The following is a 132,098-nucleotide window of genomic DNA, read 5'->3' on the forward strand; positions in this document are numbered from 1 at the left end:
GCTAAATTTGCACATTATTTGCTAAATTCGAAAAAAACAAACATGTAAACTCACTCTATAAAAGTATTAACTAAAATGTAACAAACTTATAATTTTCTGAGTAGATTTACAGGAATGGTAGAGTCGGAGTTCTGCGGAGAAAATATTCGGAGTCGGAGTCAGTATATTGAAAATACCCGGAGTCGGTGGTAAAATTTCTTTTCAATTAAATTTAGTGCTACAATTTTCATCATTTCAATACACCACAAGACTGCGATACAATGAAAGATAGGAAGGTGTCGAAACGACTTTAAGTAGGCTAGTCTTCGAAATCAGACACCCACCTGGCCTAGGCGATGTAAAAAATGAGGCATATATGCTACACACTGCATGAAAAGTAAAAGAGAATAATATAAAACGACAGGTGACAAAAAGGATGGCATGTGTCGGAAGGCGAGATCGATATGTCAGGTCGTGGTCAGGTAAACAAGAGGATGAACTAGTGTTTATTCAGTAGAAATTGTTTGTATTTCGACTTGAATGTGGACAGGACATGCTCGATGACTGTCGGATGAATGGACCGACTCCACAGCCCTGCACATAATACCTTAACATTTCTTGGTTGTATGTGTAAAGATAAGAGATAGCACGAACACAGAGCAGGTATCGTTTCTACTAGCATGTCTAATGCATATCTATGATATCCGCTAGTTCCCTTGTTTCTTTGCGCCGCGACTGCAATTTAGGTGCCGAATTGTTGCTCTGTAAAATCCTATTATCTTATACAAAGATACAGGAAGAGCAACGTGTTGTGATCTGACTACCAAATGCGTATCTCGTCTTTGGCCGACCTGCGAGAAATCACGCATCGTCTTCCCGTACGCATGAAAATTTCCTTGATGCTGTAACGGCATATGCTACTTTCGTTTCATGTCCTGAACCTAATTCATCCTAACACTGCAACGAAATCGCGAGGGCCAGTGCCGACGAAGTCAAATAGATATACAGAGATACATAACTACTCCACGGATACATTGTGTTGACCTACCATCTTGTGGCTGTCATAGCACAGGTCCACAGCCTGAGTTGTAACTTGACAAAATTCAGAACACGAAAATCAGTTTCATCTCCAGAAATTATAATTGGTGCGCTGTAGGCCGGGTCAACAGTGTTTCGTAAATTGCTCATTTCACAAGACAGGCATGCATGCAGGATGTGATGTATAGAATCTTCGATCATCTCCCAGAATCCGCCCAAGTAGCAAAGCAGATAATAATCAGTCGTTCGTGGCACGGAATGGGGAGAAATGGGTATACCGGATGTTGCTAATTCAAGTTATATGTCAACAATTAGGAACAATGTCGAAATTGCACAGCGCTATTGAGATACAGTAGAATGATTTCGTTGAAGCAGAAGACGAACATACAAATCTGACAGGTGAAGAATAGATAAAAACTATTTACATTCTTTGCGTCCCGTATAAAAAATACTGTTCCAATCGGCATGAGCGGACATACATTAGCGTCAATGCGTTCCGACATATTCGACAATGCATTGCAACTAATGCAATTAATCAAATTATAAAATTTCGGATGCGTACAGGTTACAGTGTACGAGTAAATTTCATCAGGAAGTGATATTGTGACGGAAAAGTAAGCAGTGAAGCAAATTCGGTTAAATAGCGACAGTGTATATAAACCCAAATTTAAACCAATAAGGCTAAAGGATCGTGAGATACATCGACGACAATCAGAAAAAGAAATATGAATACTCAGCGACACTGTACGACGTACGTACATGTACAGATATACTTTCTGATTGAACACCATGTCATATGTCAACAAATTCCGATTGCAGGTTGTGATAAAATGGTGATGTAACAATTAGGATACTAATGAAGGTGTCGGTTATGATAATAGCTTTGAATGCAAACTAAAAATCTTATCAAATGTTCGCTGAACACATCTGTAAGCGAACACATCTGTAAAGCTGTTTTCACATCAGAATAGGATATATCGTTCAGCTTGGTAGACCTATACAAGTAGGCTACAATACTTCTGTTCTGTTCTTTCCATGTATGGTTGTTTCGACGAAGTGGATTATCAGCTATGCTTATCATAGACAGATATAGCGTGTGTTTAATGAAACCGCGTTCTTTCCCGAATCATTACAAGTAAGAACTGCATTATAAAATCCGCGGGCGGTCCCAACAGGGCGTCCTCATACCGACATAGTCCACGCATCGCTGGGATTGAGGCCGATCGACTGCATGACTTCTTGCAGTCTGTCGTCACCGCCCTCGCTGGAAACTGATTCTTCGGAACTCCCAACTGCAAAATTCGACCATCGCGAGTAAGAGCGTGATAGTGAAGTAGGTATGAATGTCAACACGGATAGCCGAAGAGTCGCACAATTATTGCAGCTAGCAAAGTTGGTAGAGCATCTACGCTATGCATTTCAGAATAGGTGCTAATGATCATATATTCAACGCAGCAACAGTAATGAGCCAATTATAGAAATGAGGTAATGATTCCCGGCCACAGAATGTACAAATTGGGTCAAAGTCAAGGCTCACATTAGGATCCCGCTTATCAGAGCGAAAATCGCAAGGTGGCTGTCAATAGAATAATTTGGTGAACAATTTTCTCATTCACAATAATGTAAATCAACAGTTACGGAGCAGGTCATAGGTCAACTGTCATGGCCGCATATGTATTTTGGTCACCACATTGGTCAGGAAATAAGCATCATTTGTAAAGCGTCATTACTAAATTTCAGCTATGAGTTCAGTTTGTTTGGTTACGTATTACACTGCAATAACTAAAATGACGACTAGTTCACATTCTCAGTCGCCGTAGCAGCATGCAATACAACTAAACACAAAATGCATACAATTTATGATCACATTCAATGATTACAACACAACACAAACACGGATAACGAATACAGATACGCTAATGATAACTGCTTACATGAACGTTGAACAGTGAACTAAGATCAATTTAGTGAACAAACTCTGGATTACTTTTGCTAGAAAAATAACTTTTGACGAATATGGATATGTGAAGTTATCAGGCAGAAATAGTCTGGGCCGGAACTAAATCTGATTGCGCAAAGCGGAGAACCACTAGAATAGAGTGATGGGCTGAGAAATGGATTGGTTGAATGAAACTGTATAGGCTTCTTTTCCAAAATTTCCGGAACTGAGTTGAAAATAAAAGTGAACTTCATGGAACCGTCGAAAGAGATGAAATGTTACTGGCGAGAGTCCTTCTGTTAACTCGGTTTGAGAGAGAGAGAGAGAGAGATAAAGATGGCAACTCATAAAGATGGCAACTCATAAAGATGGCAACTCATAAAGATGGCAACTCAGAGTAGACTTGTAACTAAGCGTAACCAAGTGGAGCAGAGCGATTTGCATTGCCAATGTACAGAGGCAATAAATGGCTCACTCCTCCCAAGTCACAAAGTGTTTAGACCCCCCCAAATTATTTCAATGTATGCAACAAACCCTGTGGATTCGAACTGGATTTGACAAAGGAAAAGATAACCGTTCGATAACAAAACCCCTGTACAATGGCGGCGTAAACTATCTCATTCGCAAAATGCGTTACCTTTGCCGTTAGCGGGATATTCTTCCGCAGAAGCTTTCCTCCGACTAGCGGACAGAATTTTGATCTCATAATCGTCAGAGTGTACGGTGGCCGGCAAGGTTTCTTGCGCCGCTGGTGCTTGGAGTTCGAATCCGATGGATTTTGCTATTTTTACCTTAGCAGCTTCACGGGACGGACTCCGTGCGTGACCAGAATTGGTGTGAACAAGGTTCGTTCCAACACTGTTGGTATTCGACACCGACAACTCTACAAATTAGTCAATTTCAATTGCACGGAACGTAATACAACAGTACAGACAGTCAGACACGCATGCAATGACAAGTTGACGATCGCATATTGCTCATCCTTGATCAACCGACTCATAATACATCAAATGAGAAATATAGTCTTCACAATGAGGTCTCTATAGTGTCACGGGAACAGACAAAATCAGATATGTGATGATGTGGGGCAGTGGTTCCCAACCTCTTGTCCGGCAAATATACCTCAATTGCAAAATGTAGGAAGCTGAAAGCTTCTCCATTAAACACAGAACTAAGATGCTCAATTTTTACCGATTTAGAAATTTAGCAAGCTTTCTGACGAGACATAGAGTTCATGGTCTACTTTTGACTCCTCCTACGTCGCAATTTACTGTTTAACAAAAGGAAGCATACAACACGTTTAGGACCAGTAATATGTGAACGCTGAGTTTTCAAATCAAATTTGATGAATTTCGACAGTGCAATCGAGAGACATTTTGCAGTATAATAGAATCTAGCAAACAGAAAAGTCAATTCGTATTAAAAGAAAACCAGCAGTCAAAATCCATTTGGTAGTTTCAACAGGACTGCCTCGCAAAAAAGAGCAATAGAACAACATCGAAAATAGCAGAAAATTTCTGATTGAATACCAGTTCCAATTGTTTGTCTAGAGTTGCAAACTTTTGTCGTATTTATACACGCTGGGCTGATTTTTAAAGTTCACCCATCTGCAGATATATTGTTTTACAATTTTACCGGATCATATCAGAAGCTGAAAAGGTTGAGAACCACTGGCGCACGGTCTCCGCGGTGACCGGCTAATCATTGCTGTCGGTGGTCTGAGCAGCTCTGAATCTACGGACGGCACACCATGCGATACACAGCATTGGCCATCGTCATACAGACTACACAAAATCAACAAGCTCTGCACTCTGCAGTGACACATCTAGTACTATTGATTTGACATCATGCATTCATGAAATACACATGTTTGGAATGTTTAGGGCTACTATGTTCCATGCATTCCGAGATACCTTCCGAGCTATTTTGAGATAACGTTCTTGCATGATTCGAAGCTTGGTTCATATTGGAATTGTGATGACGCGCTGGTTCCTTTCCGTCCTATGGCAGATATAACAAAAACATGTATAACCCAATGAAACAAAGAAAAATTATACAATAGTACACTTTAGTCTGCAATTACATAGTTGATCAAAGTGAATTAATGTTGTAATAAAACTGCAGTACTGAAGCATTTCAACTTACATTTGCATAGACATTTCACAACGAATATTTTTGACTGAAATTCATCCGGGGTAATCGTCAGCAACTAGTGGAGAATTGGAAATAACATTGTATATCAACAATCCTATCACAAAATATGACGCTAACCGCATGAAATTTCGAATAATGTGTGCCCACAGAAGAAATTCGTGTACCATCTAAAACTGGTACATTAAGCTTAAGCTCCCTCTTCGCCCCGATTATAATTCGAAATCCCATGCCGGTGACGTCATATTTTGTGATACGATTGTTGATCTACGATGTTCTTTCCAATTCTCTACTAGTTGCTAACGATTACCCCTGACGAGTGTCAGCCAAAAATATTCGGGTTCATTTCAATATGAATATACCATGCAATTGTATATTGAAGTTCTGCACCTCCAAGAAGTACTTCAAAACTACGCAAAGTATAAAATGTCATCTTTCAACATTTCAATGATCTAGTTCAGCAGCAGAAAGTACTTTTAGAGATGTTATTAGTACCTTGTTAGCATTGACAAATACATTGATCATGACTCGAGTTACAATTTGCCTTGAACTCTATGATTTGGATTTGGACTGGGGTCTCAACAATATCACTTGGGCACCACCCTTTGCGCCCTGCCTCGGACTCGACTAGGAGGAGAATATAAAATGACTCGACTTGACCAAGTCAAAACTATGAAAGTGAGATTGACTTGCGACTCGGAACATTGCGACTTGGTTACAACCCTTGCATTGTTGAATGCATTGACCAGCTTGGACGGAAAAAATGACAGTGGCGACGAACCTTCTCATAATTTTCTTCGCTTTCCGTGGATTCGTAGCTAGGCTGGTGCTTATGAAATCCCGGCGTTTCCGCATAGATGTTGTTACCGTAGCTCAAAAGCATCTTGTGATGGGGAGAAACTGGAGACACTAAAAAGATCGCGACGTGTTAGAACTTCCGGTTCAATTATTCACGGCCAATAAAAATGATTGCTCTTTGCTGTGGAATAGAAAATAATATGTATTTGCTGTGGAATAGAAAATAATATGTATTTGCTGTGGAATAGAAAATAATATGTATTTGCTGTGGAATAGAAAATAATATGTATTTCAATTATTCAAAGAAATCTGACAAATATGAAAGATTTCTGACAATCATAAAAAAATCGCTTCAGCAGATAAGGTGAGATGTGGAATGCTCAATCCATAATTCTAAAACCGTGTTTGTGACTTAATAAACATTAGCGTTTGCACATTATTGGCATCTGGCAGAGTAATTTTAATTGCAAATGCCATTACACGTTGAATGTAGTTACATATTTTTAAACATTGTAATGATTTTATTGTTTTTGAGGAAAAAAAAAACACTTGGGAATGTAATTGTAATTGTGTGATTACGTAAACTCCGTCATTGTTCATACTCAAGTGGAAGTTGGAGTAATGTCATACATTTCTACTTAAGTACGAGTTGAAGTAGCGATTTACAAGTAAAAACTAGTATCCTAGGCCCAAGTTTGCATAGAAAACTGATAACCGTTAAGTAGAAGTAGTCTAAAAACATAACCGCTTGAGTCAGTAGTGTATCTAAGTAGGCAAAATATACTTAAGTACTTCAAAAAGGAGAGAGCATAGTCACTGCCCACCCCTGCAGAGGAAATCCTTACCTCTTTCCTCATCACTCGAACTTTGACGAGAGTTTCCCGGTTCAACGTCGGTTTGACCCTTGCTCGACGTGTGACCGCCGTTTTCCTTTCTTCCATCAGTTTCATCGCCAACCAGTGACTTGTTGATACTGATATCGGAGCCAGACTGGGACGTCTGGTCGTCGGACTCCTAGAAAATCACAACTGAAGTTGAAATCGACACTTTCGGTACAGAACTGCATCAAGTATCACTAGCAGTATCCTTCAAAACTAGAAACGAGGCTGAATTTATGATTCCAAATACGTATTGTCATACATTCAGATACAGTATAAATCAGAATTAGCGGCTAGAGTAATCACAGCAGAGCAGGAGTGCTATCCTAAGGTGGTGATTTTCCAGAGGTCAAAATCGATCGAAGGGGGAATAGAGGACGAGTGTAATGGTACCTAACCACGTAATTTACGAGTATCCATACCAGATAAATGACTATTGCAGAATGAAAAAATGTTTTAATGAAGATTGAATGGTTCTGCAAAAAAGCTATTTCATCCGAGGTTTCAGAATAGGATGTGAATCCACCCACCAACAGATTTCTACCGAGAAAACACTTGGAGACAAGCTTGGAAATTATGAACGTAGAGTTGGAAGTTATCTTAACAAAATGACCTAAACAGCGAAGTGAAGCGAAGAAAATTTACAGAGCACATTGAACGTACTCAATGACGACCACTGCCAAGAATACCGCATGACAACTATGGCGCGACCCAATGAGTCACATACTTGAATCCAAATCGTATAGCCGACTAATTTTAATGATTCAAGTCCAGAAGCGAGAAACGATCTAATCGAGTACTGAAAATATACGCTCCCTGTCACCGAGAGTTATATTATCAACGAGAATAATTGTTGTGATATGTGGAAGGTTTAAAACTGTGACTGTTCGAATCACAGCATCCAAATCATTAAGTAAAAAAACGACATATCTGTAAAATCGTGATTAACCCGCAGCATTGTCACAAAATGCAATGAAATAGATATGATCGAAAAAATACCAAATTATCTCCGTGCTGCAGAATTGGGATTATCGTCTTTGTGGTTGCATAAAAGGTACATATTTGATATTGGAACATCATCCATACTCGTATCACATCGTAACTAGCAATACTCCAAAGCCTAATGCTCGATTCGGGATCGAATCACTCATGCCCTCGATTCTGACCAGCCCTAATAACTACCTGCAGTGGGTCTTGCCGACGCAATCCCGCATTACGATTCCCAGACATTCTCACTGAAGGCGCTTCATAGTCGCTAGAAGATCGCGAATTCGTGACCAACGGGCTAGTGCCGTGAACACTGCCCAAATACTTCTGTTTAGTCCCGGGTGATACATCAGCGGCACCGGTCAATAGATTGTTCATGTACGCGTTCAAGTCTTTTTTCTCCGCAGGTTTCGGGTCCTCCTTCCTCTCAGGCTTTTGAGAATCTTCATCTTCATCGCTAGATGAATCGTCAGTAGATGCTTTTCTGTGTATCCCTAAAATTCGAGCCGTTCTTTCTTCGAGAGTCTCCTGCTTTTTCGTGGCCCTCGATTTTTCGAGTTTCTCCATAATATCGCTTTCAGATCCGGACCGGGACGCCCTGGGCGCGGTCCTGCCAGGGATCCTGTCCACGATAGAATCTATCTCCTCAGAGTCCATGCTCTTGAAAGGGTTGTCGCGTCTTTTCGAAGACAAAGAGTATTCGTCGCTAGATTTAGAGGAGGTGGATGATTTCGATTGCCGGGTCAATGATTGTCTGGGACACGGCTGTACGTCGTTTTTCGCCAACACAGGACCGGTCCTTACGGTGCCAGTTTGGAAAGGTGCATTTTGCGGTAAAGGAGCAGCCCTCGAAAAATTCCTGTTGGATTCGGTGGACAAAGACTTTGTGGTAAAAGAAGCAGAATTATTCACTTTAACTGACTCGGCACGGTTATCCGGTCCCTTAGACTCGGACACTGCCCCGCCACGAATCGGAGCAGCCCTGGAAAAATGCATGTTGGATTTAGCGGGCGTAGGCTTTGTTGTAAAATCAGCAGGATTATTCGCTTTAACTGCCCCGGAACGGTTATCCGGTTCTTTCGATTCGGACACTGCCCCACCACGAATCGGCTCTCCGGACACGGCATAATCAGGACGCCGACCCACAACCCGCCAATCTTCAGACTGCCCCGCCAAAAGTTGCAGATTGCCGCTCGGGCCACGCCTCGGGCCTGGAGTCGGGTTTCTTTTTGGCGGGGCAGCCTGGGTAGGGACTTCACCGCGCGGCGCTAGATTTTTAACATTTTCGTCCGATTTCGTATCATAGCGGCCCCCTTTTAACAAAGCCTCTCTCAAAGTTCGCTTTGGAGAGATTATCTCCGAAGAGTCTGATGATGATAGACACGTTTCAGAATCACTATCCGACGTTGATTGTGCACCAGTCACAATATCAAGCGACTTTTGGGGTGGAACGTGCTGCGTTGTGCTTGTTTCAACACTCTCCTGTCTTTTTCCATTAATTTTAGCATTCACACCTGTATTTTGTGCCACACCCTTAGTCTCAGACGGCTTTGGTACCGTCTCAGGTTGCCCGGTTATTTTAGGAGGCCACGAATTTTGATAAGGCCGTTTGCCAGCGTTTGCTATCCTCTCTAAATACGGTTGCCTGTTATGCGAATGAGCCACCTCGCTTGGTTTTTTGGACCAGGCAGGCGCTTGTTTTTGCTGATACTGTACGTCCGATTTATGCTGACTGCCGTACGTACGTCCACCCCAGGCTGACCATTGATTTTTTTCAGCCACGGGCTTTGTATTTACAGCTGACTTGCCTTCATTCTGACTTGACATCGTAAAAGGTTTGACAGGTTCAGGTTGCTGTGTCACTTCTGACGATGACCCTGACGAAGTCGAGCTGTCAATAGAACGTGCTGTTGACAATGTAGGCACATTTTTTGTACCGTTAAAATCTCGATTGCTCGATAACTTGACTTGACTACTAGGCTTGAGTACTTTTTTTTGCGGTACTGAAGAAGAATTTGACGGTTGTCGTCGCCATGGTTGTGTTGTTTGTTCGAGATCAAATTGAGCTTGATTACTCGATAACTGCTTGACTTGACTATTAGTCTTGACTGCTTCTTTTTGCGATTCTACTGAAGAATTTACCGGGTGTCGTCGCCACGGCTGTGTTGTTGTTTGTTCGAGGTCAAGTTGAGTTTGTAATCTGTGGTTGTTTGGTCGAATAATCCTAGTGTTTTTGGTGATAGGAATTTGAGTTCTAGGATGACTATTATCATCAGGTGGGTCATGGCGTGGTTGCTCCGCCGGGGCAGACTTCTTTGACGAAGTCGAAGTAGAATCGTCAGTGTCATTGACAGAACAGACTTCCGCCAGTACCACGTTGGACGTTGGAGAATTGTTCCAGTGGTTTAACTTCGACTTGTACTGTTCCGATTTCCACGCAGGCTCTGGGGTCCTTTGCCTCTCAGGGTTTTGCCTGATCTGATTCTTAATCATCCCTAAGTTTTGTTGAAAAATACCCTGACCCGTAGGCGTGTCCTCTTTAACTTTGTAATCTGGAACAAATTCCGTGGATGACGGGTAATGATGAGGGTAGTGAGAAGTGTTCCCATCGTGGTTATGCAAAGCTTCGCGTGTCAACGGGATCACTTGAGACTCGTCTTCTCTCTGTGTTATTTCTGGTTCCGACGTTAACGTGATCGTGGCTTGATATTCGACACTGTTTTGTTTTGCAAGTCTCGACTCGGCTGTTTTGGAAGGATTGCTTTGTGGCATTGGGTCGCGCTGTGCGTCGCTGGATTTCAGTTTCTGATCTTGGACGTAGCAGTTCAGCACCCACTTGCCGACTTCTTGAGCGTCGAATTGCTCCTCGCCCTGCTGTGAAATGAAAAGAGGCCCCTTGAATTTGCGAGAAATCTCTTTAACTTTGCATAATAGTAGAGCGAGAGATAGGAAAAAATTCATATTTTCACACTACTTACACTTATTTGAAGAGATTCTTGGAGGTACAGAGCTTTAATATACAATTGAATAATATACTCATATTGAAATGAAATCGAGTATTTTCGGTTGACACTTGTCAGGGGTAATCGTCAGCAACTAGTAGAGAATTGGAAAGAACATTGTATACCAACAATCGTACCACCAAATATGACGTCACCGGCATGAAATTTCGAATAACCGAGGTGACGGAACCCGCTTATAGGCTACTTATACTATGAATATGTAATACAATTGTTCATCGGAGTTCTGCACCTCCAAGACGATCTTCTAATAATCCAGTGAATAGTCAGCATATATATATTTTATGATTTTTGATCTCTTTCCTATCCCTCTTGAGAGCTTTACTCAAACGTATGGACTACCGGTAAGTTAAATTAGAAACCCATTTTGTGAGCCGCACTATGTTCATTATAACATTTCTTCACAGAAAAATTATCAAAGGGTAGGTACCAGTATAAAATCATCAAGCGCTAGATTTTTCCTACATATAATTATCGGCTACGGTACCTAAAATTGAATAATATATTCAAAATTATTCATATTCAAAACAAACCCAACTATGTTCGGCTGACACTCGTTAGGGATAATCGTCAACAACTAGTACAGATTTCACAATAATTTTCTAATCAACAGTCATATCACCAATTATGACGGCAAGGGTAACATATGCATGTTTGCAACAAATCTAATGCCCACCTCTTGGCGGTGATCTTCGTGAGATGGCTGCGTCTCGAGTTTCCTCTCGCTCACTCTCTCCGAGTCCTCGCTGGTGCGTATCGAGGGGGGAGGCGACGATCCGTGACGAGATCGAGTGATGTACATCACTCTGCCGCCGCTGCTTTTGTACGAGTTTGGTTTGATGGACTCGTAGATTCCCAGTTTCATGGCAGGCTGGACAACTTGCACTGAAACAAATCGATGCGTGTATATTCTGCTTGTTGGATAAATCAAAATATAACTTGAGCTCATTACAGCTTGGGTCACATAGGTGGTTAGTAACAATCTCATTTTACGAAATACTCAAGCAGGTTTTGCCTACCTGCAATGCTTACTTGATTGGTTATGCCTTCAGACCACTTCCATTCCAACTTGAACAGTTTTTTACGCAAACCTACTTACTTTTGGCGCATAGGACTTTAAAAAGCAGAAGTAGTTGTGGGATCAGTTTGTAAGAATTCGAATTGCATGAAATAGCCATTACAGTAACTGCGACTGTATGTATGAGTCATTAATTAGTCCTTGTGCGTTAGTCACGAAGATGCAATTTTGTGTCACCATATTTGAGATTTGGAAAGGACATTTTCACAGGCTTCAAAAGTTACTAAAGCGGAAGAGAAAACGGGTGATTTTTATATTTCTACAGCTAATATCATAGGGTTGACTAAAAAGAAGTTAGTATTCCGACTCGACTCTCGGAATACGTGCTTCTCGTCAACTAGGCCCCCATTTTTCATTATTAGTGGTCGATTTGGGTATTTTAAGCTAAAACGGACAACAAATTGACAGAAAGGATGATAATTTGGGCGAAGGGAGGACATTTCTCGAAAATCCTCCTAAAGTAGGACGTATGGTAAGCCTACGAAGATGGGTCTCGCAACTTTGAAAGTAACCATAACTGATCAAACGCCAAAAGAACGCGAACCCTCGACCAAATCCACTTTTTTAATCTACTCACTTGCGTACTTTACAGACATTTCATTCTCTACCCCACTTGAAGTAGTTTTGCCATGTCATGGAGATCATTACTTTTACTTTTATCTAGTGAAAATTTACAGCTTTTCTTCTTCTTCCACTTGAGTAGTATCGCTGACCACCTCCAAGTGGCTCAACAGACGTGGGCGTCTTCAAATGCTTCATGAATGCTCGAGGTAATTAGATTGATCAAGTTTACATGAGAGACACCACCCCTTCAAAGAACCATTGTAAAAAGTCACAGATTATGGTAGTCTACTATACTAGGCCACTCACATTCTAATACAGAGCTTTGCAACTATACAATTAGCATGTCAGTCATCTACATTCCGCAGATTTCTGTCTATACCAGGTTCACCACAACTACGGATGCAAACAAACCCATATCGCAACGTTTCCTAAAGTATCCAAGGATTGATCACGGCAATCAAACATAATGTTATCAGCCAACGATTAGATAGATAAAGTCAAGAAATACGGCCAAGATTAGCGATGTTTGAGGCCGCGTTACTTCTACATCAACAATGTCTATTATGCATACATTGCTTCCACAAATATTTGATAACCTTACCTGGTTCTGGATCAAAACTTGCTGCGGACGAGACAGAAGGCCTCTCCTCTCTGTCCCATGCATGATTTAAAGCCGGATTTTCTTGAGATTCCAGATTACTAGCAAGAGAAAGATATAATAGACTATAATTACAGTGTTCTGACAACAGTAATTCTGTTCACATTGTGTGCCATTGAACAGTTTTATCAATAGACAAACATCAGGTGAATATACTTCAATCAGGGTTGTATACTTTAAATCAGGGGTCACCAACGCACGGCCCGAGGTCATATTTTGCGGCCCGCTATCGGATTTGAGATTTCGGGAGAGCGCTAAGTAAAGTATTTAGCGATGCTAAAATAGATTCAGTTTCAAAACATTGTTGTTGTTTCAGAATATGAAGGTTATCTCAACTCATAGTGAAACAGACTGGAATTATATAAGTTGTCTATGACTCAGCTTGACATTGATATTTAAGGGACATTGCATGCTAAATAGGATTTTGGCAGCAGTGCTCAAAAATCCACTATCATTGAAATGTGTTGCAGAATTTTTCGTGAAGATTTAAGAACCGATGGCACAAGAACGTCCTCGATACTATAGAGATAGAATAGAATGGTCCAATGCTGTGGTTTTCTGAGCCAAATGGTAGCTTCCAAAACTGCCATCAAACTCTCAACATTAATTTAACACCACATCATATTTACAGCGTAACGCCTCTTTAAACAAAATCAATACGAACTTACCCTCTCGCATCAAATCCACTCTGTTCTGTGTATTCAGTATATGAACTTATCGTGGGCGACCTTGATCCAGACAAAGTAGACCGTTGATCAGATGCGGCAGATATTGTACGCTGTCTGGACACATCAGTCTCGCTCTGACTCACGATGGAATCTTCAATAAAGACCTCGTGTGTCGAAATAGGTTTCAAATAGTACACGGGCTGACTGGAAGGCTGTTTCCGTTTGGGAGATTGCGCGGATGCAGATTTTGCGTGCGATTTCCGCGTTAACGTGCCGACGCCAACGTCATGCGTTACTTTATCTGACGACCATCCTTTTTGCGACGGTACGATTATTTTTTCCTTATCGCTACGGTCGGAAGGGTGTTGCACACGTTTGTCGACACGTTTTTCCGTAACGTGACGATTGGACGACCGTTGCGATGTCGCAGATTTTTGATGCGCTTTGCGTTCGTGAGTATTCTCTTCGGTGTCAACGTAGCGAGATCTTCTCCCCGGTGATTTAGAGATACTGGAACTATCGGAGTAAGCGTACTGTTCCGAGCTAGCGGCGCGAGTCTGTTTTCTTTTCGTGTTCGAAACTGATGTTGATTTTTGAGATCCTGTCAAATATCAAGTTGGACATGGGAGAGATCCCACCAAAATACAGGACAAACAGATCGCGACAATAAATGGGGCTGGGCAAGTTGAAAGTAGTATTTTTCTAATGATTTGAGACGAGAAGTGAGAGATGCCCATTTCGAGCACAAAAATTATTCGCTCCTCGCTACTAAGCGTGAATTTATCAACGAGAATTATAGTTTTGATGCCATTTTCAGCAGAGAAAGGCTGTAAACCTCGATTAGTTTTACCGCAGCACACGAAACATGTTGCACAAAGCTATGTGCGTTAGTGGAAATAACTTATGCGTGAAGTTGCGATCGTCCTACAGCATTGTCACATAGCGCAATGAAATACGTATGGTCGAAAAATACCAAATAATATTTAATGTGATGTACAACTAGTCGCTAAAAAGGTAGATACTTTAACTTTTCACATCGTTCATATTGCTACGACGTCATAATGAGTTATTGATATCGGATAGGCATGATAAATACGACCTCGGAGGTCAACTAGTGTTCGGCTCCAAGCACGTTTTCGAGACGACACATTTAAAAAAAAATTTCAAACACAGACCTTAAAGATCTTGCGACGCAAACAAATAGCAGAAAACTTTTAGCCGATCGAATTGTTACGCAACTTTGACGCAAATTTAATCGGTAAATATCGCTTCAGGTTTTGTGATCTCTTCAGCTTTTATACTATATTTTTTCAAGTATAATTTCGCCTCAGTATAATAGGCCTAATAACAAGAGACCCCCAAAATACATTGGGTAGCGACCCATGCATCGGGAACCGTCGAACTAGTCAAACAAGTAGGTCACACTGTCACTACATAATCTATCTGTAACCATAGATAGTATAAATATTCTGTCTTAAATTCCTTACTGGAATGTTGATCTGCGGTTTTCTGATTTCCTTTAGTTGACTTGGGCTTCGAGACAGGCTGCGGCGAAGTGAAAACCAACGCCTTGTCTTTCCCAGATTTCCGGCCCCTGCTCAATGTGTTAGTCGCAGAGGGAGAAATGGACTTTTCAGAGACTTTTACAGGCGATCTACGCCTCATTCCAGACCCTGAAAATGAGGGAAAGTTTTCAAATAAGTTACACGATATTATATGTGGCTCATTGGCGTAGTAAATCGATCAGGTAATGAAGTCAGTAATGTCCTTTGGTAGAGTCATGATATATTCTTTCAAAGGATTAGTTTACAAGGGTATCTTGTTGGGCATGTGAGCTTGACTCACCACATAAGCCAGTTTACTATCACATAGTAAGAAATTTGATGCCACCTGATCACATTAGACAATAAATATATGCTGTGTGAAATAGAGCAGTTCCAACACCACGAAAGAGATTCCTTATTCATACATCACAAACCTACTTAGTAAAAGTGAGCAATATATTCATATCGAAATAAACCCTGGTATTTTCGGCTGACACTCGTCAGTGGTAAACCATAGCAACTCGTAGAGAATTGGAAAGAGCATTGTGTATCAACAATCGTAACACCAAATATGATCATCAACTCCAACTCTCTACTAGTTGCTGACGATTACCGCTGACGAGTGCAAGCCAAAAATATTCGGGTTCATTTCAATATGAATATATTGTTCTATTGTTTATTAAAACTCTGTACCTTCGAGAGTCTCTTCAACTCAATTATGCAAGCCTAATAAGGTTTCTAATGTCCAATACAACAGGTAGAAAGATGGTGATGCAGAACTTGAAAGTTTTGTGGTAAGCGGCTATGAGGGGTTCATTATTAGATGATACACAATCCGCACATAGAAACAGCCATCTAATGCAGCAATGTAAAATTTAAATTCAACAAAATCCAAAATGAAGAGCTTCTTGGAGGATATTTTAATCGCATTTTGTATTGAAAACCAAAATGCAGTGAAGTGTCTTGAGGCAGGCCTAACTCCAATTCAACAAGAAGCCTTCGATATCTTATTATACGAAAATCTCAACAGAGACCTACTTTACCTGTCTTCCCTCTTTTTCTAGTGCTTGTATCTGAATCAAAATTGAATCCTTCGGGTATCTCCAAATCAAATCCAGAGGAATAACCTAGAATGCCAAGTTACAGAAAATGCAAGCCAAAAGCGTGTGGCATAGAACTTGAGAAAATTCGCACGTACTGAAAGGCGACAAGTCTTCCCCTAGCGTAAGGACATGTTCTTCATCAGTGACACCTTCTGTATCTGAGTCGTCTTTTGCTTGAGTTTTCTGATTTGGCCGTGTGTGATTTCTAAAGTTGGAAGTTATAAATCACAAAACGCAGGCGATGTATCATGAATGGCAACAGAAATAGTAGGACTATTGGCATATATATTCAAGGCACGGTGGTAATGACTCGAGTCACGATTTTTTGGTGACTCAACTTGACTCAAGTTATTTTTTCAAATGCGTAAAATGACTCGACTCGAGTCAAATTACGTATTGACTCGACTGGTACTCGAGTCATTGTGTATGACTCAAACCATGTCATATGAAGAATAGTGAAGTCATCACATTATTGGTATTTCGTCTATCAGTCCTGACTGTTGCAAAAATAGAGCATGAAACTGTTAGGACTTATAAAAATTACGATATTATGAATGCGAGTCGTTCTATCTCGATCAGACTTGGACTCGGGACTCGACCCTCTACTCAGTGACTTGTGACTCGGTACCTTGTGACTTGGTTACAACCCTGGGTCGAAGCCTCAAAGGTGTCAGCATTGGTATTCAAGAAGAAGCAGAGGAGGCAACACCATAAATTTCTACTCAAGTAAAACAGAACTAGCTATTTCCAAGATGAGTCAAAAATATTTCAATTGGAAGCAGAAAATGAAGGCTTCAAAAGTAAATTTGTAACAGTGTCAAGAGCTTTTAGCAGTTAAGAGTCCAAGTCCAAGTCATGGTGTTCACTGTTCAGCAGGGCTCTTCGAAAATAACTTTTTTTCATTCAAATGTTACTGGCTACTTGATAAAATTGTTAGGTTGCCTATAAAAACGTTGCACACCAATTGTGGCTCATTTCCAACCTACAGATGCATTGCTATACAAGAAAAAAGCTTTGGATTTATAATAAAAATATATATAAAAGTTTATCCATGTTACTCGCTAACCCTTGGAACGCTGCACAACAAATTTGGCTCAATTCCAGCCGACAGAAGCAAACTTATAGATGTTCAAAATTTGGGATTTCAAATCATAGTATTTACGGGGGGTAGATCTGTCCTAAAATTAAAGAATTTGCCACCGCAAATACTATATTTTTCAAATCCAAAATTTTGTACTCCAATAACTTAGCTTCCACTGATTGGAATTGAGCTAAAATCAGTGTGCATCGTTTTTTGGCAACCTAGCCATTTTATCAAGTAGCCACGAAAATTTGAAAAGAAAGTTATTTTGGAACAGCCCCATTGTTCAGTCTCAAGTTCAAGTCATATTCAACTTACATTTTTACTAATCTGCTTGGTGGATATAAAATGCCTCGCTTTCAAAATATAGTAATTACAGGGTTGTAATGACTTGAGTCATGACTCGACTCGAGTCCGATTCGAGTCACGATTTTCGGATGACTCGACTTGACTCGAGTCATTTTTGCAAAATATGGAAATGATTCGACTCGACTTGAGTCAATCTATGAATTGACTCGATTTGGACTCGAGTCATTGAGCATGACTCGAGCCAAGTCATATGACCTGAGAATCAGACGGCCAAGACCGACATTTCATTGTAATTTCGAAGAATAGTAAAGTAACCACACTACTGGGATTACGTCTGTTGGTACTGGTACTTGAAAATACGACCAGAAACTTCTAAATTTGAGGAAATTAGTTGGCTACATTATAAATGCGAACCATTCGAGTCATAAAAAGTGGATTTAACAAGATTTTAACTGGAAATTGAGCACTCTAAGCAGTCAACACATTGAGTTGGACTCGAGTCATAATACCATGACTCGAACTTGACTCTATTTTCGCTGACTTGGACTAGGACTTGAATTGATGGTGATTGGTGAATTGAAAAATGAATCGACTTGACTCGAGTCAAAAGTATAAAAGTGAGATTGACTTATGACTCGGTTACAACCCTGGTCATTTGCGTCACTCCTAACAATTTCTTGCCCTATTTTGCAAGAACCAGTACTGATGGACGAGATACCAAACGCAAACTTTACTATTCTTCCAAGTTACAATGAAATGCTTATCTTGGCTGACCCAGTCTTGAGTCATATGACTCGGCCTAGTCTTGACTCGATTCATTACAATCCTGGTTGACGCATCATCCATAACGAGTTAGATACCTGAAAATAACGTCGTCCACAAAAATTTCTTGATTGGGTCGGTAATTTCCAGGATAGGTTGGCGCCGACCCATCAAAGTCATTGCTCATCATTTGCGCTGTACCATAATCCGAAGCCAGCATGCTCTCGAAATCCTCACGAGCGGATATCGACGTGATTCTGCCCTTCTTGTCATGTTTCGAACGTTGCGGGCTTGTATTGGCAGAATGGGTCGTTGGAATTGAAGTAGGCGACTGTAGAGGTGACTGTAAAAAGAGATCATATAACTATTCAAAGCAAATGTTGAAATCTAAATCTAAATCTACAATGTGAAAACAGTATGTTAAGCTTCAGTAATCTATTCGCCTTGAGTACTCAAATTGTCAAGCCGGTGACGGCATATTGAAACGACTGTTGAGTGTTGATACACAACGTTCTTCTCAATTCTCTACTAGTTGCTGACGATTGCCCAGACGAGTGTCAGCACAAAATATTCGGGCTGAATTCAACATGAATGCATACTAGTTGCTGACGATTGCCCAGACGAGTGTCAGCACAAAGTATTCCGGCTGAATTCAACATGACTGCATTATGCAATAGTATACTCTAGTTATGCTCTTCCACGAGACTCTTCGAATATCAGGACATTGGTTTTATAGAAACCCCATTAAATGCGATTTATCATGGTATACCAATCACCATCAAAATCCAGAGGAGGTCAAAGTAGTCAGCATTGCTGTATTGAAGTAATGACAAAATTCATACTCAACTATAAGTAGAAGTGTAACTATTTTCAGAACATGTGTAAACAGTGACTTGGACTGAAACTTGACTCGCTGATTAATTGAAAATTACCCGACTCGAGTCGAAACTATAAAAGTAAGATTGATAGTGATACGGAACATTGTGACTTGGCTACAAACCTGTGAAAGGAGCTCTGAAAAAGTCAAAGGATTTCGATACTGACTACCTATGATGAAATGTCATTGCTCTATTTCATGGCAACAGTCCTTACTTTTACTCGCGGCTTTGGCGTTGGCCCGTTGCTTCTTCGTAACGTGGAGTTTTTCACGGAGCGTTGCGGGATATCTTGATCGGATTCGGGAACGTGATTACGGCGACGGGATGATTGTTCCTTGTGCTGATCTCTCTTCTTTTGCTTCGAGCTTTTAATAGGCCTGGTAAAACAGAAATATTATGATTATTATAAGAAATAGACATCTGTGGATTTTGTTAGTTCCCTCATGACATTTCTGACTAGGTTAGAATTATAGCTTCACAGTTTTTTCAATTTAGATTAGTATAATATTTACTAAAAGCAATCAAATTCAGTTCATATCGAATCAAAGTTCAATCTCATAAGTATAAAAATAGCAAATGTCTGTAGACCAAGTTGGCTCGTTCCGCTCTAATAAGTCCAAGTCTGTCCGACACTGACAATGGTTTACTAAATATGCAGACCAACTTTGATATGTAAAATCTTGGTAGTATAGAGAAAACCGTACCGGAGGTATGGTATCAAGTTAAATATAAAACAAATACATCAACAGAAGCATTGATATGTCATAAATTTGCCCAAGGTGTGGACATTAGACAATTGAACGAGTCATATGACATAGTGTGACATGTGATATGGGCGCAGGAGGTTTATGAGTACACTTGAAAATGACAGAATATGTATCCAAATAGATTCAATATCCAAAATCTATTACACTTGGATGTCAACACAAAACTGGATGGCAAGGCCGTAGCTGCTTCACTTTGTTGTTTTGGTTATTTTCCGGGAGAGACAGTTGCGAAGATTCATTCTTGGTGTAAAGCATTGTATTGTTATATATAACCCCTAAATTCTTTCATTCTACGTTCAAACGTACTTCCATTTGTACTTATTCTATATGTCAAGCATCATTTGAATTCAAAGGTTTATTAATTTATACCGGCGTTACCCTCTACCGTGCCTATATCTTCTTGTGAATCGAAATGTCCGCATGTTTGAAAACTATTTGAATTATTCTACTGTAAAATGGTCGAAAACCAGCGATCTAACATCTATCATTAAGCTAGCCGATTTCTGATCATACAAAGATTTATGCCATTACATTACACCAACCAGCCGAGAAGTTTCCAATGGTTTGGAATGCCCACCAATGAAATATATCAAAATGCCAAATAACACGATGTAATTACATGATGAAATAGATAATAAAGTGCTAGTAGTACCTAGCTAGCTAGTAGTAGTAATACCTTGATTAGATATTTTCCAGTCAAATCACAATATCAAAAAAAGTCATGTTGTAGTGGTAGGCCTTGATCAGGGGTGACCAACCTGTGACCGGCGGCGTAATTTTTGAAATTAGTTATATTATCAAAAAGGAATTGCCAAGGTAATTCATTGTGAACTGGCATGGCCTACTAAAAATTTGATCAACTTGCTTCTAATATTCGTACCCCTCCTGAAAATTAAATATACATTTATTTTATAGAATCGAGTCGAACTATATTAACAATTATGAGAGACCTTGTCGTGCAGAGAGATCGTCAGATGCATGTTGGCTGAAACCTTCAATATTTATATGTCCAGACGCCGAATACTCATGTCCTTGCAAACTTAGCCCAGAGGCAAGTAACAATATTGTTGAATGAATTTATATGTTAATTTTGAAGAATTTTTGGGCGGTAACATTATGTTATAGATTTTGATGCGTAATAAGATACGTCCTGTCTTCACCGTTACCTATGCGGCACGCTTCTATCGGACGACGAAAAAATAGGCCATCAACACTCAAGTGGTCCGACCAATGGTTCATAAATTGCAGGCGGCCTTTCGGCCGAAAAGGTTGGCCAACCCTGGCCTATATCATTGACCAGTATTTTACTTACTTCACATTTGGACTGACAGCAGGAACAGAGCCAGCAGGTGTCTTGACGGCAGTAGGTGATGTTTGCATCGAGTTGACATTCCTGGTTTGGATTTGCGACTCATGTAATGACCTGGAAATCACAGGAGGAAAAATGAAATTATCATGCAATGGAAAAATGTTTGACTAATAATAGCACATTGGCTCTTACAGCACAAGTCACTCTCAGGGCCGTAACAGCACTTCGTCAGGCCCCCCCAAAACTTTGGTCTTGGGCCCCCCATAGGGTTATAGACCGAACTTCTGGGGGGCTTCGCCACCCAGACCCCCCTCCGGCGATACACTTTTATCGCTATTCATCATATTTATTGGGAGTTAGTTTAGTCAATCAGCTTTGTCGCAAAATTTCTAGAATTCATGATTTCATCGGTCAGTATGATCGGGAATTGCATATATTGTTATCAATTTTTATCTTTTCTCTGCTCACATAATCAGATTTGCCGGTAGAGCTGAGTGAGGTGTGTTTGAAAAGGTAGGACCAATCAATAATAATTAAACATCTTCGGGCGTATACCCGTTGGCAGGAACGAAACAGCACCTCGTCAGGCCCCAAAAAATGTGGGTCTCTGGCTCCCATAGGGTGATAAAATTTATTGTCCTCTCTACTCAGGTCATTAGATTTACCGGTAGAGCTGAGTGAAGTGTCTTGAAGACGGGAGGCCCGTAAATAATGATTAAACATCTTCGGGCGGGCGGACCCGTTGATATGACTTCGTTACATGATGTTATTTCGTGACTTCCAGTCTGCTATATCAAAAAATATAGAATCGTCCAATAGGCTTCTAAACTAAGAGACGCACACGATTTCAAATTGGTATTTCTTCACTGGCATAAATTTTTCCCAGCAGGATGGTATTTGTCTTGTGAGGTTCAGATTGCAAAGACAGGAACATTCGGCGCCAGTCATTTAGGAGCCTATGGACAATTAAACCTATATGTATTTTGTATATATAACGAAGTCTTCGGTCTGCATAAGGGCATAGACCTTTTCGGCCAAGCTTTTCTTGTGCCGATCGTTCTGGCACACTTGGAGTCTCATGTTATATGGCCTAAAACTTGATTGTATGTCTTGGTGGGTGGTGGCGCGGTAATGGCCCAATACCCAATAATATAGCTAAAAGACTACTTGAAAAAATTTTGAAAAATTTGCATACATTTTCAAAATATACTCTATGATTTATGCTAATTCACGAAATAATTTTGGGCCCCCTTCGAGCTCGCCCCCCCCAATTGGGGGGTTTGGGGTGCGGCAGTTACGGTGCTGGTCACACTGATATACTATAGATATCCATTTCAATCATCTTTTGTATGGTTTATTCTTTCAACATTGTTGCTGATGCATCACTGTCAAAGCTGGCAGTTTGAATGGTCATTGTCAGTCCCTTTTTGATCACCATACTAAATGTATTTCATAAACTGAACACATTTGTATTGAAAAACCTTGAGAGGGTATTCGTTTCTAGCACTTACTGTGCCAACTTGTTTCAAATGGTTGATGGCTACAGTTTGGCTATAGCTAGCCGGCTGCTGGTAGCTATCAGTTCTTTACGAGGCCCTCTGAGTCTGATAGTCATGGATTTAGGGGTTTGACAGCATTTGACTACTATGATTTGACTAGGACAGAATGTTCGTGTAATACCCCCAAACAGTAGCATGCAGCAACTTACATGTCCAAGCTCTTTGGTCTAGTGCGGGGCTGGCTGGAGATATTATGATGAGAAACTGAAATGAAATGCATCAATCGTAAATGTAACAATATAAAAAATTCTAACATATATAATTATACATATACAAGTCTCTCCATCAGCACTAAGATAGCTAATCGCCGGTGATTCATCAGGTACCTGATTGCTAAAGTTCCTTGCAAATATTTCAACTTGATAAACGATTGACATAACAAAGAATTGTTCAAACAAAAATTCTATAAATTGAAATATTTACTTGAAGAGAAAGGCAGGCTACGGTCTGTTAAAGGATATCCCGCTCCATCAAGCATTGCCATAGTTTGAGGCAAACTGTAGATGATCTGTCTCTCCATCACTGGTGCGGGCAGAGCAGAATTCCTTCTGCAATTGAAATCACGTACGTTGAGGTGATTGCTATTAAGAATTTCAGATCCTACAAGCTCCATTCGTACTTTTAAAAAAGGTAAAGCTTATATTATGGTCAGTGTATATCATTAGTTCAAGAAGAATCTTGAAGGCTGCATTGGTGTTTGAACAATTTATTAATTCTGTACTCCATGGTGGAAGCTTCGGTCTAGAAATAACTCGGAAATATGTCTCTCTCATTGCTAACTTACATGAAATAATCTTTCTGGCAATTTTCTTTCTTATAAATACTCCTTCAATAATTCAAATGAAATTGACACCTCCAAACAGCAGCATGACTATGAGCGAATACTTGGTTGTTCCTAACTTCAGCAAACTTTAATGTTTGATGCTATCTATTTTAGTTATGTATATTCCCATTCAAGTACATGACGATCTGTACTTATGGAAACACAACGGCTTAACAATGTTATAAGGCACTTGACCATAAGTCCTAGATGAGTAACTTACGCTAAAATATACCACTCAACTTTTCCAAACAATAAGCCATAATACGTTTGTACAGTAGAATAATCTTTGGACATAATTACAAAGACCCTTAATGGTCCTTACTCTATTTAATGAATTTTTGAACTTTTTCAGATAGTCATTGTAGCATATTGTGATTTTTTTCAATTCAATAGTATCATCCTTGGTGAGTAGGGTAATGCCAACTTCTTGAATATTTGATCGTAATGTTTGCTGCCAAGACATCTTACAGACGACATACATTTTACACATGTTCCACTGGTTAGATTTTGCAGAGCAACGTTCAAGATCAAATATCAATATATTACTAAACCAACACTTACTTCAAGCATACCAGTAATGCCAAAATGGATAAGTGAATCAGTGAGTGCAATAATAGCACTGATGAAAACTTTGATACTGGCTAGTGACTGTAGAAGGCTACACTACAAACAATGTACACCATTGAATAATGAGTTACTATAAGGTATGTCGTGTAGGTAGGTAGGAAATCATTTGGCAGCAGGTTAAAATGTTGAATAACCGCAGTAATAACAAGCTCTTGAAATTAGTATAACAGACTAACAGTGCACTACATAAGCAACGTAAGCCTTCGCAAATGTCAATAAAGACTTCCACAGATAACTAAACAACTATTGATGATTTGAGGTATGTGCCACTATGTACATTTGTTTGTGAAAATTTGACGTAATTATCATTCTATTGAGTACACGCCTCTATATCCGCCATAGGGACATCTTAACTAAATTCAGATGGTTTGATGGTTAAGATGGTTTGTTTTGCAACGACGGAATGTCGCGATTCATTAGGAGTGTTATTTGAACACAGAGTTTGCTACTATTTTCCTGGTGCGGCAATGCAAAGCATCATTGAGCAAATGACAAGCTAATATTGGCATTTTACGGGTGTACCATTTCGCCGCAGCCAAAGAATGAGTGATAGTAGTATGGTATTTATTTATAGGATGAAACTATTCATCGGTCAATGGGTGTGTCAAATTCCTCATAAAGATTGCACCAAGATCAACAACATTGAGTTAAGTGTCGATTTGGCTGATATACAACTATAGCTTGTGTACTGAAACAGTACAAGATGCAATAACTTGAGCCCTCTAGTTTCAATGTGCGTATCGTTATCGTAGTAAAGTCCTAACACCGTTTTATTGTATCAAATTCAGGACTGCCAGGACATTATTCATTGCTATTGAGAACATCGGAATTGAGGAATTGGTAAGGGTAATCCAAGAGTTTTAAGAGCTTGTAAAATGCCGTAAATCAGATATCGATCTGATACAGGAGGGGAAACAGAGTTGAATACTTGATTTGATTCCTTGGATACACCTGCACAGGATGCCGAATTTGATATAATTCCTATCAAATATGCATGGTCGCGATTGTGAACCTGCGCTATTAGATATCAGGTTTTCATTACAGCGGAGTTGATTTTCCAAAAGCTACGGTAAGATTAGAACAAAATTACTCACTCGGTTGCTATCTGTTCGACCCAGGACTGAGGTCGATGCTCGTAACCATCAAAATAGTCGTGGGCTCGGCTCCAAGCCCCTCTGCCATACTCCCGATCTTTACTCTCAGTGAGGTCTGGTGCGCTTTTGTAGTGTTCCACTTTCAACTTGCTTTTTCTCTGAAACCATAAGTGCAATAGTCGGTTATGGGTCATGCATGTAATGAGAACACCCAAACGGGGTCATGCATGTAATGAGAACACCCAAACGGTATATTCCTAGAAGTACAGGTTATGATTGCTAATACGGTATGCATGCTCAGACCCAGGGTTGAGTAATGGTGGTGGCTCCGGCTTCTTAAACGTTACGTTGTGGGTTCAAGCCCTTACCGTGTCCGACCAAAGACCTGACTAGTAACGCTGGTATAGTGGTATACATATACATTATTTCCCCGCTTGGCACTCAGCATTGAGGAATAGGGGTGGTGCAAGATTTAGGAGACCCTGTGCACCTTCATTGTCCAGCGGGATATGCACATCATGGACTCACGTTATGCATATCCACAGATCGTGTGTATGTATATCGCGAGTCGGTGGATATGCCGCAAAAACATCAATGAAAAAATATATAACATCTTATTCCTATAACGGCATAATTGTGTGAACAATGTCCCTGTGGCCCACCTTTTCTCGGTACATTCAAATGTGGATTCCTAACACATAAAACAGAGCAGAAACAAATACGGGATTATGATTTGAAGTTGGATTCCTAAATAAGAATGATTGTATGTAACATATTTAGGATGTGGATTTGAAGTATGGATTTTGTGCAAGTACTGTCCATATTCTGCACTCAATTGTACCATCCTTCATTGTAATATGAGCTAAGTATAGCGTTAGCATAGTATTTGACTATGGTAACATATAACTCTCATTTAATCATATAAATAGCCTTCATGTAGTTCAATGAAGTCAAGTAACTCGAATTTTATTGATTTTAATAAAAAACTATAAATTTTAGTCGTCGACACATCACAGCGTTTACAATGAAATTATGAACTTGGATGCAGCAGTATTTATATCTCACCTTTTTCGATCTGAGAGTATTTGACGACACATTTTCTTTGTTTTCTTTAGGTTTAATTGTTCTTCTCGATTCTGAAATTGTAAAAGAAAATTATTCATTCATGATATTAAAAACACGGACCACAGCCCCCAGTCTATGATCAATGAAATCATTGATCATTGATCAAATACATAATGCTTAGTAATGTAGAATTGCCTAAAGTTGTTTGTTTCCAGCAGTACGGTATCAATACCAATACAAATTTCAGTAATAATGTCCTGCTTTTTTCGAGTAGGTATTCAATTGTAGTTCATATTCAGTCCGAATGGGTTCTCCAGTAGGCCATATTTCGACGTTTGAAAAATAAAAGACACTAATTTGCTGCATTCTTATATTCTCTTTATTAGCATCCTTGATGAATTGTGGAATCTTGGAAGTCCAGTCGCACCATCTGAATTAGTTAATTAGGTATGTAGGCTACCAATGAAACCACTCCGTAATTATAACTTAATTCTACAGCAAATTGTACACATTTACCGCAAATGCATATGATCTTTGTATAAACAATATTTTGTTCTTCAAATAATACCAAACCTTGTACTTTTGGACTCCTCTTCCTATCTGTATCCGAGTCTGAATCGGAATCCGATTTATCCTTGGTGTGCTTACTCCTGAATATTGAAAAGAAATACTTCATATCAAAATACGAAGAAATCTATCATAATAATATTAAAAATTCATAGTGAACGCACAAGTTGTCGGATTTTATCAACAATTCATGGCTTGGAACTGCGGAGGCAGTCGGTAACGGAATATTGATACTTTTTCAAAGTACTTAAGTAGGTTTTGACAAATTTCACCGATTGCTTAAGTGGCCATATATTTAACTACTTCCACTTTCACAGAGTCTTTAAGGGAAAACTACTTACTTTTCTCACTTTGTATTTTGAAAAGTATGAATTAGGAGGGCGATTACTTTGCATCACTTTTAGCATTTAGCATCTGCGTTAAACAGCGCTGTATATATCTTGAAAATAGCATCCATTCATACGATAGTAATTTTGCGTTATCTGCAAAGACACATACTGTAATTTCGAAAGCAGCCATCTATGTCTGCTAAATGTAAGCTGTCCCTTGACCAAATATACTTTTTCAAACTACTTGAGTACATTCAGACCTTTGTTCTATTACCGCTTGAAGTAGTTATGGAAATAGCTACCGATACTTCTACTTATAATTAAACATGAATTTATGACATCACTTCCACTTCTACTTGAGTAGCAACACAGACTAATTTGAATGCTTCTGTGTTTCAGTTTGGAAAAGTTAATAGTTACAGGCAGACTTGGACAACTAGATAACTAGATATTTCTAGTTGCATAATTAGACTAATTACAGCGAAATGCATAATGCGAGACGAGTCAGGCTTGGTATATAGCCACTTGTCCAGTCTATTCTAATTTGATAAAAAAACTAATTAGCTATAAGTGTAATTCTAATCTAATTTGAAAAAGCTGAAACTTTTCTAGATCTCCAACGTTGGTTCCCGGTCTTACCTGCTTCTTGACGATTGCTTGCCTTCTTCTTGTCTTTTTCTGCTGCGCTCTCTTCCTTCCCTCTCCTTATATTTAGACGACCTCTCCTCTTTTCTCTTGGATCGCGATTCACGGTGGCGCTCTGACGATTTCATTTCTGTCGAAGACTCGCGGGCTCTTCTGGCGTCTTCGGACGACGCCGACGAGGATCGCCGTCTTGTTTTATCGCGTTCCCTGTATCAGTATTTGACGGGTGATATTCAATTGAATGTTTCCAAACGCGTACTTTCAAATACACTTATTTGAAGATAGTCTTGGAGGAACAGAACTTCAGTATACAATTGAATGATGTATTCATATTGAAACACCTGCCGAGTGCCAGACGAAAATATTCCGTATTCGGATTTCAATATGAATAATGAATATATTGTTATTCAAATACAATTATATTACTAATGGCATCAAGCAATGGGCATTGAGACAATCTGTAATCATATTTTAATAATCCCCGATTACACCAGATTCCAACCGTCACTTCCTATTTCATCTGGCACACAGGCCTAACACTCCCACATTACAGATAAACAGAACATTACAGCCTTAAGCCTGGTGCACAGTGCATGCATACACATCGCACGCTCATGCCGTGATATCAACTGTGCCAGTTGCATGCTGATACACGCTGGCACACGATCAGTCGCACCGTATTTCTACCTCCACACACTTAGCCTTCTCGTTTGGTCGTATTGCGATACGACGCAACTAATCAATTCCAGGGCCATTAGTTACGAGGTGAATGGCTTTCATTATGATTCCTCAGCCTAAGTGCAGATTTGACCGCGGGTTATGCCTTCACGGAGATCGAAAATGCATTTGTGAATTATCTTACATCAAATACTAACGTGGAATATCATTTCTTTCATTGCACTAGATAACTACGGCCATAACGCAACGGACTGCAGTTTTATTAGCCATGAAGCCACAACGCTACTCTTCGGTTCTCGACATACATCAATCCACCTCGAACATCCTAATTAATAATATCTGCACAATTAGCGCGCAGCCTCAACAGTGAGTAAGGGCTACCGGCACTAAAACGAAAGCAGTCAGGCCTAGAGTGACGAGGTGTAAATAATGTAGAAGCTGTGGGTTGTGGAGTGGATACAAAAATGCACGCATGCGCATGTCGTTATTGGAGTGATCCATTACTATAATGATGTCAAACCATCGGAATTCGAGATGCATAACCACCATCCGTCACTCCGGAATAGTCGATCAAAAGCCCATCAATAATATTTCTCTTCAAAGTTAAGTCAAGAAATTCCCAGTTGCAAGTCAAGCGAACTTACATCAGATTTATAGATTGACCCTGATAGCAATATCAAATAATTGCATCACTTTCATCTTATTAAATGTCTATACAAGAGAGACAATCGCGTATCGATTTCTGATATACAACACTGGCCGAATGGGGAAATGTTTCCACGTTAACATATGTCATCAAAAGAGGATTATCTGCCGCAGTGCAATAAACTATGAGCCGATTAACAAATACATTTCCATTTCATATTTCAATTAAATGCGCAAGCGATTTCCGAAATAAGTTACGTCATCAATAGCTGGTATAATCAAGCATTATTATATTGAATTACCGGCGAAAAGGTATCGCAGCCTGACGGTTCACATTATACACATAACAGGTGCGAAAGATTGGCGATATATATCACGTTAAAGTTGATGTTATCGTTCGGACTCTGCTACAGTATGTCAGCTATCAAAGATAAATCTAAAAAAATTCCCCGTTGTTTCCCGATGCGATCCGAGTATTTGAATCAACGTACCGCGTATGATAAAACGGATCATATCATTCATATCCATCATTATATTGGGCGATATGCCTAATGAACAGTACTCAACAATAATCTGAATTTGACTATTCTATTATGACAAAAACGTATGTTATGATTTATGATGTGGGTTTAATACGTTCAGTTTGATATTAATTGTTAAGGGGTCGATAACTCATAACGGGTCGCGGGTCACTTTTCAAATTCGTCGATGCCGCGAGCCGCATTAATGCAATATCGAGATGAAATAGGCCGCACAGTTTGACAACCACGTTGCGCTCTCTAACATGGGCGACGGGCATAGTTACCACAAAAACTAATAATTTATTATTGAAATAAATAAAAATGCATCACGATAATCACTTTCATTCGGTTTTGAACTGTGAGCTGCGCACGCTACCTTACCACACTTTTCAGCTAGACACTAGACACGGTACTTGTTGGAAAACTATCTCTTCGTAAAGATAGTAGTGAGGAGCCCCAAGTCGTTTTCTAAGCGTCTTGGCAGTGTCTGGGCCATTGCGCGTGAAGGCAATATGTCCATTGTCCATTGTCCATTGTCCATTGTTCAATGCCAATTCATATGAGCTAATTCTTGTTCCATGGAATGTTAATACTGTAACAGCTAGTGAGGAATAGTGATGTTGGGAACAGCATTTCAAAATGCTTTACAAAGCGATTTTTCGAAGTCTAAAATCATATTGTAGGCCGCAAATGTGACCTCGCGGGCCTCATGCTAGCGGGCTGTGAGTTGGTGACCTCTCTGTGTTAGAACAACCGAGTCACCCGTGGAGTTAAATTACATCCCAGACGCGATTACACAAACTGATATGATGAAATAAAGTAATTCACTAGGTAGGCATATAGTGCGTCTGATTTTATGACTTACCAGTTTCAAGCGCAGATGTAGGCCTATGCAACGAATGCATCGAAGTCTCAAAATTTGCTTTGTCCTAATGTTCTACCTTCAGCGTTACGCCCTCCCGATACCCGGTGGCGTATAATTACCAATAGCGGAGTGAGCTATTGCCTGGGGTTTATTTAAGAATGGTAAATTGCTTTTTCTGTAATTGGCTTGACTACCGAATTTCATGGGTATATAGATCGTCCTTTACATTACCGATGGACTGATATTAAAGGTTCAGGCTAGTATACCCATATTGCCGGGGGGTTGCCTACGTCAGCTACAGACACAAATGTCCTTAGACTTTTTCGGCGTTTCTGAGATGACATGGTCTGCCGTTACTAACGCATACCTCTTATTAATCTACACTTTTTATTGATATTTATCGGTCAATGTGAGTGTTTCATTGAAAGTCGTTACGAAACCTTCCCGCCTTTCCCTTGCATCACAATCTTGCTGACGATTACCGCTGACGAGTGACAGCCGCAAATATTCAGGTTTACTATTCAATTTTACAATGACGCAATCAATAATACACGAGAATGACCAAATGCTAAATCTGAGAATATGTAGGAGGCCAACTCAATTCAGAGATGAAACTCTATATTAACTAGGTGATGATAAGCATGGTTTTGTAACTATACCTTCTGGAATGCCGAGATAATGAACTCATTTCATGGAAAAGGAGTCTTGAATATTTCGTTTGTTTTCAGATATTCCCGACGCCAATATTGGACACCAGTACATGTGTAAGTGTAACTTTATATTGTATCTAATATACAGATATACAGACAACTGTTCTTACAATTTAATATTGGTACTTCAGAGCAGAATACCTCGACGAATCTTTTCTGTGGCGACTCCGGTGCTCCCGTCTAGTTCTGCCGTTCTCTCGATGTCCCCGAGATCGATCAGAGCGCTCGTCTCGTCTTGTGTCGCGTTGTCTTCTGTCACGCTCTTGGCTTATAATCCTCATATTATCCTCTCGCCGTCTCCTTGAGGGATCGCTTTCTCGTTCTCGACTGCGACTGCGACTACGGCTACGACGTCTCCGGGGCCTGTGTTCGTCGTCGCTACGATGTCGCTTCTCCGCGTTATAGGCGGCTTGCGCCTCTTCCAATCTTTTCTTGCGGTCGGCTTTCAGCTTTTCCATACGGTATCTTTCGATGAGGTCTTCACGGGACAAGTCTTCGCCGTACATTTCACGATACCGGCGCTCAAAATCGGCATTTTGGGCTTGGCGGTTCGGGTATCGACCGCGCTCTGAGCTGACGTCCGCACCCATCGTTACCCAATGATTTGGAAACACTATCACAGATAAACGATTAGAACCAGCGACCATGCATCTCTGATGCAATCTGAAATATACGTGAATATCTCAATAGTTGAGGAGTCTCAGCTATAACCGAAGCAGACTTCGACAACGGATGGATAATTCGGAGCACTGTGAGAGAGAGAGAGGGTAGCCGCATACCCTAAGGTCTAACATTATTCATAACGATCGACATGCATAATCGCAGGTCGCGTATGAAAGGATTAATTGCAACGTGGATTTAACCAATCAATCTCTGCGAGCGGTATGCAGTGTAGATGCCTTTGTTAAGTCGCAACAGGATGCAATCTTGAACAGTGCGTGATCATAACCTTACGGAGGACCGCAACAACGAGTAGGCCTACTCGGTGGTCATTTGCTCAATTACGTCGTGCTGATTAGGCCTATATATCAAAGTTATATACAGGAACTCATTAGCATACCAGACCGGAGTGTTGAACCATTAAGTGCATGTTAGTCATGCGCAATGGTCCTTGACCTTTATCAATCTGGGAAACACTTGAGTGTGTTTCTTTACCTCCGGGAAACTCCGAGAATGGCTCAGGTAACCCCCGGCGCAGTGGTTAAAACCACTGGTCCAGCGTTCGATATGAGCAGTAATATTGTTCATCAATATAAGGCTTCCCTTGCGCATTTTTTAAGTGGAGATTGTGCCATAATTCCATGCAATTTATGTGATAAATGCTTCAACGTGAGCAAGCATATGGGTGTACGGGAGGTGTGTAGTAGGGATGGTGTGAACCTCTGAAAAGTTCAGGTTCGCGTGAAGGCGAACCTTTTTGAAAGGTTCTGTGTGAACGCGAACGTGAACCTCATGACGCCACGTGACGTTATATTGCTAATTCCAACCCTAAATTTCGGTGAAGTGATAGCCTATATCAATATTCACTGTACAAGTGTACATGTACACTGAGTGTACAGTTGTACAGTTGTACACGATATACCTAGCAACGACTCGGCCACATAATGCCACAATGCTGAAGTACATATTGACGTTGATGATCCAATAATCCCATAAAATCAATATCTTCGGAGTTCCGTCGCTTTGCCAACAATATCGAAGAGGACTTGAAGGGAATATAAGCTTACGCTTTAACGGCCAAGGCTAGACAACGTATTCGGCGTCTGAGTATTGCTACGTTGATATTGAGCAGAGCGTAAAACGGGTTTCTATACTTGCTATACCGATATTACCCCATTAACATTAACAGGTTATACAGCAGTTGCCAACACCCCAATCGCACGGATTTGGTTTTCACAAACATATGAATGCAAGATACCCCATACCCCATTCGCGTGCTAGATGTTTTACATCAGACAACGATATCAGTTTCATTGATTGATTGAATAAGCATCATTCGCTGACTACATGAAGTGTATTTCGCTCTTGATGTCGTGCGATTGCGGGTCCATCTCACAGCAGAGAATCACTAAATATTCACAAACAGTAAGCTGGATATTTCGAGTAAACTTTTGTCACAAAGCAAGTAAAATGTTTGAGATTGTTAAGGTGGATGCTCGTTTGGTGTTGATTTTTTTATGCTGCCAGCGCCATGCATAGAGTGGACCGCAGTTGAAATGCAAAAGATTATAAAGATGTTATAATGAAGTGAAAATTATATATGAAAAAGGTTCACAGTGCAGAACCTACCAAGGTTCGTTTGTGAACCTAACCTTTGAATTTCTAAGGTTCACACACAGAACGCGAACGTGAACCTCACGTTCACACCATCCCTAGTGTGTATTGCGGATCGCGTTTCACGTGAGGTTTCGAGCAAATTACAGGGATTTTCACACGAAACATGCCTTCGAATGCTGCGGTTTCGTTTTCATAGCATCACGGCGTCAAAATCCACATTACGCTGCTGGAGAGGCGATGAGATACAGTTTAAAAATGAGTTATTTCCAGTCCAACATGTAGTAGCCTGGAAATACTGGACCATATCGTGTATCTGGAAAGTCACTACTAAATCCAGATAATGTTATCACTACACCAGCAAACGCATGCAAATCCTAATTCGCGATAAAATTTATCATGTCAATCTGCCTCCAACCATACATATATATATATACTTACATGACACCTTATTATATTCGGCGCGTCAATGTGAGATGAGAGATGAGAGATGATGTTTACGTGAAATCATTCAAGATCAGGACACAAGAGTATATATTTCACGAAATTACTCCAATACATATGGTAGTGTAGTATCCCGCCGATAACTCACGCTATCGCAGTCTCTTTTCGCGCGAGGTTACACACGAAATAGCGACGGCAAAGGTTTAATGTAGCTTCTGTTATCTCTGTATGCAATCATCCCGTACCCAAATGAACGAGAAACTGACAAGATTAGCACAGGGCACGAAATAACACTGCGGTGAATTAACTCACATCTACTCAATCTGACTCTCCCTCTTTCTATCTAATATACGTTATGAGAAAACAGCAATTTGCTAAATTTACTAAATTCACTAAAACACACCCCTGGCCGCACATCTTCCGTTGGATATGGTTAAACCATCCGTCAGTACTCCATTCATACGCTTCCATCCAAGTTAAATATTAACCTCACACAACAAACCTTGCGAATGAACGCACGCGTAGTTTAATGACCTAAATTGTTGACACAGGGATCGGCTACACCGCCTGGATTTCGAATTCACTACGTAGTATTGTAATGTGGTGAACTGTAGGCGGCCACACGAAGTCACACAACCGGCTAATCGAGTACTACCGCCGCCTCTGCGAATTTCATTCTTATTGCGTTCCAACTTTCGCTTTACTGCCTTTCATTGGGATTATTTCCAATCGTTAACAGCACCAGACGGTATTTATTCGGTTCCTCATACGAGCAATAAAGAGCGAGAATGGAATAACCATTTTATCAACCGCAGCGAGACGCTGCTCATTATCTATCGCGATCTCACAAAACATATCATAAGCAACAATACAAAACGGAGCACCATCTTCAAGGTTCTCTGATTCCAAGTATTATATAGGCCAGCGCGTCAAAAAGTTACGCAGGTGTTGACGCTTATGATGGAAAAATGCATTTGATATATTCACGCTGGTAAAGATTTAGTATTACCAGTCAATAGGTGATTTCCTAAAGCTGTGGAATACTATCAACACTGTTGTCAAAACAGACGGCACCTTCCTGGCCCCTTCCTTAGATTGGCCACAACACTCAGGTACAGTATGTTGCCCTCTCTAGCTGGTATGGCTTTCGAGTCATGTTCCTAATACCCTACCAGTTTGAAATAACACACACTGATCATAAATCAACGCAAAGCAGTTGAATCAGCGCCAATTTTGTGAATGATTGAATCATTTGGGCGATTCACGCTCGGATAGACAGGAATAATAAACCGAGACAAGGTTGGCGAGTATTGTCGATTGATCTTGTCTACTATTTTACAGCCCTTCCATCGAGATGCGCGACTGTGGATAAGTGGGTACTTCAAGTCGTTAATAATATGTTTTCACACAATACACGGGACGTACCACCTAAAACAGACGGGAATTGTCAGCACGCGCGGACAATCTACGAGATCGCAGCCCTTATAAGGGGCGTTGCGTTTATATGTATTCTTATCGGAAGATGGTTCACTCATCAAGCCCAATCATTCATTCATTAGATTTCCTTTATTTCAAAACATCGCAGCTGGCGACCTTGGTCTACAGAGACCTGTTCCTCGCATAATGAATCTGAATAAAACCATCATGCTGAGTATGCTAATACTGCACCAGGCTCAGATGCCTTGCTCACTCACGTGCTGCCGATTTGCGACGCGGCTCACTTTGGTCGGATTGCCAAGTGGGTGCCATCAGTTCAGCACACACCTGAGAGCCAGGATTTGGGAGCAGATATCGGTATAAAAATAGTACATTGAACGCTCTCTCATTCGAAATTTCATGCTGGTGACGTCATATTTTGTGATACGATTGTTGATATACAATGTTCTTTCCAATTCTCTACTAGTTGCTGACGATTACCCCTGACGAGTGTCAGCCGAAAATATTCGGGTTCATTTCAATATGAATATACTATTTAATTGTATATTGAAGTTCTGTACCTCCAAGAAGCTCTTCAGATATCGGTATGATTCACAGGTGCAACTATGGTTGTTGAATACCGGACGGACATCTAGTAGTAGTAGTAGTAGTATAACCTTTTAGGTTACAATTATGTCGTGTCCGGTCAACATTGCGAAAACCATTACCGAGATTGGACACCACCGAGAATGGACATTACCGAGAATGTATATCACCGAGCATGGACATTATGGACAATGCCGAGAACCTAATGTAGGCTACTAAGACGGGTGGTGTCGTAAGATCTAAACCTGAGAATAGCCTACCTAATGCCACATGAGTGACATGACGTCTTGAACACAATACACATACACACGATGGGTTATTTGGGTTAATTTTTTGCAACCTGCATTTCGTTTGTATCATAGTCGAGTTTTTGATCGCATTCTAATACGTTTACCAGAAAAAAGAGGACAAATTAAAAAAAATGGACATTTATGGGTCCTCCGAGGGCACTTTCAATTTATTGAAAAAAATGGAACAAATTCCAAGAGGACATATGGTCAGTTGGTCACCCTACAATTATCGCCGCTCAGGCTTAGTGCTTATCCTTATGATTAGAAACCGGTACCTCCTGTCGAAAACGACGATTTTCATATTACTCGGGAAATTGCCAAACTGTTGTATACATTGTCCAAAAACCCCGTCTTGCGAGTTCATTGTTGACGGTACCGGTGTTTGGAATATTCTGGAACTTCGATAGCTATCCTCATCCTCTAAGGCTTAGTTGGGTGCCGAGACCAGTGACCAAATGCACAAAGTGCATGACTGGACTGCCCACAATAATATTTGCGTCAACGCCGCGAAATCCCAGTTATAGGCCTTAAACTTCGAAAATAAATTAACCATTACCATCGCTGGTCAACCTATTTCCAATTCGGAAAATGCGAAATACCTTGGGGCTCGACTCGAATATGTCCTGGATGAGTCACATTCAGTCGCAAGAAAAAAATTATCACGAAACTGTGGTCTGTTTTACGGCCTTAGAGACTATATACCAGTCTGGGTCCTTCTGATTCTCTTTAAATCATTTTTCCTGTCGAAGTTACAATATAGCATCATATGTTGGGGGTTGCTGGTAAAACTACACTGAAGCCGCTAAAAAACTACAACATCAGGTCCTATCGGTATTATAACCAGGGCCCCAATGGGACCAGGATGTGTGTCCAACAAATCACTGCTCAACAAATTCGGTACATAAAATATGCGGGAACTAGAAATTGCAAAGTTTATGTGTCAGTTCCACTGCGACCATACTGCCCCGAAAACTTCAATGAAGTCTTTACCTCGGTATCAGAAGTGCGCAAGCACGACACACGCGCGTCCACGTCGTCCAACTATCATATGGTTGTCAAAAAAGAGCATTGCTGTATCAAATATGCCGGACCTGAAGTGTGGAACAGTATCTCGCTGGCTATCCGACAGTCGTCAAGCATGTCCACAATCAAGTCGAAATACAAGCAATTTTTGCTGAATAAATACTAGTCAGCCCTCACCATTTACCGGACCACCACCTGACATATCGATCTGGCCTTCCGTCACTTGCCACCTGATTTTATCGCTTGCCTCTTTATAATATCTTCTTTTACTTCCATTCATTGTGCATGCCTCCTCTTTACGTCGCCTAGGCCCAGGTGGGTGTCTGATCTTGTAACTGCTCCTAGTCGTTTCGGCATCTTCCTATCATTTATTGTATTGCGGTCTTGTGATGTTTTGAACAGCCCTAACGTGCATTGACAAATGTATACAGATGGAACAGTGTGCCATACAGGTATCAGTTCACAACTCAAACATTGTGCATAATATCGAAACGTTTGTTTCAAATTATATATTAATCGTGGCGCCACGGAAGCAAACTGTGAAGTGCAGGACTCGCGGCACAAGATTATATTAAATCACAGACAGAACAAAATAAAGATCCCGCCGTGGACAATGAAATTCAACCTCATCCCGTCATCTGTTCATTGCGGCATTTTTGCTCGACACAAGGAACGTCCTGCGTAATTGGCATTTGACCGCAGTTACTTTGTTGAACCTGAAATATCATAGAAAATATACAGTATATAAGGACGGGACAACATTCCAATGCTGTGTATTTTCCGGCCCTCTCTCAATTCTTCATGTGAGACCGGGTCATATTAGGAATTAAAATGTACGGTCTTACCGAGAGGGTCTGTATTTCCACACGTGTACCACTCCTGGAACACGGGAGTGGATATACACCCACCACAGATGAAACCAAAACCTACCTCAGACTTATACCGCGGTGTAAATCGAGTACAACATTTTAATCCAGCTTATGCATGCACGATTGCACGTATAGGATTTATGACCGCGATCTATTTTTATTTTCGACCCTTTGCGGCCCTTTGGGTGTGAAATATTTCCTAGTCTGTCGTATAGCAGTGATGTATCCAGGGTTGCCGTACCGTATTACTCAGATTTTGAAGGAAGATGCGTGATAAGTAGGCCTACTACATTGTCTTTCTTCCGAAGATTTGTGTCTAATTTTGACTTGCGTCTTTCTTAGTTAGGGTCACCATACGTCCTCCTTCGGGAGGATTTATCCTCCGAGGACGCCTAAATGTCCTCCTTTTTGAGATTTTTTCCTCTTTTTTGATAAAATTGTTTAAATATAGTGCCAAATTCGACTTAGATACAGTAAACAAGCACCGAAGTAACGCTCCGGCGGCTATTTCGGTAGGTGATCCGGAAACTTGACCTTTTTTAGTCAACCACCTATAAATCTGAAAGAAAATCTGTATTTTGGGCGCTGACAGAGTAAGTTGACCTTTTTTAGTCAACCGAACGCGAAGTCGGGAAAAATTTACCTTTTCAAAATCTACCTCCGTCATTCTAAGTTAGAAAATGTTTAAAAAGTGTCTTCCTTTCCCTATTCCAAAATATGGTAACCCTACCTTAGTATATCCTCATTTCGGCAAGTCTGGCCGTAATTAGATTTTCTAAGACGTCAGCTACTCGGACTGTTTTGCTGTCTATAAGTTTTGATCCATCCGAGAAGATCGCCGCTTACCTTTACGTAGTCGCCTGGCCCCAACTTGGCAAAACACTCCAGAGTAACTTTGCGGATTTTCTGATAAACGCAGTACCGTCCCGTGTTCGGGTCCAATATACACGGCTCTACATCCTGCACCCAGATGTAAGCTGCGGAAAATTAAACCATGAAAATTACATTCTCGCTAAATTGGTAGTTTGCGGTACGAATGGTCTGAGCATTATGATTATATTACATTCTTATACATATTATAGCATATATATGCCGGACTGGAGAGATAGCGAAATGGTATAATCCACATCTGCAACACCAATGGGCTGTGGGTTCTAGTCCAACCGAGGTCGACTCCACAATTCCTATGGGTTGGAGGTTTATCTAGGCTCCTCCTCGCCATCTCATCTGTGTAAGCGGTGTCTTATAAAGCCTAAAAGTGGCCGTGCTATTGGTCGGCAGCTACGGAATAAAAATGCGGAAAATTAGCCTGGTGTAAGTGACCATAGTACTCGACAAACACCGTGAATACCACAAACAATATGCCGGAGAGGCAAATGAAATTGAGAAATCATGGAACATCGTCATTGCCACGACGATGAAATGCCCACGAAGAAAAATCTCAGAGCCACAAGAACGCGTCTTTTCTTCACGAATACAAACTCTCGCAAAGAGCTTGAAATTTTCAGATTTTCCAACTTAAATTAGAATTGAAGTTATAGCTATACACACTGTTTTTTCCGAATTAGACTGGAATTAGAATTATAGCTACACAATTTTGACCAAATTAGATTAGAATTACAATGGCAATACATGTTTCGTGCACTATGTGTAATGTGCAAAAGAAATGGCTTCGCCTAGCACTCTCAAACATCGAACTTACAGCATGCTGGCCCAGTGCATGGTACGAGTCTTTCCCAAATTCCATCGCAATACGCGTTCACTGTCACACTTCCTTGTCTTATACATTGCCTGCGCTGCTTTCGAAGTCCTTTATCGCCGCATGAAACGCTGCACGGACCGCTGAAAATCCAGCTACCCCACGAGCCAGTGTCTGTGTGAACGAATATGGTAGCACCTTATTTGTCAGGTTATGTTGTTCGTCTCGGAATCAAAAGCTCATGAGTACAACACACGCGCGCCCTTGAAGAACAATGATCGTATGATCAGGACGGAATACAAGAAAACATATCGTTCTATCAAATATGCCGGACCTCAGGTGTAGAACAGGATCTCGTCGGATCTTTGACAAACGCAGAATGGAAAAAGTCAACTCATATCGTCGGTAGAGCCACTGTTTGGAGTTTGTAACCGTAATTTACTGGCCAATCGTATTTTTGCCCATTTTCGTTGTTTGCGAAGAAAGGTGTTGCTAGAATAGAAACCCTATGGCCCGTGATATAATGTAATAGACCAGTGGTTCTCAACTGCTGGTCCGTGGCAAGTTTCCTACTGGTCCGCAACAAATATTCGAATTTAATATCTCAATTCCAAAATGCGGGAAGATGGACGTATATTAATTAGGGTAATAAAACATCAAAGTATGAATTGTGTGCGAAGTTTGGAACGAATATTTCTGCATTGTGTGGTAATAGAGATTGCATGGTCTGCTATGGGCGTATGTCACAAGTTATTGTTCCGACTGAGCCTATGTTTTATGACTTTAAATTGTTGAACCTGGATTATGCATAATACTCTACTATCGGCTCTATTACCCTGTAATGGGCATTGCGCCCTCCGACACGATCGGTGTTCTTTCTCCGGCAACCCGGCACAGAAACGATCAGGCATAACGCTCTGACTATTTTTCATGCATGTCCTTTTCCAAGTCTCCATGCCAATTCCACACGAAACGCTGCAAGGCTTGTGTAAGGCGAATGTGCCCCATGAATACGTATCTGTAAACGTTGTCGGACATGTTTCGCACCTGTCGCATTGAAGTGCAGCTTTCTCGACAAGGAGCATTTTTCGTATCAAATGTTTTTATGCTCTGGTTTTTATTCTAATCTAAAAAATGCGACAGGAAAACTGAGTATTGTATAGTACGAAGTAAGCAAAGCTTGATATACAGACATTTCCCATTTAAATACTTGGGAGAACCAACTCTAATTTGATATGAAGTGAATAGTTCGGTTTCAAAGTTTTTGAGAATTCGTAGAGTGATTTGAAAAAGCTGGCAATTTTCTGGTTGTTTAACTCTGATCAGGACGTATCAGTCACGAAGTGGTTATAACGGTCATTTGTATTTATGATTTTCAACAAATTGCGGTATACAGTGTGAAGTGAGTAAGTATGTTCTACTGTGACCGCGTATAGCGATTAACAAAGAAGAAATCAAGACATGAACTTAGTAATAATACCCGTTTCGCTTGACTGGTGATCGGTTGTCAATCAATCGCGTTAACATTATTGTACTGTACAGAGTCTGTACACTGTACAGTACTCGCCTGACAGACATTGGTTGACAATCAAGGGCTTTCCGCGCTGCGAATAATAATTCTACCAAACAATTAACTACTGCGAATTCGGGTGAATGAATGTCGATGTCATGCACGGTTTTCGATGAACTCGTGAGCTGAATACCTGAGCACGGACTGCCATAGCATGTTTCTGAACTACCTCCAAAGCACTCTCCAAGCTTGGAGCATTGTCGATATCTATAGCCGCTTTTACCGCAAGGCGCATCGCACGAACTCCACGCACCCCAACTGGGACTTGGCGCTAGAGTAAAATGGATATTGTTATTTGCAAATATTCTTTCATATGTGACCTATTAACTTTAACAGCAGAATGTTCATACTTGGACACGGTTCGCCGTAGCATACTTGAGTGCTACTTCCCTGGCAAGAACCCGGCGTGGACAGTCCGGCGGTCAAGCATTCTCTCGTTTTACTGCCCATCTGCCCACACGAGGCACGGCATTCGCTCCACGAGCTCCAATTAGGAATGGCTGGGGCAGGATTGTAAGGGTCTTTATTCTGCGAAAAGCATACCGCATTTGTAATAGAAGAGGCTGCGTAGAATCAGGGGTCGGGAACCTCTTCCGACCAAACAGCCATATCGACACTCAATTATCAATAGTATAATTCTTAAAGAGCCATACATCGATATCAACTGTTACGCCAAATTCGAAGATCCCTGACGTCAATCAGACACGAAATCAGCATGGGATTTATCGTGTGCGACATATTTTCTGCGTAGACACAGGTGTGATGTTATGACGCCCGTGCTAATCAAGCCGTTTGCTTTATCCGACAGTTTACAGCTACAGTGTTCGGGAGACGTTTGGAAGCTAATTATTTTCAATTTTCTTTCCGTGGTTAGAGCCATGCGATATTTGTTGAAACTTAAGGCAATTAAAATATGCATTTTAAAGCGAACTCAACAGTCATAAACAACAGTGAACGTGCGAATTAACTGCATATTCTTCAGTAACTCGACTTTCCAAGGAATCCGTGAAGCACGCTCAGGGGTAGCCGCACACTCCAATAATTGTTTTACTGGCAGTGACCCGCTGTTGAATCAGTTGCGCCAAGCCGGGGAAAACGTTCCTGCTTTAAGTGTTGCAGGTTTATCTAGGCTCCCCTCGTCAGCTCATCCGCGTAAGCGGTGTCTTAGAAAAAAGCCTAGAAGTGGGCCGTGCTACAAGTCGGCAGATGCGGAATATCGGCCTGGTGTAAACGACCATAGTAGTCGACACACACCATGAATACCACAAACAACAACAAGCCGGGGAAAAAACCTTGAGCGGCTGATACCTTGTTAACCGATATCATTTGGTTAACTTTACCACTCAATTCTCAAATTATTCGGCGGTAACATAACGTTGCGATACAATCCGGCCTGCATTTTAACGGGGTGACGGACACGCTTCCTAACAATCGGGATTTGGATTAGTATATTTCAAAGTTGAAATTTGTCACTTCCGATTGAGCCCATTTCTCGCCGATGATCAGGGAGACAATTTGAATCGGAAAACTGTATTGTCATAAAGGCGTCGCCAATTTCGCCTTTCCCCTGATCGCTCAGTGCGTCGCGTAATACAAGAGTTCAAAGCGTGTGATGTTGGGCAGAGCAAATTATGGCATTGTATGGTTGCCTGCGTGATAGCTACTTTGATTTTGCAACCACAGAAATTTTGTTTTGAGATCGACGAATTAAATTTGTCCGATGAATACCCCGATAGAAATTGAAGACGTCTACACCATTATAGAAAAAAAATCTATTATATTGGACTGGTAAACGAGCAATTATCAGCCCTCAGCCCGCAAAATTGACATAAATTTTAGGATTTTAAAAAGGGGCGTTCCGAGCCCCTAAAACCTCCAGAATATTGACCCTACAACAAATTCGCGCAAATTGACAAATAAGGGGCAAGTTTATCAAAGAGCCATATATGGATCGCGATGAGCCATAGATTCCCGACCCCGGGTTTAAATGGTAATTATGATGGTTTGAATCTAAATATAAAATGAACATACCTGTTATGATGAAAGTTACATTGGAATCAAGTTTATTTACAGACATTTCCGGAATCGGGATGGAGTAACATTATTATAGACGATCAACAATCGAAACCGTTCGGCGAATAAGGCTTACCATTTTCCTGTGGTAGCAAGCTGGTCTAACGCAGCAACCCTCAATGTCCGATGAAAAGTCAGGAAGATCTGATGATTTCAGTTGGACGAAAGGACAGTATGTCTCGGATACCAGGTTATTTGCGGCATAGGCAATGCAACAGTCTTTATCGCACCCGTCGAATTTTGTTTGAAAGTCTGTAGGTTCAGCCCCAACATAGCAGGGAAGTCGTCTGAACGTTTTGGCTTTGTAATTAAACGGCTGGAATAAAAGTGACATGTTCGTGGTTTATATCATCCGAATCACTATACAGCATCACACTATATCAGTGGCTCCCAACCGTTTTTCTTTAAATCCCACTGCGGATCTGCGCCATATAACTTCATGTGTACCCGTAACCCGTGAAACCTTGCTGCCCGTGCTAAATCTCTGACCCCAATATTCGTTATCGAGAATTCAAAAATAGTTTTTGTGTACAACAAGCCATTAGCGACACATGCAGTCCAGAGCAGTGAACTGGTAACTGTAATCGTGGAGTTAAGCCTCCGTACATAAGTATGTATAGACTATATGCATTTATTTTACAAGTGCGTCTATTCCCCACAAGAAACCCCTGAATTCCCCACCGGTTGGGAACCACTGCATTAAGCGAAGCCTACGTTCAATATATTCATGACAAGTATATCTCATCAATGGGAAAATTCACTATGAACATAAAGCGAGGTCAATTTATATGGTACTCCGCTTAGCTGGAGACCAAGAAACTCCAAGATCAAGAGACTCTTTGAGATACAAAATTTCAATATACAATGAAATAATATTCATATTGAAAGTAATTTATACGAGAATGATAGAGGTCACTTTGTTATATCCTACAGAACTATGTAAAAGACAACTGATTTGAGCTATTTCGAGACGGGTCCTGAACGTGTGCTTATGGTATGTCGAATAATATTGAATGAAAACATATTGAAATCATGGGCATTTGATCATAACGTGGTATGAATAAGTCCAGCGTCCGCATTATCCAGATTCCTTTACATTTCCTAGTCTTTCGTATTTATAAGAGTCAATTTCACAAATAATGGACTATGATAATTTCGCTAGGGTCAAATATTTTGCTCATAGTCATCTCAGTGAGGATAAATCAAATAATGCAGCATGTTCCTCGGATATCGAGAAGAACACTATCGAATGGGTATCAAATCAAAAGAGAAATTTCTGGAATCCAAAACAGTTACGTGTAATCCACAAGAAATTTCATATTCACTACAAAACATCTATGTACAATACATTACTTCTGCAGAACAACTGGTTTCCTCTGGGTCGCTGCTGTACAGCGAGGGATAAACTTCCGTTTGTCCGAAAAGTCGTTGAATCTCTCCGGTAGGCATGTAACATCTCGAACCCACAGGTAAGCTATCGTCCCAACAGCCGCTCACAAGACTACACTGAAGCTTGGTCTTGGATGCCACTGTCGAAAGAGAGCTAGATGGTCAAATTGAAATTCAAAACGTGAGTGATTCCCACCTGGATATGCCTTCTTTGGTCCATCGAACAAACAAGCAGCGCGGCCCCCAATGCTGTAAAGGCTGGAGTCGAAAAGAGGCTCAAAGGTTTGAAGTACAGCGTCTGTTAGCCAGGCATTCCACGGATGAAATTTCTTCGTTGCTGCTCTGCAACAGGAATTGACTGTGACTGATGACTTTGATGGGTCGAAAATAGAATTTATTGAAAATACACTTATACGTAGAGTTGCATTTAAAACAAATGGGGTAATAAAACACTTTGTTTGCACCCAATATAGTCGACGTATACGATATGGAATGGTTCAAAGATATTTTTTCGTACGGTTATGACAGGAGATATAAGCCTTTTCCGTCATATGAGTCATATTTACCCTGTATTTTCAATTGTCAATGTAAATCTGCTGTGACGTCACAATTCAAAGACTCGTGACGCAATAGCTAAAAACAACAATAACAACATCAACATCAATAAAGAAGTGAACCCCACATAAGTTAGCTATCATTATGCTTGAATCTAGAACTCACAAAAGGAGACAAACGGGCTTGACTGAGACGAAAAAAGTAGCTAGCCACTAATATACGGAAACGGATACCCACAAGCTATATATTTACGAACTGAAATACTCACAGCCATTGATTAGATGTCGCTCCTCTGTAACACAGAGGCGTCCCTATCATGTAATCTCCAAACCAATCTCTCATATAGCGTAATCGATAGTCGTAACAGCAAGTTGGATCCGAAAGGCACTGTATTGGATCTCTCTCACGCGCAGCGTCCAAGCGTCCCCGACAAGGCGTTCTGTAGTAATTGAACTGTGTCTCTAGTACCATGCAATTACGGTTCAAAATCGTCCAGAGCTTGGCTAATGGTTCTCAAACGCCCACCTTATCGTCATATAATAAGCTACAACCAAAATGCTGGCAATCCCAACGCATGGAAGGTTACTTAAATAAGAAATTAGGACTATACACAGAGCAATAACAACAATAGGTAAACCGCGCCAAGCGCAAAATTCTTTTCAAGTTGACTACAGCCCCGCACCCCCCGTTCCAGAAATACTGGTCTAGGCCCAAGTGGGTGACTGATAAAAGACTACTGCTAAAGTCCTTCAGACACCCTGCGATCTCTTCGTTGTATCGAATTGTATCGTAAAATATCCGGTAAATGAAGAAAGAAAAAAGCAAGGAATAGCTTCTACAATAGGGCTAACCTACCATATTTCGGAATCGGGAAAGGAAGACACTTTTATCAAAGTTAGTTTATCGCAATTAAAAACAGCTGATTTTGAAATATTCACTGGAATTCTTGTAGCCTCGCTGTAAATGCTGTAAAGGAGGACGAATTGCCAAACGAGAGGACATTTAGGTGTCCTCGGAGGACGTTTTCAATTTCCTAAAAAAGGAGGTCATATGGTAACCCTATTCTAAAAGGAGCAAGGAAGAAAGATTCACATCGAAGAAGACTATTACATCGTAGACTTGGATGCCAGAACAAGAGACCGCAACTGGTCGTTTCGGCACCCCTGTCTGTTCATAACATCACATTGTGTCTTGTATATCGCATTGCACATTGTGTGTGCGTCTTGGGCAGATGGAAATATAATCTGACGAATATTGGTTATGTTGTGGCATTTTTAAATGGATAATAATATTAATTATGAACTCTACGACGATCTCCGGGTATTTGGTATTCCGATAAAGAAAAATGTCCACGTCTGCAAATTAGGATTTGTCTTCCTTTTCCAGGAAATTAAAAATGTCCTCGGAGGACGTCTAAATGTCTTCCTTTTCGGCAACAGCTAGGATGATGGACAGGGGGAACTGAAAATCGGCCTAAATGACGCGTAATAGGTAATGCGGGAGTCGAGTCAAAGTGATGCCCTTTACACTTTAGTCAACGCAACACGGTTTCAAGTAGTTTTTCCAAAATCAGCTGTTTTCAGACGAACTTTTAGGATTTTGAAAAAGTGTCCCCCTTTTCGGTTTCCGTAAAATGGTAACCATACGTAAAGCATAGTACAACGGTACTGACTGGTCCCAGTGGTGAGATGGCGACGATCCTCCCATAAACCGGAACAGAGTAATTTATTGTTAAAACAGCGCATCAACTGACCTGTGACACATTTTGATGCTGACCGGGCACCGCGGAAAACGAGAAGACCTGGACGGACTCATTCCGACTGTCACTCCTTGGTTTAGAGCGTTTTTCGCCCTGTTTTGGACTGTCGTTATATCCGACTCCGAGATGTCTCCAAGCTGTCGAATGACCGGTACTGTTAGTAATTGAATAACGCGTAGCGCGATGGACACAGTATGACTAACAGTAAGGCTGTATTCAGAACATGTTTATATTTTCTTAGCCGTGGCGTCACGAATATTCTATTGTGAAGTCATCAGTGGATGTCGCTGACAATTGAAAATGTATAGTGAATATGAATCCTTGTCTGAAGTAAACGGACCAAATTTATATCGTTGACCAGGACTATATCGTCTTGCAGCGTTTTTACGATCGGCGGTTATCATAATCGGAACAGTCTTTCCGTATCAATAATACATATCTACGTTCCATAACAGCTGGATTATAAATCTATGGATACGTGATATAACTGTTTGACCGACGACGATTTCGAGGTTTCGAAGCATTTCATTTTGTATACGTCGACTGTACCGGGTACAAATAGACTGCAGGCCCATGGCACATGTTTTTTTTAAGGTATTTACACAATTATGGCACAAGTAAGAAAAGGAAAATAAAACAATTTTGTTAATTTTAAATGATCTTTTTTAAAAAATACTTTTAGAATCAAACAAAGTCTTTTAAAATCATTTTTTTAATGTAACCCTGGCTGTATCGCATACCATTATAAGCGATAATTCGGTGGGCGTAAAGCCATAAACAACAAATTTCAAATTGATAAAAAATTAATGGCAAGCCGAATGTGCAACGTGTGGCAGCTCGTAAACATAGGCTAAATAGTACGATTATATCTCAAATCACTGCAGCAAATTGACGCATTGGTGTTGCAGTTGCTGCCCAATAGGGCTGTTCAAAAACAACTTTTTCCCGGATTTCGGGGATTCACCGATTGAATTGTTAGGTTGCCTAAAAAACTCTGCACTTCATGTTCGGCTCGATTCCAACTGAAAATTTGAGACCGCGCAAGAGTTTGAAAATTTTGAATTTAATATAAAATAAAGTCAACACCGGGATATTGTTGAGTTGTCTACTAAAACGACGCAAAACAAATGTGACGCAATTTCAATAAAGGCGAACTTATTTGAGTTCTTCATTAATTATTCTGAGATTACCCGCCACTCAGGCTATTTTGCTACAAGTTGGCAGCTATGAAATACATAATGAATAAAATTGGCCTGATATATATGATTATTTGACCAATGACCGTAGTAATCGACAAATACCACGAATACCACAAACAACAGCAAGTTTTCCAACTGCAATAACTTGGCTTCTACCGGTTGGAATTGGAAGTGAGCAAAAATTATTTAGGTTTGACATTAAAATTTGAATCTTTTTAAAATAATTTTTATAACCAATTCAAAATTTTCAAACTCATATGAGTTCACATCTAACAGTTGGCATTTGGTATGCAGCGTTTTTAAGCAGCATACCAATTTAATCAGTGAATTTCGGAATCCGGAACAAAATATATTTTGGAACAACCCAACTGTCCGCCTCTGTCTATATTCGAGATAAATCGCGTGGAGCGCAAAAATCTTCTTCAGTTGACTGCAGCTTTGAGAACTACTGGTCTAGGCCCAAGTGGGTGACTGATTTAATAGACCTCTCCAAAAGTACTTCAGACCAGAGTTGGATCAATTACAATATTTTAATTTAATTACAATTACAATTACAATTACTTCCTTGCATGTTTCAATTACACTACAATTACAATTAATCAATGCTAAAAATATCAAATTACAATTACAATTACAATTACGGTTAAACGTGTAATTATTCACAATTATAATTAAATTAAAATTACTTTTAAACAGGTAATTGATTCAGTAAAGAGGTGTTCTTTGACAACCGTAGCGACGTAATTAGCAACAATCTCAAGCTATTCATGTTTCATTCTGATATGTAGAATACCCTTTAATTAAAAAAAACTCGAACGTATTCGAACTATTCCTAATCATGAGTACTAAAAACTACAAGCACAGAAAAATGTTTCAAGCGACTGTTAAGAACAAAAGGTATGAGCGACTAACAGCGAATAGGCTACAGGACAGTCAATGAAATGTAATCAAACGATTGCGCTACTCAGAGCTGGGTCAGGATAATGAAATGTAATCGGTAAGGCGTCAGCGATAAGGATGATACCGATAAGGTGTGTACAATTAAAGTAAATGCAAAAGGAAAGAACCTCCTGATAACTAAGAATTACAATATTTTGGTTCGCATTTACATTTTCACTTGCTCGGAAACTGTTAGATTGCATTTGATGAACATTAGGGTGCGAAAAGTTTCTGGCCCCAGTAAATTTGGCCAAGATTGTAGGTAAGATTGGGATAACATCTCTACAAATGCGTGATCAAGTTTGATGAAGCCTTGGTTTGAAACGTGAATTTTTTTGCTATTGTTGTAACAAGCCTCGGTACTGGTCAGAGATTAAAAAAAATTCGACCGTGGTGTAGGAAATGGTTCAGCACAGGTTTCAGAATTGTTTATTCGCTGTTCATCCATTTTTGAAATATTAAGATTTAGTTTAGCCCACTGGTTCTCTAACTTTTTTAGACACGCCCCCCCTTTATGACAGTGAATATTTCGTGCCTCCCTTATCGTCATAGCACACAATGAAACCAGAAAGTTTGCAATCTTTACATATAGTTTGACGGTATGGAAGGTTATGACTGTTGATGAGAGAATTCCCCAATACGAAATTTAAACTATACACCGAGCAATAACCATAAAACGGAGGGGAATCGGGCCAAGCGCGGAATAGATTTCAGTTTACTGGAGCGTCGCGCCCCGTTCAGTTGCTTTCACGCCGCCCTAGGGGGCACGCCCCCAGTTTGATAACCACTTTTTTAGCCTATATTGTAATTCACAAAGTTTTCTGTTGCTACTGAAGTATGGAAAACAGTTTAGCGTGACGCAGCACGCATAGAACACCGATGTAAATAGGCTAACTATTACATGTGGTGACTGTTCACTAAGGCCTTAAGGCCCCTCGTCGTCATCCTGGTTCGTACCGAATTTTGACTGGTGCGACGAATAAATGATTGATTAAATCAGAGGTCTCAAACACGCGGCCCGCGAGAGCATTTTGTGCGGCCCGCGACGGCATTTGGGAATTTCAAGCATTCAAGTGCCATTATCTTTTTTTAAATATACGAACTTAAAGTTCACGCTAAAACTACTGTAAAAATCACCGAAATCTCAACAAACTTCTTTATCACAGCACTTCTAAATGTTAGCATGAGGTATAGAAGATCAGCTATTACATCACATTTGTAGTTCATGATGATAGAACCTGACCCGTTGATGATTCGTGACAGAAATTTGTGATTTGATTTGATGCCACCTTTCGTAAATTACTAGATTTCGGATTGACTGTGTGATTAAATAAAAATGACTCGAGTTGAGTCGGGTCAAATATTAAAATCAGAGAAGGACTTGTGGCTCGGAACGGTGACTTGGTAATCCTACGGACGAAAAAGTCTATGAAATTTTCATGGAGACTAGTAATATATCAAGAGGTCGTATCAGGGATATATAGAACTCTATATATCCCTAGGTCGTAGCCTATATAGTTTTCGTTGCGCAGGGTATATAGGTATCTAATCAGGTCAGTATGGCAAGCATTGGTATTCTGTGACCACCGTGGCGTATAGGCTAGTTGGTTACATGCTGGGTGTTGTTTGTTCACTGTATGCATGTAATTATCAGTGGCAAGTAAGGTAGTAGTAGGCTACGCTCTACAGCTGTAACACCAATGAATTCGTCGGCGATTGGACAGTTCTATTCTAGGGGTTCTTAACCAGGGTCCGCAGACCCCATCGGAGTACGAAGCACCACATCAGGGTGTACGAGATGTATTGTGGAATTAGGCCTATATGCTGTGGAATATTTCCTTGCTAATTTGTTCAACTGGAAAATAGTCTTCAAGCTACGCGCGATTTTATGAGAATGGGCTTACTGATTTTAATATAGGTACCATCGGAAATTGTGTTGAAAATGGACAGGAACTCCGTGAAATCTTATTGGAAGCACAAGGGTACGATCGCTAAAAAGGTTAAGAAGCAATGCTATTACTATGGCTCAATAATGATTATATTTAATTTGTTGTTGATGTGTTCCAATAATAATCGAAAGAAAAATCTCACGCTGATTTAATTTTTGACTTTGATAATGACAGTAACAATAGCATATGCTTATCACGACTATATCAAAACCCGGATTAGGCTACACCGCTCAAATGCTCTGATATCAGATCAATCTTCAGTTGATTTCAAAATGTTCTGCATAAAATTTTGGCACGTAAAAGATCCACTAGCTGCAATATTATAACCCGACAGTTTTACGATTTCATGTTGCATCCTCTCGCATGATGTCTAATAACTTAATAACTCACTAATTAAACAAAATTATGCCCGGCACAAATTACAATTGATCCAACTCTGCTTCAGACAACCTGCGATCTCTTCGTTGTATCACATTGTATAGCAAAATACCCGGTAAAGAAAGAAAAGAGCTTCTAAAATAGGATTAGCCTACCGTATTTCGGAATCGGGAAAGGAGGACCCTTTTATCATATATACCCCTCTGTCTGTAAGTTTGGAAACATATTCAAATTTTCTCACCTGACCATCAGCACGAATATCATTGGACGCCTTAACCGCTTTTTCCGCGAATTCCCGTGGATCGGCTGCTTCCGGCATTCCGACGCGTTGTGCCCAGTTGTCAAAACCTCCGTTTGGCGTATTTTGAATATTCCTCTCGACGTCCAGTATCCTGACCCAACAACTAACTTGCCCGTTGCTATCAGAAGCGGAGCAGCATTGCACTCCCTGCCACGTTCGCACACTACACTCTTGGCTGTCTGCTTTTGCGTGGTCGCCGCAAGGTAAATAGTTCATGCCCGTACTTGAGATGAGATCGTCAACGCACGTCCCCGCATATATGCGCGCTGAAAAAGAGTTCGAAATATGAGAAAATGTTAGTGTCGACGCCAGTGCGAATTCGATCTTTTAGCGTTAACGCCCGAAACCATTAATATACAGTAGGGGTTCTTAACCCTATTAGGCTTCTAAGAGGTATATGAAAGCCCAATGTTGAAACTACAACTCTAAAACTGCATTTACGTGTATAACATTGGACCTTATTTTCAACCTTTCGTCAGATTATCAGCGAGCACCACATTTTACAAGTTATTATCGTTATTAATCGTGGGTTTCAAGGAGTGCCTGTCGCCGTTTCCGGCCTTGTGCGCCACGGACAAAATGCGTTCTCTATGATAGGATCTTCATGCTATAGCACCGAGATTCAAAATAATTTTCAACTCTATTTATGCATGTTACATGAAATTATAAACTCGGCGGCCGGCTAAATTGTTTTACTAGTGGAAGTGAAGTGATGATAGCGTAATGGTGAAGCGTCCGGCTTCTTGATCTGTAAGTCGTGGGTTCTATCCCCGGCAGTCAGGCCAAAGACCTGATTAGTAACACTGGTGCCCCTGACTTCCCCGCTTGGTGCTCATGTATTACTGGGGTAGCATGGAGGGTTGTTGCAAGACTTGGAAAGCTTTACAAGGCTATATCTGCACCTTCCTTGTCCATCGGCATATTCATATCATGCACTCATGTTATGCATATGCATGCATGCACAGCACATATCGTGTGTGTATGTAGCCTGTATCATGAGTAGGTGTATATGCCGCAAAAACATCATGGACAGAAATAAACTATGTCCTTTCCTTTAAGAGCTTCTTCTATATATCTATTAGCTTTTTAGGCCACAATTAGGACTAGGCGGAAATTATGACGTTATTAGCTTTCCAACTTTCGCGTTAGGAGTCCGCGCAACAACCGAAAAACAGTTCAGGTGTCCGACTGTCCTTGTCCGTGCTAGAAATAGGTATAAAGGATCACTACTGTACACCACAATAGCATACGTCGAAACATATCCTCTCAATGGCGACTACTATGGTATCGATGCCGCAGTTGCGTGTTACATATAGGATTGCAGTATGCCTGGTATTATCAACCATATATTTTGATCAGAGGAGAGGAGGCTAATTCCAAAATTGCGTCTGTTGAGTCGATGAAGAATATCACAGCCCTATATCTGCATTTGGGTACGGATCTGACTCATTTGGCCGAACTTCTATCAGCCTACCTAGTGAATCAGAGTAAGGGTACTTGGTCATATCAAACCTGGCGCAAAACATCCCAATAGCAACAAATATAGCCACCGAAGATCCATCTGTAGCTTTCGGAGGTCAGACAGCTGACAACGTGAGTCGAATATAACAGGAACTGTGTCGAATGTCTTTAAAATCCATGTTGGCCACAACCAACTATACTACCCGAGGGCAGAGTATAGCTCGTTTAGTAGTATACGAAGATTTTGCTCATCGATTAGATCGCCAACTCATAAATCAGACTTTATATGGCCACCGTATGACTATTTAAACGCCTTACAGAAAGGTGTTCCAATTCCTGGTGGTTTCCTCAGTGAGGTGAGGAGTGTTGCAATAATTCACTCGTCAAGGCACTTGTTTCTGAGCTACGGAATAGAAAGATGCGGTCAATTGGCAAGCCGTAAACTTTATTGCAATATATCAACATAGGTCATGTAGATGCTACTGATGGCCTTGACATAGATACTGCGCTGATCTATTACCGAATTTGCCAGTTCAATATATGCTGGAATTAGAATTGGATGCATTTCCTTTCAAATCTTAATTGTGTAAATGATATAGGTTCAAATTGCCAGCTAAAACGTAACCGATTGCTCGCAAATAGTGCATACCAAGGCAAGTTATAACGCTGTGTATTGTACGTACAGCGCAAATTACTGCGTCCACTACACAGTGATTGTAAGTAAAGGCAATGGAAACTTACTGGCAGGTACCGGTTCTGTTTTTTTTTTGATCATTTGCATGACTTCTAAACACAAGATTGCAATACAATGAAGGATACGACTCATGGAGTAGTCTTTCAATCAAACACCCCCCTGGGCTTAGAACAGGGGTCGATGACGTTTGGTTCTTTTGATAATATGATATGGCTCTCTGGCTCACTCGTCTTACACGGTTCCACAATACAATATGCACCATAGTCACTGCTCTATTCCTTTTATACTATAGACCTGTTCTATGATATCTCGCGATGCATATTTTCATATGCTCATCCCGCTAATTGAAACAGCCGTTCACAGTTCACACTGGTCCAAGCGGACGGAAAAGCAAAGCTTATATTGTCAAAGTAGTATATACAATTATACAACGCCATGGTAAAAGCATTCGAAAGTATCGCTGAATTGGTTTGCTTGTCGATTTACATGATATCATTCAAGAAATATCGAGAAAGCCTCATAAATTCGTGGATGATTGCGCGATTAGGATTTTGGAGAAAGCGTAACGTTACGTATTACGAAGGAGCTGTCTTGCGCCGACAAATCACCCGCCGAATCCTGTAAACAATGAGTGGAGATATTTAAAATGTGGAATGCAGTCACTAAATTTTGGCAAAGTCATAACTCTTTAGAAATAAAACCCTCTGCATTAATATAACCGCAAACTTAGAACAAAACACGTCATGTGTATCGGAAAGCTTAAAATAATTATTAGGATTACAACCTCACCGATATCGGGTTTTTGAGACGATACCGATAAAACCGATAATTGGCTTCAATAACACCGCTTTTACCAGTTGGAATTGAGACAAGTTTGTTGTGCATCGTTTTATTATACATCTTGACAATTCCATGGAACGGACAGTAAAATTTGAAGAAGAAATAAATCATATATTTTTTTCAATATATTCATTATTTTCCAACTCTGATATCTTCACTTCCACTAGTCGGAATTGAGCTAAATTTGGCGTGCAACTTCTTTTTAAATGTCAACCAAACAATTTTAGCTAATAGCCGGAAAAATCTAAAATAAAAGTTAGTTTTTTGCAACCCTTATTTATATTCATAATATCATAATCTAGGGCAGTGGTTCTCAACCTGGGGACGCGAAGCTGCGGTCAAGTGAAATATTCTTTCGCGCCACGCGCGATTTATATCAAATTCAAAGTTATTGCTCTGTGTATAGTCCGAATTTCATATTGGAGATTTCTCTCATCAACAGCCATAACCTTCCATGTCATCAAACTATCCGTATGCATTGCTAGCTTTCGGTGACATTTTGTGATATGACGATAATGGGGTCGCGAGTCTCTTCACTATCATAAAGGGGGTCGTATCTAAAAAAGCATTAGAAACACTGATTTAGGGGGACATGGAATCGCTTATAAACTAGCCTACAGCCATATGTTATTTAAACAGATTCAACTCACCAAAGCAATTACGAAGGTTGCAAGACCCTGTTGCCGTCGGACGGTTTGGTCCACACAAGTAATCGGGTACCGTAGCTCCAGTTTGCACGGACTGACAGTATTTAACGTAAGTTTGAATGCCAGGTCCGCACGGTCTGCTACACGAGCCCGATGGGCGGTAATTCGTAGACCATCGGTAGGTAGCTACAAATAAGATCGCTTATTTGAAATAAAGTATAATCCCACATGACTACACAATATAAAGTTGATCGGTATAGCACCGCAGCATATGAAACGTGCAGTACAATGCTATATTCACGTTATTGGAAATGACGTATCTGTGTAGTCGTGATCAATCCCAGGTTGTAATGACCTGAGTCGCGATTTTTTGGTGACTCTACTTAACTCCAGTCAATTTTTGTATTGACTCGACTTTGACTCGAGTCATTGTGCAATGTGCATGAATGGAACCAAGTCATATGACTCGAGACTAGTACAGCCAAGACATAGATTTCATTGTAACTTCGAAGAATAGTAAAGTTACCAAATTATTGGTATTTCGTCTATCACCCCTGATACTATAGGAAAACAGGACCAGAAACTATTAAGACTGGGGATGATTACTATGTTATGAATGCGAGTCACACCATATACCACTATAGAGCAGAGTTGAAAACTGTGGGTTGAACCTGATTGAACTGAAAACTGAACAGTGAACACAATGACTTGGACTCGGACTCGAGTCAAAACACTATGACTCGGACTCGACCCTCTACTTTAGCTGACTTTGTCTCGGACTTGACTCGGTGGTAAATTTAAAATGACTCGACTTGACTCGAGTCAAGACGACACAAGTGAGATTGACTTGTGACTTGGAACCTTGTGACTTGATTGCACCCCTGATATCATGTTAACGTACCGGCCGTTTGGCATGCACCCAGATTGCACGAAGTAGAAGTTCTCGGTCTCCCGCGGCACAGTCTATTAGCAACCAATCGGCCGAAACTGTCGCGGCATCGTCTGGTGTAGGTGATCGTGCCGGGACCGCATGTTCTGTCGCACGAAGACGCCCTCCACGGTCCCCAGGAGTATGTCGACCCTGTGGATTGACATACGTAAATTTCCAAATTTGATTAGAATTAGAATCATAGCTACGCAATTTTTCGAATTAGATCAGAATTACTGAATTCGGATGTACTTGGAATTTGAATTATATGCCGAGCTAGAAATAGAAATATGCTACAAAATTCAATATGAGTTCACATAAAATCAGAGTATTCACAAATGCTCGGGGATGGCAAATGTCCGTAGGCCAAGCTTGACTCGTTTCGCACTATACACAGTGCTCATGTAGCATATTCAAGAAAAACCAGAAATTAGATTAAAATAAAAATGAAAAGCGTAGAACTAGATACATTTCACAGATTAAATAAGAATTAGAATACCGACATATCTCTCCGATTAATCTAATCTCACAACTAGAATTATCTAATTGTCCATGTTTTTTCAGAGTATAGATTAGAATTAGAAATACTTGATTCGAAACAACTTGGAAATTGAATAAAATTCGCTGTTAGAAGGAAATACTGAAATCAAGAGTTCAGCTCGTGTCTAATCGTGGATTATTCACATAAGCACGGGAATGGCAAATGCCTGTACGCCAACCTTGGCGTGGAAATTGGATTCGAGTTAATAAGAGAGGCTAGGAGAACATTTCACAAATTAGAATTTAATTCGGATACCGGCATTTCGCTCCGATTAGTCCGATTAGACAACGTGAGTTATCTCGCTGTCGATGTCAGATAATGTTGTCATACCTTGACAGGGCTGCGTGTTGCAAGTTGCCGTCGTCGTGGCACCGCCAGCGCCTCCCGGGCAGAAGCCCGAATTGACCACCTGCCCAAAGTTGTTCAGGCAGTTTCTTGTGTATGTGATCGTGCCGCCACCGCAGTTGCGACTGCAGGATGACGCTGTCCACTGTCCCCAGGAGTACGAAACTAATCAATAACAAATCGAATAATGCCCGCTTAATCACATGGAAAGGTCATCTATACAGGGGAAATTGTTTTGATGGGTAGAAATCTGTTTGTAATAGTTAATGATGTACGGCAGATACCGATAACTTATTCCCACTTCCCATTGCGGGATATGACACTGTAGTTTCGTCCATACCGTCGGTATTTCCACAGAGAATCATATTCACCAATCTAGTATGATATATTAGTATATGTATATATATTAGTATATGTATATATATTAGTATATATTAGTATATGATATATAGTATTATATCTGCACTCCATTAACATAACTAAAATGCGAATATGCGTCCGAAATCACACAACACCCGCGAACGTAGGCGTTGGAACTAGCCGAGTAAAGGACACAGCATAGAAACACTTCACAGATTATCTCGTCGTTAAAGTCGGACAGAGAGATAGTATTTAAGATTTATAATGTGACGTCATATCGCGATTTATGATATTGTATGAACTGGTAAATGTCTTTCACCATCAGTTACACATGGACCGATATATACATTATACATTTCCACACTTGCTTACTAGAGGGACATTGCCCGGCTGAGCAGCCAACTCTTTGAGTGGCTAATCCAGGGCAGAAATTACTGGAAACTTGTTGGCCGGAATTGCTTTGACAGTATCTCGTACGGGTTAAGGTACCCGGGCCACATGTGACATCGCAACTGCTCGATACCCATTGACTCCAGTAGTAGAAACCTGAATATAAGAGGCTTTCGGGGTCACTGATGAGTCTGATGCCACAGATAGAGTAATTAGTAGGGCAAGTTTATGCAACTTTCGCAACTTTTTTTACAGCTTCCGGCAGCTTCCTAAATACTCACAGACTATGTAGCATGGTGTTTTAAGCTGTTTGGAGGAATCTTATATCGCAACTTTTTGCAACTTTTCTGCATTTTGTCATGCAACTTTTTTGATTTTACATGAAACATTTTGCAACTTTTTCGATTTCTCACGAAACTTTTTGCATTTGTTTTCGAGTTTTCATGCTACTAACTATTTACTGGAAATATTCGGCACTATGTGTAAATACATCGCTTGATTATTTCACTGTCGCTTAAATTTGAGCCAATTTCTGATTAGACGTACATTCAGGATATACCGCTGAAAATTATATTTCCACCGAGTCGATTTTGTTGAAGTCGCCAACATTGAGTTTTGTTGAAGTCGCCAACATTGAGTTTTGCTGCAGTGCCTTAGATACGGATCGATTCGAGTATCTCATACCCTAATAATTTCAAGGAACTTGTCGATAAATGCAAATTTTCAGTGCAACTTTTGTGAAAAATTAATGCAACGTTTTACTGCAACTTTTGTGAAAATGAAGTGTAACTTTGCACGGATTTGACTATTACAGAGACTTGCCCTAGTAATTAGAACGTTATTACCATACTTTAGAATCAATCACATTTGATTACTTTCAAAATTGTTTACATTCCAATTACTTAATTATGATCTTCATACCACTGAGTATATAAAGTGGCCTTTTAATCTGTTACGTGGATGTATTCTCTACAAGTCAAAATTCTACTCCACATGGTATTACTTGTGTAATGTTCCCATCGAATACGCGTCACATATGCAGCATGCGTGACAGGGGCTGGGTAAAACCTACAATTGTGGGGGTGGTTATCAGTGACGGTGTGAATTTACATTCTTGGCGAAAATAATTATATGGCGGCCAGAAATTCTACGTTCCTATACTTTCATGCATAATTTGTATTAAAATATGGTGCCCGATTTAAACCGCGGTATAAGTCTGGGGTAGTATGTGGCTTGGTGTGTCATGGGTGTATATTCACGCCCGCAAATCGGGGGTGGTACACGGGTAGAAATACACAGTTTTTTCGCTAAGAATGTGCTTAATTACTACGAAGAAATTAAAGTACGTATAGTTACTAAAGAATATAATATACGAAGAAATCCCCCGTAAGGGGAGGTAAAACTGTGAGTAATATCAATAACAACGTGCGAATGACATTGATAACGTATTCCTAATGCGCCCAAATAAAATCAAGCCCAGTATGGGGCATCTGGACTCCTCTAACGTAACCGGTAACAAACTTGCAAAACCTATTACGCCCGAAATTACGCATGAACGTAGGCATAAGCAATGGCCGAGATAACGGTGCTTTTGTCTAGAATTTTGTACTTTATTATTGTAATTTGTAATACAACCATTCTCAAATGTTACAATAACACTCGTCATTGAGTTCTACGTATACCCGTGACTATATAATTATATCGATGGTAAATATGATTCGTGATGTGACGACATTAGGTACGTGCTTGTGGTCAAAACAAGTTTTCCATAAAAGTTTGACTTGACACCAGCACGAGCATTTTAGAAGGTCGCACCATCCACATTCGTCATGACATTTGTGGAATAGGAATTAACATTAAGAATATAATGTGATTGATACAATGGCATTCCTTTGCATTATTTTTTGTATGCACTCGTCCCGAAAGTAAAGGAATATCCATCAATATTATATTACATATGAACTATTATATGTACAGAGTGTATAGCTGTACAATACACAATTCAACATATATATTTCGATTGTGGACTTGTGTTTATGAAGTAGTCTCCAATGCCGCTATTATTAGGTGAACAGATTTATCGTAATTTCCACAGGACAGTTTTCATGATACCATTTTCCCTCACGAGAATTATTAGCAATTGCGAAGGGCGACTATATAGTGAGTGTTGTGACCTTAGAAGACGCTAAATTAGTGTAGTCAAAGCTTTTGAAAAACAAAATTGTGTCATATTTACTAGGGATGGTGTGAACCTCTGAAAGGTTCAGGTTCGTGTGAACGGGAACCTTTTTGAAAGGTTCTGTGTGAACGCGAACGTGAACCTCATGACGTCACGTGCCGTCATATTGCTATTTCCAACCCTACATTTCAGTGAAGTGATAGCGTATTTATACACGATACCTAGCGACAACTCTGGCCACATCATGCCACAATGCTTAAGGACATATTGACGGTTTAAACGTCGCCAGATGTATTAACTATAGGGCAATCAAAAGATACAATAATTAATTACATAAAATCAATATCTCCCGTCGGTTTGTCAACAATTTCGACGAGGACTTGCAAGGGAATATTTATGCTTACGGTCTAGGCCAGACCGGGAAAGATATTCGCCGTCTGAGTACTGCTACGTTGATATTGAGCAGAGTGTGAAATTGGTTTCTATACTTGCTACCGATATCAACAAGTTATAGCCTACAGCCAGTGGTGGCTTTTGGGGTGGGCGAGGTGGGCGGTCGCCCGTTCCCCCCCCCCGCTTTCGAAGGGCCCCCCTTCTTAGTTTACGTGCTTATTTCAAACGTTATCATTTGAAGAATAATCGCGATAATCCGTGTACTCACCAAGAAGATGATACCGCACGGATGGATTAATCATAAACTCTCTGCATTCGTTAGAAAAGTCCCATATTACTTGTTTTACTGCAAATGACAGATTTTACTACCAGGAAATGTTCATTCTTGCAGTTTTTAGGCGAGTTGGTTTGTAACCACATTCTTGACTTAATTTGTTTGCAAAATCGCAAACCTAGTGATGTTTGAAACGAGGTTCCGGGGGGGCGAACCCCCCATAAGCTGCGATTACGTACACGTAGCGGGCCCCCAGAGTTTTTCCCCAGGGCCCCAATCGTAAAGCCATCACTGACCAGCCAACCACTGACAAGCCTCCTCTTTGGTCAATCATCATATCTCTGCATTTGTTAGAAAAGTCCCATATCCCGGTAATCATCCAGTCTCTGCAAGCTGCAGAGGTACTTTATTTTGATGTATTCTATCCTTGCAACCATGCCATAATGGATATATGACCTAATCCAGTGCCTGGCGCAAACCTTGACGTGGTGTGCTGGCTCATTACTAATGTCAGCCGGTAGCTTTCCAGATTAGTGTGGGTCTATTTGGCCTGCAGCAGTTGTATCACTATTCTATTATTTCATGCTACACGCCATACAACATGAAGGAATGAGCCGTAGTTTAAGCGTTTTTTATGGTGCACTAATATTAAGTTGAGAACTGAAGATGCAAAAAGGGAGGTCTGGGGGCGGAGCCCCCCAGATACTGCGATCATACATATAAGGGCCCCTTCGGAAGTCTCGCCCAGGGCCCCCCAATCGTAGGGCCACCACTGCCTACAGCAGTAGTCAAACACTCCAATCGCACGGATTTGGTTTTTATGATACAATAAACATATAAAATCAAGATTGACCCCGTTCGACTGCTAGACAACGATATCAATTTCCTTGATTGGTTGAATATAAGCATCATTCGCTGACTACCTACAAGTAGCGTATTTCGTTTTTGATACTGTGTGATTGCGGGTAAAGCTCGCAGCAGAGAGTCAATAAATACTCGAGCAAACTTTTTTAACTAAGCAAGCAAAATTTTTGAGATTGTCGAGGTGCATGCTCGTTTAGTGTTGATCTTTTAAGCTGCGCCAGCGCCATGCATATAGTGCCCCCCAGTTGAAAGGCAATAACCTTCAACCAAAGGTGTTATAATGAAGTGAAAATTGTAATATAAACAGAAAGGTTCATAGTGCAGAACCTACCAAGGTTCGTTTGTGAGCGTGAACCTCTAAATTTCTGAGGTTCACACACAGAACGCGAACGTGAACCTCACGTTCACACCATCCCTAACATTTACCCTATAAGTTCTATTGTCAATGTCAACCAACTGTGGCGTCACAATTAAGGATTGGTGACGTCACGGCTAAAACAACACAAAAATCAATAATAACATGTTTTAAACAAGGGCCATGTTTTAAACATCCTAGTTGTTCAATCAATCCTTGTTTTAAATGCAACCCTAAACGCATCACATTGAAAACTTTTGTTTCTCCAGATTTTCGTCAAATGTAATTGAAATTACATTAGCCTATGGCTTTGAAATTCTCTTTACCATTGTAACTACTTCAATTATTTTTCTCAATTACCGTTAGAAACATAATTACTATTTACTTCCGATAAGCGACTGCTTCGCAGGGTCTCGCAGAGATATCTCAATCAATTCGCGATGTGCGGTCGGTCCAAGACCAATGTCATCAAACTGCGGCCTATATACAATATACATGCATATGCCATATCATTTCTTTTTCAAAATCAGGACCAAGTAGAGCTGATATATGCCATCGATAATACGTTTAAATATTGCATAACGTCAAGCAAGCTCAAGATTGATTTTACCATTAATCCGTCCCTCTGCAGGCAACACATCAACACGCTAAATTACGGAAGGCATTGAAAAAGAGAACATATGTACTGTTTACGGTATAAAGGACTTGAGCGATTAGCGGTTTCTTGCTCATCTTATCAACGCCTATAATCTTGTAGCTGAGATTATCAGTTTTGGAATCGTTACCATTCCTTGCTAGGCAATTGTCGCGGGAGATCGACTTCTAATCGCAACTGCAGCGTCACGGTCCGAATTCACGATTTCGAATACACGTTGAGAGAAGAGTGAATTTTTTTTAAATAGATAACCGCATTAATTTCAGTGAATTTTACGTAAGTCTATATATCTATATACCTATATAATTCGGGTACTTAAAAAATAAACGTTGTCAAACCCATTCCATTTGTATCCGTACTTTGGGTAACACTGCTCGGAATCCAGACAAAGCGATATCTAATTTTTACATAAAGACTGGTTTTGATACCGACTTCCGAGTGCAATTATTCGACTTCATGCCGAAATCTCAAACTATCTCACATATACGCCCGGGAAATGAGTCCCATAATAGCGTGAGTGCTTTAGCGATTGCAATCTCTGTCACGCGATGCAGAAATGAACCGCGATGCCGTGCACGCTTGCGAGAATCTATACAGACGACAACTCTGAGTTATCTTAAATCGCATACCAACAATGTTACATCCGAAGTGACTATTGAAGGTTCATAACTTGAGTATACTATTGAATAATATAATAATGTTGAAATAATTCCAAATATTTTTGACTGACACCATTGATATGATTGTTGATATACAATGTTCTTTTCGATTATCTGTTATAGTTGCTGACGATTACCCCTATCGAGTTCCAGCCGAAAATATTTCAATAAGAATGTATTATGCGACATTACATCTCTATTTAACAGTTTCCCATTCTTCCCCTTACTCTGAGAGACATTTAAGTCGGTTCTTTTCGTCGTCACCATTACCCAAACGTTCATAGAAAGCCGACATGTGGACATCTGCAACCAAATTTATAAAGAATATCTGTAATCATTAATACAGGGTGTGGTCAGACTATCGATTACACCCCGTCCTCCAGCGTTAAGTTTCTTGTTATAATTTCATACGCCAATGTTATTTTGGTTTCGGTTGGACGAATCAATGAATATTTCTCTCTCTCTCTCTCTCATCTGATAGAGGAATAGTACGTTTTATATTTTGGTCCTTGACGCTTTTGCAGCATATACACCGAATCATGATTTACATACACACGATCTATGCATATTCATGCCATGAGTGCTTGGTGTACATATGCCCCTGGGCAAGGAAGGTTCAAAAATAGCCTTGTAAAGCTTTCTAAGTCTCTAGGCCTCCATGATATCCCGGAAATGCTGAGCGCACAACTCGGAAACCACGGATACCCATTTTATTGATCAGAACTTTGGTCCGATTTTACTGATCGAGAAGCCGGATGCTCCACTATTACGCTATCTTGTCGGCGCAATTGCAATTATGACCAGAAGCGACAATTACTATATTGTATGGTGCGCCAGAAGTCTTCAATGATCTATTACCTTGGGTTGGACATGGCGGGCCGTAGCACACCTCAGACGATGATCCGCTGCACTGTGATGGAGACGTTGGCTGGTTGTTGAGGTAACAAGTTCGAGTTCGCGACCCTTGTTGATTGCAGAGAGCGTTGCACTGACCCCACTGTCCCCATCGACCAAATCCAATCGGGGGCAGTATCGTTGGCGGCCCGGTAGGAGTAGGGGTGCCGCCGACATACTGAAAAATGCATATGAGTTCAGCATAGCGCATAGGGGATTGGTAAAACAAATTGCGTGTAGTCTCAGATCCAGCGACGGTGGTCAATGGTCATTGTAATACTACTTTTTGGAAATACTCAAGTAGGTTTCGCCCGTCGTCGGTTTCGCCCGTCAGCGTTGGAAACAAGTAACTAGCTTCGATTCACAAGTCATATAGAGTGATTGCACATTTGGACTCGAGTCAAGTCAAGTCAATCGATTTTTGAAGTTGACTCTTATCAAGTCAAGTCTCACGCGATATTTGAAGGTGACTCGAGTCAAGTCAAGTCACAAGTCAAGTCAAATGTCAAGTCAAGTTAAATTTTTGAAGCTACTTAAACCTCTTATTCAAGTGCGTTGGTTTTCAGACTACTTCCGCTTCTACTTGAACAGTTTTTAAGGCAAAACTCCCTACTTTTCACACTTTGGATTTTGAAAACTCGAACGCAGTTTTGGAATGTGTTTGCATCACCTTTATGTGTCAAATCGTGGTGATCATAGAGTTGATAGCAGAAGGTAGAAATGCACAGCTTTATCTATACTTTTATATGAGTAGTATAGTAGTATAGTATAGTATAGTAGTTATATACGTTAACCATGCACCGCTGAGCTCTAGTGAACGATTTTATTCCTGCGATAGTTAATCTTTCAGTCGAGACATATTATTGCCATCTGATATGCGTAAGCGGTGTCTTCATAACAGCCTACGGCCTAGATCGAAAGTAGCACGTGCTACTCTAGTCTGCAGATCATAATCTCACAATATAGGCCTTGTGCAAAATGACTAATGCTAATGCAGTCAAAACGTCACGGATACCAAAAACAACATTACTACCATCACGACAATAACGCGAAGACTGCGAGCTAGGGTTGTTCAAAAATAACTTTTTCTTCAAATTTTACTGCAAAATTCCCATGAAATTGTGCAGTTGTCTAAATAACAGTAAAATAATTAAAAAAAACATTTATTTTCAATACATCTAAAATTTTCTAACTTTCATGAATTCGTTTCAACAGGTCTTTGCGCATCATTGTTTTAGCCAACCGATCAGTTTTTATCGAATAGCCAGTAGAATTTGAGGAAAAAAGTTGTTTTTGAACAATCCTACTGTGCATGTGTATTGTACAGTACCAGAGGTGGTCAGTAACGAAGTACTTCTACTTTTACGAAGTACTCAAGTAGATTCCCTCTACTTCTGGTACTTACTCAAGTAGATCTGATTTTCGTTACTTCTACTTCTACTTCGTAAAATTTTGTGATCTACTTACTTACTTTTCGCTGTTTTCAGTTTGTCAAGTAGAAGTAGTTCAATCCTCCAATCAGGAAGATAGCCTAAGGAATATCGGGGCTGTTTTCACGTAGCATTAACATTCAATTTTCATAAAAGTTGAGTAAAGCCCAGAATTTTCGTCGCGCTTCGCGAGCAGTAGATACGGAGTAACCAGTATGATTACACGAAAGTATCGGTGAATATAATTTAGGTAGCGGGTGGGCGTGGTTCCGTTCACACCACATTGTCGCCCTTCGCCCATATGAAATATTTCATCACAGTATATACGGCTCATCACAACGTTTGAAACTGATGTTTCGCAATGTAGCATTTACTTATCATACCGTTATCTAGCATGTCCATGGCGTGTCCTTATCTGGAAAAGTGGACTGTGGACTAGTGGACTAGAGCTGTTTTATCATACCACCTTTGAAACTTTCTGGACTAAAGACATGAAATGCATGTTCCGCTTTTAGAAGTAGTATTTATAATTCACTTTCAATTCCCAGTATCATATACTTTGAGCTCTAATTAATATCTGTTCTTTTTTCTGGATAACATACATGTTGAAGTATAAAAGAAAGTGTAGTATTGCCTTTAATTTACGGAAATAAAGCTACACAATATGGCATTTTTACGGTCCACCATATTTTTTATTTACGTTTACTAATCGCGCAAAGTGTTTACACCATTACAGCCTCTCCGTATTGCTCTTCGACTAAACTACGGGCCTTATAATATGGGGGAAGGCGCCATACCATGACATTTTCTAAAACGTGCTGTTCGAGAAAGCAGAGGATAAGTACCGCATTTCCATATCAATACTATCATTTTCATCCCATGATGCGGACGAATGCTTCTGCTCTCGAAAATTGGATACCTCCTGGTATGCATCAATATGAATCGAGCTCGAGACCTTTCGCATTGTTAAATTTGCCACTTTTGACTGTACATGTGAACGAATTAGGCTCGTTTTCACACCTACTTACTTACTTGAGTAGATTGAAAGTCGGTCAATTCTACTTCTACTTCAAGTAGTTTTTGGTTGCTTATGGAAGAAGTACTTCTACTCGTACTTGAGTAGATTTTTTTCGTCGCTACTTCTACTTCTACTTGAGTAGCTTTCTTGACTACTTTGACCACCTCTTTACAGTACACGGTGAGAGTACTGGTACTTGGACAAATAGAAAATATTTAGCTTTTCCGAATTAGATTACAATTAGAACGACAGAATTCGATTACGACTGAAAACGAACTGAAAACTTGGAAATCGAATTCAATTCTAAAATAGATAGAAATAAAACAGTAATCGAGTTCAGTCTATATCAAATCACAGTTCGTTCCCATAAGCAAGACAACAGCAAATGTCTGTACAGTGTACACCGATCTTAGCTCGTTTCACACTTTACAGTTCTCCTGTCGCATTTCTAGAAAAGCCAAAAATTTGAATAGAAGTAAGATTAGAGCATAGAAACATTTCACAAATTAGAAATTGAGAAACTAATCTCGGAATTCCCGGGTTTTTAATAACATCTCACCTTTTTCTTGTGGTAGCACTTCGGGATATCGCAACAGCCCTCGGTTGTCTCCGACAAGTCGATCAGGAAAGAAAACAGATTTCTGTAAGGGCAGAAGATCGACTCCAAAGACGCCCCCGTTTGGGAAGCGGAGAGCAGGTACAACAAATTAACATTGGAAAGAGTCGACAGCCCTCCTCCCAACCCGAGAGCGTTGCCGAAAATACTTCCTCCGCCAATCGCCGGCAAACCGCCCAGATTCGGTAGGATGCCGCCTGTAATCGGGTTTCCGCCGCCTCCGATCGAGTTGATGAGAGCTAACTGCCCCAGCTGGGAAGCGCTGAAGGCCGCGTAATTGAGACAGCAGTCTTGGTAAGGACACCATCGCAGTAGTTTTTGTGTAAAGTCGCTCGGCTCGTCGACTACATCGCACTCCATCCGTCTGTACGCCTTTGGACCGTAGTCAAACCACTGCGCGAATGGAAATGTATGAAATTGTTACATTTATCGAATATGGGGATTGTACCATAGACAACTAACCCAAGGATAGATGCGCAACTCGTATCTGCATGGTTGGGCGACCAAACAGAGATAGAAATCGGCATTGTTTTGAACAATCGGAGCACCGCAATAGGTCATTGCTACTATACTTGTATTGCGGCGCTCCGATTGTTTGGAACAATGACGATTTTCGTCTTTTAAGGCAATTTCGGGGTAGTTAAGTGCCCGGACAAGATTGTAATATACATTTTCGGAATCAGCGCAACAGTAAATTTTGTTCAAGAGTGGTGGCAGTAAATTTTGCTTTCGGGTCGCGAGCTGTAAGTTTACCATATCTGTTTATGAAGATTATATCGGCATGATGTCAAATGATCATTAACCAAACTTTCGGAAACGCCATGCCTACTAAATAACAACTGCAGTGCCGATTTAATGTTGTATTTTAGATTCGACTTACATTCGAAGCGCATCGGGTGTCCGATGGGTCGCTCGTATAGAGAGATGGATAAATGGCCTGGTCCGAAACGAATCCCCCGAATATATTTTTGATCAGGCTATTCGCCATTGTGCATTGACGTCCGACGGGTCGCGATGCGTCCCAGCAACCGCTTACCAGGTTGCATTCGAGCTCCGATTTCGAACCAACTGAAAAAAGTAAAGTATTGAGTTACTTTTGCGTGTTGCACTGTTGCGTTCGCAAATTGTAAAATCGCGTGATTGTGGTCAGTTTGATGTTATATAGTGAATGCGAAAGCTCAGCTGCCTGTAGTTAAGAACACGGGTTGTCAGAATGAATGTTCATTGTTCAGTCACGCACATATTCATGGAAGTAATATTAGGCTTACCATATTTTCAGCACCTAATAAGAGGACATTTTTTGCCGGCAAGTACAACGAAAGTAGAATTGTCCCGTTTGAGATTGATGACGTTCTACATTTACTTGGTTGCAAAAACAGACACAAAACAGCAAATCAAATTCATTCATCAGATTCCGCCCATAAATACTTTGCGGTTCTCTTACCTTTTGCCAGTAACGAATGATCATTTTTAGCGAGTTCGTGAAATTGTTTGCACGAAGTATCATTGAAATTATATACAACTGTAACTGTTAAAGATGCCTGGAACTGATCTAACTGATCGGTCTGTTAGGTTAGAAATTGCGACAGAATCTCGCATGTAAAAAGGCCAAGAGAACATCGAACAATGCAAAACAATCAAGAACGTATAGGGATGGTAGGGCAATGTGTTGGAAACCATTTTAAACCATGCAATTCGGTATGTTTCTTGGTGGCTACAGTAAATTTTTGGAAATAAATGCATCGTCTTATTGAAAGTAAAAGCAGCTAACTCGAAATACGAACAGTGGACATTTGGGATTTATTTAGCATTCTCGGAGTACCATTCACTTTTCTTGACAAAAGAGGACAAATATACTCATAATAGAGGACATATGGTACGCATATATATGTAATATCGCATACCAGACGCAACAATTGGAGCCGTTTAACCGTGTATTCGATCAATATATGATTACTGATTACTGTGATGACTCTTCAAGAGTTTCAGTTATAAGTAGAGCGCGAGTGCTGTATCTATACGGGCTCCTTTGCCTCGTAATGACCACACTGATCGTTATCTGCAAGATACATATCTTGCGCAGCAACGATAACCATCACAGCACCGACTTTTTCGATAGTAATTGTTCTAATCGCCTTCCAATGCAATATAGTGTTTGCCAGATGCAAAAACAATTTATAGTTGGAGATGAACGAGCAGACAACGCATAGCATGCACCGTGTACGGGGATCGATGACATATCTGTAAACTATTGTTTCGTCTGAAATTGAATCAAGCATCCCTACATACTCTATAAATTCAGACGTTGTTAGTATAGGCTATATATACTTCAAGAGTACTTGTTATTGACCTTACGTCAACGTGTGCCGATATATCAGCGTACACTATATTTTACATAGTTTACGGTTCTGCAGAAAATGAGCGTTATGGAAAAATTCTCAATACAGACAATGATGCAAAATTAGCCTATTTCTCGAGATGTGGGGCATGTCCCCGTAGCTTTTGATTTTTATCGCAGCGCTCCGTAAGATAGACCCGTCTATTATTATTTATAGTCAAGGAATTCGTATTTTCCTCTCTCAGGTATGCATCCGATAACAGCAAGTTGCCACAGAGTGGGCCGCAAAATAACGTAATAGCCTCCGGTGAAAACTTTGGCAGGTAACACGACTGTTGTGATACGTACCCTCGAAATATTTTAAGTAAGCGAAAGGTCGTAGAGAGGTTCGTAATATATTAAATTAGCACGTACCGGGATAATTTTTAACTTGAAAGTCAAACTGGCAAAGTACTTGACCGCCGAGATTGAATAGTTTCGTGTTGAACACTTCCCTAAATGCGTCCAAGATGAAATTCGTATACCACGGACTCCACGGTCTGAAGAAACTTGTGATGTACCTGTAAGCATAATATAATTGGGTGTGAACTTTCTTAATCGTGAATGGTCCGAGACGAAACAGTTATTGGTCATATCAGTAGCTATACTAACTGTCTATATCATGGCTTCTCGATGGTAAGTTATAACTCTCATGAAATAATTTACAGCCATGCAATTGTAATGCGGCGTAACTATATTCAAATTCCGGTAAAGCGGTGTTGGCAAAATCAATAAGCGAAACGTATTTATTGTTACGTTAGTCCCGACTAGGGAGACAATTGGCATTTTATTTTCTTGCTAGGTCTATAGTCTCTTGTTTCTGAACACAATCCATGTCTGGATACCACTAGATTCGGACATTTTGGGCAGACTTGGATAACTAGATAATTCTAAATAAAATGTCGGTAATCTAATTCTCATCTATTTCGTGAAATGTTTCTTTTCTCTAATTCCAATTAAAATCTAATTTGTGCAATGTTTCTATGCGGCAATTTTAATTCCGATCTAATTAATGATAGTTTTTCTGGAAATACTGCAGGATAACTGTAATCAGTGAAACGAGCCAATAAGCTTTGCTTACAGACATTCGACATTCTCGTGCTTATGACGCCGAGCTCTGAGTTGATATGAACTGAACATGACTCAATGGCCAAGTTTTCGCGAAATCAGTAATTCTAATTCTAATCTAATTTGGAAAAAGCAATGTAGCTATAATTCTAATGCTGCAGTCTATTTGGAAAAGCCGAAGATTTTTGAATTGTCAAAGTCTGGCCTACGGGGCTACCAAGTCCTTCGACGCACACGATAGACTATAACCGACATTACAATTAATCAACGCGCGGAGAAAATCATCACAAATGTCGTTACCGCCATTGCTGAGACGTAGCTCCGTAATAACACGATGGCGCGCCGCCCATCACGTTCGGTCCGAATATCGACTTCAAAAAGGCGAGCTGGTAATCGAAGCAGCACGTCGGATCCTTCAAACATTCTCCTGGATTATCATCGGGTTTCCTGTCACTCCCGAACCCGCCGCACGGCACTCTGGAACGCAAAGAGACAGTAACAACCGCAAGATATTCCCATAGCAGTGGTTCTCTAACGCCGGTCCGCTAAATATGCCTATATTAGACTTTTATATTTCAATTTCAAAATGCAAGAAGTTGGACGTCTTTCGTTAAAAGAGTTTCCTGGAGGTACAGAACATCAATATAAAATTGACAATATCTCCATACTGAGTGGAACCCCGAATATTTTCAACTGACACTCGTCTGAGGTAATCGTCAGCAACTGGCTGAGAATTGCATTTATAACATTGGATGTCAACAATCGTATCGCAAAATATCACCCCCACTGGTAATTAAAGAAGTGAAGCAACAGATATTTCAATAGACTTGGAAATTTGAAATATATTTTTCTCCATGGTGTCGTAATCAGAGGTGGTAAAATTAGCTATATTCGGTATTTAGGTAGAGGTAACGCCGGCAATTTATTTTATAAGTAGCGATTTACAAGTAAGTGAAAAAGTAACTATTTTTTAGGCCGAGTTTTGCCTACAAAACCGAAAACTGTTCGTAGTCTAATATCATATTGGCGAATATGTCCAAGTGGGCAAAAATTGCTTGCAGTATTCCGAAAAGTAGACCACCTCTGGTAGGAATATATAGCGCTCATGGACTGCTTTGGACTTGGATTGCGTCACGATGCTGCAAGTGTCGTGCGATACTATATTTCGTTCAGGAACAGTTACACGGGAAAAGGCCCCGTTTAAACATAGCTACTTAATTTCGACAGACATTCCACATCATTTATAGTGATGTTTTACCGGTCGAAAAGTTTGAAAACCACTGATCTATAGTGTAGGCACCAACCTGTAGCACAGCTTCACGTGGACTGGACATTTCGGAAAGAGGTCCAAGATGCTCCCACCCCCGAAAGCGCCGGAAAGCAGTCCAAACGAAAGGCTGCGTTGAAGAGCGTTTTGCTGCAAGGTACCGGGAACTCTGCCCAGCTGAAAAAGACCGGGAAACAGTAAATAACATGCGCTCAATGAAAGAGGCGGCCACGGTGGTTTGCGATGCTACTCGAGTAGAATTAGAAGTGATCTAATAATTTGTACTTAATTACAAGCAGAAGTTGAACAACTAGAAGATTCTCAGCTTTTCTAATTTAGATAAGAAATATAATTAACTCTTAAGGCGGAAATGGACCGGAGCCAGATCGGATATCCGGCCGGATTTACTCATTTTTGGCTGCATGGAGCCGGATCAGTACTTTTTCTGATACGGCCGGAGTCGGGTCGAAGCCGGATTAGTACATTTTTACTAATAACGTGACAGCCATGCACTCTTCCGCCCTCGAATCAATAGTTGAAGTGAAACGTTCATGAAAATAACCCACATGCTAAGTCCAAGTTGGCATAATCACTTCAGATTTTTGAGTTTTGATCTTTGAGTTTTGAGATCATTGAGATATTCGAGTTTTTAATTTCCTGTTTGCATTGTTTTAATCGATATTCAATACCATCCTGTGATCGCGGTCATTTCTAGAATACGGCCTAATAGGAGTCGGGTCGGAGTCGGACCAGAGAGTTTGTCGATCCGCTCCCACACTCTTAACTATACACAGTTCTTTCCAGGTCAGACTAGAATTAGAATCATATAGCTACACAGATTTTTCCAAATTAGATTAAAATTATAATTATAGCAGCACAGTTTTTCCCCGAATTAGATTAAAATTATTATTACTGAATTCGCGACAACTTGGTAATCGAATTAAATTTAGAATTAGAATGAACTGTCTCAAAAATCAGCTCGGCTCGTTTCGCGCTATATAATTATCCTGTAACATTTTCAGGAAAAGCAGAAATTAGATAAGAATTAAAATAAGAGCCTTAAAACGATCAAAATTATATTTCCGGCGTTTTGCTCTAATCAGACGACAATAACAAGTAGCAATTTGCGAGACATGTTTGTTTGTTCGTGGTTTTCACGGTGTTTGTCGACTACTGTTATCGTTTAAACCGGGCCAATTTTCTTCGATTTTTATTCCATAGCTGCCGACATGTAGCACGGTCCACTTCCAGACTTTTGTAAGGCACCGCTTACGCGGATGAGATGGCGAGGAGGAGCCTAGATAAACCTCCAACACGTTGGTAGGGATTCTGAAGTCGGCTTCGGTCGGACTCGAACCCTCAACCCATTGGTGCTGCAGCCGTGGATTATACCACTATAGGACAGGGGTGTCAAACTCAAATTGCGTCGTAGGCCGGATTCGAGGCTTCAAATCGGTCGCAGGCTGCACTAGTCAACTTATTCGAAAATTTTACGTCACGCAGTAACTGTTCACTTGAATATTTTATTACATTGAACCACGGATCACAGGGGTGCCATTCTAGCAAGTAGCAACAACTTTATTCGTGGACAACGGAATAGGCAAAAATATCGTATGATTGGCAGGTGAAAACGGATATGAACCGCTAAAAAACTGGCGCTAACGAGGATATAAGTTGGCATATTTCCATGCTCATCATGGCTAATAAGAACAGGTTTTCAACGCAATTGTTTTAAATTGTTTTTTGTGGTAAATGCAATGCGGCTGATGAAAATCAAGAATTTAGGACTCTGATGATATATTCCTTTATTATTTAAAGTGCGTACAACAGCATCACAGCGCTGAGTTACATTATAGCTTCATTTTCTTTAATGACTATATTACCACACACACAATCTCGATCATATTATCAATTCACTCGGAATCAAACGATACTCACCGATCTTTGCAGAGTTGGATCGGTGGATGGCGGCATTGAGCGCACGAATCTTTGTACTGATGAAGGGTCAGGCTGGGGAGGCACACCCTGTGCAAGGCCGAAGCTTCGAAATCCAGAACTAGCTGTAAAGGAACACGCATAAATTGACATAAAAGCAGTAGATGACTTTAAACGGCGTGTATCCTGTTTCATGCACACAAGAAGATGGTAAAGATGGCCAGAAACTAACCGATTTTGTCACAACATTCGAGTGCGACCCAAAAACGAATGCATGGAGGTAGACTTACCATATTTTCGGCATCCCAAATGAGGAATTTTATATTTGACAGCAAGTAAAACGAAAGTAGAATTGTTACGTCTGATTTGGGCGATGTTTTGGATTTCCTCGGTATTGAAGGTAAAAGTTGTGCGAAAAAAGCAAAGCAATTTGCAAAAACAGACACAAAAACAACCAACCGAATTTCGTTTACAGATCCAGCAGTTTCATTTTCCAATATGAAACGATCAGTTTTAATGTATTCGTGAAATTGGTTACACGAAATATCTTCGAATTTATATACAGCCGTCAAGATGCTCGAAACTAATCCAACTGATAGTTATGAAAAGATTGAGCTCGCTCCCGAAAAACTGAGACCGACCCTCGCGTATAAGAAGGCGCAGATGTTACAGAGGACGTGTAACAATGTTTGCAATATGAAGAAGGTAGGGCTGTTAGGGTAATTTGTTGAAAAACCTGTTTTAAACCAAAAAGTCAGCATGTTCCGTGGCTCTAGTCATTTTTTGGAAATGAATACGTCTCGCCTAAAAGTATTGTTGAAGATATCGGCAACCAACTCGAAATGCTAAAAAAGAGGATATTTGGGCATTTTTGACGGTACTCAGAGTACCTTTCTCTTCTCTTGAGAGAGGAGGACAAATCCTCTTAAAAATGGAAATATAACAAGCCTGACTTGAAGGAACATTTGAAAATTGGATACGCACTGACGGTGAAGCTTCGCGCATTCGCCATGCATCCTACGCCTTCCTTCCAGCAGCAACCTTTCCCCGCACATTCGCTCACCCGTCCACATTCATTCCTACTGTAGGTACCGAAAGGTACCAAATTTGCTGATCGACCGCAGGATGCCTGACCTTCAGTTCCTGCAAAAGCAATACCGGTATTCCGTGTAAGAAAGAGAAATTCCAGTCAGATACAGTTGATGTTTTCTTAGTGCAAGAAAGAATTAAATAAAGCAACTGTTCTCACTTACCTAAAAAGAAGAAGCACTGAACGGCGAATAATAGCACGACATGCAATCTGCCGACTACCATACTTTCAATATGTCTGTTGTGAAAACAATTTATCGATTGGTGAGGGGAGAGTTTAAATCACCATTAGCTAACGTCCAAAGTTTCAAAAGCAATGTTTTCTTATTGAGCTCATGTGGTGTGGTTGTCATCAGGTAGTGTGGTCGCCGATGTAAAACTGTAGCCTATACGTATTAATTACAGGCCTCAGTCTCGAACTTTACACCTGTCGGCGCCCTTCAGCCATCTATTTGTGTACGGCAAATTGTGATAGGCTATCGAAGCCAATATCTGCACAAGTTTCAGTAATCGACGTATTATTATGAAAATTCCTTTACACTTGAAATTATATTGTTTTGAGTCGGAAAATAGTGATTTTCTCCAAACAGTCCATCAACGAACCAATTTACGAAATGGTTCGTCAAAATAGACTTTTTAAGAATTTCATTTAGCGCCCCATGAGATTGTTACGCAGCCGAAAAAATCGCGCGCATCAAATTTGACAAAATTCCAACCCGTTAAAGCGAAGTTACTAGGAAGTTAAAGTCAAAGGAAGTTAAAGGAAGCTGCAATATACTTCTCCGACACATAAATGTTTATTGATGCATTATTTCATAGAGACATGAATTTTACAAGATTATGAACAACGCATGGGTCCGTTTCAGGCATATTTCAAATACATGGCAATATATATGATACAGGCTTCATGTGACTTTCTGTTGAACAAGCCTATTGAGCTGTAAAAAGGCGTATCATCCGACCACACGATGATAGTTGAGCATAACATCTACTCATGACAACAGGCCGGATGGCGAGTATAAAAACCACCGAGAGAATTAGGTCCTATAATCAGTGATATTTGCTAATCGCGCCATCGAGTCGCCTAAACCTAACATTGTGGTTTGCTATCGGGAAGGGCATGACGCAAATCAATATATATTCAGATACACTGCTCATGTTCACCAATGCCACATCTCGTGTGGTATTGCTGCTTATACACATTAACAGACATGATATCATGGAATTACGGTACGATATTATTGCCGTTGCTAACGCTCGATAGTAATTTCGTATTGTTGTAGCATAAACCGAAAAGTGACCTACGCTACGAGTAGGCTATATAACTGGATACGATTTCAAGTATACGGGAAAGGCTCATCAAAATAACGTAACGTCTTCTTTCAAGTCTAATTAAAATATCATCACTCACCATTGCAACCTACCCCACTATAAATCTTCCGGCGCCTATAAACTTCGTTAAAACAGGGTGGATAACCTTAAAATTACGCACTGAATAATTTGGCTCGCATTTTTCCAGTCAGACTTACAGAACTAGAAAACTTTGTGCTTTTCCAAATCACATTGGAATTAGAATTACGGCTACAAAGTATTTTCCAAGCTAGAGTAGAATTGGAATTGTAGCTACACAGTTCTTTCCAAATTGGATTAAACTTCGAATTATAGCGACACGTGTATTCCGTATAAGATTAGAATTAGAATTACTGAATGAAAGAGAACTTGAGCATTGAATCAAGTTCTGCTAATATCAAACCACGGTTCATTCTTACGAGCATGATAATAGAAAATTTCTGTGCAGCAAGCATGGCTCGTTTTGCACTACCCATTCTCCTACATTATTCACAGGAAAACCAGAAATTAGATTATTATTAATAATATAGCACAGAAATACTTCGCAAATTACATTAGAATTAGAATTAGAATTAGAGCGACGAAAGATAATTATTCTAATCAGATAACAAGAATTATCTAGTTGCACAAGTCTGGTTCAAACTACACCGCGATTGCTAATTCAACTGCTAGTCCAATTTCTCCCGATTGCATACCATTGAATACCGGGTTTATCGAGATCGGCATTGCTCAAAGGTATTTGCAGCACGACAAGCAAGCGCGATAACTCCGCGTCATATATATGCGCCATTTCCGTGCGTGCATTGTAGTAAGAATACTTCGACACCAAAAGCAAGCGAAATATTTTTCAGCCTCTGGGCAAGTGCAGAGATCGGGGCGACGGAACTGCTAGTCACAGGGTTTATCAAGCAAAATAATCAGGCTTGTTACCATCGGTGTTATGGTGCATGCCGGCGACATGCTTTCAAAAATAGATATTCCGTGACGCAAGCGCGGCAGCTTAGTAATTACAGTTAGTAGAAACTCACGTTCACCCCTCAGCGATAAGGATAGGTTCAAACACTTTCACTTATTTTTGACTTGAATAATTCAGTTAGGCTTGTTCTTTGTCGTATTCATAAGATTGGGAAAGTATCATATTCAGTGCAAACAAAAGAACCATAGACAGAGGTTGCTGTACAACCAAAATCAGTCGCCTCCCGTTCAACATAAAGTAAAGACTTATTATATGTGACATCCACCAAATCAAAAAGTCTTTTCTCACAGACGCATATGTTTAGCAAGCATTTTACTTAGAATGATCACAAAATCACAATATCTGCTTCAGAGTACTGTATAAGTGTATATCATTGAGCTGGTGTAGCATTCGACCATAATGTGTGTAAGATTGGTATATTTGTAAACAGTAAAATCGCAAAAGTGTTTCATATTATCTGTTACGTTATGCCGACTGTTCTACGTCATACAGATCCAAAGTATCATATGGTTAACGTTAATCTAAATTCATGTAATCAGAAGCACGACTTTTTGCATTGCAATTGATAGCATCAAATCTCTTGGCCGCAATGCGATTGTCGAGTATATGATGGAAATATTGTATTCTTGAAAGCTATATGCAAAATTTATGTGGAATTTTGACTGATGCGGTTTTGCTGAAGGATCGAGTCAAAAAGTCAATCTTTGGAGCGGTAATGTCTCGCGGACCGAGCTTTAGATGCCTCTGGCTTAAGCCGGTCGTGAATTTAGTTCAGTTTGTCAATAGCTGTAGCCTAACATGTGGCCTAATCACAGAATTGAACGGGAAATGGATCACACCATTTTCGTAAGAAAGTTTCCGTGTTCGAACTGTAGCTATAAAAGATGTCGAGGTGTCGAGGTTCCTCGTCATCGCTTCTTGACCGCCACCGAAACTTATGGCACTTATGGCATCACTGATGCACTTTCTCGACGCGACCTCCACTTCATACACAAGATTTCATAAGATGCGTCACTCGCATCGCTTCCAACAGCAAGGTCCCACATTGCAACTTCTTCCAAAACCATAGTTCATTTCCGCGCCACGAACTTGTCGCACACAGACTTGAGAAATGGAAATATGTCGAGTACTGCTAGAAAGCAAGAATGAATAGACGTAAAGTGGGCTCAAGTCAGGCGGTCTTAAGCCCGGCGACAGCAGATAGAATTTTCAAACGGAACTATAAGTCGGCCACAACCAACCGCAAGTCATGTACTGGTCTTGAGCCCAGTCCAAACTATACGTAACTTCATCCAGTATGTTTGTCGCCTCTCATTATCAATTCTCAGTCTTACGGAAAAGGACTCAATTATGGTGCCTGTATCCACCCGCGAAAATTAGCTACCAGCTGTACTCGCAGACAACAGGAACATCGCCTATGAGCGGATTTTAGTGATGCGATTTAACACTAGCTCTACAGGCCTCCACGAGTTGTATGGGGCCAGTGAAATAGAACTACGTCACCAAGAAACCATAAAAACATATTGTCCCTTGAGAGTTATACTGAGATTACCGTCTAGTCCAGTGGTTCTCAACCGGGGGTCCGCGAAGCATTCTCAGGGGTCCGCGAAGCCTCTAAATTTACGAAATAGCTGATAACCGAATTTGTATTTTTTTGAATTAGGAAAATCACGAGTCAGTTTCTCTTCATTACTAGTAAAACTCCATCATTACTAGTAAAACCCCAGAACTCACATCAACTCATTTTAATTGGTAAATCGCCGATAGCCTATACTGATACAAACATTTTGCTGTTTAAAGATGTTGTGTTAGGTATTGTGGAATAAATAAAAGTTGTATTAGTAAGGTTAATCACGATAACTTCGAAATGTTTGCAAAAATCCATTTATCCTGCGATATAGCCTACATAATCATTCTCCATAATAATTTCAAGGTGAACTGCTATATGTAAATGATCGGGCTTGACGCTATATGCTCATTACAAAACTTGTTTGTGAATTGTGGTGCCATATATTTGTTGCGATCATACCCAAATGTGTCGTCGGAAGCGTGCCGTTATTATTACACGCGCCACCACCTTTTTTGTTTGAATGGATTTTCGGCACTCGTTCATAATAAAGCAACGGCGCCGATTTTCAAGACACGACCCGGTATTTCAAGAAATGCAGTTGCAGAATTTGATTTGAAATAGTAAAAGTCAACTCAACACAATTTGTACAATCCAAACGGGGTCCGCGAAGCCAAAAAGGTTGAGAACCACTGGTCTAGTCATCAGTTATCGTTGGGGCGAATTTTTGACTTGAAAAACGAACGATTTTGATTTAAAAAATCAAAATTTTTACATTTTTTGACCATAAAAATCCTAATTATGACCAAATTTGACTTAACACATGCAAATTAGGTGTTTCCCACATAATGCTAGAATCGTATTACTTATCATTTCTGGTTGGAACTGTCTGTCGTTACGATGTAGTTTGGAATGAAAAAAATCTTTTTTGCCTCAAAAACTGACAAATTTTTCAACGAAATCTGGCCCTATGAAGAATTCCAGTAGTTACATCACGCATTATGGCATAAATATTTGAAACAAATTGGTAGTACAACGAAAGATACTTTCCTACATTCTCGGGTAGTAAGTGTCTGTCCAGACTTTAAGTGGCTTGCCATCAATGGAGAAAGAACGTTCAACTGCAGCAGTTGTTGGCTGACAGCACTGAAATTGTGCGTACACTGCTGGTGACAAACCGTGTTGCTTCATTCTAGCAATGGTGTCTACATCACAATTTTTCATCATGCGCTTCTTGGTTTAAGAACCATGCAATGCCCACGCAGTCATACTCAAGTTGTGATATTGCGATACGTTGAGCATAATACCATGCCAACCTATTTATTTCATTTGAATGTTTATGATTCACAATGAGCAGACAATAGGTCGTCTACAACGCTAGGCCTATAAGTAGGTGACAAGCTGTGTCAAATGATAAGTTCACCGACAGTGCAAAATCTACGATACAAACGAAATGCAGGTTACAAAAAAGTTTCTACTTTGTAAACTATTTTGAGATTTTTGACCTAACGCTACAATTTTGACCGAATTTTGGCTTTTTTGACATGAGAAAAATAATCGCCCTAGTTGTCATATTTTACTCATGTAATAGCCTAAACGTAATCCAGCTTGTGAAGTTTGTGCGTACGCGCAACCGGCCACAAAACTTGAAGAGGTTCGATATGAAAAAAGTTTTGAAATCCACGTTTTAGGAATTCCCTTGACCATTCCAGGCGTGGCAGCCGAAGACGTGACGCGATAGCTGACCCTATAAGAATATTGTCGTTCAGCGTAGAAAACATCCGTCCTAAAACTAAATACAGCATCAATTGTACGCACTCAAAATACGATAGTTTCCTCGACTGTGTCGGGCATTGCGAACCAACAGTGCTAAGCGATAATCCTTTACAAATTTTGTGGTTCAGCGTAACAAGTATGCAAGCCCGCGTATAAACCAATAACTATATCGCAAAGTCGCCTTTATTGTGCGCACTCAAAATACAGCAAAAATGTAACATGGTGAGCGGTCACTTTGACTTCCTCGACTTGGATTTGCTTCCTGGGGATTTCGCTTTTATTATTGGAACTTTGTGCTTTACTGCAGTCTCCTTCATAGCCCCGGACATAGATTGAAGCTTAACACCCGATGCAGCTTGAGGCTTGCTGGCATCACCCGAAACAGCTTGTTGCTTGACAACCCCCGATGCATCTTTAGGCTTGTCAGCCCTCGATACAGCTTGTGGCTTGACAACCCCCGATGTGGCTTGAGGCTTGTCAGCCCTCGATAAAACCTGGGGCTTGACATCCCTCCATACAATTTTAGGCTTGGCCGCCCTCGATGCTGCTTGCGGCTTCAGATCTCTCGATACAGGTTGAGACTTTACAGCCCCCAATGCAGCCTGGGTCTTGACATTCCTCGATACAGTTCGGGGTTTGACTGTCCCCGATGCTGTTTTGGGGTCCATGGCGCCAGACATAACTTGGGGCCTTATGGGGGGCGAAATAGTTTCACAAAGACCACCTCGAAGCGATTCCCAGTCCGCTTCCCCTCTACGTGCACAATTTATGTTGGAATCGACCATGGCTATCAGGTATGCCAGTTCTGTATCGTCGAAATAGTCGGTGGCGTCCGCCATAGCCGCTTTGGCTTCGACCATGTCAGCGATGCCTTCCTCAACGTCGCCCAATTTAGCACGAAGAACGCCCTTCCACAATAACAGCCTCCCGTAGATTTTATACTTGGACGGGTTTGAAAGGTCACGCTTTATATCGATGATGGCTAGCTCAGCCTCCTGCAAGGCGCGCTCGTAAGTTTCCTCGACGCAGTAATTGGTGATCATCCCGTGATCGAAGCAAGCTTGGTCCACCGCATTCGTTTCGTTGTAAGACACCAGTTTTTTCTGCAGGTTGGAGCGCACACTGTTAAAGAATGTGATTAAAGGAAATCGTCGATCGAAATTATGTTTGATGACGAAGTAACCAATGCCGTCTACGCCGACAGTGAAGTCCCGAAGCTCTCTCACGTAGTGTTCCGCGCTCATGCCTTCGTTTTCGTACTTCTTCAGGAGGCCGCACAGCAGCAGAACGCCTCCTACACACCGCTGCGAGTGGACGTTGTGCCCGTGTCTCGGGAAGAAAAGGCTGGCCCAACGCTGTATCCGTTCGTTCGACAAATCGGAGTCGATCATATACATGTAAAGCGCCGCCATGTCGTCCATCCTATCGTTTCGTGTCTCGTCGCTTAGCAGCACAGAGCATTCCGCCATGAGTAGCAGGTCGTGGAGGTCGTCCTCACCTTGAATGCGGGACACTTTCTTTAGACACTTTCTCGCCGCCTCGTACTCGCCGCCCATGTAGTGGACCAGAGCCTCGCCTGGATGAAAACGAGATCGCTTGAACATTTTAGATATGCTGAAGAAATGGAAAGGGATGGCGTGTTTCGCACACATTGATCTCGCTGGAAAATCGGCGCAGTCATCTCCCGCCAGAAATTGGGCACATTGGGCCAAAACATAGTGTCCTATATGGTGTGGACACAGCGATACTGAACGGCTTACTACATTTGGGTTACGTCATACTTGCTATCTGACCAAAGGCAGCTTCACGGCCCTTTTTAACCGGCTTGCCGAGCGCTAAATTCAATAAAACTGGTATCAATGGAAAGCTGCTGCTGTACTGATTATTAGCGATGGTGTGAACGTAAGGTTCACGTTCGCGTTCTGTGTGTGAACCTCAGTAATTTAGAGGTTCACGTTCACAAACGAACCTTGGTAGGTTCTGCACTGTGAACCTTTTTCATTTATTACAATTTTCACTTCATTATAACACCTTATTTGGTGGAAATTTGTTGCACTCTATGCATAGCGCTGTTAGCATAAAAAATCAACATTAAACGAGCATGCACCTTGACAATTTCAAAGATTTACTGGATTTCTTACAAAAGTTTGCTCGAAATATCCACTTCTCCGTTTGAGTATATTAATGACTCTTAGTTGTGAGCTTGACCCGCAATCACTATCATACAACATCAATAGCGAAATACACTACATATGCGTAGTCAGCTAATGATGCTTATTCAACCAATCAATGGAATTGATATCGTTGTCTGATGTAAAAAATCTAGCATGCGTAAGGGGTCAATCTTGATTTCATATGTTTATTGTATCATAAAAACCAAATTCGTGCGATTGGGGTGTTGGCTTGTTGCTGTATAACTTATTGTTAATGGGTTAATGTCGGTAGCAAGTACAGACACCCTTGCAAGTCGTCATTGAAATGGTTGGCGAAGCAACGGAAGATATTGATTTTATGGGATTATTATGTCATTTGATTGCCCAGTTGATACATTTGGCGACGTTTAAAACGCCAATATGTACTTCAGCATTGTGGCATTAAGGTGCCCGAGTCGCCGCTAGGTATCGTGTACTACTGTTCATTAATATGGGCTTTCAATTCACTGAAATGTAAGGTTGGAATTAACAATATGACGTCACGTGACGTCATGAGGTTCACGTTCGCGTTCACACAGAACCTTTCAAAAAGGTTCGCGTTCACACGAACCTGAACCTTTCAGAGGTTCGCACCATCCCTACTGATTATGATACTATACATTCTATTTCGCCCAAAATCAACCTTAAAATTTGCATTGTGATCTAGTTTTGGGATTGTGACGGAACTATTCTGTCTGGTAAAACGAGAGTGAAGCTAAGAAGAAAGAGCCAGACAGTACTGTTGCGTAGCAGGAAAAGAAATGACGTAGTTTATTTTTTGTCCTTGATGTTTTTTGCGGCATATACACCGACTCATGATACACATACACACGATCTGTGGATATGCATACCATGAGTGCATGATGTGCATATGCCGCTGGACAAGGAAGTGCAGATATAGCCTTTACGGCTTTCTAAGTCATGCACCACCCCTCCATGCTATCCTAGTAATGCATGAGCGCCAAGCAGGGAAGCCATGGATACCAGTGTTACTAATCAGGTTTTTGGTCTGACCCGGCCGGGAATCGGACCCACGACCTACTATTTCAAGAAGCCGGACGCTTAACCATTACGCTATCTTGTCGGATGACAATGCCAACTAGATCACGATGCAAATTTCGAGGCTGATTTTGGCGGGTTCCCGGACAATGAACAGAATAAAATTTATATTTTCGTAATCAGTTCAGCAGCAGCTTTCCATTGATATCTGTTTCATCGAATTTTGCGCTCGGCAAGCCGGTTAAAAATGGCCGCAAAGTTGCCTTTGGTCAAATGGAAAATCTGACGTAACCGAAATGCAGCGAGCCGTTCAATGTCGCCGTGTCCGCACCTTATAGGACACTATGACCCGAATGGGCAATTACTTTATGTCCGCTAACTACATTATTATAACCAGACAACTTTGATGACATGATGCATTTTCCTCTCGCATGGGTCAATATCTCACACTCTTAGCGAAAAGATTACGTATTCGCACCCTTGTACCACCTGTAATATACGGGTGTAAATATACACCTGTGGTACAGTAGACCAGAACATACCTTCGACTATAGTTACACCACGGTAAATATCAATTACAACATTCGAAACCAAATGGTGCTTACAGGAAGTACACCTACGAACGCTTATACTCTCTGCCAAGTACAACTTTATTCCAATTTTATAGATGCCATTTCCTGGTGCCAGACCTGAATCGCTAAAATAGTAAATCACATTTTCACGGTGTTTCTGGAATGTCAGTCTGCAAGGTCGGTTCACTTTCAATCGGATAATTTCATCGGGTCAAAGAAGGCCTACTTAGAGAAATAGAATAGCCTTATAGATGCTGCGGCCCGCGGCGTCGCTAAAACATGGACATTGACCCGGAAGCACATTAAAGTTATGATTCCTTGTTTATAGTGTATGCCCGGCCTCGACATCCTGCAGAGCCGAAGCGCTACGGTACTCTGTGCCGAAATGCGTTAAAGCTCTTGCTCAATATTTACCAAAACAAGGACCGAACTATAAATTGTGTCAGTCTAACTACAGCTACCTCTGTAAACTGCGATAGCTACCTCTGTAAACTGCGATGAGATCTTGCTGTGCTTTTTGGGATCTCGTGCGCTTTTTCCTGGTCGCTTCGTGCGATTCTGTAACAACGTTGTAGTAATGAATACTTGATTGGATCGTGATAGCTCCGCAGCTCTTTTGCCATAAGAGATACCAGCCTGACAGCACTTAGGAATCGCTATACTTGGTTACTTACCGTCAGGCTCTGGACTAGCTGGATTAGCGCTTTGCTTCGGTACTTTGAATTGGCGCGTTAGAAATTTTGTCATCTCCTCCGGTATACTTTCAACGCTGTTTCTGTAAAATGTTATGCGTACGTTCGTAGTGGTACATGAAAATAACAATTATTCGGCCTGTCGACAGCCGGATCTATCAAACGCTGGTTTGATGATCACTATATTGATTCTCGTATATAAATCGATAGAAGCAGACGCAAAACAACCGAATTATAGTCAAATTTGAGCTCAAAATTTCAACACTCCGTTACAACAGGCATTACAAACATATAAATGCAGATGGAAAAGGACTCACGCGCTTTCCGTAGACGGAGTACCAGTATCGGTGGCTGAGGATAACTCTTCGACTTCGAGGTCACCTAAAAGTCACCGAATCGGAATCATGCATTCGTTTTCATTTCACGAAAATATAGAGAGGAGTCGAAACGATCTACTGAAGTCGGTCAAACAAACACGCATCTTGACCACCTTCGATAGTAATAAACATCAAATATGTTAAGGCGTATGCATGCAAAATAAATACAAGAGCACGACTGCACGAAATTGACATGTCACAAACGTCATCTTGATCAGATAATGCAGCAGAGGTTGCATTCATATTTTTCAGCAGGGTAGACGCAATACATACTATGAAAGCCAGTGAAATGATGTAATGCCGACTTGATTACTGCTCAAATCGCAGCTTGTGTGCCAACTAATAGCGATAATAATATTAGCTCACAAGAATCGCGAAGCCGTAGAATTTTGGTGTCAGTTTTGTGGAGCAGATTCCAATCCAAGCTAGACTTCCATAGCATCATAGCAGTGTTGGGATGACTCGAGTCATGACTTGACTCGAGTCAGACTCGAGTCAACATTTTCGTATGACTTGACTTGACTCGAGTCACTTTGCAAAAATGACTTGACTTGACTTGACTCGGCGCTTCAGAAATGTCAATTGACTCGTGACTCGGAGCAAAATTTACGAGTCAATTTCAAGTCATCAATTAAACGGTGTCGATTAAATCGTCCTTTTTTTATGCATGTTCGGATTGTTCGTGATACGCCGATGTCACTGGTGAGGGCAACCAGTCATTTACTGATTGAAAATTGACCGCAAACGAAACGATCACAACTTCCGTTGTTGTCGTAGCAGTAGTAGACTAACCCAATAGCAACGTATCTTTGTTTCTCAGTGCTCAGTACGCAGTGCTCCCCTTTACCAACACTCTGGTATAATTTAAATCGAACGAACATCGTTTATGTGTTTATATTCTCGCAGGTGTGTAGATGGGTAGTGTATGCTACTGTAACATATCAATTTGTTACGACTTCGAGGCTTCGTACTCGATCCTCTATTTTGGTTGATAATAACATACTGTAACATGTATCTATACGCAGCAGTTACTCAAGTATTTTACTAGCAGCTCTAGTGTGCGTGAGCGATAAAACGCCTTTTTGCATGTATATTTAACTTTATATTTGTAATTTGATGCAACAAAAATGTCCAATTAATCTGTCTTTCACTCTGCTAGCAAAATTTAATCACTTTGCATTATCACTCATACTTCGAAAATCCAATTTGACTGGAATCGTGACTTGACTCGTGACTTGACTTGACTCGACTTGACTCGAGTCACCTCCAAAAAACGAGTGACTTGACTTGACTCGAGTCATCTTCGAAAATCGATTGACTTGACTTGACTCGAGTCAAAATGTGCAATGACTCGAGATGACTCGTGACTCGAAGGTAGTGACTTGATCCCAACACTGCATCATAGTATTAGTATCAATTTATTTGTAATTTCATCATTTCAGAACGCCACAAGACTGCGATATAATGCAAAAAAGGAACGTGCCGAAACGACTTAGAGTAGTCCTTGAAATCAGACACACGCCTGGGCCTAGGTGATGTAAAGAAGAGGCATGTACACTAAATAAAAAGAGAAATAATATCATTGAAGGACAATCCACCAAATCACGACGAACACCATAAGCATGATATAGGTACTTACTATCCGTCCGGTTAGGTGGCAACACCAGACGCATCGGAGATGGAATAATGAACGAGACCGATCTCTTCATTGCTGGCCTTCAAAAATGGTAATTTCTTATGTAGTATTGGAAAGACATGGTGAATCATATCGCACGGATAGTAACCAGTACCCTAAGAGCATCGACAGTTACACAACAATTTGAAATATGAACGTTAACGTCTACGCGTGCTCTAGATCAGTGGTTCTAAACCATGGTTCCCACGAGAAAATCGTGCTCTCAAAGATGTTTTTCTTTCAAAACTGTTTTCGATGCTCAGCTTATTTTTGCACCGGTAAGTTGAGTATTATACTCGTAATGGGATAGATTTTTTGTAACTAAGCCACTGTTTCCAACCATAGACAGTTTTACCACTAGAAGCCGCTGTTCGATAAATACTGTCCGAAGCGGTGGAGATACAATATAGGTTTGTCCACGATTTCCGTCACTTTTCTGAATTCTCACCTTTCCTCACCGCCGGAGGCCATCTTAGGCGCAACAAAAAAGCTATAAACGTATGAATCAACTATATAAAATACAAAAAAATGTTAACAAGAATTCACGTCTACGCTGACGCATGTTATAAAGTTAAGTCTTATCAAATTTTCAGTTGAGCCTGCATGCTCCACTAAACATTGTCAGTAAAGTTAACACCCATGCACCTAAAAGGTAGGAAATAGTATTGGCTGTATAGTGGCAGGTTACTACGAGATTACCATGAGATATTACGAGCACAGGCTTTACGATATTCTCGCGCTATTGCTTGGCTATACAAAATTCGCTGCTCTATCGTTGGAGAGAATCATTAGCGCAAATCTACAACGATCAGAGGTATATTGAGATTGAGTGAATCTGTGCATTGAAACTTCGAAACACGGGGACAGCAGATGCAAGTCAAGACCTGCATGGTAATGCTCAAAGATTTGGTTACCTGCCTTTATCTACCATATTACGTCAGCAGGACCCCTCTACTACACTATATCGGCACATTGCAACAGACATGCGGATGATATGCCTATATAAAGAAACAAACGTTGATTTCAACATCTCATTCCTGTCCCACCGCTACGCACTGAACTCTTGACGTGAAACCATCGCGAATCACTCAAACCAAATGCGGCCAGACAAATCGAAATAATTATTAGCGTCCGATCTCCGCAAATGCGACGTTGAAAACTCAATTATTGCTTTTCGCTACAGCAGACGTCTTTTAAGACAGCAGACAAAATAGCCAATCGCAAGGCGTTCATATTCTATGTAAATTATACTATGAGAAGAGGAGGAAGAATGCAGCATATTTTCGTCGGGATCATCGAAGTGGTTGTAGGATGAAGACGCGAAGAAACCGTCCGTTTGCCGAGCCACGGATATCGACGTTTTGATCTGACCGGGCCGGGGATTGAACCGAAGGCTTATCGATCAAGTAGCTGGATGCTCGTAGCGCAAAAAGAGAAATTTTATTGCTTACTCAACCGGAACGTTAACAACAAATGAGATAAGTATGTAAAATACTCGAAAACACAAATACACCGACAATAATATTAGCGATTGGAGATCCCCGTTATCGTCCAACCATGAAAGGTGTATATCTCGTAACCGAGAGACATCATGTTGTAGAGCAGCGGTTCTCAACCTTTTTTGACACGCGCCCCCCTTGGCGATTGTCAAAAAATCGCTCACCCTGACCCCCCCTGACATTTATCGTCATGTCAAAAAGAGCACATCATCTAATACAGAGGTGGGCAACCTTCTTCCTAATCATGGCCACATTTCGATTACTTATGAAGCCTAAGGCCGCATTCCGGGCATAGCCGCAATGAACGATCTGGTAAACTGTCCATATCCATTCCCGGTGAACTCCGGACTATTCTACTTTTCACAACGGCCTATTGTACGCACCGAAATCGCGAGTGGCAATATTATGAATAGTAGCTGGGAGGGCATATTGTCGCGCGGAGCGCGAAAACTTTTCAGAGCCGCGAATGAATCGTTATTTCTTGAGGATTCCCATTCCTGTTCCAAGTAAGAAGGGCGCTACTGCAATAAAATCGAATAATGAAGTCTTGTTGAATTGCGCATAGCGCGAAGAAAATTTCAAGATTAAATAAAATCTCTCGAAAATTCGGGAGTGAATTCGTAATTGCAATTTGCATGTTTACGGCTGCCAACACAAACTAATTGAATTAGGTGTCGACGGCCGCACAAATTCCCTTCTACGGAGTCATTGCTGATAGTGACTACAGAGAGCACGGCGTCCTTCTGTCATGCCATGCTAAATTTGATGAGTTTTGGAAATGAATTAAATTGTGTTGATTTATAGCCAAATTGAGGGCGAAACCGGGTAACCTATATTGCATCTAAGTCTGTCTTAGGCAGTGCAGTTCGCCAGCTATCAACAACAGCTACCTATAGCGCACAGAGATTTAGGCTGCTGCCAAAGCTATAAAGTAATGAATGACTTGCACGTAGGAATTTCTCTAAATCTTCAAAGAATATCAAAAATTTGCTCAAATGAAGTTGAAGTCAGCCTATACTCCGTTGAGCGCGACTGCTGGATTTTGAGTTTGTCAAGCTTTCTAGAATATGAACTAAGTTTTATCATCAATAATCGTCTCTCCAGAATAGTTGTGAAACACATGTTTAGTACCAATTTATACAGACATTGACAAAATTGACAAAAATTTCTCGCGCCCCCCCTGAGAGCCTCCCGCGCCCCCCAGGTTGAGAACCCCTGTTCTAGAGTAATTTGCCTCTAGTATAAAACTACTGATTCTCTCGAATCAGTAGACTCATTTGCTAAACCTACTTGTAACAACGTCTGAAATATATTCGTATGTGCTGTGTAATATTGGCGTGTTAAGAAGATCTCACCAGGATACAGGATTCCAGGTTAAGTAGTCAGCCAGCTAAACCTATAATACTTTGGTTAGCTATACTTCTACAACCAGGAACAATATACCCTATAACGTTGCAGTACTAACTATAACCAATGTTCCCTCTAATTTCTTACGAGTGTGCGCATACTCACCAACTCACTGCGTGGTCGCTTGGACAACAGTGCGTCATGACTAAAAAAAGGTCATCACTTCGGATTTTTTGTGCGCGGCTTAGATTTTTCTTTGCTCAGACGCAGTGTCAGCACTACGCAATTGCGCACGTGCGCAGCTTAGAGGGAGCATTGCCTATAACTGTAACAAATGTAGACTGGTGCCGGCGATATGATCCTACCTCAACCCAGAATCCAGGAGAATATAAGCAAGCATATATGCTATATGAATATACACTAACACTAGTTCCAACCTTTGTTAACTCTTGGGCCTTGAAATCCCCTATTAAAAAGAGTGTGGTGTCTAAAAAGGTTCGCTACCGATACGTATAGCTCGCTAAGACACATGTTCACTTGTTCAGTCGTTTCGGATGCGGACCGCATTACAATTTGCTAAGGTACCACTAGGCACTTCCGTCTCACACATTGAAATGGACACTGCACTCTAAATATGCGGTTTCATATTAAGGATGGAAGTGTGAAAGAGATTCTGCCAGCTGTGAGCTCCTTCAGGAAGTGAATATATTCGGCTTTATATCTCCGTGATATCACGGTCACTCGTCATCGTTTAGCCCTTTGCGAAATTTCAGGCAAAGATTTGTTGACTGTTGCACTTCCTCGAAGTGACACCATTATCAGTCCTATTTGTTCAGCGGTAGTTACGTGATGCGTCACTCACCTTACACCCACTTGACGCAGCAGCACAGGCTCTCATTTGAACTCACGCGCTAATTTGCCCGGGCGCCAGAAATCAGCAAGATACCTTAATCCCTCACAGGCCTAGAGTGCTTGTTCTCTTACCTTGAGAAAATAAAGACGAACTATACGCAATCCGCTCTGGCAACAGGTATTCGACACAGAGTATCTTTTATTGCAATGGCGAAATAGCGCCTGTATCACGGTAGCTGGATACGTTTTCGAAGTTTCGCTTATTTGAAGCGTCATCAAATCATTTTTCGTTAGCCGTCAGGATGCATCTTGCGAGCTCGAACGTAGCCACTTCCGCCGAACTGCTAAAATTACGCGACCCCGCGATCATCCACCAGACTTGTACAAACTAAACATTTAGTTAGTTGACGGTCAACTAACTAACAGTTTTTTGAGTAGTTCTAGTTCTAGTTGTAGTTGCGGATTTTGAAAATTGCGTAGTTCTAGTTCTAGTTGTAGTTGCGGATTTTGAAAATTGCGTAGTTCTAGTTCTAGTTGTAGTTGGAGATTTTGAAAATTCAGTAGTTCTAGTTCCAGTTTTAGTTGCGCATTTCAAAAAAATATTAGTTGCCGATCAACTAGAAAACACTCGTGTGTCCTGCGTGATGAGAACTCTCCTCGCGTGACAAGTGAGGCTACTGCGGGTTACTGATGTGATCATGACAAAGGATCAATGCTCATTGTTGGATCATAGTTAATACATTGATTATGCCGAGTTTACTGATAACTCGGCAAATTTACAACAATCGACAGTCCGCAGCGACACGCGATCTCCCGCTGAGGTTGTTTACTAATTGGAATGTGAACTAGTGATCTACTGCTGTGCGTTGGCGAGTATTATCTCGGAACTAAGCTGTCGCATCTGTTGAACTTACGAGATTTGATTCGTGATGATGATGCCGACCATGCCTGCCCAGGCACAAAGAGAAGACGATCTGGATTCGCCCAAGGTATCTTTACAAAGGAAATTGCATAAATTGCCTGGGTCGTCTCCTACTGGCTCTCCAACGCACAAGAAACCGAGACTCTCACTCTTCAACTTTCTACCTCAAAGTCAGTGTCGTCCTCTTGAAGTTAAAATCAGGCCCGTCTGAGGTGAAAAAGTATGCCAGGGAACAGCGACTACCCCTGGATCAGAATGTGCTAAACTGTTGGCGGAATATGACCGACTTGCCAGAATTACGAAACTTGGCGAAATTTTCTTGGGATGACTGCGACATCTGCGCCCAGTGAAAGGGGCTTTCTCGCATGCTGGGATTTTGTATTCCCCAAAGAGGGCAAAACTCAACGAAAAAAACATTTTCGCGACTCATGTTGATTCGCTGCAATCAGCAACAGCTGCAGAAAATGGTTTAGTTTATCCTGTACTGATTACAGAATAGTTCTGTCTGTCTGATTTTTCAGTAATTTCGCTGTACCGACGCTCATGTGGAAAGCTGGAACGCCGAATTCGAATAAAATAAAAATGAATGAGTTGATTGAGAATTATATTTAGTTAGTTGTGTCTTAGTTAGTTAGTTGCCGATATTTAAATTTCGTTAGTTCTAGTTATAGTTCTAGTTGCGAGTTTTGAAAATTGAGTAGTTCTAGTTCTAGTTCTAGTTGCAGGATTTGAAAATTGGGTAGTTCTAGTTCTAGTTGTAGTTGCGAGTCTTAAAATTTGAGTAGTTTTAGTTCTAGTTCTAGTTGCGCTTTTGTGAAAATTCAGTAGTTTGTACAAGTCTGTCATCCACTCTTTAAAATTTCATAGCCCACTCAAGCTTAGTTCTCACACCTCTATTTTCTACTCGCACTCAAAGTATCTTTGACATGTCTTCCATATCAGTAGTTCTAAATTCTACTTGTAATTGGGTCAAAATTTATGACGTAGTGACTACCCTCGCCAAGAAAATAGAGAATTACGTTATCATTCAGGTGATTTATTTACCTAAAAAACGAAAGATTTTGACCGAAGAAAATCAACATTTGACATTTTCTGCCCATAAAAGATATCAATTGACCAAATTTTGACCTAACGTATGCAAATTAGGTGTTTTCCCCAGAAAATGTTGTAATTGTACTGCTAATCTTCATTTCTGGCTGGAACTGTTTGTCCTTACGGAGTAGTTTATCCTTAAAAAACTTGTTTGACTCAAAAACCGACATATTTTTACATGGAAAAACTTTGTTTTAACGAAATATGATCCTATGAAGAATTTCAGTAGTTACAACACGTCACTGCAGTTGTGCGAACTCTGCTGGTGACACACCGTGTTCCTCATCCTGACAATGGTGTCTACATTACAGTTTTTCATCATGCGCTTCTTGGTATAAGAACAGTACAATGCCCAGGTAGTGTCGTTTTGAACGTGTCGTCACGTATCCTATGTCAACCCATGTTTCATTTGAATGTTTATGATTCACAATGACAGGGTTGTAATGACTCGAGTCATGACTCAACTCGAGTCCGACTCGAATCATGATTTTCTGATGACTGACTTGACTCGAGTCATTTTATCAAAATACGGAATTGACTCGACTCGACTCGAGTCAATTTGTGTACTGACTCGACTTGGACTGGAGTCATTGCGCATGACTCGCGACTCAGACGGCCAAGACCGACATTTCATTGCAATTTCGAAGAATAGTAAAGTAACCCCGCTATTGGGATTTCGTGTATTGGTACTAGTACTTGAAAATGCGACCTGAAACTTCTAAAATTGAGGCAACTTATTATATTATAATTGCGAATCATTCGATATCACCAAGTAGAGTTGTAAAAAGTGGGTTTAACAAGACTTTACCTGGAAACTGAGCAGTCAACACAATGACTTGGACTCGGACTCGAGTCATAATACCATGACTCAGACTCGTCCCTCTGCTCGCTGACTTGGACTCGGACTTGACTCGATGGTGAATTGAAAATGACTCGACCTGACTCGAGTCAAAACTATAAAGGTGGGATTGACTTGTGACTCGAAACCTTGTGACCCTGCACAACCCTGCACAATGAGCAGACAATGGGCCGTCTACAACGGCAGGCCTATAAACTAGGCTACAAGCTGTAAAATGTCAAATGATATGATAGCCGACAGTGCAAAATCTATGATACAAACGAAATGCAGGTTGCAAGAGAGTTTTGACTTCGTAAACAGTTTTGACATTTGACCTAACGCAAAATTTTGACTTTTTTTGACATGTCAAAAACGCCTTATCAAAGATGTAGAATTAAGGTCTTGTTGACCCCCTGAATGATTCGCGGACCCCCGGTAGAGGACCACCGGCTTAGCAGCTTTCTCGGGCATGTCTTAGGTCGCTAGCGTATACCATGTTGAGTGACGGGCTAACTGCTGACCATTACAACGTAACAAATACACCCCCCTCATAAATCAATATATATACCGCAAATTCATCTTTATTTTACGTATTCCAGGAATGCAACCAAAACGTAACACTCTATTCCGATGATTGGCAGTCACTTCGACTTCTCGACTTGGATTTGCTTCCAAGGGATATCACTTTCGCCGCATCTTTTTGTTAGACAGCTTTCGACTTCGTAGTTTCCGACGCATCTTCCGGCTCGACAGCCCCTGATACAGTTTCAGGCTTCTCAGCCCCCGATACAACTGGAGGCTCGGCAGTCCCCGATACAGATTGAGCCTTGTCAGCCCCCGATACAGCTTGGGGGCCAACATCGACAAGAACGGCTTGAGGGCTCACGTCGGCCGAAGCATCGTGACCTATTTCAACTCGAACCGTTTCCAACTTGGCTCTTGCTTCAAGTGCAGATTTCATATTGGACTTGAACGTATGGATCAGGTATGCCAGATCCGTGTCGTCAAAATAATCAGTGGCGTCATCCATCGCCGTTCTGGCTTTCTCCAAGTCGACGATGCCCGGTTCAACTTCGCCAAGTTTAACACGCAGAACGCCCTGCCACATCAACAGCCGTGCGTAGATTTTAAATTCGGAAGGCTTGGTCAGGCGGCGCTCTATATGGTACACGGCCAAGACGGTCTTCTGCAACGCGCTTTTATAATCTTTCTGTACGCAGTAATCGGAGATTATCCCGTGATCGAAGCAGGCTTGGTCCACCGCATTATCTCCGTTGTACGATTTCAGTTTTTTACGCAGATCGGTGCGCACTCCGCAAAAGAATTTGATCAAAGGCGATCGCCTCTGGAAGTTACATCTAATAACGTGATAACCCACGATGTCAAGGCCCACCATGAAACCCCGAAGCTCGTCCACGTAGACGTCGCGGTCCATGCCTTCGTGTTCGTTTCTTTTCATGAGACCGCACAGCAACAGAACGCCCCCCACGCAGCGAAGCGAGTCGACGTTGTACCCGGGCCTCGGAAAGTACAGACTGGCCCAACTCTTTATACGATGAATTGGTATGTTTGTGTCACGAATTTTTCTGTGAAGGTTCCCCACGCCTTCCCGCGTACCATCGCTCAGCATCACGGAGCACTCCGACATCAGTAGCAGATCGTGAATGTCCTCTTTACCCCGAAGCGAGAAAACCTTGTTCAAATTCTCTCTCGCCCCCTCGAAGTCACCGGCCATGTATTGGATCGCAGCCTCGCCTATGCAGATAAGAAAATATCACATAAAACTATAGAATAAGTATTACAGCTACACAGTTTTGTTTCAAATATAGATTGGAATTTGAATCATCAAACTCGCAAAAGGAATTTTAATCAATTTCAGCTCTTTTGAACTCATGATTCATACTTATAAGCACGAGAATCGCTGTAGCATTATCAGGAAAAACAGGGATTGGATAAAATATTAAATTCGAGGATAGAAACATTTCACAAATCAGATTCGAATTGGAATTAGAGCAAAGCAGCATTTCACAAATTAGATCATAATTAGATTACCGACCTCATGGTATAATTAATCTAAGTCGGGGGTCCAATGGCGTCGTTGGCCTATTCTCTGGGGTCGCGGGGACGAAAATTAAATACCAATGAATATTGGAAGAACGTCAATTAAGCGTATGCTTTCGACTTCTCATTTCTGAATATTTTAGTTCTTTATTTTTCAAAGGAGGAAAAACTAATACGAATCCGGCAAACAAAGAATGAGGTCAGTCGAAGCGTCATTTAAAGCGCCACCTACTATAACGCATGCTGGTCGGTGGTCATTTATCAAGATCAAAGCGTCGGGAGCATAGAAACCAACAGGACGGTTACGTTTCCTTCCGGGAAAATTTCCAAGTGATTGGCAGTAGTATGTGTTAACAATAAAATAAATAGACAGGACACACGTAATAGTCACGTAAATAAACACGTGGTAATCAGCACGCCAAATTGAGAGGCGGGCTCGCGAAACATTTGCAAATCGAAATTTGGCGTCGCGATAATAAAGTCTGGCAGCCTTTGATCTAAGTAGACAACTAGAATTATGGTTGTCCGACTCCGGCTGGATAAGCACGGAGATCAGTTGAACGTATCGGACAAGAAGAAGACATATAAACGGCTGGCGTACATGTTAGATTTTAAAGCGAATTACTTTTATCGTCATATTTACAATGTTACCCTGGTATGTTTGCTACTAAGATATAAGTTTTCTTCGATCAACATTATTATAACATGGCAATGTAGAGGAAATGTGAGCGTTATCATCATACTAGCCGCATCGATCATCATTATCCGATACGGGATGCTTTGCCTGCGATTTTTTGTATCATCATTGCTGACGTATATTCGTCATATAGTGATATATCTCGGTTGGGTGAAAATGAAGTTTCAAGTCTTCCGCTCGTCCCTTTCCTACATATTACAACCTTGACACTCCTCACAGCCGAAGCGTTATACTGCTCGGTGTCGAAATGCGTCCGGGTACGGGTTTGCGTAAATATCCGGTTTAATATTCTCCAAACTATGAGTGATAAATTTCTGAAGCTTGCGCCTACCTCTGTAAACCGAGATGCAATCCAGCGCTGTATCAGTTATGTGTCGCATCGTGATGCTCGTAGAATGTGACGCTTGAACGTGCGATTCTGTAGAAACGTTGCAGTGAATATAGTTGATAGGATCAGGCCTGATATCACAGGGTTGTAACCAAGTCACAAGGTTCCGAGTCACAAGTCGAATCTCCCTTTTATAGTTTTGACTCGAGCCAAGTCGAGTCATTTTCAATTCACCATCGAGTCAATTCGGAGTTCAAGTCGTCGTGCAGAGGGTCGAGTCCGATTTATATCGGGTTATTACCATATTTTGGAATCCTCAAAGTAGAATACTTTTTACAAATCATAAAAGTCAGTTTACTGAAATTGAAATATTTATTGGCAATTTTATAGTGATGACTAAAAAAATTGTCATCTTTCCGAATCATCTCCGAAACCCCCCGCTCTTTACCGTTACTGCTGGCGTGTTGCCTACAAAATGGTCGATTTTAAAGGAGGACAAATCCTCCTATAAAGGACGTATGGTAACCCTATAGTCGTTTTGTTGACTGTTCGGTTTCGAGTTACAGTATTGTTAAAATCACTTTTTACAGCGCTGCTTGGTGATATCGAATGCTGCGGATTCATGATATACAGTTTTATTCTCATTTTAACAGTTTCTGGTCGCATTTCCAAGTACCAGTACCAATAGACGAAATCCCAATAGTGTGGTTACTTTATACTATTATTCGAAATTACAATGAAAGGTCGGTCTTCGCCGTCCTAGCCTAGAGTCACACGACTTGGTCCTAGTCAAGCGCAATGATTCGAGTACAAGTCGAGTCAATACACAGATTCACTCGTGTCGAGTCCTTTTTCGTATTTCGAGAAAATGGCTCGAGTAAAGTCGAGTCACCAAAACATTGCATCCCGATAACATCCCGGCATCGTCAAGAAAAAAGCAAGAAGAACATCACTTCTCAAAATCGATACTCTTACCATAGTGTCCTATATGGTGTCGACACAAGCAAATCTCACACCCCAGTGAAATTGTATCACGTCACAATTTCCATTTGGCTACAGGCAATTTAACGGTCATTTTGGACCGGCTTGCCGAGCATTAAATTTGGTAAAACTAGTGTCAATCGGAAGCTGACTCTGCAGTGATTACGAAAATATAAATTTTATTCCGCTCGTGGCCCTGGAACCCCCACAATCAGCCTCGAATTTTTCATTGTTATGGAGATTGGCATTGAGACGCAAATATGCTATCTGGCGAAACGAGATAGTAGCTCAAGAGAAAAAGCGCCAGACAGCATTGTTCAGCATTGTTGCGTCCCAATGCCAATCTCCATAACAATGAAAAATTCGAGGCTGATTGTGGGAGTTCCAGGGCCACGAGCGGAATAAAATTTATATTTTCGTAATCAGTGCAGAGTCGGCTTTCGATTGATACCCGTTTAACCAAATTTAATGCTCGGCAAGCCGGTCCAAAATGACGGTCAAATTGCCTGTAGCCAAATGGAAATTGTGACGTGATACAATTTCACTGAGCCGTGAGATTTGCTTGTGTCGACACCATATAGGACACTATGCTCTTACCGTCAGGCTTCGCAACTGGAGCCGGAGCCGGAGCCGGAGCCGGAGCTGGAGCTGGTTCTGGTAGTTTGGTTTGACGCTTTAGAAATTTTGTCATCTCTTCCGGGAGACTTTCAACGCTATTTCTGTAAAATGTCACGTATTGAAGTGGTACAGTGTTTGGCTTACCAGTACCAGTAATTAACAAATATTTTCGTTTGTCGAGAGTCGGGTCTGCAAACGCTGTCTTGATCATAGCCTACTGAAACAAGGCCTCGTAAGCAACATTTGACCTGAGGATTAGAGAGGCAGGTCTTGAAAGTAGCGGAAATCTCACGGAAATACCTACGCGAATGGTAAGTATCGCGCTAGTCAGGACCAGGGTAGATTCTGACCATAATTAGGGTGTTGTTTTGATACAATATAGTTCAAATACCAACGCAGTCGTTTTAGTCTCAAAGAGAAGATAGTTCGGGTATGCTTGTGACCAGAGGTGATCAGTAACGAAGTACTTCTACTTTCTCGAAGTACTCAAGTAGTTTTCCTCTACTTCTGGTACTTACTCAAGTAGATCTGATTTTCGCTACTTCTACTTCGTAATATTTTGAGATCTACTTACTTACTTTTCGCTATTTCAAGTTTGTCAAGTAGAAGTAGTTTAATCCTCCAATCGGAAAGATAGCCTGAGGAATTTTGGGGCTGTTATCACGAACCATCGGCATATAATTTTCATAAAATTTTAGTAAAGCCCAGTGGATCGCGCGCAGCGGATATGGAGTAACCAGTATGATTTCACTAGAGTATCGGTGAATATAATTTAGGTAGCGGGTTGGCGTGGTTCCGTTCACACTGCATTGTCACCCTTCGTCATATCAAATATTTCATCACAATAGATAATATTATCGCTCATCATAACGTTTGAAGCTGATGTTTCGCAATCTAGCATTTACTTATCATATCATAATCTAGCAGTCCATGGCGTGTCCTAATCTGGAAAAGTGGACTATGCCTTTTTTAGTCTTAGAACTGTTTTAGCATACCAACCGTCGAAACCTTCTGGACTAAAGACATGAAATACATGTTCCGCTTTTAGAAGTACTATTTATATTTCACTCTCAATTCCTAGTATCATATAGCCTACTTTGAGTTCTAGTTAATCAGTTTTTTTTGTCTGGATAACATACACGCTGAAGTATAAAAGTAAGTGTGGTAATGCTTTTAATTTCCGGAAATAAATCCACACAGTATGGCATTTTTACGATCCACCATCTTTTAAATTAATGTTTACTAATCGCGCAAACTGTTCACACTGTATCCTTTACAACTTCTCTGTATTGCTCTTCGACTAAACTATACAGGCCTTATAATATGGGGGAGGGCACCATACCATGATATTTTCTAAATCGTGCTCAGAGGAAACAGAGGATTATAGTATCGCATTTCCATATCAATACTACCATTTGCATCCCATGATGCGGACGAATGCTTATGCTGTCGAAAATTGAATACCTCCTGGTATGCATCAATATGAATCAAGCTCTGCACCTTTTGCATAGCTCAATTTGCACCTTATTTTGACAATCCCCGTGAACGAATTACGATCGTTTTCAAAACTACTTACTTACTTGAGTAGACTTAAAGTCAGTCAATTCTACTTCTACTTCAAGTAGTATTAGGTTGCTTATGGAAGAAGTACTTCTACTCGTACTTCAGTAGATTTTTTTCGTCACTACTTCTACTTCTACTTGAGTAGCCTTCTTAACTACTTGGACCACTTCTGCTTGTGATGTACACTGCATAAAAAACTGCGTGGATGAATACAAACGTAGGTGTTATGGTAGTTTCGTAGTAGTGGAACGTTTCAGTAGCCTGTTCTCACGCTCGTGGTCGTGGTTGTTGCGTTAGACTTGTCGTTTTCTTGCGATATTTAGATTGAATTCATAAACAGATGTTCATTATAATCATTAGATAGTTCAGTTAGCTACAGGGCAAACTTTTCAGCTCGCGGACAGAACGCTCTACTTTTCAATCGATTATATAGGGACCAAGGAGATGTGGAGATGATATGCGTGTATATTCAAACAAACCAAATATTGATTCGATCATGATGTACACGCGTTGGAAACATTGAAGTTACCTGGTCATCCTCGATAACCAATTGCTCAAAATAAGGGATGAAGGGTGAACCGGATCCGGATGAACGTCAGCTGTGACGATTCTTAGAATACGATGTGGAAGTTCAACTTCTGAGGAACGATCTGTTCCGAGATTTGCTGAATGTACTTTTGACTTTCCTCCGGGACACACAATTCTGACAGAATTATGTAGTCCTACATACGCTTCTACAATATATAGATAATATCAATATAAAATACTTCTACACATATCGAGGACCTAGCACACGCGCAATTGGGTTTCCCAAGTATAACGCTAAAAGTAATAAGCCTGATGGAGTTGACAATTTAAAATCAAACTCTTGATCGAATTATGTTAATTCCGTTTAGACCAGGGGTGGGCAAACTACGGCCCGCGGGCCGCATGCGGCCCGCGACACCGTTTTGTGCGGCCCGCGAGAGTCCAAAGAAACTTTTTTTAAATATTGATAAAATACATACTCAATATCGAATTAATGTAGGGACTTGATTAAACTTTTTCTTAGTATATTTCACCATGATAATCTTAAGGCAATGGTTCCCAAACTGGGACGCACGCCTCCTTGCGGGTGTGAAGGCATCTGAAGGGGGTGCGAAGCTGAGCTCAACTGTAAAAAATTTTCGCGCTCCGCGCGATTGTAATCCGCTTCATAATTGTTGCTCGGTATTTAGTCAGGATTTCATAGTTACCTGCCATCAAACTATCCGTTAGGTTTGCTAGCATCCTGGTTGCGTTTTGTGACATGACGATAAGGGGCCGCGAAATGCTTCAACATCATAAGGGGGGGGGGCGTGTCTTAATAAGTTTGAGAACCCCTATTCCAAGGTAAATACTTCGTTTAATTTCTGGCGCGACAGCCCGATCTCAAGGCCCACGCAGTTTGAAAGGTTCAAGAAATCACAGTCACAGAAATCCTAAACGAGATTGACATAATTCGGACCACGAGTGGGATTTCAGATTGGCCACTCTACTTTAATAATCTCAGTTATGTGCTTATAAAAACCGATTCGCGCGTGTCTTAGGTAGATTCGTTCTCGGTATGCGTAGAATTGGGGTATTTATATTTTATCTACACATAGTAGAAGTGTGTTTGAAGCTAGCATGGTTATGATGCTGTCTGCATTTTGTGTCCTGGAACTGAACCAAAAGTGGAATTAGTAAATCTATGAGCAGACCGCTGCTCACAGATTTTCCGACTTTCATCTCTATAGTTTTGACAAATTGGTTATTGAAGTCGACCAGCCGATGAAATCTCGCCACTATGTTTCTGACGCGAGTACGATACCATCAAAGCAATGTTTGGTTTGTTTTAAATAAGCACATATATCAACTTCATGTCCTCACTATATTATCAAATACCAATGTTGCGTTTCGGTTTATAATCCCAATTTTATAGAGTATGGTGCGGCCCGCGAATGGATTTAGATGTTGAATGCGGCCCGCGAGCTCAAAAGTTTGCCCACCCCTGGTTTAGACTGTCTGTAATGTTTAGCAATTGACACCTCTTAAAATACGTGGGCCTTGCAATCAGGCGATTGCGCTAGCAATAAAATAAGCACCATAGTAAGAGTTTGGCTTGTCATTGTCATGTTGAAATATCTTTAGAAAAAGTTTCGTCAAGACTCGGTAATGTAACTACATCTTTTGCACTCATATCCCATTTTACTGATGCTTTCGCGGGCCGCATAAAACGGTGTTCCGGGCCGCATGCGGCTGCGGGCCGTAGTTTGCCCTTCCGTAGTTTGTTTCAACGAACAGCTCTACCGAAGCATTTCTTTACAAGCAGCAGGCCTGTATCCATACATGGCCGTTCACAAAACAGGTAAACATCATCTATTCTACGGTCTACACTGAACTGCTAAGCCATCCTAGCATTTGCTTCACAGCCTTAGAACCCAGGCTCAGCAGCGCATGTAGTATTGTCAGCAGCCGCCAGTGCTGGGATGACTCGAGTCAGACTCGTGTCGCCTTTTTCGTATGACTTGACTGACTCGAGTCACTTAGCAGAAATGACTTGACGCTTCAGAAATGCAGATTGACTCGCGTCTCGAAGTAAAATTTTCGAGTCAATTTCAAGTCATAAGTAATCGAGGTCGACTAAATCGCTATAACTTCTTATTGTTAACCAATCACTCAATAATTGTGCGTATCAACGAGCCTACATCGTTATATCAAAAATAAATTGATCGCGAACGCAGCTTACAACTTACGCTGTCGTAAACTTGCTCACCTTAACCAAGCTTCTTGTATGATTTAAATCGAACGAATATCGTTATTACGTTTATAATTGTATATCATGGATATGTAGGTTGGTAGGGTATTGCATCATATCAATTTATATATTTTTTCATGTTTCGCACGCTATCCTGTAAACATGTTTCGCATGCTATCCTGTAAATTGGCGGATAAATATTGTATATTGAGGCTCTACCGCTTGCGTAGTTTAGCAGTTCTACGTACGCGTGAGCGATAGAGCGCCCTTTGCGCGTATAATCGACTCTTTATTCGTTCCTCGAAAAATAGGGACCTCATCTGTATTTACAACAGCTACTAATCGACTAGAACAAACGCAAAATCGAATTATAGTTAAATTCACACGCAAGCCTTAAATTACATGTTGCAATAGGAACTCCAAAGCGTATTTATGGACAGCAAAAATGAAAATAATCTCACCCGCACTCCGTAATAGGGCTTTCTGACGACTCTTCGTTATCCGCATCACCTAAAGTCACAGAATCGGAAACACTCAGTCGATATCATTTCACCCGCAAGACTTCGAAATGACGCACTAGTCTCGGTCTCACAACCACCTCCATCAGATAACAATAAAAACCAGCCATTTAAAAAGAGTCGTCTGCAATGTTCCCTCCAAGCTGCGCGCGTGCGCAATTGGGCAGTCCTGACACGGTCTCTGCGCACGGAAAATCTAAGCTGCGCACAAAAAAGGCGAAGGGATGACCTTTTTTCAGTCGATACGCACTGTTGTCGAAGGGACCGCGTGGTAAGCTGGTGAGTGAGCGCAAACTTGTGAAAGTTAGAGGAAACATTGGCTCGACTGTAACCCTATAATGGGAGCATAAAAAGCGATGAAAATGCAAGATAGCGACAAGCGTACTAGAAACAGCTTTTATTTTTCGCTAGGGCTGGAGCAATACCCACTACACGCACTCCCCAGAATATGATAGTTATAGTGGTGAAACAATTAATTAATTCCAGCTCCGACTCCACCCTGCGCAGGGTTAATAGATTTTTGAGATCCGGAGAGTGGACACTTTTTACAAATCACAAAATTTATAATATCGAACGGTTTTGCGTCATACATGGCGTTCTTTATTAGTGCCTGCCTGCCCGCTGATCGGTTGCAGACTTGGACAACTAGAAAATTTTCAGCTTTTCTCAATTAGATTAGAATTAGAATTAGAGCTCAACAGTTTTTTTCAAATTAGATTAGAATTAGAAGTAGAGCTACACAGTTTTTCCAAATTAGATTAGAATTGGAATTAGAGCAACACAGCTTTTTCCAAATTAGATTAGAATTGGAGTTAGAGCTAATAAGCTTTTTCCGAATTATATTAGAATTAGAATTAGAGTTACTTAGTTCGCAGAAACTTGGAAATTTAATGAAATTGAATATGGGAAATGAATACAGCAAAATTCAGTTCATATCAAACCACAGTGCGGTGTGCAAAAGGCCGTCAGACGATGAGCGCCACATATTTTTGTCAATAAACAGCAACAACAACAGTGCATTCCCATAACCACGAGAATGGTTAACTTCTGTACACCAAGCTTGGCTCGATTTTTACTATACTTTAATAAAATATTACTTCTTTTATGGTAGCCATGGGTGTCGCCCATGTTAGTCAGAACGGCGATGTACTACTAACGTAAAGTTTTAAATACTAGAATGTCGTTCGCAGACTCCAAGCTACTCTAGCAGGCTATTGTCATAATATATATTATGACTGCACGGTGTAAGTAAGGCTTGGTACTGGATTTCCCTGCTCAAGAGGAGATATTCTTGTTAACTCACTGCAATAGTGCAATATGCCTCGGACAAAGAGTCATTTTCAGGAAAACAATAATTAGATTAGAACTAGAATTAGAGAATAGGGACATTTCATAAATTAGATTAGAATTAGAATTAGAGCATGGAAACATTTAACAAATTAAATTAGAATTAGATTACTGGCATTTCGCTCTAATTTAGTGAAATTAGACAACTAGAAGGAGCCTGAATTACCAAAAAGGAGGACATATTCGATAATTTCCTGAAAACGGAGGGGAAACCCTCCCCATAAGGAGGATGTATGGTAACCCTTAACTTGCGCCCATCCGTTGCCCAAGTCATATTACCTCGTACGAATCTTGTATAATTTTTGTGTCGGCTACGCAAGTTTGGTGGATTAGCTTCCAATGTAGACCCCGATAACATTATTGGATGACAAGAACCGCAAGCATGATAGGTACTTACCATCCGCATTGTTAGGAGGCAACACGAGGCGCATCGGAGATGGAATAATAAACGAGTCCGTTTTCTTCAGTACTGGCCTACAAAATTAGTATTTTTGATATAGTATTGGAATAGCGCAGTGAATCGTGCCGCACTGGTTGTCTACAGCGCTACAGCGCATCGACCGTCACTAAACACTTTGTAAAATGTGCGTGGCCGCCGAAGCAACATGCTACAAAGAATCAAGATCAGTGGTTCTGGACCGGGGCTCGCACGAACCCGTCGCCGGTCTCAGGGATTCGCTGTAGGGCAAGGCACATAAGGTACTCATACAACAGAAGTAGCGGTAACTTGGAATAAATATATATTGTATCTCATCGTTTTGTGTGACGATTTTGCTCTTTTAACAGTTGTTGATACACGCTTCACTTTGTGCATCAGATCTCTGCTTTCGTAATATAGGCTAAAATCAGGGTTCGGAAGGATCATGAATGTGAAGAACCAGAGTTCTAGATATACCTAAACTTCCTCGTTTGATATAATCAAAGCAATGCACAATGAAACCCGTTATATTTGATACGCCAAGTTTCGATTTGGTGCGCCGAGAGACATTGTTATATGGACTTATCTTCACGTGGGCTACATGTAATATAGCCTTAAATCGGGGTAAGAAAGTATCGTTGGAAAACATTACTTATTAACAAAGATGCTACAGAAAAGAACTTTATTTCACTAGAAGTCACTGTTTTGATAAACGCGGAGGAAAAACAGTTCAAATCTCAAAATTCTCACCTTTCATCACCGCCAGAGGCCATCTTCACCGCAACAAAAAAGTTCTAAACCTATGAACTAACTATACATAGAAATACAAAAAATGTTACCAAGAATTCACGGTTACTGACATATATGATCCAAAGTCGTGTCCTATAAATTGGGGTAGAGCCTGTGTATGCTTTGTATGAACGACGTAATACTGAATAGTAGTAGCTTAGAGAAGTAGTACTCAAACTTTTTCTAGAGGCACCTCCCTTTATGAAAGTGGAAGTTCTCGCGCCCCCTTATCGTCATATCACAAAATGCAACCAGAATGCTAGCAATCCCAACGGATAGTTTGATGACATGGACGGTTACGACTGTCGATGGGAGAATTATCAAATATAAAATTCGGACTATACACAGAGCAACAACTGGAGGTAAGTCGCGCCAGGCGCGAAAAAAATTTCCAGTTGACCGCAAGTTCGCTCTCCGTTCAGATGCCTTCACGCCCCCAGTTTGAGAACCACTGGCTTAGAGTGTGTTGGATATCACAATTTAACATGGTAAACAATTGGGTAATATAGATTGAAATAAACTCGAATATATTAGGGTGACACTCGTGCGGGGTAATCGCCAGCAACTAGTAGAGAATTGTGAAGAACATTGTATATCAACAATCGTATCGCGAAATACTATGACCTTTACGATATTCTCTGACCATAGTGTCCTAAATGGTGTGGACACATGCAAATCTCACCGCTCAGTGAAATTGGTTTACGTCACACTTTATATTTGGCTGACGGCAATTTGAGGGAAATTTTTGACCGGCTTGCCGAGCGTGGAATTCGATAAAACGGGCATGAATCGAAAGCTACCGCGGTACTAATTGCGAAAATATAAATTTTATTCTGCTTGTGGTCCTAGAACTGCATTGTTACGGAACTTGGTATTGTGACGCATCAATCTCGTATGAGCAGCTCAGGAACAAGTGCACATGAGAGTGAGAGTGTGAATGCTCCTTCGGTTGCACAACAATTGCAATCACGCTTGCGGTTTGCGCGAAGAAATAAATATCTCTCTCTCTCTATTCACCTATTCCCAAACGGCACGGTTGCGTCAAAATACAACACTCTGCTTCAATGCAACATTTGAGGCTGAGGGTTCCAGGACCACGAGCAGAACAAAATTTATATTTTCGCAATCAGTACCGCGGTAGCTTTCGAATAAAACTCGTTTTATCAAATTTTGCCTTCAGCAAACCGGTCAAAAATTACCATCAAATTGCCTTTAACCAAATGGAAAGTGTGACGTAGACCAATTTCACTGAGCCGTGATATTTGCCCGTGTCCACACCATGTAGGGCACTGTGCTCTGACTATCGCTCGGTCATACAAACCTCTCTGTTCTATCGTCCGAGAGAATCACTTAACGAAAACGCACAGATCAGAAGTATGTTATGGATAAAATGAATCTGTGGATTGAAACTTCGCAACCCTTGGATAGCAGCTCAAAAAGTCAATAACTGGTACATCTCAATCTACAATATTTGATAGCTACCTTTACCTACCTAATTACTGCTGCAAGTCCTATCTACTGCACTATATCGGCACAGTAGACAACAATGGATAAATATACGGGGGAGAGGCCACTACAAAGAAACAACTGTCGAATTCAGCGGCTCATTCCTCGTTCTGCGGCAGTGCACCTTTCCTGATATGAACCGAACGGGACGAGATAAATTTAAATCATTATTAGAGTACGATGCCCGCAATTGCGACCGTGGAAACTCAATTATTGCTCATCGTTACAGAAGACGTCTGTAAACGCAGCAGACGAAATCGCTCATTGTAAGGCGTGAGTATATCCACGCGCACGATGAAGATGGACTCAAGAAGCTGGACGCTCCAGCGCAGTGGTTCCCAATCGCGGACCCATTCGGCCGCGATTTGGGCTGAAATACCCTCCCAGGAAAAGTAGCTCCGTGTCTAAAAAGTCATCCTTCCCGTGCAAGCTCCTCTTATATAGGGCGGACGCCGCGGCTACGAAGACCTGGGTCAATGATAGCAACACTATTTCAAATGCAGGCCGCATTACACTTTGGTAAGGTATACTGCTGGCCTCAGCCGTCTCAAATATCTAAATATAATGTGGTTTCAAATCAAAGATAGAAGTGAGAAAGTAATTTCGGCAGCAGTCATTCTCTTCAGAAAGCCAACGTAATCCTATTGCAATCTAGCTACAGTTATATGTGTCTGTGGCATCGAGGTCACACATCCTCATTTGTAAGACTACAAAACTTCCACCTCCACTCGCATCGAGCGAGATAGTGTAATGTTGATGCGTCCGGCTTCTCGAGCGGTAGGTCGTGGGTTCTATCCCCGGCCGGGTCATACCAAAGACTCGATAATTGGTATCCGCAGCTATCGTGCTAGGCGCTCAGCAATCACGGATAGCATGGAGGAGAAAAACGGGGGCGCAGACTAGATGACCACATGGCCGTATCGCAACCCCGTCGTCAAATCATCTCGATGGTGTAGGGCTGTAGGCGAAAAAGAATACCATCTCTCTCTCTCTCTCCGGCACGCATTTGTTCACTGGAGCACTTCCTCGAATCGTCCCAGCATAGAAAATTATGCGAAGAATACTTGATGTGTCACCCGCACAGGCTCTCAAATTGCTATTAGAACACGCGCTATATTTCCCGGGTGCCAGAAATTGGCACGGTACTTACCTGAAGAAGAGAACCGCAAACTACGCCACCCTGTACACTCAACAGTTAGTCTACACACGATATCTTGTATTATATTCAGAAAGTTACTTTTGCTGTACATTGCCAATATTGCATATAGGCTATAATAATAAGATTCACCATTGAAGATTCGTGTCGGAAATCAGCATATTCATCTCTGGCACGCTTCTGTGTTCTGTATTCTGTCCAACTCCATTCTTAACAATCTCGAGGCTCTCGTGGAGACTCGCGGCGCCATCAATATGTATGAAATATAAATGGGTACGAATTAAATTTGCCAATCAGCTAAGAAAGCTTGACTAGAGAAATTTGGTAATGAATGATATTCTAGATGCGAGAGGATTACGATTGTGACTTTTGAGCATGTCCTGCCGATGTGAGATTTGGATGCTGAAGAAATGGCCAAATTCTAAGGCGGTGCATGGACCAATAGTTAGTTCAAAGCTGTCGCTTCAGCACTATATTTTTTACGAATAAATGGTATGAAGGAAAAGGTGATGAGGTGATGCCTTTCAGATGGAGTACAGGCAACAGATATTAATTACTTTGTTTCCTAAAGCAGTCAATCAATATTAGTTGCTAGTGATCAGATTGCGCAGGCTGCAATTGTAGAGATGGGACTGAATTTCTTCAGTAGGAAGTTTAGTAATTGACTCTATTTTGGAGTGTCACAGAATTGGAATCGATTCGAAGACCTTCTATAGCACTAACAATAACAAATCTTGTGTAAATGATATATCCTTTGGTTCTTTTATGTAGTATGGAATCAGGGGACGTGTGAAATGGGAATGAGTCACAGAATCCCGTCATATTTAGAAAGTATGGTGAGAACAACAGTTCACTTCGAATTTTGTATTCCGAGTTGGGGAACAGAAATATAATGATAATTCAAGTTTCCGGGATCCCCGTATAAAGTCGTATTTTTTCAATGAATTGAATGTGTCGTCGGAGGACGCCTAACTTTCCTCTTTCTTAAGAAACAGTGTTGAAATGCGATCGAGTATGCAAGATTGCAAGGCAATCAACGATAATTTGGGAGTAGAGATGTAGTCAACACCGCTGAAATAGTGTAGAAGCGGGTAATTCGGTATTCGAAACGAAAGATGACCTCTTGTTTAGTCAACACAGTACTATTGCTTAATTTTTTTTATTCTCCAGTTTTCTTTTATGGTACTAGAGCAGAGGTGGGCAAACTTTTGAGCTCGCGGGCCGCATTCAACATCTGAATCCATTCGCGGCCCGCACAATATAAAATGGAGATTATAAACCAAAACCCGATATTGGCATTTCATCATATAGTGAGGGCACGGAGATAATATATATGCTTATTTAAAACAAACATTGCCTTGATGATATCGTACACGCGTCAGAAACAGTGGCGAGATTTCATAGGCTGGTCGACCTCAATAACCAATTTGTCAAAACTATAGAGATGAAAGTCGGTTGTCCCGATTCTTAGAGCAGGATTGTTCAGCGATCTGTTCAGATATTTACTAATTCCACTTTCGGTTCAGTTCCAAGACACACAAAGCTGACAGAATCATAACCATGTTCGCTTCATACATGCTTCTACTATTTTTAGATAAAATATAAATACTCGAATTCTACGCATACGGATAACGAATCTATACCTGATACACGCGCCAATCGTTTTTATAAGCACATAACTAAAAGAATTAAAACTGGGGTAAAATAATTAAAGCTGGAGTGGCCGATCTGAAATCACACTCGTGATCCGAATTATGTCAATCTCGTTAAAGATTTCTGTGATTTTTTAGCAGTTGAAACCTTTTAAACTGCGTGGGCCTTGAGATGGTTGCACAAGCAATTAAACTTAACTAATTCAGGAAGTATTTACCTTAGAACAGCGGTTCTCAAACTTTTTGAGACACGCCCCTGTTCTTGTGATGGTGAAGTATTTCGCCCCGCCCCTTTATCGTCATATCACAGAACGCAACCAGGATGCTAGCAAACCTAGCGGATAGTGTGATGGCACGGAAGGTTACGACTATGGATGAGATATCTTCAAATATGAAATTGAGACTAAATACAGAGCAATAATTAGGAATTGGGTGTAAATCGCGCGGTGCGCGGAAAATATTTTCATCTGATCTCAGCTTCTCGCCAACTTTAAGATGCTTTCAGGCCCCCAAGGGGGTGGGGGGCGCCCACCTTAATTTGAGAAGCACTGCCTTCGAATTATCATGGTGAAATATACAAAGAAAAAGTTTAATGAAGTCCCTTCATTAATTCGATTTTTAGTACGCATTTTATCACTGTTTTTGTTTCTTTAGACTCTGGCGGGCCGCACAGAAAGGTGTTTCGGGCCACATGCTGGCCGCGGGCCGTAGTTTTCCCACCCCTGTACTAGAGATTTCAGAATTTTCGAAAAGTCATATCTTTTTTGGATATCGAAATTTTGAAACACTAGTATAAGTATTCTTGATTGTGTCGTCCGAGAAATAAGCATAAGCATAAGCAAACAAGCATAATAACTTTCCGAATAAAGATGGTGTAAGGGTCCGATCGTAAAGCACGCTCCTACTTGTTACCTAACCTAAGTTTTCCAGACCATGTTCAGCGATAACTAACCGTGTCAGGTAACAAATACACGCACGCCGAAGGTTGAAACGAGGTCAAAGGGTTCCTAGTAACAAGTCAATCTTACCGCAAGCCCAAAACGTAAGTCCCAGTCCAAGTGGTCGTGTTTGGTGTTCAGTTTCGAGTTCAAGTAATGCTCATTTCAAGTAATGTAATTTTTTGCAACGCTGTTTGGGTGATATGGAATGCCTCACATTCATAATAATCTAATTTTCATCAGTCTTAATAATTTCTGGACCTCATTTTAATGTAAGAGTACTGATTGAAATACTAATATTGTGGAACTTTGCTATTCTTTGTAGTATCAATGAATTGCCTGTATTTGCCGTCCGAGTCTCGAGTCACATTACTTGGCCGAGTCTCGAGTCAAGACGGGAAGAGTCATTACAGCCCTGCGCCCGCCCATGGATTGATAACCATCCAACAAGGTCGTTTTTATTGTGGTTACGGGGCTCAGAACAACACCAAACATGCAACAAGCTATTCATATGATGCGAGATCACTTGGACTTCCTCGACTTGGATTTGCTCCTTGGGGATTTCGCTTTCGCTGAAGCTTTGTGCTCGACTGCCGTCGACTTCCCAGCTCCCGGTGCTGCTGGTTCAACAGCCCCTGATGCTTCGCGAGGCTTGGCAGCTCCCGACATTGCTTGGGGTTTCACAGCGTCATACACAACTCGGCGCCTCACGGGGGAGGAAGCAGCGTGATACATGTCAGCTTGGAGGGTTTTCAAGTTCGCTTTCCCTTTACGTGCATATTTTATATTCGTATCGACCAGGCTCATCAGGTATTCCATGTCACTGTCGTCGAAATAATCGGTGGCGTGCGCCATAGCCGATTTGGCCTTCTCCATGTCGACGATGCCCTCATCAACCTCGCCCTGTGTAACACGCAGGATGCCCCGCCACATCAACAGTCTCGCGTAGATTTTATACTTTGAAGGATTGGCCCGGTTACGTTCTATATCTTTGATGGCCCATATGGCCTCATCCAACGCACGCGGGTAGTCTTCCTGCACGCAATGATTGGTGATCACACCATGATCTAAGCAAGCTTGGTCCACCGCGTCGAGTTTGTTGTATTCCACCAGTTTACTGCGCAAATCGGTGCGCACGTCAGAAAAGAATTTTTCCAGTTCAAATCGTCTATGGAAATTACGTTTGATCACGTAGTGAACGACGCCGTCCAGGCCCACCAAAAAATCCCGAAGCTCATTCACGTAATCTACGCACAGTATGCCTTCGCTTTCGTATTTTTTCATGAGACCGCAAAGTACCAGTACGCCCCCTATGGAACGGAGAGAGTCGACGTTGTGTCCTTGTCTCGGGAAGAAACGGCCGGCCCAACGCTTTATTCGGTCGTTGGACACGTTGGATGCGACGAGTTCGACTTGGAAATCGACCCAGTAGTCCCGCGAGTCTTCCCACAGCAATACGGTGCACTCCGCCATTAGTAGGAGGTCGTGGAGATCATAGGTAGCCATAAGTCGGGCAGCTTTTTTCAAACTCTTTCTCGCCGCCTCGTACTCACCCCCCATGTATTGGACAAGGGCCTCGCCTGGATAAAAACGGAGATCGGAGGTGAAATTATCGAATCTGGTTTTCCTCTCCTGATGAGAGTCCATTGAAAAGCTTCGAGTGGAATGAATTTGGCAATATGAGTATAATTTTTGATGACTATGGTGAACTGGCGGTAGGCATGTTTACTGTTTATTTGTACTTTCCAAGTTGTTATTAGAGTCTGTGCTTTCCAAGAGGGTATTCGCGGGTAAACGCGTTCGCCCTCTTCGTATTCTTTATTTTCTTCTCAAAGGCTTGCGTCAGGAGAGACAAGATAAGGTGCGAGGGAAACTAAGAAGCTATAAGGTCAAGAGCGCGACCAGTGGCACTAAGAAACGACACATGCTACTATAATACAATCTAAGATCAATGGCGGGAGCCAGTAAATATCACAATAACACAAATTTTCGTTCGCTCGGAGGTTTTACGATCAATCGTGGCGACACAATTTTACTATTATTACTCGAATTGAAAAACGAGACAATTCCATATGCGGCACGGAAGGATCTAGTATACTCCCTTAACTTAACTCACTGGAGAGAAAGTGGGCAGCGCATCACATATTTCGCACGTAATTACCAGTGTTGGGATCAAGCCACTACCTTAGAGTCGTGGCACATTTGGACTCGAATCACGTCAAGTCACTCGAATTTCGTGATTGAAGTGCATATTGAGTCGCAGTATCTTTTCTGAGTCAAGTAACCAATCCCCAGAACCCCCATGAGCCAGTGGGCTTTTTGTCGCTACATATCAGCTATACCTATCTCATGTACTGTTTGGTAAGTCACCGTATTTCGCCTAAACGCGCCAAGCGCGACAAATTTATATAATTCATGTTTGAATCGGTCAATAAGGTCGATGTGGTATGTTGGAAAATGTAGGACCCCTAAATAATAATTAAACATCTTCGTGCGGAATCGTTGTTATATTGACCTCTTTACATGATGCTATTTCCTGACCTCCTATATCTGCTATGTCAGAAGATATGGAAATCGTAAAAACGTACCAAACTAAAAGACGCACATGATTTCATATTGGTATTTCTTTACTGGCAAATATTTTTTTCCTTGCGGGATGGCATTTGTCCTGTAGGGTTAAGGTCGCCAGGACAGGAACATTCGACGCCAGCCATTGAGGCGCCTATGGACAATTAAACATATATGTATGTATATATATCGAAATTTTCGGTCTTCTCGCTGCTGATCGTTCTGGCACACTTCTTGGAGTCGCATGTTACATGGCCTGTAACTTCATGATATGTTTTGGTGCGTCGTGGCGCAGTAATGGCCGACGCCGAAGTCTCCCATTTCCATAAATCATGCGTATTTTTGTCGGGTGACGAGGACCCCAACATCAAGATACATGAAAATAATAAATCGCACGCAGCGCGAAAATTTTTTGAAAAAGTCGCATGAATTTCTAAAAAATTACTCTATCATTCATGTTAATCCACGAAATAATTTTGGGCTTCCTTCGATTTCGGGCCCCCCACCACCAATTGGGGGGTTTGGGTGCGGTAGTTACGGTCCCGACTCCAATATAGCCGTTAACGCGCCATCGCCCCCTTCGTTGTATTCGCCCCCTATCGTCCCTTCGTCCGTTTTCGCCCCCCCTATCGCCCCATTCGTTATTTTCGCCCCCCCTAGACCGCCAAATCGCCCACGTTGGGAACCACTAGTCTACACTGATCAGATAAGTGACTTGACACTCAAGAATTTTGCTTCGAGTCACGGTTCAATCCAGACTTATGAAAACCGAGTGGAGTCGAGCCATTTTTGAAAGGTGACTCCGAGTCACGTCAAATCATCTGAAAAAGTTAACTAGAGTCGTCCAAACACTGGTAATCACTGAAGTAGGATCAGGCGGAGGTCGCAACCGGGAAAGTGACGCAAGAGTGAAGAAATGTGTATCAGAAAGTTGCAAGGGTTGAGGAGCGATGACGGGTGATATCGAAGCCATAGATATACAGAGCTGTGTTTTTTTCAAAATATTTTAGCAGCTGTTCCAATACGGTGGCTTTGTGAAGAAAATAGCGGCTGCCAACAGTTTTTCCCGATTTCGTCTTTAATTTGAGACCCCATCATGTTTAGAACGCAGTGCCGCTTCACTGAATACATAGGTGCCGAATTCATCAAGTGAAACATTGATTTCCGAAACTCTTAATGCAGTGCTTTTCAACCTTGTTGAGCGCCATCCGCACTTTTTTACAAATACAATTTGATCCGACCAAACCAACCAAAAATTGTTACGCACAATGAACGAACGAGCGACGGTCATTTCTGACCATGGTTTTGTAACCATTGATGTGTTTGGCACCACACCTTCCCACCGTTATGTTGGCCAAAACTTCACGTCTTCGTGTGTCCTGACGCAGAAGGGTTTGGCCTCGAAATAAATGCGTCTACTAGGCCCATACCCGCTCGCTGCACACCCCTTGCGACTTGCAAATGTTACCGTACAATGATGAAATTTACTACCATCTTATGCCCCGTGCTAATCGAGCCGTTACGGCAAAAATATGATGACTGTTCTGAGAAAGAAAGCAAAAAATCAATTTAATGTCATTTTTATTTCGCGTTTCGCAGGCTTGCCGGGCTGATACAGTGTATGCCTGCCACTCCACGCGCTTTCGAACCAGACTTTTCATTACGGAATAATTATAGTGCGCAAATATTAATTCATTACGGCTGATGCGAGACTGCGTCTGATAACGTAACCATTTACGATTTTCATCCGCACTCATCCACACCACGCTTGTCATAGGCACTGCAATGTTTTTCTTCCGCACAAGTGCGCATGCGCACCATTCCACTGCTCGAAAAGCACTGTATTGATGCAATATTGAGGCGTCGCTTTTATTATAGTTATCACACTGACAAATCCACCGGCTGTTCGGAACAGTTCAGCATTTTCAATAAGGTCTGAACTTCTTATGGTTTCGACAAAGCAAACGAATAAATATACTGAGAACGTTTGTTGTTGGGAATAGCTGTAGGGTGCTGAAGTCAAAGTACGGCCGATAGCCTTCAGCCCAGGGCTCATATATATCGAGACAATTACTGCGTTTCCATGCACGGCCGATGGGCTCATTTTCGAGAGACTCGGCCGACGAACGAGAGAATTTTGTTGCGCAAGTACGCCCACGTCGGCCGACTCGTCGGTCATCGAGTGAATACTTCAGCTTGGCCGTTCGGCCATGCTAGCGCTGTGTCTTCTATTAGCAAATTGCTATTTGCTACTTACAATACACTCTTCCTATCAAATGTTCATGGCTGCACTCCGGACGGATCTTAGACGCATTGAGAAACCAGGAATTTAATTATGATTGCAACGGAAATTAGTAGTACCGGTACTGCTACGAATTACCCGTTGGCTACCGAAATCTTCTTCGCGATCTGCTCACATACGTTTCTGCCACAATTCGAGGGTTTGTGTTCTGGTCAGGGCATGGTATGGTATGGTATGGAATGGGAATTTTCCATACTCCATACCCGCCCAATCGTTCCATACCATACTTGACAATTTTCCATACCATAGCAACATGCTTCCATACCATATTTGATACTTTTTCCATACTTTCGTAACTTGCCCAACCTCTCAAGTGACATTCTATTTTTGATATGTGGAAATGTTGCGGCGTTTTAATTCTAATTATTTTGGATGAAATTATCCATTTAAACAGCCCTGATGCACCAATGATATCTCCAGTTTCTTTATACAATATATGTCGTCAGCAATGTATGTTACCTAATCATCGAGGTCGGAACGTATAATATATAGGCCTACACACGGGATTATTTGTAAATCACAACAGAATCTCATGACAGCTAGCGGTAACATCATCTACAAAATTGCATAAACCAAAGTTATTGTGAAATTAGAAGATTGCTTCCCAACCCCTTTTCCTTTATTCCCCATTTCCTGAAATCTATATTTCCACCCTTTAAAAGTGCTCCCTCCAATAAAATTTGGTAAGACTTTGTTTTGTAAAGACTTGTTATTGGTGAAAGTTAAGACACCCAGAATTGAACAGCACGCAATGAACTGAATGAGCACTGCAGTGAACTGGTAACCGTAAACGTAATGTTTCGCCTCTGTCAAATGTATGTGTAAGCCGACAGAAAAATTGGAAGAGTTTGGAATATTTCCAAACGTAGCGAGGTAGCAGCAATTTATATGTGTAAATGCCAAACAATGCTTGGGCCAGATAAACTTCCTGCTGCTAGATATAAGCCGCCATAAGCTTCACTTTCGCACCCTACGCGACTCGAAAAGAAATATGTCATTTCATCCGTAACGAGTCCAACTATGCTATCAATTAGCCAGTCGGCGATGTCCCTGAATACATATTCCCATACATATATGAACTCTTATTATAACGAATCAGGTGATTTCAATCACACCATTTCGCATGCGACTGAATAACAACGTGTTTGCGTGAGATCGCGTGCTGCTATGTCCAGTCGATTCTCGCTAATTGGAGACACTGGTAATACGAATTCCTGAATTGCAAATGAGCTAATAGGCCTAAATATTATAGATACGATCGGCATTCCATAGAGAAGTTTAATAAACGAGGTTAATAATGTGATTTTTTACAAGTGAATCTATACCCGACCAGAACCCCTAAATTACCCACCGGTTCGAAACACCACTACAATAATTTTGGTACAGCGGATCAAATTTCCATTGTTCTCGCGAATCTGTGGGTCACACAGCATTAGATTCTTTAACCAAGATCATGGTGTCTATTCTTTTATCAGAGATAACCCAATTTCATGAAGTTTAATGCGTGTTGGAGGCCGGCATAACGTAATGTCGCTCCAAGACAAGCGACATATTTTTGAATTACAATAATGGTTATGTCAAATGGATAGTGCGTGATGATCATCGTACCAAAGCGGGGAAAATTATTTCCAAGTTCAACAAATTGAATAAAATAGTCATGTAACTTTTACATTCTCAGAATCTAAAATTTTTAAACTCCCTTGGTAGTTTACGGAGTGGAAGTTACGATAAGCGATATGCAAGTTGTAACGCGACAGCGGTCGAATATCATTCGTTTTTATGATATCTAGATTTGATTTGATTTGATTTGAACATTCATTATTAAAATTATTTCCCTTCATATACGTGTAGCGCTACTTTGTTGTCTTCAAATAGATGTCGACCGGGGTGGGTGAGTGATAAATCGCAATTTGAGATATGAACATAGACAGTGAGCGATTTTCTGTGGTATGCAATCAATTTGACAAATCGAAAGTGGTAACATTGTCATGATTCTGGCAAACTGTCAAAGTATGGAAAAAGTATGGAAGTATGGAAATAACATTCCATACCATACTTGTGAAATTTCCATACCATACCATACTTGCACTCTTCCATATTCCATACCGAAATTTCGTTCCATACCATACCATACCATACCATACCATACCATGCCCTGGTTCTGGTGCATGGCTACAATACAAACTACGAAATTATCAGGCCACGATATCCCATATCTATATCTCCCACATACTAGGATATGCCACCCAATTTTCATCTTTTTTCTATTTTATTTTATCTTCTGTTAGTTTTAAGCTAGTGGTTCATCATGACCATCTTACATGTTGGACGGGTTTAGGCCTACGTGTTCAAGGTCTAAGCGGGTTGTTTGATTGAATGACCGCTACAAGTCGTGTTACTCGTGTCGACCCATTCATGCTTTTCGCAATATTGTGATCATTATGAAATTAATAATGAGTAAGCCATAAACGTCATCGCGAACGCTTCGCCCATCTAGTTCGGCCAAGTCACGGTCGGATTACGCCTGGTCTGGTCATGGAAACACGGCCGACATGTAGGCTACAACGCATGCGACATGGTTTTTCGGCCGTCCTTCGGCCGTGCATGGAAACGAAGTAAATGTCAGACTTCTAAATTTCATAGGTCTGAACCTACTTCTGTAAATTGCGATGAGGTCTAGCTCCTTGTCAGATAAAATTCGCGTCGAAATTCGCGTCGTCTTGTTCGCTAACGATGGCGGGTCAACATGCGTTTCTGTAAAAACGTTATGGTGAATGTACGCGACTGTGTCGTAGCCATGTGTGACAGTATCACGGCGTCCGCCAGACCAGATGCTAGCCCAGCATCATACCTCTGAATCGCTATACTGACCTTGAGGTTCCGAAGCTGGAACCACGCTTCGTTCCGGTACTTTCGGTGCTTTCGGTACTTTCGGTGCTTTCGGTACCGGTACTTTCGGTTGACGCGTTAGAAATTTTGTCATCTCCGGGAGTATTTCAACGTCATTCCTGTAAAGTGGGATTCGCGAGTATCCGTCTGAGTGACACAATATTTGACTCATCTCTTCAAGTAAATAACGATCATTCAGGTTTGTCGACAGTCGAATCTACAAACGCTGGTTTGATGAGCATCGGTCGCCCTATACAAATCGAGCAAAACAGACGAGGAACCGAGTCATATTAAAACGCAAGATATCAAAACCCCTCGTTAAAATAGGTACTATACCGGTGGTTCGTAACCATTTTTAACTCATCTCCCCCTTATCGATCTTGACATGTATTTATCGCTTCCCTTTCCACGTGTATTTTGTACGGGAGTCCGGATAATTAAGTATATCAGTACATCAACAATTTCGCCCCCTTCGTACGTTTTCGATTCCCTGTTTCTGAACATCGTCCACTATGAGGAAAGGTATCGTCCACTAGTAACGGAAACTTATGAAAATCTGAACTATATTGTTACTAATAGATTTCTTCACCAATATGTTTATTAAGGTGTGTAAATAACATGTGTTAAAATGTTGAAGTTCAACTCTTGTGAGAAACCCCAAAAAAGTTGTTAAATTTGACGAATTGAAAAATAAAATATAAAAAAATCTTTATAGCCTGTAGGTAACTTAGGACGGATTTGATAATGGTTTTACATGATTCTCAATTGATTGTTAACACTTAAATTTCACTACAAGCTCTGCTTAGTGAAGAAAGCCACACCCACTTTTATGTTCATGCGCAAAATAGCCTTTATTTCGCATAGATATGTTCACCGAAGAGGTAGCCTATTTCTCATGCACAATATCAGACATTTCAACAGGCATTGGCTATGCCTTCTTCGGACTCAACATCACCGTGACTGCAATTTTTGCGTTATAAGGCCTTTACATAGTCCACAGGCCGAAATGCATGTCTCCTCATTCTTCTTGCTGCTGTATATTCGGCCGTTGCAATCTTTATGACAACCACATCTTGTAAACTACAATAGCTCATCAGGAGCCAACGCCTCCAGTATTGGAACTTGCTCATATCCCTGCACGTTTATTTTCCATCCATAATCGCTAGGTTTCGGAGACACGTTCTGTATAAGAATCCAATCCCGGGTCTGCACGTACTCGCGGAGTGAACGTTGCGCACTGTGCAGCTGCACCCTCTGTCAGAGATAGTGTCTCTGGTTTGATCACTCCTGCAGCAGTCTTCCTTGAGAACATCTTGTATCTTGTAACCATCAAAGACCACATTGACATTCTGAAAGCAACTGCCTAGATACTGCAGGTAGCTTGGGTAATTGTAGACGTTGTTCCACCTCACCATGTACAGAAGCCATCCATCATCAATTATGAGGGTACAGATTGGTTGGCTAGTCAAGTCCAGTGGATCAGTTCAAGTCAAGTGGATCAGTTAAGGCCTACATGGTTGTATTGAAAATTCTGCCTTGGTAGCCTTGTTCATCTTCTGATCTTTGTTGCTGAACAGGGACATCGGGAAAGGAGTGAACTCGTACTGTAAGATTGTCGCAACATCCATATCCCGTTGGGTGAAAATGATCAGTCGGTTGAACAACTTCAATGAGTTAATGTGAATGTTCTACCAGTAAACCTTAGGACATTTTCTTTGCGATGACAGGACATTCACCTTTGACATGACAACCACGGTCAACGTCACTGACTTTCCATCGAGGTTGATCTGCATGGCCAACGGCCATCCTAACTTCAGCTGCTCCCTCAACATTTCAGCTACGTCATCACCCGTACTTTTGAATCCAAATGAGAAATACACGAGCAACCTCTTTTATCTATCGTTGACGAATGGCTTCATTTCTTCAAACCATTTTAGGACAAGTTCAATGGCCCCTGCATCTCGCTTCATCTGTGTCTCGGTAAGGTCTCTGTCAACGGGTACACGTCTACTGACGTCATCCTCTATTCACCGGTTTGACATCTGACTGTGAGTGAGCACCCAACATCTGTGACCAGAAAAGCTGTTGCTCATTCTCCCTCTGCTCGGTTCACCAACGTGGTTGCCGAGGGCGGGAGACGTTCTAATGCAGTGGCTCTCAAACTGGGGGGGGGGGGGGGGGGTCGTGGAAGCATCTGAGTGGAGGCGCGAGGCCGCCTGAGAGAAATGATTTTCTTGAACTCGGAAATAGTTTAAATTTGTGCTGAAAATCAAAGTTTCAATAATGGCAATGATTGTAATTGGGCCTATATTTCGATTTGAAATGTCATTATTCTGCCGTATCATCCTTGCACTGATATTAGATTTTGAGTGACACGGAACCTTGCACTAATAAGAAAATGTCACTGAATGAAGTGTAACTGGTACATACGTGAAGCTGCCGTTGATTTTTGATTTAGGTTGTGGTCAGATCTGTTCGAGCTACGCTACGCTCAAGTGGGGTAATAGAAGCGGTTACGCACCAAAATTGCTGGAATATCTATGTGCTACATATTATCATTGCACATGGTTATGTTTAATAAATTATTTAAAGTATTTAACTGGAATACTTAAATACTTAACTACTTAACTATACTTACTTAACTACTTTAAATAATTTATTAAACATAACCATGTGCAATGATAACATGTAGCACATAGATATTTGAGAGGTGTCTCAACAGCCACAATTCCTCTCGTGCCACCAAACAATGCATTGGGATTGCAAATATTCTGGTTGCTCTTCTTAATATTTTTCGTTATGACGATAAGAGGGGGGTGAATTTTTTTACTATATCTAGGGGCGTGTCGAAAAAAGCTTGAGAACCACTGATGATGGCCTGCAGGTGTGAAGCATCTTGGTAACAATGCAGGACCGATTCCCATTGTGGTCTGCGAGTCACGCGGTTCTGATAAAGAAAGACCTTGGGCATATCTACCATGCAGTGGTACTCAACCCAGAGTGCAGCTGTTCTTCCTCATTTTACAAATCGATTGAACGTTTCTTCAAACCTTCGATGAAATACTCGCACTACTGGGTCACAGTGTCTGGCTTCCATTTCCCAATCAGCCACCTTTTCCATGAATGACTTTATGTCACCACGCTTATCCTCAGTTAAGGCAATTTCCATGGTATGTTGATAGATAGCTGCATCGATGAGGAGGTGAGCACGGATTGCCTTGTCAAAACACCATCCATGATGTGGCTATGGTTGCTGTGCTTCCAGCATAGATCAACTGAATCACATCTAGTAGCTAAGAATATTCCATGTTGTTTCCAATTGATCCAATATATGATTTCAACAGGTGAAAACCACACAACCTTGGAATGACTGGCAAATTTGTCTGCTTCATTATATATATAGCCTTCAGCGGAATCGGAAGACCCACGATCACTATAGGGCCATAGAATGCTGTGTGCACTCTTTTAAGAGTGGTGGAGAAGGTTGAGGTCATCAGGGTCTCCTTCAATAACTGGAATGAACTCGATCTGTGTGCGATGTTATGCATCATTAGCATTGATTCTCTTCATCCAGCCATTCCAGTTGGAATGTTGAAACTCAAGATCGTAGGCTTTAATGACCCAAACCGCTGCTCATAGTATGTTACCTGGATAGATGAGAGGCTGATCCAAGCTGATCCATGAGCCAAGGATCAGAAATTATGGTGAAACAGCGACGATCCATTCAGTAACAATCGACAATGAACTCACACATAGCCGTGCTGGGTTCATAGTCGCTTCTTTACTTCGGTACAATTGCGTCTATCTTACAAAACGGATTGATACAGAAACACCGTTTCACCCCTTTCTGCATTGCTTAGTACTGTATTTGAGGAATTACTGTACTGGTTTTAACCCTATATATGTGTGTTTTACGCAGTATTACAGTATACAGAATTTGTTGAATCGTTCGGTATCGAATTACTGAATGCTGTACCTATGACGGTATAACTATGCCATCAGTGCCATTACTTTTACATATATTTCCACAAAACAGTCTGTAGTAAAATGTTAATTTTACCAACCAATTGGGAATCCTGAAAAACCATTATTAAACCCATCCTTAGTTACTTATAGCCGATAAAGATTTTTTTCAATTTTTTAATCCATTTTATTTTTTCAAATTTGTCAAATTCAACAGCTTTTTTTCGGGGTTTCCCACAAGAGTTGGACTTCAACATTTTAACGCATGTTATAAGAGACCTTCAGAGACATATTGGTGAATAAATTGTTTGGTAACAATATAGTTGACAGATTTGTGAAATATTTCATAAAATGCCCTTACTGCACGTTAAGAACCGCCGCACTATACAGTCATATTTATTAGGGATGGTGCGAACCTCTGAAAGGTTCAGGTTCGTGTGAACGCGAACCTTTTTGAAAGGTTCTGTGTGAACGCGAACGTGAACCTCGTGACGTCTCGTGACGTCATATTGCTAATTCCAACCCTATCTTTCAATGAAGTGATAGCCTATATTAATGTACACGATACCTAGCGACTAGGGATGGTGTGAACGCGAGGTTCACGTTCGCGTTCTGTGTGTGAACCTCGGAAATTTAGAGGTTCGCGTTCACAACAGAACCTTGGTAGGTTCTGCACTGTGAACCTTTTTGGTAAATTGTAATTTGGACTTCACTATAAGATCTTTGATTAAAACATATTGCATTTCAACTGCGGGACACTCTATGCATGGCGCTGGCAGCATAAAAAATCAACACTAAACGAGCATGCGCCTTGACAACATTAAAAGTTTTACTTGCTTTTTGGTTGCAAAATATTTCTCGAAATATCCAGCTTTCCGTTTGTGAATATTTAGTGACTCTCTGCTGTGAACTTGACCCGAAATCACACAACATCACGAGCGAAATATACGTAGTCAGCGAATGATGCTTATTCAACCAATCAATGACATTGATATCGTTTTCTGATGTAAAAAATCGAGCGGGCGTACGGGGTCAATCTTGACTTCATATCCTTACTGTATCATTGAAACCAAATCCGTGCGATTAAGGTGCTGGCTACTGCTATATAACTTGTTGTTTACGGTATCGGTAGCGAGTATAGAAACCCGTTTTACACTCTGCTCAATATCAATGTAGCAATACTCCGACTCCGAACACATTGCCCGGTCTGTCAAAGACCGTTAAGGCGTAAGCTTATATTCCCTGGTAAGTCCTGGTCGAAATTGTTGGCAAAGCGACGGAATGTATTGATTTTATGAGATTATTATATGCCTTCATAGCCGAGATTGATACATTGAGCGACGTTTAAAACGCCAATATGTACTTCAGCAATGTGACATTATGTGACCCGAGTCTTCGCTAGGTATCGTGTACATTAATATAGGCCAGAGGTCTCAAACTCAAATGTGGTCGCGGGCCAATTTTCCAGTTTTTGACGACGCCGCGGGCCGCAGCATCGATAAGGCTATTCCATGTCTTTCCAAGTAGGCCTTAGTTGACGGGATGAAGTTGTGCTATTAAAAGTGAGCTGATACAGCAGACTGACATTCAACACGCATCGTAAAAATGTGATTTATTCTTGTATCAATTTAGGCCTGGCATGAAAAAATCATTACATTTATAACTATTTTAATAGAAATGTTGTTGTACTTGATATATATTAATTATAAGATATAGACGCCATGTGAGCGGAAAAATATATAATGTTATCATAAAAGCTATCACGTTATAATTTTGCAGCTACTATGAATATTGTGAATTTAACAGATTGATAATAATAGAGATTGATCTGATATCACAGCATTTGGGGTTCAGCAGTGTAGCCCAATCCAGGATTTGGGTATACTCCTGATAAGTGGGTTATTAAGCTCATGGTCAATTACCTTCGAATAGAGCAGAAAAATAACAATATAAATATAATAATGAATGTGTCATAGGTATAGAAATGTCGAAATGCCGAACAACCCATTGTTGTTATATCTACGAGCGTACCACTACGGCACTCGTACCTTTAAGTAGCCTAATAACATGATTTAGCGATCCAAGATGTAACGAATAGATTGCCAATGGTTGCCAAAACTACTTGCTTAGTAAGCGAAATACCATGCAGCGACCTTCTGGTCTATTACTATTCCCATGACTCCGTGTCCACTCGGGTCATTTTCATTTAACCATTGAGTCAGCCCGAGTCGGAGTAATTCTAATAAAGGTCGCGTCCAAGTCCAACTCACAAATTTCAGTCACGCATCGTTTAAGCATAGTGCTGTAAACGACTATCGTCTAAGGGTCAGGGTTTATCATCATGAATTGGAAATGTGGCGAAATAGTGAAAATTCTACTGCAGGGACGCGGATAGTGAAGTTTAATGAATAGTTCCAGGCTTTCGGAGCAATAGAGCGAATTTCCACTTTAAAACTTGAAAAGATATATGTGCCACTTATATATTGTAAAATAATTGAAAATCTAAAATGTCGTCACGGGCCGCACAAAATGATCTGGCGGGCTGCATGCGGCCCGTGGGCCGCGTGTTTGAGACCTCTGATATAGGCTATCACTTCATTGAAGGATAGGGTTGGAATTAGCAATATGACGTCACGAGGTTCACGTTCGTGTTCACACAGAACCTTTCAAAAAGGTTCGCGTTCACACGAACCCGAACCTTTCAGAGGTTCACACCATCCCTACTAGCGACGACTGGGGTCACATAATGCCATAATGCTGAAGTACATTTTGGCGATTTAAACGTCGCTATATGTACCAACTGGGGCAATCAGATGATATAATACTCCCATAAAATCAATATCATCCGTGGCTTTGCCAATAATTTTGAAGAGGTGTTGCCAGGGAATATAAACTTACGCCTTAACGGTCTTGACCAGACCAGGCAATGTATTCGTGTATGAGTATTGCTACATTGGTATTGGGCAGAGTGTAATACAGGTTGTTATACTTGCTAACGATATTAGGCTACCCCAAAAGTTATACAGCTGTAGCCAACACCTCGATCGCACGTATCTGGTTTTAATGATACAGTAAACATATGAAGTGAAGATAGACCCCGTACGCTAGCTAGATTTGTCACATCAAAAAACGATATCAATCTCATTGATTGGTTGAATCGCTCTCTACATGTTATGTATGTCGCTCGTGATGTTATGTGATTGCGGGTCAGCTCACAGCAGAGAGTCACTATATATTCACAAACGGAAAGTTGGATATTTAGAGCAAAATTTTTGTAACAAAGCAAGTAAAATCTTTGAAATTGTCAAAGTGGATGCTCGTTTTGAGTTGTTTTTTTTATGCTGCCGGCGTCATTCATAGGGTGGCCCGCAGTTGAAATGCAATAAATTCGAACCAAAGATGTCATCATGAAGTGAAAATTGTAATATATGAAAAAGGTTCACAGTGCAGAACCTACCAAGGTTCTGTTGTGAACCCGAACCTTCAAATTCCCGAGGTTCACACACAGAACGCGAACGTGAACCTCGCGTTCACACCATCCCTAATATTTATATACAGAGAAAATGAAAACGTCCTCACCCGCTTTCCGTGCAACTGCTTTCGGTGTCGGTTGCGGCTGCGGCTGTGGGTAACTCTTCGGTATTGGCGACATCTAAAGTCCCCGAATCACAATCATTCATTTGTTATCATTTCATCAACTACGTAAAGATAGAAACGAGTCGGAACAACCTACTAAAGTCGTTCAAACAAACACGCACCTTGATAAAATACGCACCTCGGATAATAATGAAAATTAGACATTAAAAATAGACGGGCAAGCAGAATGGTACCTTCAAAATGATAACATAAAAGCGACGAAAATATAAACGCACGACTGCACGAGGTACGGACGAAGTCGATGATGGTAATACAATGCACTAGATCAGGGGTGGCCAGCAATCCGTGGTCCGGGAGTAATATTCGGAATTAGTTATATTGCAAGGCCAACAAAAATTTGATTACAGCCTACTGCGACGTTTGGGATGTTGATGACTACAATATCAGTTCTGACGCATTGGCGTAGCCAGCGGCCAGCCACATTTTTCGTAGATCATCGCATATTACAATAAGGTAGGTTCTAGGCAGAATTATTCAACTTGGAAGGTTTCTTCGCGCTATGCAATTTACTGCGTCTCGATCAATGATAAACGTTTGTCTGCCGAAACCTTCGATAATGATACGTCCAGGCGACGTATAGTACTGTCTAGGGATGGTGTGAACGTGAGGTTCACGTTCGCGTTCTGTGCGTGAACCTCAGATATTTAGAGGTTCACGTTCACAAACGAACCTTGGTAGGTTCTGCACTGTGAACCTTTTTCATATATTACAATTTTCACTTCATTATAACATCTTCGGTTGAAATCAATTACATTTCTACTGCGGGACGCTCTATGCATGACGCTGGCAGCATAAAAACATCAACAGTAAACGAGCATGCACCTTAACCATCTCAAAAATTTTACTTGCTTTTCTACAAACGTTTGCTCGTTTTATCCAGGTTTCGGTTTGTGAATATTTAGTGATTCTCTGCTGTGAGCTTGACCCTCAATCACGCATCAAGAACGAAATATACTACATGTAGCGTAAATAGTCAGCGAATGATGCTTATTCAAATATTCCACCAATCAACGAAATTGATGTCGTTGTCTGACGTAAAAATCTAGCAGGCATACGGGGTCAATCTTAATTTCATATATTTATTGTATCATAAAAATCAAATGCAATTGGGGTGTTGGCTACTGCTGTATAACTTGTTGATGGGGTAATATCGGTTGATGGGGTAATATCGGTAGCAACTAGCAAGCCTCTGCTCAATATCAACGTAGCAATACTCAGACGCCGAATACATTCTCCGGTGCGGCCTAGACCGTTAAGGCGTAAGCTTATATTCTCTTGCAAGTCCTCGTTGAAATTGTTGGGCAAAGCGACGGAAGATATTGATTTTCATGGGATGATTATATCAATTGATTGCCCCAGTTGATACATCTGGCGGCGTTTAAAACGTCAATATGTACTTGAGCATGGTGGCATTATGTGGCCCGAGTCGTCGCTAGGTATCGTGTACACTGTATGTACATCAATATAGGCTATCATTTCACTGAAATGTAGGGTTGTAATTAGCAATATGACGTCACATGACGTCATGAGGTTCACGTTCGGGTTCACACAGAACCTTTCATAAAGGTTCGCGTTCACACGAACCTGAACCTTTCAGAGGTTCACACCATCCCTAAACCGAGCCCAGCGACTCGCAATATATGTATGTAACAATATTACTGACCGAACTCACTTTATTAACCAATTTTCGCGCTTATTGTCGCGGCTAGGACATAACCGGGCGAATTTTCGTAGCATAAACGTGTCCGATATTTATGCGTGGTCTTATTTTCACCGTTACCTAGTCCGGCTTTCTCCTGTCGGACGACTAAAAATGTCATCCACAATCAAGTGGCCAACGCAATGAATCGTAAAAGGCATTTGGCCCCTTCGGAAACCTTTTACTAGCACTTTGGCTAGCAAGGCCAATTATGGAAATTACCAGTAAACGCCAGCAAACAATGAATTTTCGACAGGTTGGATATTTAGCTGGAATCGGGCGCGCTGATAAGTGTAAACCTTGTGCATCTTGTGAAAAAAATTCCAATATCGAGGAGTTTCAAAAATATTGCAATTATTTGGATGCTCATTTTATGAAAAGCCCAATAGTGGTCAAACCCAAAAAGTTGACATATTGTATACAGATGTAATCCAAAAAACAATACTTCCGATAACGAAAATGGTTGTTTCTGAAAACAAGCCTATCCGAGAATAAAACCAATTCAGTACTTCACTGAACGCATTTGAGAAATATCCTAAATATGGAATCGCTGGCACTTCATGGGATTAAGTAAAATCCTAAATTTAGGATTGTTGGCAGTCAAAGTGCTAGGGAACCGGAAGTCGCCTTGATTTCTTCATCATGTTGGCGCAATGTCCAATGCACACACCTGGCAGACTCTGATAGCCAGCGATATACCGAATTAATTCCAGTTCGAACTCCAGCATAGGTTGCCAACTTTAACGGATAGTTATAGGTCACATGAGTCGAGTAATTTCAGCGTCGACTCTATAAAGGTTCGGTTGGTAAGCAGCATCCGAGGGAGACCTCGATAGCACTTGTTTCATTGACGAGAATTATTAGCATTATATGAATTTACCTGCCGGACGGCTAGGACGCAGCACGAGGCGCATCGGCGAGGGAATAACGAACAGGGCGTCGCTTCTCTTTACTGGTCTACAAAAATGATAAATTTTAGTACTCTATATTGAAACGTGTCGCACGGGATGTCAATAAAATGAGGGCGTCGAAGAAACATGCTAAAAAATCTCGAGATATGCCCAAAACGCAGCACTATGATAATAGTCCAAGTAATACACAATGTAATCGGCTCAGAGGGGATTGGTGGCCACTGGTCAGTTACGAGTAATCGAGTAGGTTTTGTCTGCGTGCACTGCTTACTCAAGTGAGCATGGTTTGTAACTAGGCTACTTCCACTTCTGACCCTACTTAGCAAGCAAGACTACTTTGTATACCTTGCGTTTCGTGAAGTAGAAAATAGTCATTGTATATGCACGTATCGCTATTAGGGATGGTATGAATGTGAGGTTCACGTTCGCGTTCATCGTGTGTGAAGTTCAGAAAGTTAAAGGTCCAGGGTGACAAACGAACCTTAGGTTATGTACTGTAAACCTTTTCCATTCATTTCAATTTTTCACGTAATTATAATATATTTGGCTGTAATGCTTTGCATTTCACCTTTGAACCACTCTATGCAGGGCGCTGGCTGCATAAACACATCAGCACTAAACGAGCATGCACCTTGCCAACCTTAAAAAAATATACTTGCTTCGTTATGAATGTTTGCTCGGAATATTCAGCTTTCCGTTTGTGAATTTTAGTGACTCTCTATATTGTGAGCTCGACCCACATCCACACAACATCAAAAACGAAATATACTACATGTAGGTATGGGTAGTCAGCGAATGATGCTTATTCAGCCAATTTTTGAATTTGATACAAAGAATAAGTGTTGTCTAATGCAAAAAAAATCCAGCAGGCGTATGTGGGATCAATTTTGATTTGATATGTTTATTATATCATAAAATCCAAAGCTGGGCGATTGGGTTGCTGGCTACTGTATAGCTTGTTCATGGGGTAATATCGGCAGAAAGTATATCGGTAGCAAATATAGAAACCCGTTTTACACTCTGCTCAATGTCAATGTAGCAATATTCAGACGCCGAATACATTGTCCGGTCTGGCCTCGACCGTTATGGCGTAAGCTTATATTCCCTTGCAAATCCTCGTCGAAATTGCTAGCAAAGCGACGGAAGATATGATTTCATGGGGTTCTTATAGCATTTGATTGCTTCAGTTGATACATCCTGTACTTTAGCATTGTGGCATAACGTGGCATTAGTCGTCGCTGGGTATCATATGTACATCGTATAATGTACATTAATATACCACTTCATTGAAATGTACAGTTGGAATTAGCAGTATGACGTCACGTGACACAAGGTTCACGTTCGCGCCCACACATCAGAACCTTTCGAAAAGGTTCGCGTCCACACGGACCATCCCTAACCGCTATTATGAGTGAAATTTTTATGTAAACTGGGCGAGAGCGACCCTGTATCAAGATAACCGAGTATATACGCTTTGTACAGTTGTAGGCCTACCTATTTGTAGAGTCATTGATCATTTTGAGTTAGTCGAGAAGTTGCCCCCTCGATGTTCGAATGTGTAGCCACCTTGTTACATGCTGAAAGTGTGTACCCCATTCTTGAAACTAATTGCTCGAGCACTTTCCCTATCTTCATTTTCTTGTGATAGAAGTCCACATTTGGCTGAAATTGTTACTTCCAAATGATTAGAAATGCTGACTGCTTTGACCACCTCCGAACCTGATATACATTTGATACGTCAAGTTTTGATTTGGTACTGCGGGACACTACTTCCATGGAGTTATCTTCACATCTGATATCGTTAAAAACAGATGTTTCAATTCCTATCGTTATTCTGAATTCTCACCTTCCTTGACTGGAGGCCATCTTCAGCGAAACAAAAAGTTCTAAACGTATGAATCAACTAAACATAAATGCAAAATGTTACCAAGGATTCACGACGACACTGACGTCCATGATCCAAGTTGGATCTGATCCATTGCTGTCGAGCTGACACGCTAATGATCGCATCTTTTGTACCTATTCTAGAAGGGTTGCCAATTACTAAAGGGCTCTGGGAGCTAGATCTTCTATAAAATGGCGCCGAATTGACTGAAGTATTGTTAATATTCAAAACATCCCTATGTATCAAGAAGAATGAGTTGCAGCAGTTCAGTTATGCCAACGATAGGCTACTAGAAATAGCACGCGGGAGTAGGAATTCAATGTTCATTCAAATGTTTCACTGCATAAGATGGTAGAGTTGAAGCAGCCTCCGTCCAAATTTCTCTGGAGTCACACCCATATATCTACTTAGTTTAATCAGAACAACCTCAGTTGCGGTAGGTCGGTATAGCCCACTTTCCTATCGAAGCACCTGCTATAGTTGCAACCTATCTAAAATATCCTGAAAACAAATTGTC

At 41.0% G+C, this 132,098-nt stretch overlaps 6 protein-coding genes across 11 annotated transcripts; all 6 read right to left on the bottom strand.

Annotated features, from left to right (window-relative positions):
* Positions 1-1,096: 1,096 nt before the first annotated feature.
* Positions 1,097-32,330, bottom strand: LOC145456163 (uncharacterized). 3 transcript variants are annotated; one of them, XM_080334223.1, is made up of 22 exons: positions 31,781-32,330; positions 28,215-28,427; positions 27,253-27,329; positions 26,680-26,750; positions 25,615-25,772; positions 23,494-23,618; positions 23,220-23,274; positions 21,515-21,625; positions 19,650-19,812; positions 18,656-18,900; positions 16,501-16,610; positions 16,346-16,429; positions 15,246-15,431; positions 13,759-14,359; positions 13,034-13,131; positions 11,467-11,675; positions 7,966-10,641; positions 6,751-6,919; positions 5,889-6,016; positions 4,870-4,957; positions 3,594-3,839; positions 1,097-2,309 (listed from the first exon to the last, which is right to left on the bottom strand). In XM_080334223.1, exons 1-22 carry the CDS (start codon positions 32,284-32,286, stop codon positions 2,200-2,202), a joined length of 6,429 nt encoding a protein of 2,142 aa, XP_080190349.1. In that variant the 5' UTR covers positions 32,287-32,330; the 3' UTR covers positions 1,097-2,199. The 3 variants fall into 3 exon arrangements, with proteins under 3 accessions (XP_080190349.1, XP_080190348.1, XP_080190350.1); XM_080334222.1 differs by having other exon boundaries at positions 7,966-10,644; positions 31,781-32,329; XM_080334224.1 differs by lacking the exon at positions 3,594-3,839 and having other exon boundaries at positions 7,966-10,644; positions 31,781-32,329.
* A 5,856-nt stretch (positions 32,331-38,186) lies between these two features.
* Positions 38,187-54,012, bottom strand: LOC145456172 (uncharacterized). The gene is made up of 13 exons (XM_080334238.1): positions 53,885-54,012; positions 52,313-52,638; positions 47,601-47,743; positions 46,116-46,286; positions 45,489-45,634; positions 45,257-45,432; positions 43,980-44,219; positions 42,181-42,358; positions 41,964-42,101; positions 41,096-41,278; positions 40,264-40,434; positions 39,408-39,538; positions 38,187-38,408 (listed from the first exon to the last, which is right to left on the bottom strand). Exons 1-13 carry the CDS (start codon positions 53,931-53,933, stop codon positions 38,319-38,321), a joined length of 2,142 nt encoding a protein of 713 aa, XP_080190364.1. The 5' UTR covers positions 53,934-54,012; the 3' UTR covers positions 38,187-38,318.
* An 871-nt stretch (positions 54,013-54,883) lies between these two features.
* On the bottom strand, positions 54,884-75,974 carry LOC145456168 (uncharacterized). 3 transcript variants are annotated; one of them, XM_080334231.1, is made up of 14 exons: positions 75,816-75,974; positions 75,547-75,705; positions 74,566-74,687; positions 72,665-72,804; positions 71,661-71,837; positions 70,668-70,813; positions 68,796-68,983; positions 67,859-68,308; positions 64,816-65,029; positions 58,561-58,734; positions 57,814-57,993; positions 56,916-57,095; positions 56,018-56,200; positions 54,884-55,145 (listed from the first exon to the last, which is right to left on the bottom strand). In XM_080334231.1, the coding sequence occupies exons 1-14, from the start codon at positions 75,874-75,876 to the stop codon at positions 55,132-55,134; spliced, it is 2,388 nt and encodes a 795-aa protein (XP_080190357.1). In that variant the 5' UTR covers positions 75,877-75,974; the 3' UTR covers positions 54,884-55,131. The 3 variants fall into 3 exon arrangements, with proteins under 3 accessions (XP_080190357.1, XP_080190358.1, XP_080190359.1); XM_080334232.1 differs by lacking the exon at positions 58,561-58,734; XM_080334233.1 differs by lacking the exon at positions 56,916-57,095.
* A 5,511-nt stretch (positions 75,975-81,485) lies between these two features.
* LOC145456177 (uncharacterized) lies at positions 81,486-88,354 on the bottom strand. Of its 2 annotated transcripts, XM_080334244.1 has the most exons (6): positions 88,276-88,354; positions 87,792-87,868; positions 86,093-86,156; positions 85,758-85,858; positions 85,567-85,641; positions 81,486-82,896 (listed from the first exon to the last, which is right to left on the bottom strand). In XM_080334244.1, the coding sequence occupies exons 1-6, from the start codon at positions 88,296-88,298 to the stop codon at positions 81,551-81,553; spliced, it is 1,686 nt and encodes a 561-aa protein (XP_080190370.1). In that variant the 5' UTR covers positions 88,299-88,354; the 3' UTR covers positions 81,486-81,550. The 2 variants fall into 2 exon arrangements, with proteins under 2 accessions (XP_080190370.1, XP_080190371.1); XM_080334245.1 differs by lacking the exon at positions 86,093-86,156 and having other exon boundaries at positions 88,276-88,338.
* Positions 88,355-94,928: 6,574 nt separating this feature from the next.
* LOC145456181 (uncharacterized) lies at positions 94,929-106,540 on the bottom strand. The gene is made up of 6 exons (XM_080334250.1): positions 106,417-106,540; positions 105,646-105,722; positions 103,845-103,893; positions 99,042-99,163; positions 97,467-97,553; positions 94,929-96,132 (listed from the first exon to the last, which is right to left on the bottom strand). Exons 1-6 carry the CDS (start codon positions 106,437-106,439, stop codon positions 95,081-95,083), a joined length of 1,410 nt encoding a protein of 469 aa, XP_080190376.1. The 5' UTR covers positions 106,440-106,540; the 3' UTR covers positions 94,929-95,080.
* Positions 106,541-112,149: 5,609 nt separating this feature from the next.
* On the bottom strand, positions 112,150-131,643 carry LOC145456180 (uncharacterized). Its single transcript, XM_080334248.1, has 6 exons — positions 131,543-131,643; positions 129,666-129,742; positions 127,009-127,081; positions 119,449-119,585; positions 119,233-119,331; positions 112,150-113,287 (listed from the first exon to the last, which is right to left on the bottom strand). The coding sequence occupies exons 1-6, from the start codon at positions 131,560-131,562 to the stop codon at positions 112,230-112,232; spliced, it is 1,464 nt and encodes a 487-aa protein (XP_080190374.1). The 5' UTR covers positions 131,563-131,643; the 3' UTR covers positions 112,150-112,229.
* Positions 131,644-132,098: the final 455 nt, after the last annotated feature.

Source organism: Botryllus schlosseri, chromosome 14 (assembly GCF_051294905.1).
Source record: "Botryllus schlosseri isolate E-star chromosome 14, Bs_hap1, whole genome shotgun sequence".
Lineage (NCBI taxonomy): Eukaryota > Metazoa > Chordata > Ascidiacea > Stolidobranchia > Styelidae > Botryllus > Botryllus schlosseri.

Coding starts and splice junctions, on each gene's coding strand:
- LOC145456163 (XM_080334222.1), bottom strand. CDS start 32,286: ATGGTCGCTGGTTCTAATCGTTTATCTGTGATAGTGTTTCCAAATCAT. Junction 19,813..21,514: donor GCTGTCAGTCCAAATGTGAA/GTAAGTAAAATA, acceptor CTGTTTTACCAG/GCCTATTAAAAGCTCGAAGC. Junction 14,360..15,245: donor AACCGCAGATCAACATTCCA/GTAAGGAATTTA, acceptor GATATTTGACAG/GATCTCAAAAATCAACATCA.
- LOC145456172 (XM_080334238.1), bottom strand. CDS start 53,933: ATGGATCTTCGGTGGCTATATTTGTTGCTATTGGGATGTTTTGCGCCA. Junction 47,744..52,312: donor ATATTCGTGCTGATGGTCAG/GTGAGAAAATTT, acceptor GTCATTCGACAG/CTTGGAGACATCTCGGAGTC. Junction 44,220..45,256: donor AAACCAGTTGTTCTGCAGAA/GTAATGTATTGT, acceptor CTTTTATTCCAG/CCGTTTAATTACAAAGCCAA.
- LOC145456168 (XM_080334231.1), bottom strand. CDS start 75,876: ATGGTAGTCGGCAGATTGCATGTCGTGCTATTATTCGCCGTTCAGTGC. Junction 72,805..74,565: donor ATCCAACTCTGCAAAGATCG/GTGAGTATCGTT, acceptor GGTCTTTTTCAG/CTGGGCAGAGTTCCCGGTAC. Junction 70,814..71,660: donor GCTACGTCTCAGCAATGGCG/GTAACGACATTT, acceptor TTATGCTTACAG/GTACATCACAAGTTTCTTCA.
- LOC145456177 (XM_080334244.1), bottom strand. CDS start 88,298: ATGGCCTCCGGCGGTGAGGAAAG. Junction 85,642..85,757: donor AGCTAGTCCAGAGCCTGACG/GTAAGTAACCAA, acceptor ACGTTGTTACAG/AATCGCACGAAGCGACCAGG. Junction 82,897..85,566: donor TCTCATCGCAGTTTACAGAG/GTAGCTATCGCA, acceptor GTTTTCATCCAG/GCGAGGCTCTGGTCCACTAC.
- LOC145456181 (XM_080334250.1), bottom strand. CDS start 106,439: ATGGCCTCTGGCGGTGATGAAAG. Junction 103,894..105,645: donor GCCTCCTAACAATGCGGATG/GTAAGTACCTAT, acceptor CTGTGACTTTAG/GTGATGCGGATAACGAAGAG. Junction 96,133..97,466: donor TTGCATCTCGGTTTACAGAG/GTAGGCGCAAGC, acceptor TTATCTGCATAG/GCGAGGCTGCGATCCAATAC.
- LOC145456180 (XM_080334248.1), bottom strand. CDS start 131,562: ATGGCCTCCAGTCAAGGAAG. Junction 127,082..129,665: donor GCGTCCTAGCCGTCCGGCAG/GTAAATTCATAT, acceptor CGGGGACTTTAG/ATGTCGCCAATACCGAAGAG. Junction 119,586..127,008: donor AGCAGTTGCACGGAAAGCGG/GTGAGGACGTTT, acceptor CCCACTTTACAG/GAATGACGTTGAAATACTCC.